Here is a 144179-nt window from a genome sequence, read left to right as displayed (position 1 = left end):
TTGGGAACTTCCAGTTTTGGGTGAGTTTTTCCCTCTAGTGGTCCTGGGTTGAACCTGGGCTGGCTCCACCCAGGTGCCCAGGCCCAACCAGGAAGGGCCTCCTAGCCCTTACTCTCCACATGTGTTCTTTAACCCTTTCAGCTCCCCACATGACAGGAGCTCCTTGAACTTTCTTTTCTCTCTTTCCTTTCCATGGTTTTTCCAGGGATCTCTAGCCACATGGTACCTTTCCTTGGCTCTGTACTTCCCTCAATAAATATAATAATTTAAAAATTATCCTTCTCAGTATTCTTTTTATTCAATTCTTCAATTAAAATTAGAAACAAACTTAGGGTTTGGGGTTCAAGGACTTTCTGGACCCCAATCGCCCTACATTACCAGTTCTCTCACAAGTGCTACGTTCAGCCTGTTATGTTGATAAAGCTGTGAGCCTCAGGATTGACTACCTCAGCAGAATATTAGTGACCTAATTTAGTAAGCAAGGGAATGATTTGGGATGCAAATTGACCATTCGGGGAACCATGGGGAACAGCTGCTGGTAGGAAACACCCTGGGTGATCCTCTTCCTTCTCCAGCTTTCGTGAAAAGTCCTCTAGCTCCACAGAGCTGCTGGGTAGGTGTGGTGCTTTGATTCAGGTGTCCCCCATAAACTTAGGTGTTCTGAATGCTAGCTAGGTTTCCAGCTGATGGAGATTTGAGAATTAACACCTCCTGGAGGCAGTGTATTATTGGGGGCGGACTTAAGTGTATTATAACCAGTTTCCCCTTGCCAGTGTTTGGCACACTCTCCTGTTGCTATTGTCCACCTATTGCTGGCCAGGGGCTGATGTCCACCCTCTGCTCACGCCATCATTTTTCCCTGCCATCATGGACTGCCGGAGCCTGCCGACTGAAAGGGTTCGAGCCTGATGGGGTGTGAGGATTAAGGAAAGACAGAAGAAAGAGTGAAAGCATGAACTCCAGTCCAGTGCTGAAGCAAGGACTCAAGCCAGGACTGAAGACATGGTTTATTTCACAGCATTCCTTTTTATATCTTTTTACAAACAGTTTTTCCATGGACAAAGATTTTATGAGCTTTACCAGTTCCTTATCAAAAAACCTTCCCTTTACAGAGTTTTTGCATTTCAATCATTTCTCAGTACAAAGGACCAGCCAAATGGCTGAAGATACCTAATCTTGCTTACAGGTAGGCTGTTATGGTTATGCTAATGTCTTGCTGCCAGACGGTTTCCCGACACTGAAGATACACAATCTTACTTGCAGGAAGGCTGCTATAGTTTTGGTAATATGGGGGAGATTTTTTGGTATTATGGCTCAGTTGAAAGACCTTCGATTATGGTCATGTTTGAACATCATTAGGATTGATAGAGAAAATGAGGATTTTTGAAGTTGGACTGAATGCATTGCATTTTAAATCATGGATGGTTATCAGTTTATGGGGGACAGGGGCAGAATGTGATGCTTTGATTCAGGTGTCCCCCATAAACCTAGGTGTTCTGATTGCTAAGTTTCCAGCTGATGGAGATTTGGGAATTAACACCTCCTGGAGGCAGTGTGTTATTGGGGGTGGGCTTATGAGTGTTATAGGCAGTTTCTCTGCATCAGTGTTTGTCATACTCTTCTTTGCTATTATCCACCTTATGTTGGCCAGGGGGTGATGCCCACCCTCTGCTCATGCCATCGTTTTCCCCTGCCATCATGGAGCTTCCCCTCGAGCCTGTAAGCAAAAATAAACCCCCTTTCTCCCAAAATCTGCTCTTGGTTGGGTGATTTCTTCCAGCATCGCAAATCTGACTACAACAGTGGGGCTGGGCAGGCCTCGACTCGTGCAGGGAACCTAGACAAGGAGGCATGGGGGTGAGAAGTGCTATATACTTCTGGCCAAGTTAACAGCTCTCTGATGGCCTGAGTGTACCCTGAGAAAAAGCATCTTTCTTTAGTTTGCTCAAGGCATCAGTAGTAGCCCAGATTCTGCTTGCCAGATAAACCATTAGCCCTTAAAGTCTCGCTTATCAATTCACATGCCAGCTCATAGTTATTTGCATTAAATTTTATAGCCATCATTCTACATTCTAGGGAGCAAGAAGGATCCAGAATAAGTCTAGAAGCGATCTCCACCCTGCTGTTGTCCATATGATGCCATATGACTTGTTTACTTTCTCAGGGACTCAGCATTAAATCTATATGCTTGCCTATGGCAACAAGGTTAGAGAGATGTGTAGTACTGAGTTTATTCAAACTCTGGGCTTTAAAACACAGTTCATGCCACTGAACTAGTGGCCTAAGAGAAGCGGCACAGCCACCTTTGACAGTGACCACACCCAGGAAAGCCAGCCCTCTTAGCCTCCACACCCTTTAGACCCTGGAACATGTCCTCAAAGATGCCTTATGACGTCCACAAATTCCCATTATGCTTTACCTCCCAGCATTCCCAGTGGCAGCGTTCAACTTCATTTGCAGCTGACAGATGGTTCAGCAGGTTTCTGGTTTTTCTTGTCAAAGACTTGTGGGTGTGCTCAGTCTGCTGCCCGCCTGCATTGATGGCAAGTTCCAAGCCCTTTCCCCTTCTTTTTTTTTTTTTTTAACATTTTTTTTAAATTATTTATTTATTTATTTGAGAGCAACAGACACAGAGAGAAAGACAGATAGAGGGAGAGAGAGAGAAATGGGCGCGCCAGGGCTTCCAGCCTCTGCAAACGAACTCCAGATGCGTGCGCCCCCTTGTGCATCTGGCTAACGTGGGACCTGGGGAACCGAGCCTCGAACCGGGGTCCTTAGGCTTCACAGGCAAGCGCTTAACCGCTAAGCCATCTCTCCAGCCCCCTTTCCCCTTCTTCATGGGGCTGTTTTCCAAGTCTCTACCAGCTACACAGGCTTCAGGATCCTGTCTGGTTGAGCAGCAGTCTCTGTGCCCCAAGTGCCCGGTGCTCTGCGCGTCCTGGAGTCTGTGGGGATGCTGCTGGTCTCTGCACTGCAGGCCTGAGCCAGGCTGCTGCCTTCTAACCACCCCGTCCACACTCAAGTTTCCCCGCTTCCTGGTTGACAAGCAGTAGCCACACAAACTATTTTGGTCACAATTGAGGTGTAGATCTGAGCTGGCTTCAGAGTAGCAGCCGTCACTCCTGGCTACTAAGCTTAGTGATGTGGGGACATTCTATCCCTTATGAAAGCTCATCCCTGCCTATCACCTTGGGGGCTGGTCAGATGAGCACTAGGACTGGCTCAGAGGAACGGTGTGGGCCAAGTGTCATCGCTCCCAGTTCATGCATTCTGGTTTTACAGATTCCTGTTCGGTTTGAGGTTGGCCTGAATTTTGTGCACATCCTGTGGAGGTGCTATTGACCTCCTGCATTGTCCCAGAAGAGATGCATCAAGTCTTGGCCAGTCATGCTATTGTTCTCTAAAGCATGTGGATCGTTCTCATTCTGCTCCTATGTGGCTTTTTTATTTTATTTTGTTTTGGCCTCTATATATGCAAAGTGGATAATGGGGCATTTTCTGCTTTGACAGTTTGTGATTTTCTTAACTATTTTCCCTTAATTGGTTACTCCTTCATTAATGAAAGGTTGTAAGCAAACTACCCACCCTGACACAAGGCACTAAACCCATGGCTCCTCCACTGTCACCAATACACCCCCAACTCTTTACAAAACAGTAATCTTAAATGCTGACCATCACCTCAAACCTTGCAACTCTGAAAAGCCAGAAACAAGTGCTCTTGAATGAATGATAAGTACTTTTCTGCTCATGTCTCCCTGCCTGTGTGACCATGTGATAGGATTATGTTCAGAGTCAGTGATGGGAAGTAAGCCACACACACTAATTATACAATTCTTTGGATCTGATTTGATTGCATGTACTTGACATGATAAAGAACAGGGGACAAATTGAAAATAAACATGGTTTTGTCACTATCTGTGTGGCCATGCAAGTGTCACTTCATCTTTCTGGGTCTCCGTTTTCTCACTACTCATCTATGGACCAGTTGCCCAGTTAATCTCAGGTAAGGGAAACATGACTCCAATTCTGTTTGCACAACAAAAATAAAGAAAAAGGGCTGGAGAGATAGCTTAGTGGTTAAGCACTTGCCTGTGAAGCCTAAGGACCCTGGTTCAAGGCTCGATTCCCCAGGACCCACGTTAGCCAGATGCACAAGGGGGCGCATACGTCTGGAGTTCGTTTGCAGAGGCTGGAAGCCCTGGCGTGCCCATTCTCTCTGTCTACCTGCCTATTTCTATATATCTCTCTCTCTGAAATAAAGAAATAAAAATATATATAAAAAAAATAAAGAAAAGCAAAGAAAAATTGTGAAAGAAATGAAAAAGGAGGAAAATAGGATAAGAAAGGAAGGATGGAGGAGTAAATATATTCCCATAAACTTTAATATAAAATGAGTGTTTCTCCAACTCGTCCCCAAAGTTTGTTGGGAAAATAAAATGAGAAAGTAAATGTGATATTTTCCAAAATACTACAGGATATTTCCACATATCCAGTATGAGTATGCTTGTTTAAAAGTAAATAGGACATTGGCAAAATAGCAGGGTAAGGAACCATGAAGTTTGCCCCTCCATAAAAGCAATGGAAAAAATATCAAAACCATTAGTATGAACTATTCTGGAAACAACTAAAGTCTTGCAGTAATATAGGAATCACTTCAAAAGAAAAGTTTTGATGGTGTGTATGTAATGTGGTATGGGCATGTGTGCGTGCATGTGTGTGTGGTGTACATACATGTGTGTGCCCTATCAGTACCTCATGAACTCACCTGTAGCAGAGAATATTTGCCTGCAGTGGCTGGAGTAGCACACCATGGAACACCCTCCATCACTCTTCCGCCCACTCTCAGTTGAGCTGAAGTCTCTTGCTGATACCTGAGCTTGCTGCTTCTCACAGGCCGGGGAGGACCCTGGTCCCGGCTTCTCTTTGTGGGACTGTTTGCAGCTGTTTGCGTGGGTTCTGGAGATTCAGACTCAGATGGACCCTTGAGCTTGTGCAGGCAGCACACTTAACCATACCTCAAGAAAAAATAGGCATGATAGGCTTCATGCTTTCATATATGACTTAATTTAAATTTGTAAAACACACAGAAAAGGAAACCAAGCAGATATGTAAACTGCTGAGTATTGAAGGAATGCATCAGCATGCATGGAAACGGTTGGCAGAGAGTGAAAGAATTGTTGGCTCCAAGTGCTTAAGGAATTCTCTATCCAATCATTAGGTGGTCAGTAAGCTAGATGTAAAGGTTCTCTAGAGTAAGAGAAACAATAGAATGAATTGTATTATAAACAGCTTGCAGCAGCCCAACAATAGCAGTCTTCAGGCCTGAAAGTCAAGGAATGTGGTAGCTGCTCAGACCACATGGCTGGATGCCTTAGCAGCCCCACCCAGCACTGAAGGCCTGAAGGCTTTCTGGAGAGCTGCTGGTCTTCAGTTCATGCTAGAAGGATGAGGAAACTTAGTTCCAGTGGCAACGAAGGATAGCTGAACAGGATAGATGCCTGTACAAGTGAAGGCACTCACCAGCAAGCAGCACCGGCAGCCAGGTGGGAACAAAGGATTTATTTCAAGGTTACAGATCCAGGGGTAGTTCCATCACTGGTGGAAGGCACTGCGTACTTCCATACATCCAGACAGAGAGAAACACTACAGCAAGCAAAACACCAACACTAGCAGCCACACGCCCCAGAGCTCGCACTGCTCTCTTCATCTTTGGGCTGGCATTCAGATCCACCCTCAGTGTACACCCCCTAAAGCAGGCTGCTAGAGACTAAGCCAGCAGCTTAACCTTATCCAAAAAATGCCGGAGGGGGCTGGAGAGATGGCTTAGTGGTTAAGGTGCCTGCCTGGGAAGCCCAAGGACCCATATTCAACTCTTCAGGTCGGACTTAAGCCAGACTCACAAGCTGACACTAGAGAAAAAGGTCACACATGTGCGAACGCATCTGGAGTTTGATGCAATGCTGGAGGCCCTAGCACGCCAAGTCTCTCCCTCTCTCTAGCATAAAAAATAAAAATAAAATGCCTGAGGCTATGTGGGACATATATTCACATTCAAACATTCAAACCCATACTAGATGGAAAGAAATTTCAAATGACATACATGACAAAGAATACGTACTTTACAGAATTTATTCACTCACCAAAAAAGAAAGACTAAATTTACAATAAGCAGGGGAAGAAGTCCAGACAGAGAGCTTTGGCTTTTCTTCTCCCTCATGAATGCAGCCTCTTTTCTCTCTCTCAATCTCTCTCTCTCTCCCTCTCTCTCTCTCTCTCTCTCTCTCTCTCTCATTGCCCCTCTCTGCCTTCCTCTTTTCCTCTCTTACTCTCTTGGGTAATTTTGCTCTTTTCCTGGTAAGCACACTTTCTCTTTCCCTCTCCCTATCCTACACCCATTATAATTAAGTCTTAAACTCAAGAACAAAAGTAAAGAGAGAGAAGATAATATGATTTCCAGAATCACCTATATTTAAAATGTATACTTTAAAAAAAATGTACCAGTTTGATTGGAAAGTTCCCAATTATCAAATGAATGATTTTTCATTGCCTATTATTTTTCCTATTTGCCGTGTAGTAGGTAAGAAAAACACCATTGAAAAATTGTAAAATTCTACAAGTTGGAAATATATGCTATTCTAAACTGTGCACTTTTTAAACTGAAAAATGCGGACAAAGATTTAGAATCTATTGTTTAAAATATATGCAGTGAATTCCAGGTCAGCCTGGACTGAAGTAAGACCCTACCTGGAAAAACCAAAACAAGCAAACAAACAAAAAAAAGTGCAAATAGCCAAAATAAGAGAACCATAAATAGAGGACATCTAGAGTTGAAAGTACAGTAATGGAAATGAAAGTTTCTCTTGAGTTCTTCAACACTAGGTTAAAGCAGGTGAAAAAAGAATCAGTAAATGTGTAAAAGGTTTAGTTGAGATTATTCAATCTAAGGAAGAGAAAGAAAGGAATGAGTCAAAATAAGTTTAGTAGAAATCTTTAAGACAGCACCAAGGACCAACTTGTGGTTTAAAAAAAAAATGGGTAGAACCGGGCATGGTGACACATGCCTTTAATCCCAGAACTCCAGAGGCAGAGGTAGGAGGATCACTGAGAGTTCAAGGCCATCCTGAGACTACATAGCTAATTCCAGGCCAGCTTGGACCAGAGTGAGACCCTACCTTGAAAAACCAAAAAAAGGATAGAAAAAGTCAGTGAATGAAAAGAGTAAGATCATATTTGAAGAAATAATGTCCATAAATTTACCACATTCAATATAAATGTTATCAAAATATTAATCTAAATGATTAAGATATGCAGAAAACTGCAAGTAGTATAAACTCAATGGGATCCACATGAAGACAAACTTACAATCAAATTGTTGAAAATAGAGGCAAAGATTTTTTAAAGAAATTTTAAAAATTATTATTGACAACTTTCATAATTATAGACAATAAACCACAATAATTCCCTCCTACCCCCACTTTTCCCCTCAAAGCTCCCCTCTCTGTCATATCCTCTCCCCCATCAATCAGTCTCTGTTTTATTTTGATGCCATCAACTTTTCCTCCTATTATGACGGTCTTGTGTAGGTAGTGTCAGGCACTGTGAGGTCATGGATATCCAAGGCCATTTGTGTCTGAAAGAGTGCATTCTAAGGAGTGGTACTGTTCCTTTGGCTCTTATATTCTTTCCACCACCTCTTCTGCAATGGACCCTGAGCCTTGGAAGGTGTGATAAAGATGTTTCAGTGCTGAGCACTTCTCTGTTATTCCTTCTCAGCACTATAGTAACTTTTGAATCATACCAGAGGTCACCGCTATCTGAAAAGAGAAGCTTCTCTAACCAAAAGTGAGAGTAGCATAAATATGTGGGTATGAACATTGAGAAGTGCTTATCAAGCAGTTTGGTGAGCATAATATATGCACTTAGCCAGGTACGAGCAGGTATTACACCCCTAGGGCTCATCATAGGCTTTTTAGTACCAGGCAGATATTCCCTCCAGTCCAATTAGAGAACAGTTGGTTTCCCCCATAGCAGACTTGCCACTATTGCAATCATTGGCTCATTTGGCCTGGATGGCCAAACTTAAGACTTGCAGTGTCCACTGTTGTTTATCTCCATTGATAACTTCTCTCTCTCCCATGGAGCTACATGTAGCATAGCTTTTTCTAGCTTTCTGTCAGCTGGTCTACATGGAAGAAGTTTTCAGCTCAGCTCTAGCAAGATTTCTCACTGATATTGCAGCCCAAGCATGTCTTCATAGGTTCTTACCATCTATTCCTGTTGGGAAACCAAGAGCCTTGACAATGGCCTGTAATGTTTTGGGGCCATCAGGGACCTCCCTGGCCAACAATGTGCTGGAAGATATTTCATCCCTGAAAATTTTTCTAGTAACAATCTATGGCTTATGGGTATGTCATTGTCCGTTTCCATATGACTTATTCATACTCTATTAGATTTTGATTAACCCTCCCCTCACCCTTCCTTCACTCAATTTCTTCCCCTGACCTCAGTTAGGCCTTTCTACCCCCAGTAATATGTTCTTCTACTTACACATATACAACACCATCCCCTTAAGTCCTCCCCTCTCCTCCCTTCCTTATAGCCCCTTTCTAGCTTACTGGCCTCTGTTACCAAGTTTTATTCCAACTCACATACAAGTCTAAACATTTGTAGCTAGGACCCATATATTAGAGAGAACATTTGGCATTTGGCTTTCTGGGCCTTGGTTATCTCATTAAGTATAATCCTTTCCAAGTCCACCCATTTCCCTGAAAATTTCATTTTTCTTTACCAGTGAATAGAACTCCATTGTGTAAATGTACCACATTTTCATTATCCACTCATCAATTGAGGGACATCTAGGCTGGTTCCATTTCCTAGCTATTGTGAATAGAGCAGCAATAAACATAGTTGAGCAAGTATCTCTAAGGTAGTGAGATGAGTCCTCAAGATATATGCCTGGGAGTGCTATGGCTGGGTCATATGTCTCAGGAACCTCCACACTGATTTCCACAATGGCTGTACCCGATTACATCCCCACTGACAGTTTCTCTTTTTCCACCCTTGCCAGCATTTATTTTCTTGATGATAGCTATTCTGACAGGAGTGAGATGGAATCTCAAAATAGTTTTAATTTGCATTTCCCTGATGGCTAAGGATATAGAATATTTTTTAGATGTTTATAGGCCATCTGTATTTCTTCTTTTGAGAACTCTCTATTTAGTTTCATAGCCCATTTTTTTTAAATTGGTTTGTTCAATTCTTATTATTTAGCTTGTCAAGTTCTTTGTATATCCTAGATACTAGTCTCGATCAGATGTGTAGCTGACAAAGATTTTCTCCCATTCTCTAGGTTGCCTCTTTGCTCTATTCACAGTGTCCTTTGCTGTACAAAAGCTTTGTAATTTCATGAGGTCCCAGTGGTTGATTAGTGTTTTATTTCCTGAGCAAATGGGATTATATTCAGAATGTCATTGCCTCTGCCAAGCTGTTGAACTGTTTCCCTTTTTCCCCCTAGCAGTTTCAGAGTCTCAGGTCTGATATTAAGGTCTTTGATCCACTTGGACTTAATTCTTGTGCATGGAGAGAGATAAGGGTCTATTGTCACCCTTCCATATAAAGATATGCAGTTTTCCCAGCACCATTTGTTGAGGAGGCTGTCTTTTCTCCAATGAATATTTTTGGCATTTTTGTCAAAGATCAGTTGGCTATAGCTGCCTGGACTTACATCTGGGTCCTCTGTTCTGTTCCATTTATCTTGTGTCTGGTTTTGTGCCAGTACCATGCTGTTTTTGTTACTATGGCTCTGTAAGACAGGTTAAAATCAGGTATGGTGATAATACCAGCTTTATTTTTGTTGCTCAAAATTGTTTTTGATATTTGAGATTTTTCTTCTTCCAAATGAATTTTAGGATTTTTTTTCTGTTTCCATGAAGAATGCCACTGGAATTATGATAGAGACTGCATTTTGGTAATATTAACATTTTTATAATATTGATTCTACCAACCCAAGAACAAGGGATGTCTTTCCATTTCCTAGTGTCTTCTGCAATTTCTGTCTTGAGTGCTTTAAAATTTTTCATTGTAGAGTTCCTTTACTTCCTTGGTTAGGTTTATTCCAAGGTACTTTTTTTTTTTTTTTTTGAGGCAATTGTGAATGAGAGAGATTCTCTGATGTCATCCTGAGCATGTTTGTTGTTAGCATAGAATGGCTACTGATTTCCATGTGCTTATTTTGTATCCTGCTACATTGCCAAAAGTGTTTATCAGCTCTAACAGTTTGCTGGTAGAGTCTTTAGGGTCTTTGTGTAAAGAATCATATCAAGAGCAAATAATGACAATTTAATCTCTTCCATTTCAATCTGTATCCCTTTTATGTATGTCTCTTGCCTTATTGCTATAGCTAAAACCTCCAGTACTAGATTAAATAAAAGTGAGGGAAGTAGACACCCTTGTCTTGTTCCTGATTCTAGTGGAAAAGTTTCAGGTTTTTCCTCATTTAGCAATATGTTGGCTGTAGGTTTGTCATAAATAGCTTTCATTATGTTGAAAAAAATGTTCCTTCTATTCCCAGTTTCCATATGACTTTTATCATGAAGGGATGTTGGATTTTGTCAAATGCCTTTTCTGCATCTTTTGGGATAATAACATGATTATGTCCTTTAGTCCTTTTATATAGTACATTTATCAATTTGCATATAATGAACCATCCCTGCATCTCTGGGAAAAAGCCTACAGTCAGGGTGAATGATCTTTTTGATATATTCTTATATTCTTTGCCAATATTTTGTTGAGAATTTTTGCACCTATGTTCATGAGGGAGATCTGTCTGTAATTTTCTTTTTCTGTTGAGAAAAAGATCTTGAAAGCAGCGCCTTTAAGATCCACAGAAGATTTATTGTAAAAAAATTTATAAAGACCCAAAGGCAGTGGTAAGATATTTTCAAAGAGCTGAAAGAAAGACAACCAGACACAATAAGCACAGTATATCAAAACCTGTGGGTGTTATGAAAACAGCAACTAGAATGGATATTTTAGTGGAAAATACATTAAAATAAATAATCTCGGATCATAATTCCAACCATTTAACTTTGGAAAATATGAAAAAGTATACAAACTAAACTAAAAAGGACTATGCTAAGAAATAAAAACATATGCAAATAATAAACATAACAATAGATATAGACAAGGTAGAGAATGTAAAAACAATGTAGGTTAATGAAAAGAGAAATTTGTTATAGGAACTGATCAACAAAATTAACAAATACTTAGCTAGACTGATGAAGAAAATAGACAAGAGTTGACATTACTAAATTAAGAAATGAAAGAGGACCTATTACTAATGAACTCAGAAATAAAATAATTATAAAGGAATGTGATGGATATTCTTTTGCCGACAAATTATATATACAAATAAATGAAAAAAATATAAAGATCCACAAATTATTAAAATGAACAAGAAGAAATAGAATGCATGAAAAGGCTTAAAACAAGTTGTGTTGGTTGGATGCAGGTGTCTCCCATAAATTTATGTGTTCTGAATGCTAAGTCTTCAGCTGGTGGCAATTTGGGAATTGAAACCTTCTGGTGGGCTTATGGGTGTTATAGCCAGTTTCCCCATGCCAATGTTTGGCATACTGTCCACCTGATGTTGGCCAGGAGATGATGTCCACCCTCTCCTCATGCTATTATTTCCCCCTGTCATCAATATGCTTCCCCTGGAGTCTGTAAACCAAAATAAATTCTTTCCTTCACAAGCTGTTCTTAGTCAGGTGTTTTCTGCCAGCAATTTGAAGCTGACACACATGTATCAATAACAGCTTCCAACTACTGGCTTCACTGATTATTTCTAGAAAAACGTTAAATAAAAAATGAACACTAGTCCTTTTCAAAATTTTTTTTAAATTTTTTTCATTTATTTTTATTTACTTATTTGAGAGCAACAGAGAGTGAGAGAAAGAGGCAGAGAGAGAGAGAAAGGGAGAGAATGGGCACGCCAGGGCCTCCAGCCACTGCAAACGAACTTCAGACGTGTGCACTCCCTTGTGCATCTGGCTAACGTGGGTCCTGGGGAAGTGAGCCTCAAACCAGGGTCCTTAGGCTTCACAGGCAAGCGCTTAACTGCTAAGCCTTCTCTCCGGCCCTTCAAAATATTTTTTAAATAGGGAAATGTTGCAGTCATCTGGGACAAAACACCTGACTCGAAGCAGCTTATGGGAGGAAAGGGTTTATTTCAGGATGACAATTTGAGTGGAAGCTTCATCATGACAAAGAAGCTGGCTCACTTCATCATCCATCCCTGAGAATGAGAACCGTGACTGAAAGCTGACTCTGAGCACACAGGGATGAACTTAACCTCAATGTCTACCCCTAGACATAAAAACAACGACTTGCAATCTTATCATTTATATCACACCCTCAACCTCACTGAGTTTTCAGTTCTTCAAAACAGTCAATATTAAATGGTTTTTCTTGAGCCAGGAACATTCAGAGATTTTCCCCATGGACAGGGGCTTTGTCAGAGGCTCGAACATTATTTCTACATTAGGTACAGATTGATGCACAGCTGGGTCTTCTCCTGATCCTGTTTCTCTCTGGGACCAGACACCATTCCCTGCCACAGAAGAGTGAAAATGCACACTGAGCACTTCAGTGTGCCCAGTACCCAAAACCCTTCACCACAATTTTATGAGGCAAGTCCTATCACTAACACTATCTTACACTTAAAAATCAAAATGTCCCACATTCACATAGGAAATAAATTACAAAGCCAGAATACAAACTCATTTCTAGAACTAAAACCACATGGCTTCCCACCAGAACGAGATGGTATGATCCTGTTGCTGAAGGAACCACATACTGTTGGCACAAGGCACTGAGAAATCCCTGGGGGCTAGGTGCCACAGTGCAGGAAAGTATTGTGTTGGTTACCGGGGAGAAAAGACATCAACAGTTTTAACAAGCAGTGGGTCCTACAAACTGCCCAACCAATCAGCCAGATGACATGTGCCCATGGTGCAACAGTGTCACATAAGTTGTGGAGGTCATCAACTGCTCTCTGATTGGATTTAAGGCCTGCTGGGGGATGGAGGGTGAGGGATTCATGCCTTGTGCTGAAAACTGAAAAAACCCATGGTTTAGAAGGACATAGACCCTAGATGGAAGCTGTCACTGTTCTTTGACTAAGTGGAAATATTAATGCCATCAAATTGCCTTCTAAATGTATATGTTTATGCCCATTGATGAAAACTGTTTTCATTTTTGGTTAGAGCAGCTTCTTTTTACAAATGGTGGTGACTACTGTGGAGACCCAAGACTCACCAAAGGGACAAGAAGAAGAGAAAGTCCAGTGCTCAGCCCTGGATGAGTCATCTCTGTCTCCACTACAAAGGCTCAGGGGGTAGTAGTTTTGCTCTCACTATTAGCCATCTATGGAGATGGTGGCACACCCTGAAGAGACTCCAAACTCATCAGAGTTGAAAATAAGAGGCTGCTGAGAGTTCATCACTCAACGAGACATTTCTTTCATACCTTACACAGCTCAGGAAACAATATAGAAGAGGAGATGGAAAGAATGCAAGATCCACAGGCTGAAAAGGAGTACCTTGGGACACCCTTCTCCAGCTGTGAGGTGACTGGTTTAACTCATGACCTCACAGTGCTTGTCATTACCCCTACAAGATCTGCACAGTTCTGAGCCCATTAACATTTTGACATAGAAAACAGAGGATGACAAGAGGAATAAGATATCAAAACAGAAGGACTACTTGGTAATGGGATGGGAATATGATCAAATTTATAGTATGCTCATGCACTAAAGTTTTCAATTAAAAAAAAAATGTTTTATCCAGGTGCTGTGGCACATGCCTTTTAATCCCAGCACTCAGGAAGCAGAGATAGGAAGATCACTATGAGTTCAAGGCCAGCCTGAAACTACATAGTGAATTCTAGGTCAGCCTGGGTTAGAGTGAGACCCTCACTCAAAAAACCAAAACAAAATGCTTTAAAATCATAGCTTTTTCATTTTTGTGAAGTAAATGCAGCAAAGATTTTGAAAAAAGGATAAAATACAAGACTGAATTAATGTGGTCTCTCAATTCTAAGTTGTAGCTTTAGTCTGTTATTGCTATAACCAGGTTTTAAATAAACAATATGCATGAGAATCATCTGAAAACATAGTTTTGCTACTTATATCCTTAGATTAACCTTTTGGAAGATGGGGCTAACAAAATAATAAAAAATGTAAACTTTTCATTAATATATTGTAGTGGTTTGAATGTGAATGTATGTATGTGGTGTCCCTCATAAACTTATGTTTTGAATACTAGGTTCCCCAGCTGGTAGAAATTTGAGAATTGAAGCCTCCTGGAGGCAGTATATTGTTGGGAGTGGGCTAATGGGTATTATAGCCAGCTTCCCCTTGTCAGTGTTTGTCAATCTCCTGATGCTGTTTTCCATCTCATGTTAGCCAGAAGGTGGTATCCACCCTCTGCTCATGCCATAATTTCCCCTGCCATCATGGAGTTTACCCTTGAGTCTGTAAGCCAAAATGAACTCTTTCTTCCTGTAAGCAGCTCTTGGGTGGGTTCTCTGTGCCAGCAATGTGAAACCAACTGCAACAATGTATGGCCCCCCATAGCCTCAGGTATTTTTGTTTAATGTTAAACTTCCTACTTATGTCTCCAACAGTCATCTGGAGGAGATGTCCCTGGGGGCAGATCTTTCTGTCCTGTCCTAAAGTATGTTCAGTGAGAGTCTGAGCTCTGGCTGTTGGTGCTTGCTGGCTGTTTGGTGATAGATCTCAGAAGTGAGCCAGTTTCTTCCACCATTTGTAGTTCTTCCCCGGATTCTGTAAGCCAAAAATAAACCCTTCCCTCCCATAAGCTATTTCTGGTCAAGTTTTTGTCTCAGAAATGAAAAGTAACTGCAACAGTAAACTTGGTATTGAGAAGTGGGATCATTGCTGAGATTAATTTGACCATGTGGGTTTTGGTCTTTTAGAACTTTATTGTGGAAAGGTGTGGAAGAATTTGGTAGTTTGAACTACATAAGCCTTGCAGTGCCATAAGCAGAGTTTGATGGGCTATTCTGGTGAGAGTTTGAGGTCAGCTCCGCTGGTTCCTGAAGGCTTTGACACTTCTCAGAGAACAGACTTCACAAGCTGGAGGGTTTGGTAGACAACACACCTGACCCAAAGGAAAACTAGAAAGACTGTTTTCCAAATGGTCTTTCTCTCTCCACTGTGGAAGAAGGATGAGGGGTGCTCACTGTGGGAACATGGTTTACTGAACGCCATGGGATGGCCAGGTAGGAGTACCTTGATAAGGATGAGAGCTGCCTCCTTTCACCCAGGATGAACTCAGAGCCTTCCCCGTGAAAACTGAGCAGCTGCAAAGAAACGGCGTTAGGAAGAATGACACCCAGCTGACCAGCTGTCCCAGCCTGTTACCCCCACCTCCGTTCTTAGAAGAGCACTTACAAAGCTGAGTTGGAGGAGCCATCTCTCCAGCCCAAGGACTCAAATGGAAACAAATAGGAAGGAAATATCAGAGGATGGCATGTGGAAGTAGGCATATACATATGTTTACAAGGTCCTTTGACCCAGTAAACTCAGCTTGTGTGTCTAGAGAATATTTTTAAAAAGAAATTATTCTTTTCCTTCTTTTATGTGGTTGAATATTTTGTGCACAGGGAAATAATCATGTCTGAGAGAGAGAGAGAGAGAGAGAGAGAGAGAGAGAGAGAGAGAAAATTGCTTAGTTTTGATTGTTCTTGTTGCCTGTTTCCTGCTTAATAGAGTTGGCGTAGTGGGATTTTTTTTTAAGTACACACACAGTTCAAGTATGGTGATACACACACAAGCTCCGGGGCAGAGGTGTAGAGAGGAGACTCTGGTCTCCACAGTGACTTCTACCAGCGCTTGGGGCACTGGCCTCTGTGCTCATGCAGTCATTGTCAATGATAAACTACTGTTGAAGTCACAGTTGTATTAAATTGATGCTAATAATTTGGATATTTTAGTTTCTTTTCTGCTGGTTGGGTAATTTAGCCCTTAACCAAGCATATGTGGTTGTTTTGGCTTTGTTTTACTTTTGAGGTACAGCTGTAAAATATTTGGATATAGGAAATGTTATACTTTTGTGTGTGGAGGGGTAGGGTCTCACTCTAGGCCAGGCTGACCTCAAATTCACCATTATCCTTCTACCTCTGCCTCCAAGTGCTGGGATTAAAGGAATGCACCTCCATACCTGGCAGGAAATGTTATTCTTGCAGACTGGATATTCAAAGTGGATTGTAAAATATAATTTTTTGTGATATTTCAAAGGTTAAGATTATTTTGTTAAAATTATCTATAGATTAGAAGATAAGTTTATCCTATTAAAAGATTATGGCTTGCTGGGCGTGGTGGCGCACGCCTTTAATCCCAGCACTCGGGAGGCAGAGGTAGGAGGATCTCTGAGAGTTCGAGGCCACCCTGAGACTACATAGTGAATTCCAGGTCAGCCTGAGCCAGAGTGAGACCCTACCTCAAAAAAAAAAAAAAAAAAAAAAGATTATGGCTGGGAAGGTCATATGACCTAGGAGAGAAGCTATGACTATTTGGTTAAGTGGATATATTATGCTCTCAAATTGCCCTCTACATACTTATGTTTATGCCCAGAGATTAGTGACTACTCTTACCTTTGGTCAGAGAAGCAAGAGAGACTCAAAAAGTCATTATACTGTTTAGAATAAATGACTTTTGAGTACTCAGTGCTAAATGAGACATCTCTCTCATCCCATGCATGGTTTAAGAACATTGTGGAAGAGAGTGTAGAAAGAATGTCAGAGCCTGAGAGTTGGGAGGAACTTTGGAATACTGTCTTTCAGATGTGACGTGAACATTGCATTAGCTACAAATTTCCCTCTTATTGATGCTTTTGCTGCATCCTATAACTTGGCATATTAGGTTTAGTTCTTTTTTGTTTTAAAATAATTTCTAGTTTCCCTTGTGATTTTTTTTAACCTATTAGTTAAGAGTATGTATAATTTCAACATATTTGAGGCTTTTCCTCCATTTTACTTCTACTACTAATTTCTAGTATCATTCCAGTGTGACTAGAAAGGATATGTTATATGGTTTAAATCCTTTTAAGTTGTTAAGATTGGTTTTAGCCTTTCATGGGGAATGTTCCATGTGCATCTGAGAAGAATGTGCATTTTACTCTTGTTGAATGGATGTTCTTTATATGCTAGTTCTAATTGATCTATATTGCTGCTCATTGTCAGAGACCACTGCCCTGCAAGCTGATCATGTGCACAGTACCCCACATCCAGAATGCCTACGTTGCAGGGGTTGCTCAAGCCTGTGTGCAGAGGCAGAGGAAGAATGCAGTCGCCCTTACCCCAAATTCGTTGAAGAAGTTGAATCTCAATGGCAGGCCCCATGCTCTGTTTACCCTAGCCAAATTCCTTCCTAACAAACCTGCTATTTTAAAACCACTTGTCATAAATCAAGGAAGTTCTCTCAAGACAGGCTGTATTATGTCAAAGTCATTATTTGTGATGCATACATAAAGTATGTATGGTTAAGCTTAAGAATAAAAACATGGTGGGTTAAGATTCAGCACCTGTGATTCCACTTGGGATAGAGAACCCTCTGGTTCCTCCACTTTCCTATGTCTACTTGAGTGTTGTGAGTTTCTTCTGGCCACAGCAGTTTATATCCTCTGTTTATTGATCTTCTATCAGGTTATTCTGTTCTTACTGAAAAGGGGTGTAAAGGGCTAGAGAGATGGCTTAGAGGTTAAGTGCTTGCCTGTGAAGACTAAGGACCCCAGTTCGAGGCTTGATTCCCCAGGACCCACGTTAGCCAGATGCACAAGGCGGTGCACGCGTCTGGAGTCTGTTTGCAGTGACTGGAAGCCCTGGTGCGCCCATTCTCTCTCTCTCTCTCACTCTGTGTCACTCTGAAATAAATAAATAAAAATGAACAAAAAAAATTGTTTAAGGGGTGTTAAACTTTCCTGCCATTGTTGTAGATATATCTATTTCTCCCTTAATTCTATCAATATTTGCTTGATATATTTAAGAGCCCTAAATTTTGGTGCCTACATGCCTTATATGTTTATAAATATTATGTATCCTTGATGAATTTATTTATAATTTTTTTTAGAGAGAGAATTGACATGCCAGGGGCTCAGCCACTGCAATCAAACTCCAGACACTTGTGTTACCTAGTGGGCATGTGCAACCCTGCATTTGCCTCACCTTTGAGCATCTAGCAAATGTGGGATCCAGAGAGTCGAACATGGGTCCTTAAACTTTGCAGGTAAGCACCTTAACAGCTAGGCCATCTCTCCAGCCCTGAATTTTATCTTTTAATCATTGCATAACGCCCTTTCTTGTCTTCTATAGTAGTCCTTACTTAAAATCTATTGTGTCTGATATTAGTATATGTACTCTTGGGGCAAGAGAGACTGCTTAGTGGTTAAGGCATTTGCCTGTGAAGCCTAAGTACCCAGGTTCAATTACCCAGTGCCCACATAAGCCAGCTACACAAAGCAGTGCATGCATCTGGGGTTTGTTTGCAGCATCTGGAGGCCTTTACATGCCCATTCTCTCTCTCTCTCTCTCCTTTCTCTCTCAAATAAATAACTTAAATTAAATTTTAAAAATTGTATATGCACTCTTATTCTCTATAATAGGTATTTTATTCATTAATAGCATCATGTTCTTCAGAGAAAAGTAGAATGAGGTCATAATTTTAAGCTGTTTTTCCATATATGACAATTCTGATGAAGAAATCAGGTAATTTTATGAAAAAGTTAAAAATAAGACCATATTAAAAATATATTCTTTTGTAAAATACTAGTTTTTCAGTTAAGAGACAGAAATAGCTAAGAAACAGACTAAAATATAAGGACATATAACAAGAACATATATTAAGCCGTGCGTGGTGGCGCACGCCTTTAATCCCAGCACTTGGGAGGCAGAGGTAGGAGGATCACCGAGAGTTCGAGGCCACCCTGAGACTACATAGTTAATTCTAGGTCAGCCTGTACCAGAGTGAGACCCTACCTCGAAAAACCAAAAAAAAAAAAAAAAAAAAAAGAACATATATTATACTTATGTCACTATAAGCATTTGAAATTATAACAATGTTAAATTCTGAAAAATGATGCACACATATGTACTTCCATTAAAATTTTTATTTCCTTTTTCTTTTTTTCATATACATATGTGTGTGGTGTGCATACATACATGTGCATATGCATATGGAGGCCAGCAGTCACTGTCAGGTGTCTTCCTCTGTTTTCCCCACCTTATTTTTTAAATTTTATTTATTTTGTTTGAGACAGAGAGAGGAAGAGGCAGAGAGAAAGAGAGATTGGGCACTCCAGGGCCTGCATCCACTGCAAATGAACTCCAGCCACATGCACCCCCTTGTGCATCTGGCTTATGTGGGTCCTGAGGAATCAAACCAGTGTCCTTGGGCTTTGCAGACCACACCTTAACTGCTAAGCCATTTCTCCAGCCTCCACCTTATTTTTTGATACAGGGTGTCTCACTGAACTTAGAGCTCACCAATTCAGCCAGACTAGCTATCTAGTGAGCCTCAGGGATTCCCTATCTCCCCTTTCTCAGCACTGGTACTGAAGACACACACCACCATGCCTGTCATTTTACTTGAGTTCTGGGATCTGAACTCAGGTCCTCATGTTTTCATGGCAAGCACTTTACCCACTGAGTAATCTTCCAAGCTCAAATTTTATTTTTGAAATAGTATAAAATGATTTTGCAAGTCTGTTTATACAATAAAGTTAACTTGGTTAGTAAATAAATATTTGCAAAATTAGTCATAAAACAAAATTCAGTGTCCTCTTTTTGCTTTCACAAGTGTCTCAGTGTGATGCTAAGCTACATGGTCACCCTTGCTATACATAACACATGTGGACACCCCAAACTCTGGCACAGCTGCTTCTGAAACATATGGGCTTGTCCTTAGGCTCAAAACTGTGGGGCCTTCTGTTCACCACTAATAGGAGAACACTGGAAAGGTGCCAAGGTAAATGACATCTTGTCAGAAAAAGTGGCCCGGCATGTTCCAGAATAGTCAAACTGATCAAAATCGTTTCCCAGCCAATTGTCTCTGAAAGATTTTAGAGAAACATGCTTAGGAAAGAAGAGTCACAAAGAAGACTTTGGACATACAAAAAACTAGTTTCAGAGTTACATGCCCATCACAACAGGTGCTAAATGTGGGCTAATCAGTCCCAGCTTCAGGTTGAAAAAAACAATTGTTCAAATGAACCAGCATGAAAAAAACCATAACGGACTGTGATGTTCAAATTAAACAGGCTTGGGAGACACTTGAGAGCATTTGCAAGGGTTTTCTATAGCCCCCAGTAACTCAACCAGAGAACATGCATTGGTTGGGTTTGGGAGGCACTTGAGAGGGCAAGCTAGAACCCTCATTAATTCAACCAGTTAGTGGTTTGTACAGGTTCAGATGAGGCCGGTAGGTGAAGCTGAGGATTAACTGTGATTCATGGCCTGATTGACCCACCATCCTTCATCCCACTTGGAAGAGGAATGAAGAGATGACACTGGCATTCAATGCTGCTTTCAGTGCTGCTGGGAGAGATCCAAACGCATTATTTTCTCAAATTAAAACACTCTATTCATGTCCAGAACTCAAAAACTCATTTCTCCATAAAGGTCAAGAAATACAAACAGTGCTTCAATCTTATTATTAAGCCAGCTGTCAGTCACTGGCAATGACAGAGGCAGGAAGACATTTGGAGGCAGGAAATCAGTTGAATTAGCATAATGGAGGCTTTGCCTCTCTAATCCGGATCTCCTCTTTTAGAATACTTCATTTATGGCTGGAAGAATGATGTTGAAAGGATAAAAGTTGCCCTGTTTTCTAGTTGCTCCGCTAACCTGCCTTTTTAAGCTTCTGTAATAAGGCTTGCTTGCTGCTGCATTGAACCGCAGAACTGCCATTTTACAACCGCCTCCATTTTGTAAAAAGCATACCATGAGGAACCTGACCTTTTGTGCGCCTTATACAATGCCTAAATTCCAGGGACTCGAGCTGAACAAACAACTCCTAGTTCCTCACTAAGATAACTCCCCACCTGGACACAACCAATCAACGGTCAACACATATCTGAAGCCCCCAGACTCAAGCCCGCCCCGTGGGCCCCACCCAATCAAAGGGACCCACGGCTGGAAAGCCCCTATGAATATGTATACCTATGGTTTTAGCCTTTATAAGCTGACCAAACCCGTTGCTAGGGGCTCTCCACCCCCTCCTGCGAGAGGAATCTGTGTTGAGCCCCGATGCATCGGATTCAATAAACCTCGTGCGGTTTGCATTGAGAGCGTCCTGCGTGAGTGTTCTTGGGGTCCCGTAGACCGCCCTGAGCGGGGATCCCTCCGGGGAACCCCACAATGTCAAGTAGGTATCCATAATGTCCTTTTACTGTAGCCTGATTGTTTTTTTCAGTAGCAAATCCAGCAAATAAGACTTCAGTTTACCAAGACGTATTTCACTGGAGTCAAAATCTGCATTAATCTGTAAGTCAGTCCACATTCTAGAGTAGACCCTGAAGCAAGATCAAAGCCTACGATAAAAACCAGATTTCATGCGCTTTGTTTATTAGTTTTGGCATGAGAAGGGCTAGTCCATAAAGAAGAACTGGTTCTGGTCCTGAACACATCTCTACTAACTAGGGTCAGCAACTAGCGTGGCAGATTGGACATGACTATTGCTATCAATGAATGAGAAAGACACCCAAATCACCTGCCACCATTCTCAAAATGTCACTACTACTATTTTCCTCTGTAACATTGGTGGTTTTGCTTTACCTTGCTGGTCGTTAACTTAACAGCTGCAAAATAGGATACCTAAGCAGAGTTGCTGGTGATGATGGGCTGAAGGCAGTTGTAGCTAGAGGTGATTTTTATACTATGTGTTCACTGTTTGATTTTTTTTTTCTCATTTTACTGAAATAAAAATTGTAAAATATTAAAAAAATTAAAATGTTAGTTATTATATAGTTTCCCTAACATTAACTTGTAGCAAATTTGCAATAAATCTTTTTCTATATTTTTAAGGCAATCCAGCCTCAAATTTACCATGTAGTGAAGGATGACCTTGAACTTCTGATCCTTCTGCCTCCACCTCCCAAGAGCTGGGATTACAGGGCCACATGCTACCATGCTTGGTTCATTCAAGTGGTGCTTGGGATGAAACCCAAGCCCTTCTAGGCAAGCACTCTACCAACTGAACTACACTCCCGGCCCTTTTTTTGGTATGTTTTTGGAGATATGCTCAAGGCCTGTGGTAGTTTAAATGAAATGTCTTCCATAGCCTCGCACATTTTGAATACTTGATCCCCAGCTAGGGGCAATTTGGGAGGCAGAACCTTGCTGAAGAAGGTATGTTTCTGGGGGTGGGCTTAAGGAGATCAAAGCCTACTTCCCCTTGTCAGTAGGAGCTCAGTTCAGCTTAGTCTTACTGCCTTTTCCCAGTTGTTTGGAAAGATATGACAGCCTCTATTATATTCTTCCTGCCATGACAAAACTTTTCCCAGAGACCATAAGATAAATAAACCCTGTCCTCCTATCAGCTATTTTTAGTCAGGTGTTTTGTACAAGCAATGAGAAAGTAACTACAAGAGAAGTAGTACAGAGAGGTGAGTCTGTTGCTGCTAGATTCCTGGCCATGTCTTTTGGAACTGGTTTGCAGGAAGAATCTGGAAGGATTTGGAGCTTCAGACTAAGAGATGTCTTACAATGCTGTAAGCAGAGTTTGATGTACCATTCTGGTGAAAGTTTGAAAGACCTAACTGCCAAGAGAACTGTGGATTGAGGAGGCTCAGCTAATAAAGGGAAAAGAGGAGTCTCTTGAAAATGGGATAGATGCAGTTTGTGTGAGAGGCCCATGTCCTAAGAACTTCAGCAAAGTTGAATTTAAAAGTAATGGACTGAGAAGTGTGAGCAAATTCAGATCCTAAGGACAGAAATGGCAAGTTTCAGTTGTGATTGAGAGATTACCACCATTGAGATTGGGCCAGCTGATCTGCATTGAGACAGAGACAGGAATGCTGACCCTTGAAAGGAGGGGGCATAAGGAAGAATGCTAAAGGACTATCCTACTCCTCAAAATTGGCTCTATCCCTTCTCTTCTAGATTAACAAATTTAGGAACCTTTGCCAACTTTTGGAAGTATGACAAATGCAAAAAAAAAAAAAAAAAAAAAAGAGGGTCATTGAATTTGCTATTTTTTTTTTTTTTTTGAGATAGCCCCTGGGCCATCTGGCATAGGGTCACAGTCCCAGCATGGAGACTATAGGTGGGGGGAGAAAATGAAGCATGGGTGGCAATGGATAGTCCAGGATTTTGTAGATGCCAGGACTGTGGGATGGCTGCCATGGACAGCTGCTTACTCAGAATGGATTTTATTTATTTTTGTTTATTTTTATTTATTTATTGGAGAATAACAGACCAACAGAGAAAGAGAAAGAGATAGAAAGAGCGAACGGGCACACCAGGGCCTACAGCCACTGCAAACGAACTCCAGATGCATGTGCCACCTTGTGCATCTGGCTTATGTGGGTCCTAGGGAATTGAGCTTCAAACCAGGGTCCTTATGCTTCACAGGCAAGCGCTTAACTGCTATGCCATCTCTCCAGCCCTCAGAATGGGTTCTTTTATCTGGGCTATAAGCTGTCAGCCCAGCTGGAGGGGTGAATTTGGACCCTAGAAATTTTGTCTTGGGTTCCTCATGCTGGACATGAAGCTACAGGATTTGATGTTTTTCCCTGCTGATGTTTCTGTCTTGTTTTGGTCCATTGTATGCCTTCTTTTTGCAGTAAGAATTGTGTCTTAGAAGTATTTAACTAGTGTTTTGATTTTATAGGGCTCCTTGTCTTGAGTTTCAGATGAGACCTTGGACTTTAGACTTTTCAATGGTGCTAGGAAATTAAAGACCATGGGACTTTTAGAGTTGTACTAAATGTATTGTACATCATGAGATGGCTCTGATCTGTGGGTATCAGGATCAGAATGTGGTGATTTAAAGAAGAAGTTCCCCCATAGCCTCATGTGTTTCAATATTTGACCTTCAGCTGGTGGCAATTTGGGAGGTTGGACTCTTTCTGGAGGAGGTGTGTTGCTGGGGATGGGTTTAAGAGTATTATAGCCCTGTTCCCCTTGTCAGTAGGACCTCAGCTCCACTCATCTCAGCTCACTTTTGTTGCTTTCTGTCATGTGCTGTGGCAAGATGTGGTGTCCAGCCTCTGCTGTGATGAAAGGACAGCCTAGGGGAAAGGATAAAGCCTCAGACTTTCAGGAGATGTAACCTGTGTGGGCCTTTCTCTCCTTTCTGTCCTGGAGCCAGGCTATTCTTTTACCTACAATGTATGCTTATGCTAAAATTTCCCTCCTAACAGCTATAGCATTAAGCTTTACATAAATCTATAACAATAAGCTTCACATCTTGATGCAGTATGTTGCCCAGGAGGGTCTGAAGATGGAAAGCATGTTTTTGTTATGAAAGTCCTTATGTGTATTTGAGCTCAGAAGACTCATTTCTTGGAAAAGTACCAAAGTGTCACATTACAGAATTATGTCAGATGTTCTAAAAGACAAGTGTTAACTTTTCCACATTTACCTCAGTCAGTCTTTTTTAATTACTATTTTTTGGAATGAGAACAGAAAAAGAAAGGCTATAATAATTAATGACCAAAATTTTCTCAAATGACAACTATAGTGTTGATTATATAGCTTAATCATAATTTATACTTTAAAGCAATAATTAAAAACCCCTTCTCAGAATGTTAATTCTGCCTACCCAGGAGCATGGGAGGTTTTTCCATTTTCTCAAGTCCTTCTCATTTTCTTTTTTGAGTGTTTTTATGTTTTTGTTGTATAGATCTTTCACTTCCTTGGTTAACATTATTCCAAGGCATTTTTTTTTTGTTGCTATTGAAAATGGGACCATGTCCCTTATTTCTTTCTCTGTATCTTTTCCATTTGCATATAGAAAGGCTACTGAGTTTTGTGCATTGATTTTGTATCCTGCTACTTTGCTAAAGGAGTTAATCACCTTCAAGTGTTTTGGGATGGAGTCTCTCAGGTCTCTTATGCATAGAATCATGTCATCTGCGAATAGAACTAACTTAACGTCTTCCTTTCCAAATTGTATACCTTTTATTTCTTTCTCCTGTCTTATTGCTTGAGCTAGGACTTCCAGTACTATGTTGAAGAGCAGAGGTGAGAGTGGACACCCCTGCGTTTATAGTGGCTCAATTCGTAATAGCTAAGAGCTGGAATCAACCCAGATGTCCATCACTAGATGAATGGATAACTAAGATGTGATATATCTACACAATGGAATTCTACAGAGCAGTAAGAAAAAAATGACACAATGAAATTTGAAGAAAAATGGCTGAACCTGGAGCATATCATTCTCAGTGAACTTACCCAATCACAAAAAGATAATCGCCACATAGTCTCACTCATCCACAGCACCTAATCTGAATCTACCCAAGATGCTGACATACCCAGCAAGCATCTTGAGGATTGGACAATAGGGTGGGTGGGGAGGGAGAGGAGGGGGTGGGGGACACAAATATGGACCCAAGCAGCAATGGTACCATAAAATTCTACATCCTAGAAGCATACCAAATGGTTGAACCTTCACCAGGCCCGTAGAGGGAATACCTGAGTCACAAGATACTGGAGATGGTATAATGAAGACTGACCTTAGTCTTCTACCACTTCTCTACGTCTCTCTCTCTCCCTCCTTGTCTCTCTAACTCTTTTATATTACTTATCTTTTTCTTCCTGCTCTTCGTGAGCACTGACCTGTAACTCCCAGTACCAGCAGCTGGCTATAATCCACAATGAATTTTTGATCAGAGAGACTTACAATGTTTCCTAAAAGAAAGACAGATTTCTGTCAGAGTACTTGATGACCCACCAAAGGTTAGTTGTAAGACCCTACTGCTGAAGACACCATATGTGGTTGACACATAACATGCAGTGACATGGCTGGAAGCTGGAAGAGAGTCAGTCCACAGACAGTCAGTATGTCTAGGGCCAGAAAGTACTACATGGGCGACTGGGCGAAAATGACCAATATCTACCCAAGCAACTCATGATCTTTCCCCTCGAGCGTGTAAGCCAAATAAACCTCTTTTTCCCAGAAGCTGCTCTTGGTTGGGTGATTTCTACCAGCAATGCGAACCGGACTGCAACAGTAAAGTGGTACCAAGGAGTGGGATTGCTGCTAGACTCCTGACTATGTGGCTTCAGCCTTTTGTAGCTGATTTTCAAGAGGAAAGTGGAAGGAGTTGAAACCTTGGCCTAAGAGATGCCTTGCAGTGCTATAAGTACAGCTTAATGGACTATTCTGGTCTGAGCTCTAAGACCTGAATACAGTAAGAACTATGGACTGTGAGGTTTGGCTTATGAGGGTGAGAAAGAGCTGTGCCTGGACTGGGCTAGCAGTTTGTGTGAGAAGCTTGCTCTTATGCCCATGTCCTGAGAAGTTGTGCAGGGTTGCTTTGCGTAGAAATGAACTGGTGTGTGCAGAGGGATATGGCACAGAAAGAAAAATCTTTGAGTGAACTATTGCCCGTTCAGCTGCAACTGAGAGATTACAACCTTTGAGACTGGGCTAGCTGACCTGTGCTGGGGCAACAAGAAGAATGTAGACTCTCTTGAAGGGGCCTGAGTGCTCAAGGAGTCCTGTTCTTCAAAGTCTGCTTAATTTCCCCCTGGATTAACAAATGGGCACCCTACCTGGTATTGTGGAGTATAAGAAATGCTGGAAAGAGGGTCATTGAGTTTGCAACACGGTCTTGTGTTTTGGAAATGGCCATGGGCAGTGTGAAGCAGGTTTGCTGGTTGCCTGCATAGAGACCCCATGGGGCCATGAAGATGAACCGTGGCTTGCAGTGGAGACCCAGTGGAGATGCCGGGACCATGAGATGGCTGCCGAGGAGCTGCTGGCCCCGATGAAGTTTCCCAGGACTGTGAGTAGCCTAGCTGGAGGGGCGGAATTGGAATGCCAGAGACTTGTTGCTGGTTAGAATTATCGGACTTGAAGACTTGTCACTGGCTAGAGTTGCTGGACTTGAAGCTACAGAGTTTGATGTTTGCCCTGGTTGTTTTAAATCTTGTATTGTTGAATGTTCCTTTGCTATGCCCAATGCCATCTATTGCAGTGTGAATATTTATTCTATGCCATTCTGGGTTTTTTGAGGTTATATTTTGGTATTATGTCTCAGTTAAAAGATCTTGAACTATGGGGATGTATGAACATCATTGAGATTGATAAAAACTATGGGGACTTTTAAAGTCAGACTGAAAGCATTGTATTTTACATCATGTATGGATATCAGTTTATGGGGGCCAGGGGCGGAATGTGGTGGTTTGATTCAGGTGTCCCCCATAAACTTAGGTGTTGTGAATGCTAGCTCCCCAGCTGATGGAGATTTGGGAATTAATGCCTCCTGGAGGGAGTGTATTGTTGGGGGCGGGCTTATGGGCTTTATAGTCAGTTTCCCCATGCCAGTGTTTGGCACACCCTCCTGTTGCTGTGGTCCATCTTCTGTTGGCCAGGGGGTGATGTCCACCCTCTGCTCATGCCATCGTTTTCCTACTTAGCAGCAAATAACCTGTTGTGATGCTCACACAAGTACAATAGTGGCACACAGCCATGGTGGGAAATCAACTGCTCTTGATTTGGCTAACTGGTCCCCTCAGTGGAATGGAATCCATAGCTAGAGCTGGGTAACAAGTGATAACAACATTCCAAAGTTGAGTCCACTCTCCATTATCAAGCTACCACCAATTGTGGGCTATAAGAGGGCCTACACTTATTAAATTCTCTCTGAAAAAATAAGGGTCCCATTTATCTAGTGCTAACTGTACTCTCTGTTAGAGAATCTGCTTCTCTTTTTCAGATAGACACAGATCCTAAGGACAGAACCACCCCATCATGCCTAAAAAGGACCCCAAATGAAACTAAGAATAATTGGTGAAATAAGCAAGGGCGCTGTTTTCTTGGTGAACCTGGTACCAGCACAAGGGTGAAGGAGATCAACACAGAGAACAATCGACTCCTACCAAATCAGATGTCCAGAGACATAGAGACTCCCAAGACCTCATCAAGACTTCATCACTGAAACAGACCTAAAATGAACCCAACATGGCTCAGGGAAATTTGTGGAAGAGTGGCAGAAAGAATGTCAGAGCCACACTTTGGGTCATGATATGCAGAGACATTTCCTCCTACCAATAACTGAGGGCTAACTCCACAATGCATGACCCATCTAACTCAACAAGGAGGGGCTATGGGAAGGAGGGAGGACAGAGAGGAGGCTAACAATGGTACCAACTGGACTGTATTCACTGAGTACAAAACTAATAAAAAAATAATAAATTAAAAAAGTAAAAAACCTTCTCCCTCACTATAATCTGAGTACTTGTGGAAGTAAAAAAGAAGATCCTAGGGTAGTTTAATTAAAGGAGGGGTTGAGGGATGCAGAGATGACTTAGTTGTTAAGGTGCTTGCCTGCGAAACCTAAGTATCCACGTTCCATTCTCTAGATCCCAGTAAGCCAGATGCACAAAGGTGAGACAAGTGCAAGGTTGCACATGCCCACTAGGTGGCATAAGCGTCTGGAATTCGATTGCAGTGGCAGAAACCCTGGAGTGCCAATTCTCTCTCCCTCTCTGTCTCTCTTTCTTTCTAAAAAAAGGAGGTACTGACTAGCCAATAGAAGAAAATAGCTCAGAACCCTCTGCAGTGAGAGTTTGAGAACCTGCTTTCCAGAACATGCAAGGTAAAAATCCCCAGTTCTGACTTTGGGTCTCTGTCTTCATTTAGTACAAATTTCCTAACTGGTATGGGTGGGGTCAAGGACAATTAGTCTTAGGGATGATTGTGAAGTGGGACAGCCTCCCCCAAGGAAGCTTCAAAAGTTCATCAAGGATGCTACTATAGGCATGAGCGTGAACTGAGTGGAGAAGAGGGAATGTCATCAACTATCCTGTCATTCTGATATGGTAGATATTTCAATTTTGTTAAAACAGTTTCTTAGATGAAGCGCTGGTAATTTTCATTGGTTAAAGAGGCACTAGACAGAGTGCCAGTTGATGGAGAAAAGCTTGGGAAGAACAAATATGTATCCTTGGTTAGGGAACCCAGACTACAAATTCCCACCAGTTTTTTATACACAATGGAGAGTATCTAGTTATGATTATATCATTTCTTAACCAGGTGGCAGAGTTAATATGTAGACCTGCGTTATCAGCATCATCCTTAACCACCAGCCAGTGCTGTATCTATGAAGACAATCAGGCAGCGATCTGTGGCTCTTAATTAGACCTGCCAAGCCACATGTTTGCATCTCTTGTCAATTTGCACTTACCTTTCAACACAGTTGAAAGCTGTAAATTTTTCTAACGAGTGAGTTAGGGTGCTGAGTACATACTTACTAAATCTCAGTTTTAAAACAATACATTTCTTTTAAAGCCCAAGAGATGAATCCCAGTGATAACTCTTCATTAAGCTAGCATTCCATAATTAGGGTGTGATCTGGAACTGCTGTACAGGGGTAAGGGCAGAGGTTTTTTGCATTACAGTAAGCTCCAGTTCTTCAATCTGTATTTCTTTTTTCCTGCTGGCTTTCCATCTTCCCATCTATAGTCCATAGACTAGGAGCTCTTCTTGTGTCCATTAACCAGTGATGCTTATAGTCTGGAAGAGTCCTTACACTCACACATCCAGGAGAAACCAGATCATGCAATGTCACACTTGAGAGAACATCAGAGTGTCAGCAAATATCCAGGAGGTGGGAATCCTTCTGAGTCAAAGGGTAGGGATGCAGCACTGAGTGGGCTCATCCTATTTTACCTTAAAGAATCTCTCCACTTCCAGCTTCCACAACTCCCCATCCATTACTGCCTTGCAGGGCTACATTGAAGGAACCTGGAATTTGGAGGATGTAGGGCAAGTTTAAGCACTATATTTGGATTAGAGAATTCCTTATTTCACCCCATGCCATGGGGTTAAACATGCGTTGATTCTGTAAAGTCTCCTAAAATTTTACCAATGAAATGTTTAACATAAGATTCAGGCCATATATTAGTATGCATACTGAATTTGACAGCCTACCTCTATACCTCTGCCTTTCCAATGTGCATTATTATTTGAAGATTATGATCTACAACAGTTATCTGTGTACCTGCCTGATCACTTTTCTTTTCTTTTTGTGTGTGTGTAAATGGGTATGGGTTCATGTGTGCCACATGCACATGCGGAGGTCACAGAACAAATGAAAGGTGTTTGCTCCTTCTTGAAGCAGGATCTTTTGCTGCTGCAAATGAATGTGGCCTGAGAGTTGCAGATTCTCTTGGCTATAGCTCCCATTGTCATAGGTATGCTAGGATCACCACCTCCTGTACCACCTTTCACCCAGCTTTATGTGGGGTCTGGGGAATCAACCTCAGGTGGGAAGGCTTTACAAACAAGCACCGTTAATCCCTAAGCCATCTCCCACTCCCCCTCTTAATCATTTTTCTATTTATACATAAATAAATTACACAACTATGTTTTGTATAGTTTTCTGGGCTTATTAACCACTGATATCTTGTTCTAAAAAATGCCACATCTTGGAGACATATGTGAGTCAACCCCATCTTAATGACATAATACTCCATAGTGAGGGTGCCTCGTAATTCCCAATTGAAGTAAACTTAAGTTGTTTTGTCTCTTGCTTGCTTGTTTTCCTTTCTTCAATTACTACAGGTAGAGCCATACTTCCTGGTGTATTCATCTTCATGTGGAGACCCAAGTGTTTCTGTAGGACAGTTTCTTAAAACAGGAATAGCTGCCCCAAACATTTCAATATTGACGCGGTGGTGAAATTGCCTTCTATTATGATCTGACCAATTAATAGTTTCTTGTAACCACCGAAAATCATAAATATCTTGGATTTGAAAACTTGATGATCAAGTCCTATTTTGCCACATGTCCATGTCCTAAAGACAGACTGTTCCTCTTCCCAGTGTAGTCACACTGAATAAATCTCCTTTCTCTGCTTTTCGTCACTTGCCCCTGTAATTGAAATATGTATACAGATGACCAAGCACAGCTGGTTGGGGCTGCTGGAACCCATGCTTTTTTGTTGTTTATTTTTATTTGTTTGGGAGCAACAGACACAGAGAGAGAAAGAGACAGATAGAGAGAATGGGCGCACCAGGGCCTCCAGCCACTGCAAATGAATCCCTTGTGCATCTAGCTAACATGGGTCCTGGGGAATCAAGCCTCCAACCTGGTCCTTAGGCTTCATAAGCAAGCACTTAACTGCTAAGCCATCTCTCCAGCCCAGAACCCATGTTTTTATCCTAAAAACTCCCTTTTCATGATGGAACAAATCAATCAATTGACTGATACAGAGGATGCTTGTGACCTCAGCATAAATCCCAGGTTCAGGGTGTCTCACTGCAGTTCTGGAGCCAGCTGAGCAGTCATTTAGCATTTTGTATCTATGTTCATATGGGGTCAGCATATACGTTCTTCAGTGCTGTCTTCAGCTGGTTTGAAGGACTTTGGAGGAGGATCCACATTTTTCTATACCTATAAAATTTCTATAGGAGAACTATTTGTTGCATGAAGGTTTAACAGATTTCAAAAGTAAGTCTTGGCATCTAGTGAGCTAGGAGTTGATCTTTGAAGATTTTCCATTCGTTTGGCAATACTGATGGAGACTTCTAATATCTCAAAGTAAATTTCTATAAATTGTATTTTTCTAAAGTCTTATTTATCTAGAGTTAAAATTTCACTGACGTATAGTTGTATATCTCCCTTTACAAGATTTAAAACACTTGCATTTATTATTCTAATTCTTACCATGTCAATGTGGGTTTTTTTGAAAAATTGTTTATTTTATTGATCATTTCAAAGACTATTTTTGTCTTATTGATCAAGTCTACTGCTCTTTTTGTCTTTTATCTCAAGACTGCTTTACTCTATCCTACTTTCTTTGGTTTTATTTGGATGTTTTTGTCTAACTTTTGGAATAAAACATTCAGTTCATTCATTTTTAATCTTTTTCCTAATATATACGCTTAAGACAAAACATTCTCATTCAAACACATCTTACTTGATATGTGACATAATATTCCCATTGTCTATTCCTGGTTTACAATTTCTACCTGTATTTTTCCCCCACAGGGACAATTTTATTCAGAAGGCTAGATTAAAACTACACATTGGCTACAGCTTAGTTTTCCTATCCTTAGGTGTTTGTTACACTGAAAATCATGGGCTTCAAAGATCTGATCCTACCCTTAGCACATCATCTGAGTTTTGTGGCTATAGCTTACACCTAATGGAGTTTAAATCTGAAGAATAAATATGATGCTAAGGGACTCTTGAACTTAAATTTGATTGTTTCAAATATTTGCTACTTTGCTTATTATGGCTCCCATCTTTGATGTGTCATGTAAAAATTAGTGTTTCACAGACTAATCCTAAACTCTGTAATGATATTTTCTTTCAGATGCCTCTCAATGTGTTTGATTCTCATTGTCAGGACTGGATTGCTCACTGGGAGCCTGCTGCAGAAGCTCAGCTCACCAGAGGACCACTGAAGAGACTCACACTGCCTGTCAATTCTCCTTAAGCAGGAGACTCCAGATGCATGTGCCACCTTGTGCATCTGGCTTACATGGATCCTGGGAATAGAACCTGGGTCCTTTGGCTTTGCAGGAAAGCACCTTAATTGCTAAGCCATCTCTCCAGCCCAGAAGCATCTTCTTCTTTTTTATTTATTTTTTGTTCATTTTTTATTTATTTGAGTGTGACAGAAAGAGAAAGACACACACACACACACACATACACACACACAGAGAGAGAGAGAGGGAGGGAGGGAGAGAATGGGCGTGCCAGGGCTTCCAGCCACTGCTAACGAACTCCAGACATGTGCACCCCCTTGTGCATCTGGCTAACGTGGGTCCTGGGGAATCAAGCCTCGAACCAGGGTCCTTAGGCTTCACAGGCAAGCACTTAACTGCTAAGCCATCTCTCCAGCCCAACATCAGCATCTTATTCTTGATACCAGAGAGTCCTGTGAGGATCTGTTTGTTTGACACTAGTACTGGTGCCTATTTGAGAGATTCTGACCCATTCCACTAGAGTACAACATGACCAACCACTGAATTTATTGGGCTTCCTTATAGAGAGCATGGGTGAGGAGTTACTTACATGAGTGTGTAGACCCCAAAGTGGCCATAGCACCAAAGAGTCTCATCCTGCCATGGATGATGAGCTCCTCATAGTGCATAGATGGGGCATCTCATCCTTTGAACTTCCACCCTCTATATACACTCTCTCTCCCTGAGACTACGAGCCCTCTGTGTCATTGCATACAGCTGGCACACAGGATTCTTGAGATGGCAGATGAGGGTCTGATAACACTCCCCACTCCCTCCTTCCATGGGGTAATGTCAAGTCTGTCATAAGTGGTCACAGCGCTTCTACTAAAAATGGCAATAGTGGTTTTTCTAGGAGGACTATGCCACACAGCGCATTGATTCTCCTTGTTCTCACTGTAGTAACAGTACAACACAAATAATCCTTCACTGCATTTACTCATCTCTGAGCTTCTCCAGCACTGGAATCAACACTTTTTCTCTTTAGCATTGCTTCCTAGACACCTTGCAATACTGCTTCTGTCCACAATGCATTATTCCTGCCCATTCCACGAACAGGGAAGTGCACCATTACCTTCCAGGCACTGCTCTCCCACCGGCAGTTAGCAGTGGAGAAGTGGACAAGTAGAGGACATACTGTCCAGCTCATAGCTAATTAGACAAATAATTGTGGATGTTTAACTATTATTAACTAGGTGTAGAAAGATACAGCTTTAAACAAAAAGACTCCCTTGGAGAGAAGCTACTACTGTTATTTGGCTAAATGAGTATCTTGTGCCTATCAAATTGCCCTCTAAATATTTATGTTTATGCCCAAGAGATTGGTGCTGCTTTCGCTTTTGATTAGAGAATCGTCCTTTTACAATGAGCCGTGACTGCTGGGTGTCAGAGTACAGAGCTCTCTATTCATCTCCCCGTCTCTCCTACCACCTGGCCATCCTAACTCTGGGACTGCCTCCTGGTATGGTAAATTTCAATTTCCTTTAGGCTAAGAGGAGGAAAAGCCACTCTTTCCCAACCTACCCTTCTGCACAGCCAAGGCTCCATCCTCACAGAGCAATTTTTCTCCACTCCCCATAAAACACACTCCCTGACCCTTACTTTTTTTGCCACTCTTGCTGCACAACCGTGCATTCTCTCTACCCCTTCTCTCTCTGGCACCTTGCTCCCTCTGTTCCATTACAATAAAGTCTAAGATCTGTCTTGGTCCTTCAATATGAATCACAAAACCTAACATTGGGAGAGCCAAAACTTGCCAAGGTGCTAAAAAGTGAGCAATGGGCACTTAAAGCTAAATAAGAAATCTCTATTGTGCCCTCCAAGGCTCAGGAACCTCGTGGAAGAGAGTTCAGGAAGAACTTAAGAGCCAGAGGAGTGCTCTGGAATGCTGTTCCAGAAATGACATGGCTGATGCACACATGACCTCACAGCAGTTGTAATTTTCACAAGACCTGCCCAATATTGGGCTCATCCATATTTCCTCATGAATGGTGCAGAAGGGCAATCAGAGCAGAAGAGGGACTAACTGGAAAGAAGAGGGGTTCAGTGAAAGGGGAATAGGTACAAAAGAAGGCAGTAGGAGAGGAGTATGATCAAAATACACCATAAACATTATGAAAATTTTCAACCAAAGGTCTTTTTCCATGTTTATTTAATGAATTTGAAAACACTTATTGGTAATTTTAAAATGTGAACAGACTCTAAGTTGGTTGTAGCCCCAGCATGTTGTCTTCTTTTTCCCTTCCCAACCCCCATTCCACTGAGTGGCCTCTCTCCCAAGGCAAACCTTTCGATGTTCTGTTTCCTCATTCCTTTTGTCCTCCCCTGTCTTCAATGTCAAAATGTAGAAGAGCTCAGAACAGTGAAGGTCTTGTACAGGTATCTCTTCCCTGTGGGTCATAAGGGCACTAGTTGGCTCGTGTCATCAGGGGGCAGTGCCCCACAGCATGCCTTCCTACTCTCCAAAAGTGACAGCAGTATTAACCAAAATAGATAAACATACAGATTTAGAAGGCATTTTGATGGACATAACCTTCCTATTTAGCCAAAGAATAGTGGCAGCTTCCCTCTAGGGCCTATGACCCTCCAAGCCATAGGCTTTTGATGTGGTTCTCAGTGCCAGGCACAAATTCCTTCCCTCTAAGCATTCTTCAAAGCGTAGGGACTCCCTGTTCTTGACCTTTGATCTGCATACTCTCCTGGGACTAAGAAGAAGCTAATCAACTGACAGGAAAGGCAGTAAAGGGGGTAGAACTTTCAGTGACACTTACTAGAAGTAAAGCTATCACAGCAAAGCATGTAGGAGATATATAAAGCTGAATTGGAAAAATCATTACCTCACAGAAAGGAACTAACAGCTGGGGGCATGGAAGGGCAGGAGTGGAAGAAACCTCTTGATGTCTTCTGAATTTTCTAACCTGTGATGCCTGACCTATTTAAAAATAAAGTTCTGGTTGGGGCGGTGTAGAAGTTTGAGCCATGTGAGTCATGGTGGCACATGCCTATGATCCTAACACTCAAAAGCCTGAGGAAAAAAAGATCTCAAGTTTGAAGCCAGCCTGAGCTACATACTGAGACACTGTCTCAAAAAAAAAAAAAAAAGTAAAAGGCTCATTCTTGGAGAGAAGCAAAAGCTATAATATAGGTTCTTTAGGAAACGGAGTCTTTCTATACATAGGTTTCTAGCATCTACTATATCATAAATAAATACTTCAGACAGAAACCACAGATGTACACAGGTATACAGGGATTGTTTCTTGGGATCTCTTCATGTCCATGGAAACAAGGCAGTACTTGCACTGCTCAGGTATAGATCCAAGTTTGTTACTTGCCTGGTCCTCATTTGGCACAGTTCTGAAGTGAGGCTGTCAATTTGTTCTGGACTTCTACCTGGCTTTCTCTCGTGTGCACATGGGAGAGGAGCTGCTGCACAGCCAGTCTCAAGAACTTGAGGAGGCCTTCTCAGGAGAAGCCAGAGCCTGGATAGTTCTTGAGTAGATATGTTTTCAATTTCTTTGAATGTATACCCAGGACTGGTAGATTAAAGAACCCTTTAAGGATTTAGTCAGTGCAGGACAGAAATTAGTTCAAAGATTTTATGTCCTCCGCACCCAACTCTCCAATCCTCTCAGAATAAAAGGATAAGTGACGGGAGGAATACATTCCTGACGAACAGCAGCCAAAATAGTGGATAATGGTCTACAGAAATATGTACTTTTGCCTGTTTCCATTTAAGTACATTTTAACATTGTGCAATTACTTAGAGATTTTTTTAGTTTTTAATTAAATTTAATTTTTTTGAGGGAGAGAGAGAGAGGAAAATAGAATGGGCATACCAGAGCCTTCAGCCACTACAAACAGACTCCAGACACATGTGCCACCTTGTGCATCTGGTTTACATGAGTCCTGGGGAATAAAACCTGGGTCCTTTGGCTTTGTAGACAAGTGCCTTAACCACTAACCAATCTCTCCAGTCTTTTTTGTACAGGTGCAGGGGTGAGGAACAGTTTTGTTCTAGATCAGTTGACCTGGAATTCACTATGTAGTCTCAGAGTAGCCTTGAACTCATGGCGATCCTTCTACCTCTGCCTCCCAAGTGCTAGAGATTAAAGGCGTACGCCATTATGCCCAGCTTGCAGAGATTTAAGACACTAAGTAAACTATATCCTACGGCATATAACTTTCAAGATACACATCTTTGGTTTCCCTTAGGGTAGAAAATAGCAAAAGTGCTTTTGTTATAGTGACTTCTGATTTGACAACACATCACCTGCTCTGTGCAGACTCAACTTGAAGAATAAGAAACACAAAGCTCTTAAAACTTCTATATTGGCACTGGAGAGATGGCTTAATCACTAAGTGCTTGCCTATGAAGCCTAAGGAACCCGGTTTGAGGCTTGATTCCCCAGGACCCATGTTAGCCAGATGCACAAGGAGGTGCACACATCTGGAGTTCATTTGCAGTGGCTGGAGGCCACGGCGCACCCATTCTCTCTCTCTCTCTCTCTCTCTCTCTCTCTCTCTCCTTCTCTATCTGCCTCTTTCTCTCTCTGTTGCTCTCAAATAAATAAATAAAAATAAACAAAAAAATTTTTAAAAAACTAAATTGCCTAAAATGAAGATTACTATGAGGATTAGAATGCTTTAGGATCACAGATACAGAAATATATTTCATTAACCTAGAATAGGCCAACATTCTAAACAATGGCAAACAATTGACTTGTTTGTTCTGCATTCAAAAGGCTAAAATGTCATTTGAGAAAACTGGTTAAATCATTGCTGTAGTCTTAACATAAAGGCAGTATAGTGAAAATCAAAATAATCACATAAGGTTAGAATTTTTAAAACTCATATTCTTTGATTTTGCCTACCTTTAAATTCAGACACACAATACTATTTCTTACAAACTGAGCATTTCTCTTCTATAGGTTAACATGATCTACTTTCAACATCATTTGGCAATATTTTCCATAGGTTTCCAAGGGTAAAAATAGTGAATGAAATCACAAACCTCACATCTAGGGCATCAGAATAGCACTCATTATATATATAATGGCTGTAATTTTTCTAAGCTTGTTTTATGTGAAGAGTTCTTTCAACAGCAGTGAATGAGGTATGATTGCCCACCCATCATGTAACTCACCTGGTCATAGTGCAGAGTATTATTTAAAAACAGAATCTTTGAGGGCTGGAGAGATGGCTTAGTGGTTAAACGCTTGCTTGTGAAACCTAAGGACCCTGGCTCGAGACTTGATTCCCCAGTACCCACGTAAGCCAGATGCACAAGGTGGTGCACGCATCCGGAGTTCATTTGCAGTGGCTGGCAGCCCTGGTGCACCCATTCTCTCTCTGCCTCTTTTTCTATCTGTCACTCTGAAATAAATAAATATAAATAAAAACAAAAAAATTAAAAACAGCATCTTTGAATAAAAGACCAAAGTTTTGTGCAACTTATGTTTTTTTATTACCAGTATTCAAAGTATATGAAAAATATCAGTTACTCTTTAACTTCTTTGTCTGATTGCTAGTTCCAGATGCTGCAAATAGGAATTTTAAAAAAGGAAACAAAACAACCTGGCTCACTGAGGGCTGATGTCTCAAGGCCATTTGCAAGACTTATGGAAAGAAGGAAAACAACCACTTAAGTGCTAATCAGTTCCTGACTTTTTCCCATAGAAAAAATATATATGTGAGACTTCTACTATTACAGAAGTTATTTTTTTCCTTTCATAATCTTTTTTGCTTCCTGTAAAAGCTCTTCTACATCTTCTTGCTCTTCATCTTCCTTTCCTGGATTCCAGTCAGAATCCTCGTCTGTGAGCTCACACTCTTCATCATTCAGGTCACACTCACTGGGTGGCCCAACACCATCATCTTCCTCTAAAACAGAATATTGATAAACAATGCATCAGTCACTGCTAAGCCTGGGAGTAGAGATGTCTCCTGCAATCTCTCTTTCTGCATCAAGACTTAATTTTTTTAATATATAACTTACTGCCACCCATTTCTAGAAAGGACATTAAAATTAGCATTTGCTATTTATTATTCTACCTTTTCCTGCCATGAGTTTCCTGAGACTAACTTGGCCCATGAGAGTGAAAACAACAGTTCCTTAATAAAAACATAATCACATCATGTTACCTTTCCTTCCCAGCTGGTAGGAAGTATTTTATACCAGTTATTCTTGGCCCTTCCTGACATCATTCTACTCCTCACCTCCACTGACTTGGCCAAAGAAATAAAAGTGGAAGTATTAGGTGCTACTTTCAATTAGAAGCTTGGAAATGACACGTTAAGAAACAACTAGAAGGAGTTTGTCTGGAAATCTCAGTAGTAGAGTGTAATTCCTGATGGACAGCAGACATACAGATAAAAACCTGTGAAGTCTGGAGATAATTTGGGAAAGTCCTACCATGTCTGAGTTCTCTTTAGAATGTTCAAGTTCTCATCTTTACTCTGAGATCTTAGATCCCAGACTGCTGAAGGGAAGGTTTCCTGTCAGACTCCCCTGCCTAGGTTTGAGTCTGGTTCTGTTTTGTCCTATTTTGTACCAGAAAATCTTGATGGTCAAAGCACAGCTTGTGTCTTCAGGGGAAAATGGCTCAGGGCTGGTCCACTGTAATGGATTCTTGACTTTATTTCTGTCTCATAATTCTTTACTACTTTATAATCTTTTTCATGTTTGAGAAAAGATTATTTTAACTATGTTTTAGATTGTTTTTAAAAGTATCAATGCCTGTACTTTTGTATGTCTCTGTTCACACCTTCCTAAAATGGTTACATGTTCCATAGAGATAAAATTTAGATGAAAACCAAAGGAAGATGCTGGAGAGATGGTTTAGCAGCTAAGGTAATTGCCTGCAAAGCCAAAGGACCCAGGTTCAATTTCCCAGTATCCATGTAAGCCATACGTACAAGGTGGGACATGTATCTGGAGTTCATTTGCAATGTCTGGAGGCCCTGGCATGCCCATTCTCTCTCCCTATCTGCCTCTTCCCTCTATCTCTCTCAAATAAATAAATAAAAATAAAATAGAAATGAAGTTATATAGCTATAAATTCTGACAGCATATAAATTTATATTTCTCCTAACATCACAACTCATTCCAGAGAGGATCTGAGGTAGCTTACATTAAACAGTAATGTAATAATAAAATACAAATAAAGTAACAACTAGTAACATTAAAAGCCATATAAATGTCAACCTCAAATTTAATATTATTAGTTCAGCATCAAATTCCTCTGCAAATTTCTTAGCCAAGCCTAAGAAGATTACATAGGAATTTGCACAAGTCTTATTAGCATAACACAGGAAGCACATTGGTTCCTGAAGAGAATATTGTATGACACTGGTCTTACCTCCTGCTGAACAGCTCGAGGGAATGTTCTATGTCCAGCTAATCTTAACTCATCCTCATTTAATGGCAGAATTCATTTCAGAAATAACTGAGATGCCAAGAGGCTGAGAGTTGGGGAAGGTGGTAAGCAAGAAAAAAACTCAATCTCTATCTTTGTTCATTTTCTTCTTGGAAACCTCATATGCTTTTTCGTAAGATATGAATACAAATGCCCATTTAATATATTCTAATACTATCTCAGTAAATTGTTTCCTTTCAGACTCAGAAATCTTCTTAATAATTTATAAGAACATCTTGTATTTCAGCCAAGGTCCAGGTGAAACCACAGAGGAATTGGGGAGATCAGCAAGAGTACTGCTTCCATGGTGAGCCAGGGCAAATGAGACAGCTGCTGAGGACACTCAACTCCTAGTAGAAATTCAGAGGCTCCTAAAAGCTTATAAGTGAAGTAGACTTAAAATACATCCACCAAGGGTCAGGGAGTTTTGTGTTAGAGGGGCCAGAAAGACTGTAAGAGCCACAGGTTGGGACGTTATACTCACAGGCATTGCCTCCCCCCAATAATTGATTGCTGCTCCCACAACACATGACCCTCCATCCCATGTGGAATACCAGCAACCCCACAGAAAGGGCCCCAGTGGAATGTGGGCAGGGAGGAGGAAGCAGATGGTACCAACACATGATATATCCATATAAAATGTGTTCTTAATAAAAAAATAATATAATAAAATGAGAAGCTGCTTTCAGTGAAAAAAATTAAAGCTGTTAAAAGAAAATAAAAAAGAATTTATAAGAAAAGTAGAAACTGAGAAAAATCTTATTGGCTACTTCTTCAGGGTCTTTTGCCTTATCAATCTCTAAATGTTGGATATCCCATGTTTCGGGCTGGGTCTTTCCTCTAAAACACTCCATAGAGGATTCCATCCAACATTATATCCTAAGACTCTCAGCCAATGTTTAAACCCTCATCCACTACTCTGAATTCCAGTTAGTCAGCTGGCTGCCCACTTACCATGTCTATTGTGGAGGCTAAACTCACACCTGGAACCTAAGGTTCCCAGAACATGCCTTGAGTCACTTTAGTCAAATTTGATCTTTTTTTTAAAATTGTTTTCATTTATTTATTTGAGAGAGTAAAAGAGGCAGACAGACAGAGAGAGAAAGAGAGAGGGCTTTCCAGGGCCTCCAACCATGGCAAATGAACTCCAGATGCATGCACCACCTTGTGCATCTGGCTTACGTGGGTCCTAGGGAATTGAAACTGGGTCCTTTGGCTTTGCAGACAAGTACATTAATGGCTAAGCTATCTCTCCAGCCCATTATCATTTTTTTAAGGGTCTTGGTTATATTACCTCTCTACCTTCTAGATGGAGTCATTTTGAACATCCCTTGCCCCTGCCACTAAAAATCCAACTCTCATATCTGGATCCTGTTGGCTTTATTTTCAAAGATTTCACCACATCTTCTCTAACACTATAATTCAAGTATTATCATCTCATTTTTCAATAACCTTTTGAAGAGCCTTCAGGCTTTCATTCTAGCCTCTTTTCTGCAAGGAAACCAGAAAACCTTCCAGTAGCTCTCCATCTGAATAAAATCTGAAATCATTTTTTGTACAGGACCCTGAACACCTGGACCACTCTTTTGAATGCACAGTGTACCTCTCTACCTCTCTACTTTCCCTGTCTGTCTCAAAACAAGGTCTCACTATGTAACCCAGGCTTGCCTTGAGCTTGCAATTCTCCCCGGGATCATAAGTGTGTACCGCCATGCTGCTCCTAGAACAGTTCAAGCATGATCATCACTGGGTTTTTTTTTTAATTTTTTTTTTAATTTTTTTTTTTAAATTTATTTATTTGAGAGCGACAGACACAGAGAGAAAGACAGATAGAGGGAGAGAGAGAGAATGGGCGCGCCAGGGCTTCCAGCTTCTGCAAACGAACTCCAGACGCGTGCACTCCCTTGTGCATCTGGCTAACGTGGGACCTGGGGAACCGAGCCTCGAACCGGGGTCCTTAGGCTTCACAGGCAAGCGCTTAACCGCTAAGCCATCTCTCCAGCCCATCACTAGGTTTTTGAACATGCAATTACTCAGATGATCCCACCAGCCTTCCCTGGGGTCGGGAGCCGCCCACCCGCCCGCCCAGGGCTCACCTGTTGCTCACACCTGTGGCCCGGCTGCTCTCCCCGGCAGCGGCACCACGGACCTCGCTTCAGGCCATGACTACATTCTCAAGAAAATGAAGAAAAAGCTTCTGAATACAGAGGCTCTGCAATCAACCAAGTAGTGAGAAGAGAGAAAACTTGCTACTGTTTGTAGGACTGAATAATCTTGGTAATACTTGCTATCTCAATAGTACTCTGCAGGTATTATATTTTTGTCCTGGTTTTAAATCTGGAGTGAAGCACTTATTTAATATTATTTCAAGGAAGAAAGAAGCTCTCAGGGAACTGAACCCTATGCATGAAGGACATCTACAGCATGATGCACAGGAAGTACTACAGTGTGGTGGTTTGATTCAGGTGTCCCCCATAAACTTAGGTGTTCTGAATGCTAGGTTCCCAGCTGATGGATATTTGGGAATTAATGCCTCCTGGAGGGAGTGCATTGTTGGGGGCGGGCTTATGGGCTTTATAGCCAGTTTCCCCATGCCACTGTTTGGCACACCCTCCTGTTGCTGTGGCCCATCTTATGTTGGCCAGGGGGTGATGTCCACCCTCTGCTCATGCCATCGTTTTCCCCTGCCATCGTGGAGCTTCCCCTTGAGCCTGTAAGCCAAAATAAAACTCTTTTTCCCAGAAGCTGCCCTTGGTTGGGTGATTTCTACCAGCAATACGAACCGGACTGCAACATACAGTGCATTTTGGGAAGCATTCAAGAAACATGCCAACTTCTAAAAAAAAAGAAGTGACTATGACAGAATTATCTACTAAGGTATAAGAAAAATTTGATGAGAAAGAGGAAATGAGTGGTGTTAATAGCCTGGAGGCAGACAATATGAGAAATTCTGAGGACTATAAAGAAAAACTCCCCAAAGGGCACAGGAAAAGAAAAAGTGACACTGAATTTGGTAGCCTGAAGAAGAAAATCAGCCATCGGAAGAGAACCAGAGACAGACTAGACTGAAAAGAAAAGCTGCTGGTGATACGTTAGAGATTCCTCCCAAAATAATCCCCAAGTGTGTTTCTGAAAATGAGAGTGCAAAATCCTTCACAAAATAAATCAAGAGTTAAAACAAACTGGTTAAAGTCCACAACAAAGCAACCCAGCATTCTTTCTAAATTCTGTAGTCTGGAAAAAAGAACCACAAACCCAGGATCCAAAGGACCATCTAAAGAAAATGAGTGTGACCTTGAAGAGGACTAAGGGAAGTGTGAAAGTAACAGCTCACCTGATGGTTGTGGACTTGGGTCTCCTGAGAATGGTACAATGGAAAATGGTGATGAGTTAAGCCTATAAACAGAGGTGCAGAGCAGATTGGTTTTGAGCTAGTGGAGAAATTGTTTCAAGGTCAGCTGGTATTAAGGACTCGCTGTTTGGAATGTGAGAGTCTAACAGAAAGAAAAGAAGACTTTCAGGATATTAGTGTGCCCATGCAAAAAGATGAACCTTCCAAAGTGGAGGAGAGCTCTGACATGGAGGAGAGCTCTGACATTTCTCCAGAGCCCAAAACAGAAATGAAGACCTTGAGATGGGCTATTTCACAGTTTGCTTCAGTGGAGAGGATTGTAGGAGAAGATAAATATTTCTGTGAGAATTGCCATCATTATAATGAAGTGGGGCAAAGTCTGTTGTTTGATAAAATGCCTGAGGTGGTGACTATTCACTTGAAGTGCTTTGCTGCTAGCGGCTTGGAGTTTGGTTGCTATGGTGGTGGACTTTCCAAGATCAACACTGCTTTGTTGACACCCCCTAGACTGTCACTAGAAGAATGGAGCACAAAGCCAACAAATGACAGCTATGGACTGTTTGCTGTTGTGATGCATAGTGGCATTACAATTAGTGGTGGACATTACACTGCTTCTGTTAAAGTGACTGACCTCAATAGTCTAGAACTAGACAAGGGCAATTTTGTGGTTGATCAGATGTGTGAAATAAGTAAGTCAGAACCACTGAATGAGGAAGAAGTAATGGGTGTGGCTGAAAATTATGATGAAGTATCAATCAGAGTTGGTGGAAATGCCCAGCCTAGTAAAGTTTTGAACAAGAAAAACATAGAAGCTATTGGACTTCTTGGAGGACAGAAGAGCAAAGCAGATTACGAGCTGTACAACAAAACATCTAATCCTGATAAGGCGGCCAGCACAGCATGTGCCGAGAATAGAAATTCTGAAATGAATGATACAAATGGGACCCATGAATCTGGAAACAAGGAATCCAGTGATCCAGATTCACATGAGTGGATTTGAGAACAAGATCTCATACATAGTACAGAGTTTAAAGGAGTGTGAGGGAAAGTGGTTGCTTTTTGATGATTCAGAAGTGAAAGTGACTGAAGAGGACTTTCTGAATTCTCTTCCCCCTCTACATCTACTCCTTACTTGCTATTTTATAAGAAATTATAGAGTGAGTATATTTTCACTGAGTGTATATTAAACAGACTTGGACGAACACTGGTAAAGTTGATGACATTAAAGAATCTAGTTTTATCTTCTGAAGCTATTGGATATTATTGGTCTCTAGGTTTCTATATAAATGTGAATTACTCAAAACCACGTTAAATTTTTAGAAATCATTTTCCTTAGTAAAGACTAGTGATGGATTAACTTCTGTGAACAAACTTGTATAGGTTCTTAATTGTCCAAAATGGAAGCAGTTAAACACATTTGGATTTACACCTATATCTTGTGTTTGCTTTTTAAAAATAAAGTGCTTTAGCCAGGTGTGGTGGCACATGCCTTTAATCCCAGCACTCGGGAGACAGAGGTAGGAGAATCACCATGAGTTTGAGGCCACTTTGAGACTCGATAGTGAATTCCAGGTCAGCCTGGGCTACAGTGAGACCCTACCTCGAAAAACCAAAAAAAAAAATTTTTTTTTAAATAAAGTGCTTGTATTTGTATTCTCCATATTTTGGAGTAATTATTTACTTGATATTTATAGGTCTGCGGCTTTTCACCCAAAAGACTGAATCTTATTGAATCTATTTAGTTTTCTAGCAGTCATGCAGCTTAATCTTGGGTGGGCTATATCAGAGGCACAAAGTCTAGAATGTGGATATTCATAATGGCGTACATTTTGTGCCTTGAACCACTATGGAAAGTGTCTCAGAAAGCTCAGATAGTCCCCGCTATCATCATAAGAATTTTTTGTGTTTATATGAAGATGACTGTGTTCTAGTAATCTTTGGGCATGACTAATTTGTATCTCTTCATACTCATTCTGCATGATCTGTATATAGTACAGAAAACTCTTAGAGGTGTGACCTGAAATTTAACTTTGTAAAAAACTGGGAGGTCAATAAAATTCAAACTGTTTAACAAAAAAAATTTCCTTATATCTATCATTATTTATATTTGTTTATATGTTTATACTTCTTTAATAGAAAGCCCAGAATCTAACAAAACCACCTTTAACAAAATTCAAAGTCATTGTCAGTTAAATTTTATCCACAAATCTCTTAAGAATGGCTTCTTAAATTGCGGTTTTAATAAAGAGACAACATTTTGATGTGAAAGTAAAGACAGCCCTGGAGTTCAACTGTGTGCCTACAGAATACTTTTATTTTTTGCAGCTTCTACACACGGGTTTTGCTGTGTAGCCTGGACTGGTGTCAGGAATCATGATTCTTCTGCCTCAGCCTCCGAGGTGATTGGACAACAGGAATGCACCACCAGAACAGGTATAAACTTGCTAATATAGTTTTAAATGCTGACACATGATTATTCTTGTGAAACCAATTCAATTCATGGACTGTGTTATAAGTAGATTCAATTAGCAATTTTAAATCTTACACAATGCAAATGATATTTAGGATGTTTTAAAAATATTTTATGGGCTGGGGAGATGGCTTAGCGGTTAAGCGCTTGCCTGTGAAGCCTAAGGACCCCGGTTCGAGGCTCGGTTCCCCAGGTCCCACGTTAGCCAGATGCACAAGGGGGCGCACGCGTCTGGAGTTCGTTTGCAGAGGCTGGAAGCCCTGGCGCGTCCATTCTCTCTCTCTCCCTCTATCTGTCTTTGTCTCTGTGTCTGTCGCTCTCAAATAAATAAATAAATAATTAAAAAAAAATTTTATCCATTTATTTGCAAGGAGGGAGAAAGAGGAAGAAAGAAAGAGTGAGAGTGAACATGCACAAGAGAAAGAAAGAGAAAGAGAATGAATATAAATGGGCAGGCCAGGGCCCCTAGCCACTGCAAATGAACTCCAGATACATGTACCACTGTGGGCACTAGGGAATTGAACCAAGGTAGTTAAGCTTTGCAGGCAAGTACCTTAACCACTGAGCGATCTCTCAGGCCCCACTTAGAATTTACATTTTTGTTCTTTATTGTTAGTATCTGAAGATGTTTCTAAAGAACTATCTCTGTCTTTTAGTGAAACTGTGCCATAGAGGTAATTAAACTTAACCTATGAATAAAATGTCTCCACTATAAAAAATGTTTTATGCAAAAGGAATATGAAAAACACTAAATGTAAAGGAAAAAACTCCACATATATTCTTTAACTGTGCAAACTGAAACAGTATGATAGCTATGGACATGCATTTAAAGTGATGAAACTGGTAGTTTCCATAAAGCTTGATATAGTACCACTTGCTAACTTCAAAGAAACATTCTCATACAAGGACACTTTTCAATTAGAAAAATGGGAAACTCAGTCCTGAGTCACATCGAAGGAGATCTCCAGCCATGACTCCCATATTGCACAAAAATACCACTGCTATAAAAATGTCTATGGTACCACAAAATGATTAGTTAGGTAGTTAAACCAATGATAGATATATATATGGATAGATAACTGAAAACCCAATAGTAGCCTTTTCACTAACTAGATAACAAAATACAATTTTGTAATTTTAGTTTTTGTAGTTGTGACTTCAAAAATCCACTGGAAGTTATCTGTGCACAGAATTAAACAACATAATGTGTCTTTAAATTAAGTTTATAGCATTAGCCAGGTATGGTGGTGCATGTTTAAATCATAATACATGAGGCTGAGGTAAGAGGACTACCATGATTTTGAGGCCAACCTGGGACACAGAGTAAGTTCCAGGTCAGCCTGGGCTATAGTGATCCAGCCTCAAAAGAAAAGAGGAGGAGAAGAGGAAAAAGAAAGAAGGAGGAGGAAGGGGAAGAGGAAAAGAAGGAGAAGGTGAAGAAGAAAACAAAGAAAGGGAGGAAGGAACAAAGACAAAAAAGAGGTAAAGAGTTTAGAGAACTGTAACCTGTATTATACCTAGTGTGCATGGGGGGAGGAAGGAAGAGATTCAGCAGGAATGAGGGGGGCATGAGGGGCAATGGAGGTTTTATACGATCTAATTACAACATATATTTGTCTGAAAAAGTCAAACAACAAATAAAAATAATAAAAAATAAATATAAGTTCTGGAGAAATGACTTAGCAGTTAAGGCATTTGCCTGCAAAGCCAAAGGACCCAGGTTCGATTCCTTAGGACCCATGTTAGCCATATGCACAAGGGGGCACATGCATCTCAAGTTCATTTGCAGTGGCTGGAGGCCCTGGCATGCCCATTCTCTCTCTTTCTCACTCTCTCCCTCTTTCTCTGTTAAATAAATAAAAATAAAATAATTTTTAAAAAGAAATATAATTGCTGAGTGGCTCTGCATAATCAGAAGTGAGCTTGTTTCTTCTCAATCATCACCAATAATGTGTACAGGTTTTTTGCTGCAAGTTACTGCAATTCTTATTTACCTGGCCATTCCCACCGCCACTGTAAAAGTTAGTCCTGAAAAAGAGCACGGCTAGAATGACAAGGTTAAACTAGGTGACAGAAGTCCAAACATCTGTGTCATAAATAAGCCAATGATGATAAATACCACTTTATCTAAAGCAATTAATTTCTTTAAATCTATGAATAAAGTGATTAAATGATCCTAAAGATCCTTGACAATTCTATCTAACATGATCATCTCAAAGTCAAAGGAAGAATCTTCAGTTTCTCTAACAATCAGTGAAGCAATGTGAAAATGGACTGACAACTTGACTAATTGAAGGCCAATTCAAGGAAATTCACTGTCTTTATTATTAAAAACTGCTGAACGATACTTCACTATCATGATGGTGAAAAACAACTTTAAGTAGTAAACTCAATATTTAAGTCCACATGTTATTACCCATTTGATATCAGGATATGATAACATTAGATTTCTATACTTTTGCAGAGGAAGTTGTACTATAAGGACAAACCCAGGGCTGGGCATGTAGCTCAATGGCAAAGCACTTGCCTAGCACAAGGCCCTGGGTTCCTTCCCTAGTACTGTGGAGTAGGGTTAAGGAAGGAGAATTTTCCAATACAACTGATTAATATATTATTAACAATACAATAATGAAATTAAATAAAGTAATATGCCCCAAAATTTAGTTAAAACTATTGAAATTATGAATTGTTTATTTCTGGACATTTTCTATTGTAAACTTTTATATCAAGGTTAACTTCAGATAGCAGAAACAGAGGAAAGCAAAACTTTAGATAAGTAAGACAGAATTACTATGTATAAGAAAAACTGTGTCCCAAAATACCTGAACTTTTTGTTATTAAGAAAAACTGGGGACTTCCGGCCAAGATGGCCACTGCCTAGCTGCACTGCAAATCCCAAGGAAAGAAAGATAAGAAATTAAGGGTTTTCTGGGTCTTCTTGACAGTGGCATGTCACAGAGGGGGGTTAAACAGGGAGTTGCAGACCCCCTCGCAGGCAAGTAGACCACCCCTCCTACCAAATAGCCACTGCACCCCGCCGCCGTGCTCCGATTGCATGCCAATCGCACGCGGATAGATCCCTGTGTGCAGAAGCTTAAACTGCTCTGCACACCTGCTGACATTACTGCTCCTGCTGCTGCACGTTCACCGAGCTCAGTCCCACAGCAACTGCCACACAAGCCCAGACTGTGTCTCTCGCTTGCGCCAGCTCAGGTGCCATCCCCTACCTGTCTGTCGCGTGGGCCATCCCCCATTCTCCTGTGGCAGGGGAGTGTAGAGTGTTTCTGAGTCCCAGTGAACCCAGCCAGAGTTTGGAGCTTCAGGGCTTGGTGCCTCAGTCCCCCTCCAAGCTCGAACACAGGCAGCTTTGGCACATTACTGCTTGAGAATTCAGGCAACTTTGGCGCCCCTCTCAGGCAGTAGATAGGTGGCTTTGGCAAGTGGGAGCCAAAGCCCAGGCTGCTTGGCAAGTGCCCCAGGCTGCTACAGATTCCCATTGCATTGGAGCTCAGGCTGATCCACCCACCTACCTCCCCATACACTGTCATGGGCAGACCACAATGCAAAAGAAATAACATGAAAAATCAAATGCAAGATAATCCAGTTAGATCACCAAGTCCTACAATGAATACATCTAACCAAAACATAGAAGAGTCATTAGGACCAGAACATCAAATTGAAGCTATGAGCAATGAAACCCTGACCAACCTATTGGTAGAACTTGCAGGAAAACAACAAAGGACTGATTGCTACCATCACTAAGCTAGAATAAATTGGCAAGAGATTGGGGGTAGTTCAAAAGAGTTTAGAGTTTGAGGGAGAGTGAAAAAAAAAAGAGGAAATTAAAAATCAGCTGGCCATAATAAATGAAGACATAAGGAAATGCAAGGATGAATTCCAAGAATCATCAAGAAAATCAGAAAATGATGTGAAAAGGGAGCTTGACAGGGCGATGGAAATGATACGTAGAAAAGTAGTAGAAAATGCAAACGTAATTGAACAAGTCCAAAACTCTCTAGAGGCTCTCAAGAATACAGTCAGCGAAGTGGAGGATAGAAACTCTGATCTGGAAGACAAGATGGAAGAAACAGTTCAAGAGTTCAAAAATTGGGCTGGAGAGATGGCTTAGCGGGTAAGCGCTTGCCTGTGAAGCCTAAGGACCCTGGTTCGAGGCTCGGTTCCCCAGGCCCCACGGTAGCCAGATGCACAAGGGGGCGCAGGCGTCTGGAGTTCAGTGGCTGGAAGCCCTGGCGCGCCCATTCACTCTCTCTCCCTCTACCTGTCTTTCTCGCTGTGTCTGTCGCTCTCAAATAAATAAATAAAAAATGAACAAAAAAAATTTAAAAAAAAAAAAGAGTTCAAAAATTTCAGTAAGTTCAAAAGTTCCTGTGAACAGAACATGAGGGAATTGTGGGATACACTTAAACGTCCTAATATCAGAATCACTGGAATACCAGAAGGAGAAGAATTTCAGACCAAAGGCATGGAGAACTTATTTAACAAAATAATTGAATAAAACATCCCCAGTCTCTTAAAAGAAAGGCCAATCAAGATACAAGAAGCCAACAGAACTCCAAACAGATCGGACCAAGGGAGAACCTCTCGAAGACATATTGTCATGAAGACTCTAAACATTGACACCAAAGAGAAAATCCTAAAAGCAGCTAAGGAAAAACAGCACACCACTTTCAAAGGTAACCCCATCAGAACTACCTCAGACTTCTCAATGGAAACCCTGAAAGCTAGAAGGGCCTGGAATGAAACCCTCCAAAGTCTAAGAACCTATGGCTTCCAACCCAAACTACTCTACCCGGAAAAAGTATCCCTCATAATAGATGGTGAAAGAAACAATTTCCATGACAAAATTCAGCTTTACAATTATATGAACACAAAACCAAACCTACAGAGAGCATTTCAGGAAATTTTTCAGAGAGAAGAAACAAATAACCAACCTCAAATGCCTACAAGAAGCAGATCACAATAACCAAACTCATGAGTAGGCACAAAAACTTCAAAGCCCATGAAAACACCAACATACATCTACCATGCCAATATGGCAGGGATCAAATCAAATCTCACAGTCATTACCCTAAATATTAATGGCCTTAATTCACCCATCAAGAAACACAAGCTAACAGGATGGATCAAAAAATTAGACCCCTCAATCTGTTGCCTTCAAGAAACCCACCTCAAAACTGAAGACAGATACCTCCTCAGGGTAAAAGGGTAGAAATCAATATTCCAAGCAAATGGGAATAAGAAGCAGGTGTAGCTATATTAATTTCAGATAAAATAGAGTTCAAACCAAAAATAATCAAAAAAGACAAAGAAGGCTACTTCCTACTTATCAAGAGAATGATCCATCTAGAGGATATTACAATCATAAATCTGTATGCACCAAACACAGGGGCACCACAGTTCATAAAACAAAACCTACTTGACAATAAAATAGAAATAACCACCAATACCATCATAGCTGGGGACTTCAACACACCATTATCAGTAATAGACAGATCATCCAAACAGCAACTCAACAGGGAAGTAAGAGAGCTCAACAAAACCATAGATCACTTAGACCTAACAGACATCTACAGAACTTTTCATCCCAAATCCACAGACTACACATTCTTCTCAGGAGCCCATGGAACATTCTCTAAAATAGACCATATACTGGGTCACAAAGACTGCCTACACATATTTAGGAAAATTGACATAATTCCCTGCATGATATCAGATCACAATGCTGTATTTCTAGATATCAACAACAAAAGACCCACCAAGAATCCCAATGGCACCTGGAAACTGAACAGCACACTTTTAAACAATAAATGGATAGTGGATGAAATAAAAAAAAGGAAATTGCAAAATTCCTGGAATTGAATGACAATGAGGACACATCATACCAATACATATGGGACACAATAAAGGCATTCCTCTGGGGAAAAGTCATAGCACTCAATGCCTTCATAAAAAAAGACAGAAAGACCCCAAATCACCAACCTAACCATCCACCTAAAGGCATTGGAAAAACAAGAAAAATCCAACCCAAAGAGCTCCAGAAGGAAAGAAATAATTAAAATCAGAGCAGAAATTAATGAATTGGAAACCAAGGAAACAATTAAGACAATTGACAAAACAAAGAGCTTGTTCTTTGAAAAAATAAACAAGATTGACAAACCCCTGGCCAATTTGATCAAGCAAAAAAGGAAGAGGCTTCAAATTAACAAAATTCAAAATGAAAAAGGAGAGATCAAAACAGACATAAGTGAAATTGGGAGAATCATCAGTACTTATTTCAAAAACCTCTACTCCACAAAACTGGATAATATGGAGGAGATGGATAAATTCCTGGACGCATACCATCTATCAAAGCTAAACTCAGAGCAGATTAATCACCTCAATGAACCCATCACACTCATGGAGACTGAAAAAGTAATAAAAAACCTCCCCAAAAAGAAGAGTCCAGGACCAGATGGCTTCTCAGCTGAATTCTATCAAACTTTCATGGAAGAAATCAAACCAATCTTCCTAAAACTGTGCCACACAATTGAAGAACAGGGAAAGCTATCCAATTCCTTTTATGAAGCTAGTATCACCCTAATTTCAAAACGAGGCAGAGATGCCACAAGAAAAGAAAACTACTGGCCTATTTCCCTAATGAACTTAGATGCAAAGATCCTGAACAAAATCCTTGCAAACTGAATCTAACAACACATCAAAAGCATTATCCACCTTGACCAAGTGGGATTCATCCCAGGAACACAAGGGTGGTTCAACATATGGAAATCTGTCAATGTAATACACCACATAAATAAAGTTAAACACAAAAAGCAAATGATCAACCTTCCTCCAGCTGGGGTATTTGCTAACAGTGGTGGTGGGGTAACTATTGTGGTGACCCAGATCAGTGAGATATGTGTGTGACAGGTCATGGGGAGGTGGCCATAGAAATTTCAATTGTCATACTGCCATGTTGTTTTTGTACCTGAAATAAAGCATATTTTGCACTTGTGGACAAAAAAAAAAAAAAAAGCAAATGATCATTTCAATAGATGCAGAAAAGGACTTTGACAAGCTAAAACATCACTTCATGATCAAAACATTGGAGAGAATTGGCATGGTTGGTTCATATCTTAACATCATAAAGGCAATATACAAAGCTCCAAAGGCCCAAATAATACTTAATGGAGAGAGACTGGAGGAATTCCCATTAAGATCAGGAACAAGACAGGGTTGTCCTCTCTTACCTCTGCTTTTCAATATAGTACTGGAAATCCTAGCTCAAGCAATAAGACAGGAGAAGGAAATAAAAGGGATACAATTTGGAAAGGAAGAAGTTAAGTTAGCTCTATTCGCTGATGACATGATTGTATATGTAAGAGACTTGAGAGACTCCATCCCAAAACTCCTGAAGGTGATTAACTCCTATAGCAAAGTAGCAGGATACAAAATCAATGCACAAAACTGTTAGAGCTGATCAAAACCTACAGCCATGTAGCAGGATACAAAATAAATACACAGAAATCAGTAGCCTTCATATATGCTAACAACAAACACACAGAGGATGAAATCAGAGAATCACTCCCATTCACAATTGCATCAAAAAAAATAAAGTACCCTGCAATAAACCTAACCAAGGAATTAAAGAATCTCTACAATGAGAACTTTAAAACACTCAAGTGAGAAATTGCAGAAGACAATAGAAAGTGGAGAAACATCCCCTGTTCCTGGATTGGAAGAATCAATATTATGAAAATGGCAATCTTACCAAAAGCAATCTACACAATTAATGCAATCCCTATCAAAATTCCAAAAGCGTTCTTCATGGAAATAGAAAAAAAATTCAAAAATTCATTTGGAATCACAAAAAACCTCGAATATCCTAAAATAATACTGAGCAACAAAAATACGGCTGGTGGTACGACCATACCTGATTTTAACCTATACTACAGAGCCATAGTAACAAAAACAGAATGGTACAGGCACAAAAACAGACATGTAGATCAGTGGAACAGAATAGAGGACCCAGATGTAAGCCCAAGTAGCTATAGCCACGTGATATTTGATTAAAATGCCAAAAATACTCATTGGAGAAAAGACAGCCTCTTCAGCAAATGGTGTTGGGAAAACTGGATATATATCTGCAGAAGGATGAAAATAGATTCTTCTCTCTCTCCATGCACAAGAATTAAGTCCAAATGGATTAAAGACCTTACCATCACACCTGAAACTCTGAAATTGCTAGAGGAAAAAGTAGGGGAAACCCTCCAACATATTGGTCTTGGCAAAGACTTTCTGAATACAACCCCAACCGCTCAGGCAATAAAACCACAGATTAATCACTGGGACCTCATGAAATTACAAAGATTTTGCACTGCAAAGGACACAGTGAAAAAAGCAAAGAGGCAACCTACAGAATGGGAAAAAATCTTGGCCAGCTATATATCTGATAGAGGATTAATATCTAGGATATACAACGAACTCAAAAAGTTAACTAATAAGGAATCAAACAAGCCAATCAAAAAATGGGCTATGGAGCTAAATAGAGCATTCTCAAAGGAAGAAATATGAATGGCATATAAGCATCTAAAAAAATGTTCTATGTCACTAGCCATCAGGGAAATGCAGATTAAAACTACATTGAGATTCCATCTCACTCCTGTCAGATTGGCCACCATCATGAAAACAAATGATCAAAAATGTTGGCGGGGATGTGGAAAAAGAGGAACACTTCTACACTGCTGGTGGGAATGCAATTTGGTCCAGCCATTGTGGAAATCAGTGTGGAGGTTCCTAAAACAGCTAAAGATTGATCTACTATATGACCCAGCTATAACACTCCTACGCATATATCCTAAGGACTCATCTCATTTCCTTAGAAGTACGTGCTCAACCATGTTTATTGCTGCTCAATTTATAATAGCTGGGAAATGGAACCAGCCTAAATGTCCCTCAACTGATGAGTGGATAATGAAGATGTGGCACATTTATACAATGGAGTTCTACTCAGCGGTAAAAAAAAAAATGAAGTTATGAAATTTGCAGAAAAATGGATGGACCTGGAAAGGATTATACTAAGTGAGGTAACCCAGGCCCATGTTCTCTCTCATATGTGGATCCTAGCTACAGATGACTGGGCTTATGCATGAGAATGAAAATACTTAGTAGCAGAGGCCAGTAAGTTAAAAAGGAGACATAAAGGGAAGAGAAAGGAAGGGAGGAGGGTACTTAATAGGTTGATATTGTATATATGTAAGTACAAAATCAATGCACAAAATTCAGTAGCATTTCTATATGCAAATGAGGAAGATACAGAGAAAGAAATAAGGTACATAGTCCATTTTCAATAGCAACAAAAAAATTAAAATACCTTGTAATAACATTAACCAAGGAAGTGAAAGATCTATACAACAAAAATATAAAAACACTCTAAGACTTGAGAAAATGGAAAGACCTTCTATGCTCCTTGATAGGCAGAATTAACATTGAGAAGATGACAGTCCTACCAAAGGCAATATATAGATTCAATGCAATTCCAATTAAAATCTTTACAGTGTTCTTCACAAAGATAGAAAAAATGATCTCAAATTTCATATGGAAAGGCAGAAGGCCTCACATATCCAAACATATCCTCAGCAAAAGAAATACCTCTGGTGGCATCTCCATACCTGATCTAAAGCTATATTACAAAGCCATAGTAATAAAAACAGAATGATACTGGCATAAAAACAGGAGTATAGACCAATGGAATAGACTTGAGGACCCGGACTTTGGGTCAAGCAATTACAGCTACTTGATATTCGACAAAGGCCCAAACAATATAGGCTGGAAAAAAGACAGCATCTTCAACAAATGGTGCTGGACAAACTGGATAACCACATGCAGGAAACTAAAATTTGATCCACACATTTCACCATGCACTACACTCAAATCCAAATGGATCAAAGGTCTCAATATAAGACCAGAAACTCAACTAGTACTGGAAGAAAATTTAGGAAGTACTTTCCATGATATAGGAATGGAAAAAAACTTCCTGAACAAAACCCCAGTAGATCACAATCTTAAACAGTCACTCAACCAATGGGATTACATGAAGCTAAAGAGTTTCTTTTCAGACAAGCATACAATAATCAAAGCCAGTAGACTACCCACAGAATGGGAGAAAATATTTGCGGGTTATCCAACTGATAGAGGCCTAATCTCTAGAATCTACAAAGAACTCAAAAATCTAAACAGTAAGAAGTCAAACACCCCACTCACAAAATGGGGCAAAGAGCTGAACGGGCATTCCACAGAGGAAGAAATACAAATGGCAAACACACACTTAAGAAAATGTTCATCATCCCTAATCATCAGAGAAATGCAAATTAAAACAACTATGAGATTCCACCTTACCCCAATAAGGATAGCAAACATCAAAAAATCAAATGAAAATAAATGCTGGTGAGGATGTGGAGAAGTAGGAACATTCATCCACTGTTGGTGGGAATATAGCATGGTACAGCCACTTTGGAAAGCAATATGAAGACTCCTGAAAAAGCTGACTATAGAGATACCAACAGGCCCGGTTATTCCCTTACTGGGCATCTACCCTAAAACCTTCAAACCACAGGCCAGAGAGATTTGATCAACCATGTTTGTAGCGGCTCAATTCGTAATAGCTAAGAGCTGGAATCAATCCAGATGTCCATCACTAGAAGATTGGATAACTAAGATGTGGTATATCTACACAATGGAATTCTATACAGCAGTATGAAAAAATGACACAAAGAAATTTGAAGAAAAATGGCTGAACCTGGAACAGATCATTCTCAGTGAACTGACCCAATCACAGAAAAAAAAAAATCACCACATAGTCTCACTCATCTATAGCACCTAACTTGAATCTACCCAAGGTACCTTACATACCCAGCAAGCATCTCGTGGACTAAACACTAGGATGGTTGGGGAGGGAGGAGAGGGCATCAAAGGGGTGGGAAACACAAATCTAGACCCAAACGGCAATGGTATCATAAAATTCTACTTCCTAAAAGGCAGACTAAATGGCTGAACCTTCACCAGGCCCTTACAGGAATCACCTGAAACACAAGACACTGGAGAGGGTAGGATCACGTCTTACCTAAATCTTCTACATCTTCCCTCCCCAAAAATGAACCCAACATGGCTCAGAGAAATTTTGCGGAAGAGGGGTTGGAAAGAATGTCAGAGCCACATGTTGGGTCATGATATGCAGAGACATTTATCTTACCCATAACTGTGGGCTAAATCCACAATGCACGATCCATATACCTCAACAAGGAGGGGCCAATGGGGGGAGTAGGTCATGGATGAGCCTAATAATGGTACCAAACTGCCTGTATTTGCTGAATACAAAACTAATTAAAAAAAATAAGAAAGAATATCTATTAGCTATTATAGCAAGCATGAACAAGGACTTTCATCTTAAACCTAAAAGAACAAAAATGAATTATTTTAAATATAGTGTTAACCCATTTTCAATAACTTAATATCACTGTTACATATATTTAAAAGCAAGGCATAGTAGGATACAGCTTTAATAGCAGCACTTAAAAGGCTGAAATCTGAGGTTTTCTGTGAGTTCAAGGCCAGGCTGAGACTACAGAGTGAGTTACAGTCACTATAGGCTTGAGAGAAACCCTACATTGCAAAATAAATAAATAAGCAATATGTTTATGTACTTGTGCATATTGTTAAGGTTTTCAATCCTTGTGTTTTTTGTTGTTGTCCTTTGCCTTATCACAGAGAACTCAAGAGAAGGATTTTGTAGGACACATAAGTTAAATTTGCTTGTGCCTGACAGTAATTCACTTAACCCACTCATAATAAGCTGTCAACACGTTTAAATAGCAAATAAAGTTTTTATATGATTTAAAGTGGGAATAAAAGAAAGAAAAACTGGTACTGAAGGAATTGCTTAGTGGTTAAGGTGCTTGCCTGCAAGCCAGAGGACCCAGGTTTGATTCCCCAAGACCCACATAAGCCAGACGCTCAATGAGGCGCATGTGTCTGGAGTTTGTTTACAGCAGCTGCAGGCCCTGGGGTACTCATTGTCTCTCTCTCTTCTCTCTCTCTGCCAAATAAATAATAAACTATTTTTAAAAAGAAAAAGAAAAATTGGCTTTTCAGTCGAATAATAGCAGTTTTCTTAAAAAAATCTAATGGTTCTAAAGTATATTCTTCATTCTAAAAATACTTCAATGATAATTACAACAAACTGTGAAGAAAGTTCAGAAATGTTAAAGTATGCAATGTAATGCGTATTTGTAGCTTTCTGGCAGATAGTTCTTGTTTTGAGAATTTTTGTTGTTGTTGTTTTGTTTTTGTTTTTGAGATGGAGTCTCACTCTAGCCCAGGCTGACATGGAATTTACTATGGAGTCTCAGAGTGACCTCGAACTCATGTGATCCTCCTACCTCTGCCTCCTGAGTGCTGGGATTAAAGGCGTGCACCACCACGCCTGGCACACTTTGAGATTTTGTTTTCATATATGCATACTGTGCAATGATGGAGGGAAACATTTGCTATAACAAAACACTTTTTTTTGTTTGAGGAAGGGTCCTGCTGTGTAGCTCAGACAGGTCTCGCACTGCCAAGTGCTGGGATTTCAAGTGTGAAGCACCTAGCTTCTGAAAGTTCATTACTTTAATATTAATATTATTTATTTTTGATGTATGTGCAGTATGTGTGCCGGGTTTGCATTTGTGTGCAGTATTAGCACATGCAGATGCACGTGCTGTGTGCCCATGTGTGCAGAGGCCAGAGGAAGAAGACATCAGATACCTCCTTTAATGCTCTTCCACCTTGTTTCCCGGAAAGAGTCTCTCACTGAACACGGAGCTCCCTCGCTGTTTTGGTTGGGCTGGTTTACCAGGGAACTCTGGGAATTCTCCTGTCTCCACCACCTCTCAGTGCAGGTGTTACAGGCTTGTGCAGCCACGCCTGCTTCTTACACAGGTGCAGGGGTCAGACTCAGGTCTCCGTACTTGTGCAGCAGCGCCCTTACCAGCTATGTCAGCTCTCTAGTCCCTCATGACTTTTCAACCTCAGAAAAATCATTCAAATCATTGAACAATAATTCCCAAGAGTAATAATATGCGTAATAACGGACTAAATAGGAGAATTACTCACAAAGGTTTCATTTTGAGTGCCCTGCAATATATTTACTTACCTGGAAGCGTACTATGTCTATATTCTACCTTGTGCTGGGGATTCTTCCTGAAAAATGAAAAGGAAGCAAAAATAAGATCTAATTTTTCCAGTTACTGAAAAGTATTAAAACTATTTAACTAAACTAGCACACTTAGCAAGTAGGCCCAGTAAGCCTCTTTTTAGAAAAGGCTTGAGGATTTTTATAATGTTGTTTTTGTTCTTTATTGCTTTGGTTTTTAAATGACAGGGTCTCACTGTAGCCCATGCTGGCCTGAAACTTATAATTCTCCTGTCTCAGCCTCCTGAGTGCTGGAAATTACAGATAGAATCTTCCTCACTCTGCCAAGCAGCATTTACCTTTTTTTAAAAAATTTTTTATTTATTTATTTGAGAGCGACAGACACAGACAGAAAGACAGATAGAGGGAGAGAGAGAGAATGGGCGCGCCAGGGCTTCCAGCCTCTGCAAACGAACTCCAGACGCGTGCGCCCCCTTGTGCATCTGGCTAACGTGGGACCTGGGGAACCGAGCCTCGAACGGGGTCCTTAGGCTTCTCAGGCAAGCGCTTAACCGCTAAGCCATCTCTCCAGCCCAGCATTTACCTTTTGACTACATTATTTACTGACACCTATTGTACATTAGATTTAGTGCTTTTCAACTTGGAAAATGACCAAATAAGGAGGGCAAAGCAAATTCATAAAGTGGATTTAGAAAGTTTTTATGCTGGGCATGGTGGCACATGACATTAATCCCAGCATTCAGGAGGCAGAGGTAGGAGTATCTCTGTGAGGTGGAGACCACTCTGAGACTACAGAGTAAATTCCAGGACAGCTTGGACCTCAAAAAAAAAGAAGTTTTTGTAATAACCAGATGATTAAATCTTCCATTTATAAATCATGGGACTACTATGAAAATATCTTTGCTTTCTGATCAGCTAAAGACTGCATACTTTGTGTTTAAAATATTAAATAATAAAAATTATATGTTGAAAGTATTTTTCTCTTTTATGTCTTTGACACTGTATCAGTTACTTTCTTGTTTCTGGGACAAAATACCCAACCAAAAGCACCTATGGAAATAAAGTCTCACATGCCCAAGGGGAAGAGTCTATATGGAGGTAAAAGCATTGCAGAAACAGGGAAACCTGAAGCACATCATCTTACTAGCACTGAGGAAAGAGAAAGAGAGAGAGAGGGAGGTAGGGAATGAGGGGTCAGGGAGAGAGGGAGAGAGAGACAGAGAGAGAGAGTAAGGTTAGACTATAAAACCTCAAGGTCTGCCCCCCAGTAATAAACTTCCTCAAGCAAGGCTCCACTTTCTGAAGACTCTACAACCTTCTGAAACAGCAACATAAACTAGGGATTAAATATGCAAACACTGATGCTATGGAGCACTTCTTATATTTAAATACCAAAAACATTATTGGGTGAAACAAATCATTTCGAATTATATAGATCCAAAAATACTTCTGTGTCTTTGTTTCTAACGTTGCCTAGTATTTTACTTTTTTTTTTTTTGTTGTTGTTGTTCCAAGGTAGGGTCACCCTCTAATCCAGGAGGACCTGGAATACACTGTGTAGTCTCAGGTTGGCCTTGAACTCACAGTGATCCTTCTACCTCTGCCTCCCTAGTGCTGGGATTAAAGGCATGCACCACCATGCCTGGCTATACTTTTTTCAAAAAATATTTTCCTTAATTATTTATTCATTTGGGGGGATAGAGAGGAAGAAAGGGAGAGAGAGAAAATGGGTATGCCAGGGCCTCCAGCCACTACAAATGAACTCCAGATATATAAGCCACCTTGCACAGCTGGCTAACATGGGTACTAGGGAATTGATCCTGGGTCCTTAGGCTTTTCAAGCAAGTGCTTTAACCACTAAGCAATCTCTCCAGCCCATATTTTACATTTCTAAGTAATTTATTTTTGGCAATATGAAGTCATTATAAAGACATACATTTACACAGGCATGATGGCACATGCCTTCAATCCCAGTACCCAGGAAGCAGAGGTAGAAGGATCACTGTGAGTTTTAGGCCAGTCTGAGCATACATAGTGAATTCCAGGTCAGCCTGGGCTAGAACATGACCCCATTGAAAGAAAGAGAGAAAGAAAGAAAGAGAGAAAGAAAAGAAAGAAAGAAAGAAAGAAAGAAAGAAAGAAAGAAAGAAAGAAAGAAAGAAAGAGGGAGAGAGAGAGAGAGAGAGAGAGGGAGGGAGGGAGAGAAAAGAGACAGGGAAAGAGAAAGAAAGAAAGGAAAAGAATAAAAGGAAGAAGGAAGGGAGGGAGGAAGGAAGGAAGGAAGACATTTAAATTATGTGATAAAATCCAAACAATTATATTGTTTGAAAGCTTATGTTATGATGGAATCCACTTTCTCTGATAGACTTTGACTAATGAATCTTCAAGAGTTGCAACTGAAATGCCCAACATCATTTTAACATTATCCAATCGAAGTTTCTATGATGTCAAAATTTTTCTCTGTCTGTGCTGACCAGTACTGAGATACTGCATGTGGTCACTGAGAACTTGAAATGTGGACAACAGAGTAAAGAAACTGAATTTTGACTTTTATCCTGGGTAATTTAGTTAAATTTAAATAGCCACATGTGACAAATATAGCTATCATATTGAATAAAGGACATTTAATTTTAAAACAGCAATAATAAAACCAAGGAAAAATGCAAGAGATGGCAGATTTCCCTGTGTAGCTAAGAGTAATTAAAAACTGTTCAAATAGTCATAAAATATCCTTTTTTGTGAACTGACTCTCAAAAAATATTATATAGGTAGGAATGTTATTGAAAGTAAGAAGATAGTAATTGAAACGAGAAACATCCAATTAGAACTCTCGTTTAGTCACTTCTTCACAAGATGTCTAAGCTTAAGTTTCCCCACATGGAAAGGAAGAGACAACCGAATTCAACTCATGCTGCTGCTTTACTATGGTAACACACAATGAGTCTTTCATGACTTGGTTCAAGAAACACCAGAGTGCTTATTGCATGCCAGCCCTGTGCCAGGTGTCAGGAGCATTCCTTATGACTGACATCTCTTCTGTTCTCATGCTTTTTCCTATAAGTAAGCATTAAGCATTGCACAAGTGCAGCCACACAGTTAATTAGGGTCATAGTTCAACAGTTCTAACAAGTGGAAATAGATTCTAAACAAGATTGTGTAGTGGGTTAATTAACCTAAATCTGACCTTCTTAAGGAACGAAACTTCAAGCTAGAGAAAAAAGACACAATTTACATGGGATGCAGGGAGCTGAAAACTAACAAACTCCAACCATTTGTGGGAAGATCTTTTTCTACCGAACACACTTGTGCAAGTCAGTGACTAGAAAAACTCAATCCTTGTTAAAAGTACAGTCAATGTGGGCAGCGGGGAGTGGTGGGAGGAACAACGAAGAAGGAGTAGCATTAATACCAAAAGTACTCTTCATCTTTACCTGTAAAAAAGATAGGGCTGGAGAGATGGCTTAGCGGTTAAGCGCTTGCCTGTGAAGCCTAAGGACCCCGGTTCAAGGCTCGGTTCCCCAGGTCCCACGTTAGCCAGATGCACAAGGGGGCGCACGCGTCTGGAGTTCGTTTGCAGAGGCTGGAAGCCCTGGCATGCCCATTCTCTCTCTCTCCCTCTATCTGTCTTTCTCTCTGTGTCTGGTGCTCTCAAATAAATAAATTAATTAATTTAAAAAAAAGATTACTAGGTGGTTGATGGGAAATTTTTGGTTAATTTTTATTTTAAAAAAATCAAGCCTATGAAAGTATAAAGAATAGAACACCAAAATTTAAGATACCTTCATGGAGATTCTTTAAATGTTACTTTATCATTTTTTTTCCTTCATTTTCTGTGGCAGGCAGAGCTGGGAATCAGACTCAGGGCTTTAAGCATACCGGGCAGTAACTTTAACCTTAGCTAACAAGTGCTGGCTTTCTACATGATGCCACCTCCTTCCCCTCTCCCCATTCCTCCTCTTCTTCTTCCTCCTTCTTCTGTATTGAGATTTAAGTCGTTTCTTCTCCTTGTGAATATTTTTACTTCAGGTACCATGGTGGTTAGAATGAATGTCCTCCAGTTGATTTAGGAGTTTATTAAAAGCTTGCAATTTAGATCTTCATATGCCTGGCTGGAGGAGGTAGCACTGTGGGCAGGTCCTAGGGTCCAACCCTAAGATGTGGGAGTAGGTTTGGAATTCCAGTTTAAAGATATACAATGCATCGGAACCTTGCCTGCAGTTTATGAAGTGTATTTGTGGTGCTAGTAGTGGTTTGGTGCTTTTTTCTTTTTGATTGGACCTGTGGAAGTGAGCCAGCTTTTTTTTTTTTCTTTTTTGTCATTATGGAACTTTTCCTAGATCTGTAAGCTTTAAATAAATCCCCCCCCCCTTTTTCTCATAAACTGTGCCTGATCTGTAGGTTTACCCCAAAGACATAAGGCTAATTGGTACCAGGAGTGGAATAGAGTTGCTGAGATGAATCTGGTTATATGGATTTTGCTCTTTTAGAATTTGTGTGTTGGAAGAATAAGAAACTTGGTGCTTACCACTGAAGATACCTCTGGAAGGGTAAGCCAAGTTTTATGGACTATTCTGATAAGAGTTTGAAAATGTTAAGTACAGAGAGAACTGCATTTGAAGCCTTGACTTATGAACTTTCTAAGGGAAAGGAAAGACTAAAAAAAAAAAAAAAAAATTGTTGGAACTGGGCTACTGACATTAGGTCTGGCTACATTCTGCTGCCCCAGCCCAGAGAGTTTGATCAAGGTTAAATTCGTAATGGACTGGTAGCTTGGCTAAAGATATGGGATTTAAAATTTTAAATGGAAAAAAAAATAAAACAAGTTTAAAATTTACTGACACAGAGACTGCTTCATGAAGCTGCTATTGCCAAATACATTAACATTTAAAAGGAAGATGGCCCAACTGCTTGACATTAAAACAATGGAGAAAATTCTGAGGTGATCCTATCCCAGAAGAACTGAATGATAAAAATACAAACCTTTAAAAATATTTTATTTTATGACTTATTTGAGAGAGAGGCAGATAAAGAGAATGGGTGTGTCAGGGCCTTCAGCCCCTGCAAATAAACTCTAGATGCATGTGCCACCTTGAGCATACAGCTTATATGGGTATTGGGGAATTGAACCTTGGTCATTAGCCTTTGCAAGCAAGCACCTTAACCGCTAAGCCATCTCTCCAGCCCAAAGCAAACACTTTTGAGAGGCGCTCTAAAAAGAAGGAACATGCTCCTTAAAGTCATGATTTATTTTGCTCCTGAATTAAAAACATGGCTGTGGGGCTGGAGAGATGGCTTAGCGGTTAAGCACTTGCCTGTGAAGCCTAAGGACCCCAGTTCAAGGCTTGGTTCCCCAGGTCCCACATTAGCCAGATGCACAAGGGGGCGCACGCGTCTGGAGTTCGTTTGCAGAGGCTGGAAGCCCTGGCGCGCCCATTCTCTCTCTCTCCCTCTACCTGTCTTTCTCTCTGTGTCTGTCGCTCTCAAATAAATTAAAAAAAAAATATGGCTGTGTCCTACACACCTGGTTTTGATTTTGGAAACATGAAAAATTCATGGAGTGCTTAGGGAGTACACATGGTCCCAGGGCCTGCTGCTGAGATGGAGCATATAGGCAGGGCATGATGACCCTAATAGGCTGACAAAGCCATTGAAATATGGACTATGGTTTATAGTGGAGACCCAAAGCTGTTTAGATATAACCGGACTGTGCAAGGGCTACCATGGAGGTTGTTGTCTTGAGATGAAAGTTTTCCCTGGCTGCTCAGCCCAGACTGACAGTCACTGGTTAAGTTGGACTTGAACTGTAGATGTTTGATGTTTGCTTGATTGTTATTAACTTACATTGTTCCAGTCTCTCCTAACTTTGCCTTATAAGCAGTTGAAAACATTTACTCTGTGCCTTTATATGTTAAAAATACATAACTTGTTTTGATTTTACAGGACTCACTACTAAGAGACTATTCTAAATTTCAGATGGGACTTTGGACTTTAAAACTATATTAAGTGGGTAAAGACTGTGGGGATCTTTAAATTTGGACTGAACACAAAATACAATATGAGATGGTTATGAACCTATTGGGGGCCAGGAGCAAAATGTGGTGCCTATAATGAAAGTCCCACAATTGATTCAGGAGTTTATTAAAAGCTTGTAATTTAGATTTCCAGACACCTAGCTGGAGGAGGTGTCACTGTGGGAGAGTCTTAGGGTCTAGCCCTAAGGTGTGAGGTACATGTGGAATTCCTGTCTAAAGATATACAAGGTGCTTGAGCTTTGCCTGGAGTCCATGAAGTGAGCTAGCTTCTGGAGCTAGTAGTGTCTGGTGGCTTCTTCTCTCTCTCTGTTTGGACCTGTGCAAGCAAGCCAGCTTCTTCTGCCATTGTAGAACTTCCCCTGAATCTGTAAACTTCAAATAAATCCTTTCTTCAACTCATAAACTGTGTTTGGTCTGGAAGTTCATCCTAGCAATGTAAGGCTATCTGATACAGGTACCAAACTGTCCTTCTCCCATTTTCCCCTTAAATAGTTGAGCAGAATTGTTGAAAAGTTAAAGACTCTTGATTATTATTGGAGCAACCTTCAAAAACTGCTCTAGAAATTTCAAGTAACTATTTGGCTTTAAAACCAAGTAAGGAAATGGAACCAATGGAGTTAACGAAGATTGCTGACATAGGGTGACAGGCTAAAGAGATAAAAAGGGAACATGAAGATGCAATATCAAGAAAATGAAAAAAAAATGAGGATACAGTGACCAGTGCCATGACTCTATAATTTAGCCCTTGAAAATAATCACACTCCTTGCCCCTCCTGGAACTCTGCGAGCCTCCCTATGTGGTAACCCAGATAGGAACTGATTTCTATTCTCTTCTTTGACTCTAATCATTTTGTCATTGTATAAGGTACTCTTATAGTTCTTACTCAATGTCTTCCCCCTGTAGCTCAGTGGATTAGCATCTGCCTCTTCTTGTGGACTCTTTAGAGATAGATAGAGATGGAGATGGAGATAGAGACAGAGATAGAAAAATGCAAGGACCTTTGACTCCTAAACCCACAGACTCAGACAGGAAACAATCCCCTCCCATCCTAGGAACATGACTGAATGCTGAGAAGAAGAAAGAACTTTCTCAGTATCTACATGTTATATGATATCCAGGACCCCTGACTGGTTAGACCACAAATCTGATTGGTCCACTGTGTCCACTTGAGTGTATTGTGATTGAAAGACATTATACTGAATGAGGAAAAACTGAAAGCATTTCCTCTAAAATAAGGAACAAATAAAGCTGTGTATTCTCATCACACTTCTCACTATAATACTTGAAAGCCAAAACAACAACAACAAAAAAAAAGCAAGAAAAGAAATGAAATAAATACAAACAGGAAAGGAAGAAGCCAAGTTATCCCTGTTTACAGATGATGTGATGACCTAAAAGACTCTACAGCTTCACCATAAGAATCTTACATTTGATACAGTTTCAGCAAAGGAGTATGGTACAAAAATCAGCAGAAATCTATACACCAACAGTGAACTTGTAGAAAAAGAAGTCAGGAAAAAAATAATTCTATTCTTAATAGCTTAAAAAATACCTAAGCATAAATGTAGCCCAAGGGGTCAAAGACATCTACAGTAATCTCTGAAGAATGAGCCTGCAAAAGACACCAGTAGACAGACTACTCAAATTCATAGTTTTCAAAATAAATAGTTAAAATAAATAAACTGTGATTTCAATGCAATCCCCATCAAAATTCCAATAATAATCTTCTTCACTTAGAAAACAATCTTAGAATAGGAAAACACAAAAGACTCTAACTACCCAAAGCATTCTTGAGCAAAGGAGTAATGTTAGAGGCATCATAGTACATGGTTGCAAACTATACCACACAGCACTAGTGACTGTAATAGCATGCTATTGGCATAAAAATAAGACATGTATGCCAGTGAAATAAAAGATCCAGAAATAAGTCCAAGCAGCTACAGCTACCTGATCCTGAACAAAGGCACAAAAAATACACATTGGGGAAAAAAGACTTTTTAAAAAGTGATGCTAGGAAAAATGAATGTCCACATGCAAAAAAATTAAGACAGAGACATACAGAATGGAGTGTTCTAACTCACTTCGAGTGTGGAGCACTGTTAAAATCACCACTAATGTTAATGATCAGTTTGTTTTTTTCTTTCTGGAGACAGGGCCCCATGTAGCCCAGGTTGGCCTCAAACTTGCTATGTAATTGATGATGACCTTCAATTTCTGGACCTCCTGCTTCCACTTTCTGTGTGCTGGAATTACAGGTATGTATGCCAGCATGCCCAATTTTATGTGATACTTGCGACTGAACCCAGTGCTTCAAGTATGCTAGCAAGCAAGCACTCTGTCAACTGAGCTACAACCTTAGCCTCAATGAAAAATTCTTACAAGTACTTCCGATTGTATTAAATAGTAATAAGGATGAGGAAGAAAAGGAGAAAGAGGAGGAGGATAAGAAGAAGAAATAATAACTTGAAGGATGGGGTCATTTGACTCCCTAGTTGACAGTGTTGAAGCCATCCCTTGTGCCCTGGAGCATTGAGCAAAAGTCTGTCAGTCGAGCAGCCAGCCAGCATGGCAGCATGTTTGCTTTGAATACCTTAGATGACAACTTCAGGTGATTACTGCCAGACAGAGTACAGCCTCTGCTCTCAAGGGGCAGCCCCAGCCACAGCAGTTTCAAACAGCTTAGCTAAAAATCCCATAGAACCATTTCTACCTAGTCCAGAAGGAAGGACCTCCCTTGATGGCCTAACAGAAGGACTGCTGTGACTGGTGCAAACACACCCTTTCAGGTTATATATGCAGGCTGTTTGAGTCACTTTGTAACTAGGTCTGGTGCCTCTTGGTCCTGTTTAATTAGGCTCAATAAATGGCTTCTTTCAAGTGGTCTTGCCTAATCTATCACGAGTACATTGGATTGAGCTGGGAACACAGGAAGGAAGACGCAGCAGCAGTGACAGCAGCAGGAGGAGAGCCATGGCGGGGTGAGGATGAGCAGCGGAGCAGCAGCAGAGTGACAGCAGAGGACTGGCAGCAGTGGAGAGAGCTGGCAGCAGAGCAGTCATGGAGCCACCGCAGCAATGGCCACAATATCACTGACAGCAGTGGCACGAGTGGCAACGCCAGCAATCGTAGCCATAACAATGGTCACAACAAAGAGGCAACTGAAAGTGTTTCAGACGTAAATCTCACAGAGGAAGAACAGAAAGCATATCAAAATTTCGCTGAGACAGAAGGATCAAAAAATCTATTATATAATGTGGTAACCATGGGTAGTAGCAACAAACTGAATACTTGAAAATTAGCAAGCATATATTTTCTACAGCCTTACTACCAAATGGTATGTGACATTTAGCTGTTCTTATATGTATTTCAAAGCATCATGTGTATAGTTAATATATATAAGTTTTATGTGTTAATCAAACACTACTTAATGTAGAAAATAGAAAAATAAATAACACATCATTTGAAAAACTGTCAAACCTATATTTTCTGAAAGAAAAATGCTTGTATTCCAGTCAGTACATTGATGTATGAAAAACATAGGTAAATATTTGTGAAAGGTACTGTCATAGGTACCAAACAAGGCAGTAAAAAGTAAGGAACACACCACACTGTCCAGCCCTCGCCTCACAGACAGCAGAGAGAACGTGTGTGCACGTGCACACTGGACTCTTAGAATGCAGTACTAGAAGTGCTTGACAAGTACTGAGTGGGCTACCAGCTGTTTATTGTGGAGCTCCTTCCTAGTATTGCCAAAGCAGCTATCTGAAGGAGATGGGTGTGGAATCCAATAGCAGTACCAAAGAAACAACTTTTAAAGCAGATAAAAATCTACATATCAAGCAAACAGATTGCTGGCTCTTGTAGTAGTTGTTAGAATTTAGGATTGACTCAAGAAAGAAATACAAGAGAAAAAGAAAGCCAGCACAGACTGTTCTTTATTGAAGAGACAGCAGCTCTCCCAGGATGAAAATGCCATGGCTGCATTTAAATGTGGGAGAGAGTATTTAGGTGAGAGATGGGAGGGGGGTCTTTGAGAGAGAAGAATGGGAGGAAGGTAAGGCCTTTTCTTTTGTTTACTAATTGCCTGTCCAGGTGGCCTGATAGCTCTTGAAGCCAGATCTTTGGGTTATGAGCTTGCTTTGTAACAGATGTCCTTTACCATGCTATAGTCCTGGAAAGTCTGATGGTCTTCCAAGGTCAGTGGTTCATTAACCCTTCAGTAGTTCCATTTTTTAAATCTGAGGAATCTTCATACTGTCTCCCATAATGGCTATTCTAATTTACATTCATACAAATAGTACACAAAAGGGCTCGCTTTTCTTCATGTTCTTGCTAGTATGTATCTTTCATACTTTCATAGCAGTCATCCTGACAAGTGTGAGGTAATGGCTCATTATAGTGTTCATTCGCATTTTTCTTATGGATACTGCTGTGCAATCTTCATGTGCTTATTGGTTACTTGATTATCTTCATTTGATATATGTCCACTCAGATCCTTTGTACAACTTAAAATTAAGTGTATGGAGTTACTTGCTACTGAGCTATTTACATATTTCGAATAGACAGGAGGATCATTCTATCAGAACAATGACTTGCCAGTATCTTCTCCCAGTCTATGGGTCATCTCTATCTCTGCTGACTGCCTCCTCTGCTGTGCAACCTTTCAGTTTAATGTGATCCTATTTGTCTACTTTTGCTATCACTGAGATGAATTTTCAAACCAGGCACAAGTTATGGGAGGAAGAAGGGATTTAATTAAAGCTTACATATCCAAGGGAAGTTCAATAATGGTATAAGTTGGCCCCCTTTTACAGGACCAAGTGGAGAGACAGACCCCAAAGGCAACCACAGCAGCACAGGCAAACACACACTAGGACCTCCGGGCAGAGCTCAAGCACCTTGCATCTCTTTAGATGGAATTTCAAATCCACCCCCTCACCTTAGGGCTGGACCCTGGGATCTACTCACAGTGATAACTCCTCTAGCCAGGCAGCTGGAAATATAAGAAGCTTTAATGAAACAATCTATTGGGGGACATTTATTCAATCGACCACAGGGTCATGTCCAAAGTCATCATTTCCCAAGCCAATGTTAGTGAACTTTTATCTTCTAGAAACTGTGCTGTTTACAGGTTTTATATTTTAATCTTTAATCCACTTTCAGTTGATTTTATAAAATTTATTTTATTTTATTATTTATTTGAGAGAGAAAGAGAAAGAAAGAAAGAAAGAAAGAAAGAAAGAAAGAAAGAAAGAAAGAAAGAAACAAAGAAAGAAACAAAGAAACAAAGAAAGAAAGAAAGAGAGAGAGAAAGGAAAGGGTGCACCAGGGCCTTTAGCCTCTGCAAATGAACTCCAGATGCATGAGACACCTTGTACATCTGGCTTACGTGGGTCTCAGGGAATTGAACCTGGGTCCTTTGGCTTTGCAGGCAAGTGCTAAGCCATCTTTCCAGCCTCTCACTTTCAGTTGTTTTTATATATGATATGAGATAAAGATCTAATTTCATTCTCCTATCTGTAGATAAACAGTTTTCTCCAGAGCATTTACTGAAGAGACTATTCTTTTCCACTGTGTTCGACATGTTTGTCATGTTATGCATATAAAAGCATAATTTTCTGCCATTGCTCTAGGTATGTTTTTATGTCAGTAATATGCTGTTTTAGTTACTAGAGCTTTGTAACTTATTTTGAAGCCAGGCAGTATGATACCTCTGGCTTGTTCATTTTTTTTTTTAATTTTTTTAATTTATTTATTTGAGAGCGTCAGACACAGAGAGAAAGAGAGATAGAGGGAGAGAGAGAGAATGGGCGCGCCAGGGCTTCCAGCCTCTGCAAACGAACTCCAGATGCATGCGCCCCCTTGTGCATCTGGCTAACGTGGGACCTGGGGAACCGAGCCTCGAACCGGGGTTCTTAGGCTTCACAGGCAAGCGCTTAACCGCTAAGCCATCTCTCCAGCCCTTGTTCATTTTTTTTAAGAGTGTTCTGACAAGCTTGTTATTGGAGGAAGTGTTACTGGGGGTGGATCTGATTTCCAGCCTAAGATATGCAGAGTACATGAGTTCTGCCTGGGGTTCTAAGAGTATACCTGCTTGTGTTGCTGGTGGTGGTATTTCTCTCTGTGTGGACCTGTGAAAAGGTGTCAGCTTCTTCTGCGATTATGGAACTTCCTCCTGGATGTGTAGGCTTCAATAAATCCTGTTCCTCCCATAAACTCTGCCTGGTTTGGAAGTTAGCTCATCCCAGCAACATGAAGCTGACTACTACAGCTACTGACTTTTAAATTAATTTAAAATTTTTTTTATTCATTTACTTAAAAGAAAGAGAGAGAGAGTGTGTGTGTGTATCTGTGTGTGTGTGTGTGTGTGTGTGTGTGTGTGTGTGTATAGGTGTATGGGTGTACCAGGGTCTTCTGCTACTGAAAAAGAACTCCAGATACATGTGCTACTTTGTGCATCTGGCTTTACATGAGCACCAGGGAATCAAACTCACATCTTTGGACTTTGCAAACAAGAACTTTGAATCTATGAGCCATCTTTTCACCCTGATACTGACTTTTTAGTATTCATTTTGTATTTTGTGACTTCACTGAATTTGTTTTATCTTTTTTTTGTGGTCTTTAGCTTTTTCTTTTTTATGTTTAATTTTTTATTTCAGAGTGAATGAGTCAGAAAGAGGGAGGGAGAAAGGAAGAATTGCAACCACTGCAATCGAACTCCAGATGTTTATGCCATCTATTTGGCATGTTCAACCTTGTGCTTGCCTCACTTTTTTGTGTCTGGCTAATGTGGGATCTAGAAAGAGATGAACATGGGACCTTAGGCTTTTTAGACAAGTGCCTTAACTGCTAAGCCAGCTCTCCAGCAACTTTTTTTAAATATAAGATCATGTTATCTTCTGTTCTATTAAATAGGAAAACAAGATGCTTGTTTTAGTGTTCTGAACTACTTAAGAAATAAACATTTTATTTTATTTTTATTTATTTATTTGACAGAGAAAGAGGGCAAGAGAGGGAGAGAATGGGCATGCCAGGGGCTCCAGCCACTGTAAATAAACTCCAGACAAGTGCACCTAGCTAACGTGCATGTAGCTAATGTGAGTCCTAGAAATTCAAACCTGGGTCCTTTGGCTTTGCAGGCAACTACCTTAATGGCTAAGTAATCCATCCAGCCCAGAAATATATTTTTAAAACATGAATCAGGGGCTAGGTAGATGGCTACTGTGAAGCCTAACGACCCAGGTTCGATTCCATGGTACTCATGTAAACCAGATGTACAAGGCGGCACAGGCATTTGGAGTTTATTTGCATTTGCAGTGGCTAGAGGCCTGGCATACCCATTCATTCTTTCTTTCTCTCTACCTCTTTTTTACTCTCCCTCATAATACATATATACATATGAAATTAAAATTTTAAAAAGCTGGCCAGGTATGGTCCTGCACACCTTTTGAGAGACCAAAGAGAAGTAATGTGCTGCATCTGGCTTCTGTGACCTCACTTAGTGACTAGACAGTGGTGCTGCCATTTAAAATCAGAAAGCCATTTTGACTCAGATGAGAAACTAGCTGACTAATGTGCTATTTTTGCTTCTGTATCCATGCTTGCTTGCTTAGCTATAGTTCCCCACCTTTGATTCCTGGGAAGCCTCCACTTCAAGGACATTCCAGAGATACCTAGCATGGAGGCTCTGGCCTCTTGCAAAAGATAAGTTCTACAAACAGCTCTTGCAATAGGTTCTGCAAACAAGTTATTACCTAAGATAAGTAGGCTGGAGTTCCCATGAGCACCCTCTTAGAACCAATCATTTTAAAAGTCGCAATCTGATGTAATCTTTCCTTTATAAACCCCTTTTCTCTGAGGGTTGGGACTCTCTTCCTCATTACCTCTGTGCCGGACTGTGTGAAAGGAGCTCAGGCCTAGGCTTGCAATAAAAGAAACCTGTTGCTTTTACATTCTAGTGTCTCGGCTTCTGTGGCAGTTCTCTGGGTGACTCCTGGGTGACCGGGGGACTTGGCTATGGGTCAGGGGTCTTGGTACAACATCTTGGAGCTCATCCTGGATCCCCAGAGACCCCAACGAACCCAAGACCCTAAAGGTTTCTTCTCCAACCAGTCAGTAAGCTTTCCACTTGAGCACTCTCTTTTTCCTTTCACTCTGTAGGCTAGCCATATCTGTTTTCTGATCAGGTCATATGTCCTGGTGGACGCGCCATAAGGACAGACCTGGAGGAGGCAGGAGATGTCCTGCTCCCTCATCTGAGTGGGGGCTCTGTCTGTCCCTGACAGAGCAAACCTTCTGGGGAGACCAGCTCCCATCTGTACCCTGTTTGGCATTATTGAGCCGTCCCTTCAGGACTCAGAATCTTCTGGCCACCACGGATCTGAATCTGTAGCGCGCGTCTGTTATTTTGGGCCCTTTGTGTCGGTGTAATACTTGTGAGTCTTGTCATTGCCCTAATCCTACGGACATTCCTCCCCTGACATAATAATATGGGACAGATTCCTTCCTCCCCTTTAGGACTCTGCCTTGTGCACAGGAAGGACATCAAAGCAGTTGCCCAGGCTCGGTTTGCCCCACAGGAAAAGACAATGCCCAACTCCAGAAATCAGAACAGCAGCCCAACGACCAAGCCAGCAACTTGACTGAGACCAAAATCATCCAAGGTAACTGGGATTGTACCAGGGAAGGGTCTCACTTGGTCACAAGCTGACTTGGATCACTCAACAGACCAGAAATCTTAACCTCTTTGTTGACAGAGAATCTGGTTGTTATAATAACTACTCTTGCATAAATACTTGGTGCTGATTTTGATTGAATGTGTACAGTGTTTAGTTCAATTTTAGAATCTACCTGTATATTATTCCACTCAGCCTATGTGAATACTCCCATAGCAGGGAAACTCAACCCTAGGAACACCTTTGTAGATACTCTGAGAGTCTTAAGAGCCACACCTAACACCTTAAGCTCCTACCCTGAAGATATATAACATCAAATCAATTGATACAGCTAAGAAAACCCAGCTAGCTAGAAAACCCAAGCATTAACTTAATCCAAGATGAAAAATATATACATTATAACACAAGAAGCACTACAAAGCAAGACAATATAAATGCACCAAAAAGTATTGATGCATCAGATATGACCTTCAGTGAGAATGAGTTAGAGGAAATGCCTGAGAAAGATTTCAAAAGAATGATTGTAAATATGTTCAAAGAAGTCAAAGAACAAATCAAAGGAATCAAAGAAGAAATCAAAGAGGAAACCAAAAGAATCAAAGAGCAAATCAAAGAAGATGCAGGAAACCAATTTAATGAAATAAAGAAGGCAATACAAAACATAAATTAGGAAATAGAAATAATAAAGAAAAACCAGTCAGAATTATTAGCAATGAAGAACACAGTTAATGAAATAAAAAACTCTGTAGAAAATCTCACCAGTAGAATGGATGAAGGAGAGGACAGAATATCTAACCTAGAAGACCAGGTGCAGATCTAATACAGTCCAACAAAGAGAAAGACAAATTTATAGAAAAGTATTAGTGGGAATATCAAGATATTCGGGATACTATGTAAAGATCAAATATAAGAATTCAGGGCATAGTAGAAAGAGAAGAATTCCACTTCAAAGGCATAGTAGACGTCTTCAACAAAATCATAGAAGAAAACTTCCCCCAAATTGGGAAGGAGGTGCCAATGCAGATACAGGAAGCCTTTAGAACCACAGCCAGACAAAACCTGGAAAGAACCTCTCCTTGCCATATTATAATCAAACTTCCAAACACACAAATCAAAGAAAAAATATTGAAAGCAGTTAGAAAGAAAAATCAAATTACCTACAAAGGCAAGCCCATCAGGATTACAACAGATTATTCAACACAAACTTTAAAAGCCAGAGGGCCTGGAGTGATATATTCCAAGTTCTGAAAGATAACAACTGTCAACCAAGGTTACTTTATCCTGCAAAGCTATCCATTCAAATAGATGGAGAAATAAGGACATTCCATGATAAATGCAGGATAAAGGAGTATTTGAACACAAAACCAGCACTACAGAAAATACTTGACAGAATCCTCCATGCTGAAGAAAAGGAAAGCACACATATAAGGAACCTGGAAAAAACAAGCAATACTCATATACTAGTTAACACAAGAGAGCAAAGGTAGAACAGGAACCACAAAAAAAAAAAAAAAAAAAAAAAGGCAAACATAAATACACACCTTTCAATAATATCTCTTAATATCAATGGCCTCAATGCCCCACACAAAAGACATAGGTTTGCAGACTGGGTTAAAAAGCAGGATCCTATAATTTGTTGTCTCCAAGAAACTCACCTTTCTACAAAGGACAGAAATTATCTTAGGGTGAAAGGTTGGAAAACGTTGTTTTAAGCAAATGGGCCTAGAAAACAAGCAAGGGTTGCTATCCTAGTATCTCACAAGGTAGACTTCAGTCCAACGTTAGTCAAGAAAGATAAGGAGGGTCACATAATATTGATTAAAGGCACACTCCAACAGGACATTACAATCCTAAACATATATGCACCTAACATGGGGGCTCCCAAATACATCAAACAAACACTATTAGAACTAAATTCACAGATAAAACCAAACACAGTGGTGGTGGGTGACTTTAACACCCCACTCTCATCAATTGAAAGGTCATCCTGGGAAAAAATAAACAGAGAGGCATCTGGACTAAATGATGTCATAGAAGGAATGGACCTAACAGATATCTATAGGACATTTCATCCAAATGCTGCAGAATATACATTCTTTTCAGCAGCACATGGCACATTCTCTAAAATAGACCATATATTACGACACAAAGCAAATCTTAACAAATTCAGGAAAATTAAAATAATTCCTTGCATTCTATCTGACCACAATGGAATTAAACTACAAATCAGTAGCAAGAAAGGCTATAGAGCATACACAAAATTATGGAAAATAAGCAAAACACTACTAAATGATGAATAGGTCAATGAAGAAATCAAGAAGGAAATAAAAAAATCTATAGAATCAAACAATAATGAGAATACAACATACCAAAATCTCTGGGACACAATGAAGGCAGTTCTAAGAGGGAAATTTATACCTTTAAGTGCCTATATTAAGAAATTAGAAAGGTCGCAAGTAAACAACCTAATGCTTTACCTTAAAGCCTTGGAAAAAGAACAAGGCAAACCAAAACTCAGTAGATGGGAAGAAGTGATAAAGATTAGGGCAGAAATTAATGAAATAGAAACAGACAAAAAACAATCCAAAAAAATTAATGAATAAAAGAGTTGGTTCTTTGAAAGGATAAACAAGATTGATAAACCCTTAGCAAATCTGACCAAACGAAAGACAAAAGAGACACAAATTAATAAAATCAGAGATGAAAAAGGTAACATCACAACAGATTGCACAGAAATTCAAAAAAATCATAGGGACATACTATAAAAGCATATACTCCACAAAGTATGAAAATCTGAAAGAAATGGATGATTTCCTTGATTTATATGACCTACTTAAATTAAATCAAGATGAGATTAATCACTTAAATAGACCTATAACAAGCATGGAGATATGAACAGTTATTAATAATCTCTCAACTAAAAACAGCCCAGGCCCAGATGGATTCACTGCTGAATTTTACCAGACCTTCAAGGAAGAGCTAACACCATTGCTTCTTAAGCTTTTCCAGGAAATAGAAAAAGAAGGAATTCTACCAAACTCCTTCTATAAAGCTAGCATCACCCTGACACCAAAACCAGGCAAAGATAGAACAAAAAAAAAAAAAAAAAAATTACAGACCAATCTCCCTCTTGAACATAGATGCAAAAATTCTCAACAAGGGCTGGAGAAATGGCTTAGTGGTTAACCACTTGCCTGTGAAGCCTAAGGACCCCGGTTTGAGGCTTGGTTCCCCAGGTCCCATGTTAGCCAGATGCACAAGGGGGCACACGCATCTGGAGTTCGTTGGCAGTGGCTGGAAGCCCTAGTGTGCCCATTCTCTCTCCCTCCCACTATGTGTCTTTCTCTCTGTGTCTGACGCTCTCAAATAAATAAATAAAAATGAACAAAAAATATTTTTAAAAAATTCTCAACAAAATATTGGCAAACAGAATACAAGAATATATCAAAAAGATCATTCACCCTCACCAAGTAGGCTTTACCCTAGAGATGCAGGGATGGTTCAATATATGCAAATCTATAAATGTAATACATTATATAAATGGGTTGAAGGACAAAAATCACATGATCATCTCCTTTGACACAGAGAAAGCTTTTGACAAAATCCAACATCCCTTCATGATAAAAGTCCTACAGAGACTGGGAATAGAAGGAACATATCTCAATATAATAAAAGCTACTTATGACAAGCCTACAGCCAACATATTACTAAATGGGGAAAAACTGGAAGCTTTTCCACTAAAATCAGGAACAAGACAAGGTGTCCACTGTCCCCACATTTATTTAATATAGTTTTCGAAGTCTTAGCCATAGCAATAAGGCAAGAGACACACATAAAAGGGATACAGATTGGAAAGGAAGAAATCAAGTTACCATTATTTGCAGATGACATGATTCTATATATAAAGGACCCTAAAGACTCTACTAGCAAACTGTTAGAGCTGATCAAAACCTACAGCCATGTAGCAGGATACAAAATAAATACACAGAAATCAGTAACCTTCATATATGCTAACAACAAACACACAAAGGATGAAATCAGAGAATCACTCCCATTCACAATTGCATCAAAAAAAAGAAAGTACCTTGGAATAAACCTAACCAAGGAAGTAAAGAATCGCTACAATGAGAACTTTAAAACACTCAAGCGAGAAATTGCAGAAGACACTAGAAAGTGGAGAAACATCCCTTGTTCCCGGATTGGAAGAATCAATATTGTGAAAATGACAAACTTACCAAAAGCAATCTACACATTTAATGCAATCCCTATCAAAATTCCAAAGGCATTCTTCATGGAAATAGAAAAAACAATCCAAAAATTCATTTGGAATCACAAAAAACTTCGAATATCTAAAATGATACTGAGTAACAAAAATAAGACTGGGGGTATCACCATACCTGATTTTAACCTATACTACAGAGCCATAGTAACAAAAACAGCATGGTACTGGCACAAAAACAGACATGTAGATCAGTGGAACAGAATAGAGGACCCAGATGTAAGTCCAGGTAGCTATAGCCACCTGATATTTGATAAAAATGCAAAAAATACTCATTGGAGAAAAGACAGCCTCTTCAGCAAATGGTGTTGGGAAAACTGGATATATATCTGTAGCAGGATGAAAATAGATTTTTTTTTTAAATATATTTATTTGAGAATGACAGACACAGACAGAAAGACGGATAGAGGGAGAGAGAGAGAATGGGTGAGCCAGGGCTTCCAGCCACTGCAAACGAACTCCAGACGTGTGCGCCCCCTTGTGCATCTGGCTAACGTGGGGCCTGGGGAACCGAGCCTCGAACAGGGGTCCTTAGGCTTCTCAGGCAAGCGCTTAACCGCTAAGCCATCTCTCAAGCCCTGAAAATAGATTCTTCTCTCACTCCATGCACAAGAATTAAGTCCAAATGGATTAAAGACCTTAACATCAGACCTGAAACTCTGAAACTGCTAGAGGAAAAAGTAGGGGAAACCCTTCAGCATATTGATTGGTCTTAGCAAAGACTTTCTGAATACAACCCCAATTGCTCAGGCAATAAAACAACAGATTAATCACTGGGACCTCATGAAATTACAAAGATTTTGCACTGCAAAGGACACAGTGAAAAAAGCAAAGAGGCAACCTACAGAATGGGAAAAAATCTTCGCCAGCTATATATCTGATAGAGGATTAGTATCTAGGATATACAACGAGCTCAAAAAGTTAACTAATAAGGAATCAAACAAGCCAATCAAAAAATGGGCTATGGAGCTAAATAGAGCATTCTCAAAGGAAGAAATACAAATGGCATATAAGCATCTAAAAAAATATTCTACGTTACTAGTCACCAGGGAAATGCAGATTAAAACTACATTGAGATTCCAATTCACTCCTTTCAGATTGGCTACCATCATGTTGGCGGGGATGTGGAAAAAGAGGAACCTTTCTACACTGCTGGTGGGAATGCAATCTGGTCCAGCCATTGTGGAAATCAGTGTGGAGGTTCCTAAAACAGCTAAAGATTGATCTACCATATGACCCAGCTATAGCACTCCTAGGCATATAATGCTAAGGACTCATCTCATTTCCTTAGAAGTACATGCTCAACCATCTTTATTGCTGCTTAATTTGTAATAGCTGGGAAATGGAACCAGCCTAGATGTCCCTCAACTGATGAGTAGATAATGAAGATGTGGCACATTTATACAGTGGAGTTCTACTCAGCGGTAAAGAAAAATGAAGTTATGAAATTTGCAGGAAAATGGATGGACCTGGAAAGTATTATACTAAGTGAGGTAACCCAGCCCCAGAAAGCCAAGCACCACATGTTCTTCCTCATATGTGGATCCTAGCTATAGAGTATTGCGCTTCTGCGTGAGAAGGAAAATACTTAGTAGCAGAGGCCAGTAAGTTAAAAAGGAGATATAAAGGGAAGAGAAAGGAAGGGAGGAGGGTACTTAATAGGATGGTATTGTATATATGTAAGTGCAATGATTGAGATGGGGGGGTAATATGATGGAGAATGGAATTTCAAAGGGGAAAGTGTGGGGGGTGGGAGGGAGGGTATTACCATGGGATATTTTTATAATCATAGAAAATGTTAATAAAAATTGTGAAAAGAAAAAAAATAAAAATTATATATTATATATCAGATCCATGGAATAAGAGCTCTTCTGAAAGTTAAGGAAATTAGCCCTCCCAGAGGGAGGCAGGCTCCTTTTGGGAAGAAGTCCTCCAGGTCATTTCTGGATTTCTGGGCATCCATGTGGACCTGCATAACTTATCTGGCTAGAAAATGAAAAGTTCAGGAAGGAAATTTCCCCTCACTCCCTTTAAGCAGCAAAACTACAAGCCAGCTTTGCAAGTGCTCCAAAGCAGCTTAGGTTAGAGTCAGGTGGCAGACAGACAATGGTGCCTCTGCCCATGCAGGTGCCATGTCTCTGCCTCCTCTCCCAGTGGCCCCCTGGAGTGGGCCCACTCCTCCTTCAGCAGCCTCCCAGTGGGCCGCCTTCTTCATAGGCCTCCTGGCAGTCCTGGAGAACCCCCCCTTTCCTCTTCAGGTAGTCAGAATCTTTGGCCTCAGGGCAGTCTTCTTGGCCATTACCTCCAGGCGTACTAGACCAGACCCCTGGGAAGTGCTGGGAGTAGGGCAGGGCTGATCTAAGGTGATACAAGCCCCACCCAGCCACAACAGCACAGCAAAAAGTGGCAAGAAAGAGAAGAAAAGTCACATTTAACTACAGCCTATAAGAACTGAAGTTTTACATAAAAAATGTGTCAACTTTGTTACATGATATCATAAGTGTAGTTACTGAATTGATGTTCTAGGTCAACTTCACCTTTCATAGAGGATTATTAAAAACAACAGAATTCTCTCTAAAGTGGTTACTTATAATTTGTCAGGTATTAAAAAAAATTAAAAGCCGGGCGTGGTGGCGCACGCCTTTAATCCCAGCACCAGGGAGGCAGAGGTAGGAGGATCACCGTGAGTTCAAGGCCACCCTGAGACTACATAGTGAATTCCAGGTCAGCCTGAGCCAGAGTGAGACCCTACCTCGAAAAAAAAAAAAAAAAAAAAATTAAAATGTGCTTAAAAAGAAAAGGCAACTGACCTGACTTCTAGGCCAACTTGCCTCAAGATAGCAACAATATTTGCCTTAGTTTAGTGTCTTATTGGTATTAATGACATAAAATTGTCTTTAGACTACTCACTTGTTAGTAATAGGATTAATTAATTTGGTGTAGTTTTTCATAATAGCCTTATAATAAAGGTGGTTAATAATGGAAAGAAATAAATTGATTAAAGGAACTGGGAAGGATTTTTTCAATGTTGGGACATAGAATGCTCATTAAAAATGCTTTTGAGTGGTACTTAGATGAGAATATTAAAGTATGTGAATAAAGATGTGCGTATATAGGAAAGAATTTTCAGGCTAAACCTCAATGCCATGCCTAAAGTTCGAGATTTTTCAACTGTTTACAAACTCTTAAAAGTTTTATATAGGGACATAGTCTTAATCTAAATTCATCTTATATTAGACATAGGTGATGTCTATGCTAGGTGGGTCACAAAGTCATAAGTACAGATGTAATTTGAGGTTTAACCAGGTTAAATATAGACAAGAGTCTATCAACTTGTGTTTTGCAAATGGGTAAATTTGCTATGTAAAAACAAACAACTTCAGAATAGGATAAGGAATGTCAGGATGCTTATCTCTCTGCTCTGTAATTTCATTGTGCTCTTGCTTTCCAACATAAGCTACTTAAATTCATGGAAAGCTGGACTCTAAAAAGAAATGGATGGAACCCCCTTTTCTCAGACATGCAAGTTTAAGCCATGTGTCCCCCAGACTCTGACTAGAGACAAAATGGCCAACTGTCTCTGACAAGGAAAAAGGAACCCAGGATATAACTGTGGTTCTCTTTAGTTCTTCTCTTTTAAACACCTAAAGTCACATCTGTTAGATAAAGTTTCTCACTAGACAAAATGTTAAATAGGTAAACTGAGTCAAGGTATTTGATCAGGTTACAAACTCCTTACATAAGACAAGCATCATGTTTACCTAATGTGTATATCAGGGTAAGGGCCCCTTCACAGAAACATTTAATTGGATTACATCTAATGTTTACCTGATGCCAAGGTTTTAATCAGTGAAGAAACTGAGTTGTATGATAAGGCTTCACTCATTAACAGGTCACTGATGCTAATTTGTTATGATTTAAGGGTTATAAAACTGGTTTTAAGACTCTCTCAGTAAAGTAAATTAGGTTCCTCTTTCCATCAAGGTTTTAACTATTCTTAAGATAAAGGCTCACATAGAAGTGGTTAATTTCCAAAGGTGAAGTACTCATACCTAAAGACATTGTGACTTTAAAGATAGCTCTGTCTTATTTATGCTAATTCTATTAAATGATCATAACTATGTTTAATCACTATAAGCGATTTAATTTTAGTAATGATAACCTTCATCTTTCTAGGGACAGTTTGCTTAAGCTTTATCAAATTTAAATCATGTGTAAAACATAAAATTGTTTTATGTTAATAAAAATTTCTGTGGTACATAAAATCAATTGCTATCAAGTTTAAGGCAAAATCATTGGTTGTCAAATAATGTTTTTATTTTCTTTCAAAAAGATTTATCAAGGGTTATATTAAAATTTAGCTAGCTGTTTTGGTTTAAAAAAATTTTTTTCAAGCTCTGTGGTTCTGTTTCCAATGTTCTCTGGGTAATTTGTACCAACACAGGTATCTGAACTAATCAAAGATTTTTCAAATGCAGGTGCTAAAACTTTATACTGTCTTACTTGTCCTTGTCTGACAATTTCTAGGTTAAATGAATTAGTCTGTAAACCAATTGGTACTGTTTTCAAGACTCGTAGCAGGTTCTGCCTATATTTATATTAGATATCAAAATATAAGATATTTATAAATATTAAATATTTAAAATATAACATTGCCTACTTTCTATACCTCATATATAAGGCTTATGCTGTCATAGCACAACCAAGATTTTAAAGACAGGACAAAATGATTTTAGAAGCCCTTGTGCCATTCTTTAACTAAGTCTATTTGAGTAATCAAATGTGCTCTATATGTACATACATCCAGGCTGGTGTACCTACCTTTCTAAGAGTGTTGACTACCTACGTAGAAGCCAAAGGCAATTGGAATCTTCAGAGCAAGAGGTGCCAATATTTTGGCCTATGCTCCCAGATCATGAGGCCACTGGAGATGATGGGACACCTCTACACTGCCTCCCTGGTAAGTCACCTGTCTTCCTGAGCAGGGAGGATATGGAGACACAAACAAAATTGGTATACAGTCTGAAACAGGAGAGTCACAAATTGAGAAGCAATCAGTCCTCCTGACTTCCCAAAGAAGGGAAAGCTACTTGGCCAGCACGGCCCTGACTCATCCTAACAGACAGAAGACACCAGTAAGATATGGAGTGACTCCTGTGTCCCTAAAGTCTCTTTAAAGAGCCATTAGTGACCTCCAAAACTAATCCTTAATTAAATGTGGCTATCTGCATGGTCTTAAACACGCAGAGAGAAATGTATAACCAAAGATAAAAAAAGAAATACCTTACATATATGAATGGCCTATTAAGTAACAGAAGAGCTTTCCAAGAGGGGAAACAAACATTAAGACATCTTTTCCCCGTAGTTTTAATTCTATAATAATAATAAAAAAAAATATAGATGTTCAAAGGGTTATTTTCAAACCTAAAATATAAAAGGAATCCGGGAGACTGGGTGTCACCATTGCCGCGAGACACTGGAACCCTGCTGAAAGGGACCCTATGCTGGAAGGGACCCTACGTCTTCATCCTGACCACACCTACTGCTGTGAAGATGGATGGAATTGCCACTTGGATTCATCACACCCACATCTGACCGGCAGATCCACTGGCTGAACCTGAGGACTATCAGCCACAATGGAAATGCAGCACCCCATTCAAGCTTCAACTCAAACACTCCTGATCCTGACTGTGCTCCTAATTGTATGTATTGTGGCAGCTACTCCCCACTAAGTTTATAATCTGACCTGGATAATAACCAACACTGCCACAGGGCAGATTGCTTACTCCAAATCACATCTTGCCCCACGGGGAACCTGGTTTCCTGATTTAATATTCGACCTCCATCAACTAGTAGGTAACTCATGGGACTCTGGCAAATCAGGAAATTTCTTATTTCTACATATGCCCCAGGCACTTAGGGAAAGCAAGAATCAAAGGGGGATGTGGGAGGCCTAAAGCCTTCTACTGTGCTGGCTGGTAATGTGTGTCTACGGGAAGGGTATACCGAAAGTCACCTACTAAGGTGGACTATATGTGGCCTTAGGAAAGAATATTGTTTTTATATCAACCATTCAGATATAATTAGAGACTCAATGGCGAAGGTACAAGAGAATTTGGAAAAACAAAAGAAAGAGAAGCTGATAGAGGATGGTTTGAGTTATGGTTCAGTCATTCCCCATGGTTAACAAATCTGCTGTCTGCTTTAGCAGGGCTATTACTTTTATTTTTGTTGCTAATCACAATAGGACCTTGCATTATTAATAGATTAGTTGCTTCTGTTAGGGAACACATTAATACAGTACAGCTTATGGTTTTAAGATCACAGTGTATACCATTAGACTCCACTCACTAACTCAATTGAGATCCAAGATTGGCTCCTCATGGTACATAGAGAGGGGGAAGAGAGAGACCAAGGAGAAGTAATGTGCTGCATCTGGCTTCTGTGACCTCACTTAGTGGCTGGACAGTGGTGCTGCCATTTGAAATCAGACAGCCATTTTGATTAAATAAAGATCCCAGGCCCGGCTCAGATGAGGAACTAGCTGACTAATGTGCTATTTTTGCTTCTGTATCCATGCTTGCTTAACTATAGCACCCCCTGCCCCGATTCCTGGGAAGCCTCCACTTCAAGGACATTCCAGAGATACCTAGCCATGGAGGCTCTGGCCTCTTGCAAAAGATAAGTTCTGCAAACAGCTCTTACAATAGGTTCTGCAAACAAGTCCCTACCTAAGATAAGTAGGCTGGAGTTCCCATGCGCACCCTCTCTGAAATTCCCACGCGCACCCTCTTAGAACCAATCATTTTAAAAGTTGCAATATGATGTAACCTTTCCTTTATAAACCCCTTTCCTCTGAGCGTCGGGCTCTCTCCCTCACCACTGCTGTGCCAGACTGTGTGGACGGAGTCCAGGCCTAGGCTTGCAATAAAGAAACCTTTCTTGCTTTTACATTCTAGTGTCTTGGCTTCTGTGGCGGCTCTCTGGGTGACTCCTGGGTGACTGGAGGACTTGGCTTCTGGTCAGGGGTCTTGGTACAACACTTTAATCCTAGGATCCCAGCACTTGGAAGGATAAGACAGGAGAGTTGCTCTAAGTTTGAGGCCAGCCTGAAACTACATAGTGAATTCCAGGTCAGCCTGGGGTAGAGTAAGGCCCTACCTCAAAAACTAAAGGAACTTCTGGGAAAGATGACTGCTTAGGAGTCATATCAATCCAGCCTAGGAAGGAATTTGAGAAAACCCACAGCAAAATACAATCTTTGTCTGAAAAGTGAAGGTGCATAGGTTTTTATCAGCCACAGCAGAGAAGCAGGAGAGACTATGATCTATCAGAAAGGAGGAAATCTGCCAGAATCCCACCGAGGAGCTTGTGAACCTGTGCATATCTGCACACCCACCCGGGGCCCAGCTAACCTCATGGGCCTCCTTATAAAGACAAGAAACCTGAAGGGGAGGGGGGCAGCAGAGGAGCTACTGAAGCAGACACAGGTGAGACCAGCTGAGCAGTTCCAGTTCAAGTCCAGACTTCCTGCACTCTCCCATCTCCTAACCAACAGCATAGCAACCCTCCAGAGAACACAGTCAGTGGCAAGGCATCCAGCAAAGCTGATCAGAACACCGGATTCACAGCACAACATGGAGGGATCAAGGTGGGCACTAAGCATTGGTGACATTGGAAGCCACCCCAAAAGGTACTGAGGCTGACTGTCAAAAAAGCAGAAACTTAGGCCTGCACTGGAAGTGCTAATCTCTCTTTCCATGTCAGGGAAGGTTATGGGTTACATATTCTTGGTTGGCTTTTCCATTCTCAATTAAGCTGTATTTGGGTATTGACTATCATTGTCTTTGATGCTTTTAGGTTAATAGGGTCTTTGTCTTTTTCTTCAGCCATTAATGGGGGCAGGGTCCTATTCGGACCCAGGTTAAACTGGAACCCATTTCAGAACAGAAGCCCCTATGTCCCAGCTGTTTAACACACAGCCTTAGGGATTTTGGCTTTATAAGGTTATCTGTTTGCTTCAATCCTCATACTTGCATATTTTGTGCTGGTTTTTATTGAGTGTATATATTGCCCAGTTGAATTTTAGAATTTTCCAGAAAAATGCTCTACCCAACCACTAGAACACTTGAATAGCAGGCAAACTCAACACCTAGGATTACTTCTGTGGTTGGATTGGAGTACAAGAGCTACACTTGGCACCTTAAACTCCTACTCTGAAGGTACATAGAGTTGGATTCCCAAATCACTGCAGATAATTAAAAAATCTAAGCATCAAATCAATTCAGGATGCAAAAATCATAACATTATAATACAAGAAACAGAGACCCAAGACAATACAATACCACCCAAAATTATAAACCCATCATAAATGGCCTCCAATGAGACTGTTTTAGATGAAATACCTGACAAATGTTTCCAAAAAAAATGATTTTATCTATACTCAAAGAAATCAAAGGAATTAAAGAAGAAAACAAGCTCCTGAAGGAATTTCAAGAGAACATAGGAAACCATCTTTATGAAATAAGAAGGTCACTACAAGACGTGAGTAAGGAAATAGAAATACTGAAGAAAAACCAGGCATAAATTCTAGCACTGAAAAACACAGTCAGTCAAATTATATATATATATATATTTGACTGATAGGTTTTGTGGCATGTCTCACCAGTCAGATGTATGAAGGAGAAAACAGAGTATCTAAACTAGAAGACCAGGTGGCAAATCTAATACAGTTCAACAAAGAGAAAGACAAGATAATAGGAAGGCCTGAATGGGAATTTCAAGACATTCAGGATTCTATGAAGAGTTCAAACATAAGAATTCAGAGTATAGTAGAAGGAGAAGAATTTCAATGCAGAGGCTTAGTAGGTGTTTCCAACAAAATCACAGAAGAAAAATTTCCCAATTTGGGAAAGATATACCAATGCAAATACAATATGCTTTTAGAACACTAAACAGATAATACCTAGAAAGAACCTCTCCTCACCATGTTATAATTAAACTACTAACCATGCAAACCAAAGAAAATATATTGAAAGCAGTTAGAGAAAAAGCAAGTCACCTATAAAGGTAAGCCCATCAGGATAATAGCAGATTGCTCAACACAAACTTTAAAAGCCAAGAGGGCTTGGAATGATGTTTTCCAAGTTCTGAAATAGAACAACTGTCAACCAAGAATACTTTATCCTGCAAAGGTATCTATCCAAATTGAAGGCAAACTAAGGACATTCTACAACAAAAATAGGCTAAAGGAATTTATGACAACTACACCAACTGTACAAAAAACACTTGAAGGAATCCTTTACGCTGAAGAGAAAGCAAAGCACACACATGAGGAAACAGGAAAAAATAAACCATACTGAAACCTAATCAAAAGCCTATAGCAGGGGAGGTCATGAGTCTTAGGGGTATAAAGCCTGCTCTTATCTGGCTAACTGCATATATTATTGTCACCAAACTGCCCTAAAAGCACTACATTTAATGTTCATATACCTATATTAATGCTACTCTCACCTTTTTATTTTTTTAAGTTTTCTGAGGTAGGGTCTCACTCTAGCTCAGGCAGACCTGAAATTCACTATGTAGTCTCAGGGTGTCCTTGAACGCATGGTGATCCTTCCTACCTCTGCCTCCCAAGTGCAGGGATTAAAAACGTGTGCCACCACACCTGGTTCACTTTTGGTTAGAGAAACTTCTCTTTTCAGATGGTGGTGACCACTGGGATGACCCAAAAGGAAACATAGTGCTGAGAAGAAATGACAGGGGAGCGTCCAGCACTGAAACATCTCTACCATAACCTCCAAGGTTCAGGGTCCATTGTGGAAGTGGTAGAGGAAAGAATGTAAGAGCCAAAGGAAGGGTACCACTCTTTACAATGCAATTGTCCAGACAGAAATAGGCCTCAATATCCATGACCTCTCAGTGCCTAGCAATACCTTCATAAGACCCTCATAATAGGAGAAGAAGATGATGACATCAAAATAAAAGAGAGACTGAGACAGGGAGGGTATATGATGGACAGTAGAGTGTGAAGGGGAAATTGAGAGGGGGGGAATTATCATGTTTTATTGTCTGCAAGTATAGAAGTTGTCAATAAATTTGTGTTTTGAAAAGGGGGAGGGAAAAGCTGAAAGCTATGGCATGCTTTTGTATTCTTACCATGCTGATACTGGCAGCCTGATGGGAAGCAAAGACAGGAAAATTTCCCAGAAGCCCCCGGTGAGTGCAGTAGAAGGTGTCAACATGGCGGTGGTGGGCGGAGGGGTTCCATGTATCTATAATATTCATCTTATCTCTACTCTGGGATCAGTTTACCTGTCCAGGAACCCCCCCCACATCATAGTACATGACTCTAGTAATTATTAAGATTTGGGATTCTGTTTGTTCAATGCTGTTCTTTTCCTAGCCTCAGAGAGTGATTTTTTTTTTTTTTTTAACACAGTACAACATACCAAGGATATAAAAATAGTATTCCTGTTCACAATAGGAAAGTGGGAAACAAAATACTCTTGCTGCTGGTTCCTGTCTCCCCATCTATACACTTGCCCTTCCACCTTTCTCTTGCCTGCATGGCTGTAATCCTCTTCTGGTCAGTTATCAGCTCCAGTGATACCTTCCTTGTGGTAGTTTAAATTTATGTCCTCCAATATATTCAGGATTTAATTAAAGTTTGTAATTTAGATTTGTAGCCAACTGGCTAGAGGAAGTATCACTGGGTGAATCTTAGCTTCTAACCCTAAGGTGTGGTGGTGGGTTTGGAATTCCTGTCTTAAGATATGCAAAGTGCCTGTGTTTGGCCTGGAGTTCCTGAAGTGTGCTATATGGTATGGGTTTTGGGTTTTTGGCTTATGGCATTTTTTCTGTCTCTCTCTGCCTAAGAAAGCAGGCCAACTTCTTCTGCCATTATGGAACTTCCCCTCTACCTTCAATAAATCCCTTCCTCCATAAATATGCCTGGTTTGGAAGTTCACCTTAGTTACATAAGCCCATTTGTTATGTATCTCCCAGGCCTTGTAGTGATTTCTTTAACAGAGTGCAACATACCAAGGACATAAAAATAGTATTCATGTGCATGAGAAAATGGGAAGCAAAACACTCTTGCTGCTGGTTCCTATCTCCCCATCTGTACACTTGCCTTTCCATCATTCTCCTTCCTGCATGGCTGTCTCCTTTTCTTCTGGTCAGTTCTCAGCTCCAGTGATGCCTTCTTTCGCAAGGAGGTCATCCTTGACCACCCCATCTTAGGTTGTCCTATTCTCTCTCACACTGTATATCACACCTTTTTTTTACTTATATTATCACCCCTATAATTTTGTAAAAGTATTTTACTTGTCTCCTTATTGATCTTCTATTTCCCTGACACATTTGTACACACTAGAATGTAAGCAGTATATACATAGACTCTGTGTGTGTGTGTGTGTGTGTGTGTGTGTGTGTGTGCTTGAAAATAAATAAATAAAATATTTTTTAAAGGGCTAGAGAGATAGATCATTTGGCAGTTAAGGTTCTTGCCTGTAAAGCCAAAGGACCCAGGTTTGATTTATCAGTACCCACATAAGCCAGATTCACAAGGTGGAACATACATTTGGAGTTTGTTTGCGATAGCTGGGGCCCCTGGTGCACCATTTTCTCTTTATTTATCTACCTCTCTCTCTCATACACACAGAGACACATATTTAAAAACAAAAAGCTGTCTGGGTGTGGGGGTGCACACCTTTAATCCCAGCACTTGGGAGGCTGAGGTAGGAGGATCGCCATGAGTTTCAGGCCAGCCTGAGACTACATAGTGATTTCCAGGTGAGTTTGGGCTGGAGCAAGACCCTACCTCAAAAAACAAAACAATAAAAAGAAAGAAAGAAAAGAAAAGAAAGCTGGAAATTATAGCATGCTTCTGTAATCCCACCATGCTCATACTAATAGCCAGATGGGAAGTGAAGGCAGGAGAATTTTCAGGAAGCTCCTGGGGAGTGCAGCAAAGAACATTACAGCTAGAATCCTGAGCAAGAAACCTTCCCTCAAATGAGGTGACAGGCAGGACTGACTTGAAAGTTGTCCTCTGACCAACACACATGTGCCATAGCACATACACACCTGGACTCACCCACATAGACACAAATAAATACTAAAATAAAAAATTTTTAGTTTTTTTAAGGTTTTCTTTTCGTTTATTTATTTATTAGAGACAGAGAGAGGGAGAAAGGGAGGGGGGGAGAGAGGGAGAAAGAATGAGAATGAGCATGCCAGGGCCTCTAGCCACTGCAAACAAACTCCAGATGCATGTGCATCTGGCTTAGGTGGGACCTGGAGAATCGATCCTGGGTCCTTTGGCTTCACAGACATGTGCCTTAACTGCTAAGCCATCTCTCCAGCCCAGTTTTAAGTAGTTTTAAAAACGTGAATCATTTGCAAAACACACAGAAGTTTTACATTCTCATTTGTTGCAGAACAAAACCATTTCTAATAATTTTTGGACTGAAGGTGAACTTTGCTAAGTTAATGCTAATGCTTAACTATGATTTCTTGTAAACCCTAATCCATAAGATCCTGATGTTTCTGAGAAATCTATCCTCTGAAAGGCAGTTTTTTTTTTTTTTTTTTCTGTTAGATATATCTCAGAGCATGCCTATTTGTATTAGGTAGAAAAGACTGTCATTGTTCTAAAACCATTTGGTACTCACTTACAAAGGTAATAATAAAAGTGCCCAGCAGATCTTTTCACAAAAACCCAGACTAAACACAGTAGAATTTCCTGCCATTAACAATTCATATTACTTCCCAGGAAATACTGAAAATCTGACCATCTTATTAATCTGAGACCAATGCAATCAGGTTCCTGAGATACAGATTGCTCAGCACTATAAGACACTTAGCTCTGGTCAATCAATCACCCAAGTTGGCTGGAAACACTGAGAGTCTTCACAAATGCTTAAGAGAGATGCCAGCATGTCTTAGACCTGCTCTTTCCTGGCTTTTTAAATACCAGGTCACTTTCACTATGTTATATAGAAGGGCTCAGACTTTAGAATCAGAGGAACTGATCTTGAATCCAAAATAGACCATGTCCTGGTTGTGTGACTTAGGGAAAATCCCTGAGCTAAATCTCTCCTCATCTGAAAGGCAACTGCTAACACAGCTACCCACATGAATTTGTTCCAACAGTTAGCTAAAGTAATTCATATAAACATTTGTAAGCTATTTAGCATTTATTTTTTTTTTACAGATGTAAAAATGAACTTCACTTTAAGATACCACCAACACTTAGGAATTCCATGTGCCAATAAACGTAAATGGCAATTAATACTAAATGGCTATATTTTTCCTCTAATACAGACAATTCTGGTTGAATAATATCCTCACTCATGTTTCACACATTTATATATTAACTCTGAACTTCAGGCTATGCATATTCCATTCTCAAAAACTGGGTTCATAGTGAGGCAAAATATATCTTTTTCATATAACTTGCATTATGGCTAAGTGGCAACTGTGTACCATTTCTTGGGGCACTTGAACTTTTGAAGTAACTTTCAAGAGTAATGCCAAATTCCACCCTGATGTTTTGCCTAACAATGAATGGAATTACTTAATCAAGTTCATTCATAAAAGATTTATACCAATCTTTTTCACAAATGGCATTTTCTTTAACTTAGCAGGTCTCAAAATCCTTTCTGATTTTTTTTTCCCACTGATGTTAATTATTAACAGTAATCTTTGAGGTATAAACATAAAGGTATACATCTATGTGACACCAAATTTTTGTGAGCTGTTATATTTTGAGATACATATTTTCTAAAACATTCAGATTGTCAGAATACAGATGCTAGAATAACAAAAGTTTGAGCCAATATACGTAAAAACTATAAGCACCATATAAATTCTTGAATCATGCCAAACACTCATATAAACTTTTATAATCTAATGAGTAAAGGGAAAGTTTGACTCTAGTATTTCCTGATGAGCCTGCAATGTTTAAATAGAAGTGAGCAGAATAGAAACAACTGCTATCCACTTCACACAAACTGGCTATCAGTTAACATTTATGAAAGCCTACTCTGTGCCAAACACTGAGCCTCTGTGTTCCTGGGGTTGCTATGCTAGCAAGTAACATAGACAAGCATGCTTACAGCTTTGAAGTTTCACTATGAAGGAAGGTACAGCAAAAGGTGCAGAGTAACAGAATGGAGGACAGGGGTGGGCATTAGGAACGGGTAGAGAGGCTTCTGAGAAGGTGCATCACATGCATACCTGTTGGTTAAGGTGTTGTCAACATGATCTGTTTAGTAATCCACAGAAATCCCTTTTGGGTGGGTCTCTGAGGTTGCTTCCAAAAGAATTAACTGAAGGAGGAAGTCCTTCCCCAAAGTGAGTCCTTCCCCCAGAGCCTATGGCCCCTCTCACATAGGAACTTCATATAAGGAAGCTCTGGGTGAAAAGAGCCCCTTCCTTCCTTCCACTTGGCTGCCGGAGCTGCTTGCTGCCTTCCAGCATGGATTGAAGACCAGTGCGGACTAAAGACCCTCGTGGATCAAAACCAGCAGCTCCTCAGGAAGCCTCCAGGTCTTCAGTGCTGGATTGGGACTGCTGAGGCATCTGGCCACATGGACTGAGCAGCTAAAGGGTTCCTTGATTCTCAGACCTGCAACTGCTGTTGGACTACTGTAAGCTAGTTCAATAAATTCCCTTTCTGATACAATTCATTCTAGCAGTTCTGTTCCTCTAGAGAATCCTGACTAATACAATACCTAAAGGATGATCACTCAGAAAGGAAACACCAAAGGGCCTTATATTTGCTAAGATTCCAAGTCAAGAACATGCCAGCAAATTTGGAACATCTACCTTTGGGGATTAAAATTCCAAGTGAATAGAGGATGACAAACTGGAACCACAGCAGCCTCACATGCTTACTGTGAAGCTCAACATTTGAAGCCAGTGGCTGTACAAGGGTCCCTTTTGCCACAGATAAATTTGTACTGAACACATATTTTTTAATAAGTAGATTTTTAAAAATAAATTAAATTAATTTTAGAGACAGAGAGAGATTGGGTGTGCCAAGATATTTAGCCACTGTAAACAAACTCCAGACACATGTGCCACTCTGTACAACTGGCTTTATATGGGTACCGGAGAATCGGACCTGGGTCCTTTGGCTTTGCAGGCAAATTCTTAAGTGCTTAAAATGCCTTAACTGCTTAGCCATCTCTCCAGCCCTAATTACTTTTTTAAAAATTATTTTATTTATTTGAGAGAGAAAGAGAGAATGGGCACACCAGGGCCTCTAGCCATGGCAAACAAACTACAGATGCTAGTGCCCTCTTGTGCATCTGGTTTATGTGGGTACTGGGGAATGACCCCTAGGCTTCACAAGGAAGTGCCTTAACAGCTAAGCCATTTCTCCAGCCCTATAAGTAGATTTTTAAAGATTATCATCTTGTATCTTGAAGTCAGTGTTTCCATTATGATAAAGAAGAAAATACTTTATTAACTTGGGATACTTTCCAAATATAGCAAAGGAAATAATAAAAATTTTATATCATAGCTATGAATCTACATCAGCAAATAAAAAAGAATAAATTTACTCACTATTGAAATATGAATTTTGAAAGAAATGAACTGTTTTTGAGGTAACTCACTATACAGCCCATACTGCTGGTTTAATACTACATCAAAACTCTACCACTGATAATCGACATATCTCCTCCCCCATACCTCTTAGAAGAAGTAATTGCTTAAAAAAATAGAGTACTGCATTCTAAAAAACATCAAGGCACCAATATTTTGATTTACAAGGTACCTAAATGCCTAAGGTTTAGTGACTCTGAAATGATAACTTTACATTCTTACACTAAATTGTTTCCCATGGGTTCTATTCATTTTCACCTGTATATATTATAAATTCAGTGCTTAACTTAGCAGGTAAGAACAGAAGAAACACATTGCATAAGATCCTATTACTCACCAGAGGAAGTGAGTGAGCTAGGCAGGGACACATCACCACATTATGCTGGACACTGTGTATCTAATGTTCTAATTCAGACAAGTGCCTTAAATTAATCAAATCCATTACACTGGAGTGGGAGACTTCTGACAAACAGCAGGGTACAGCACAGAAGAAATAAAGCAGTCAAATGAGCAAGATGCTTAAAATGATACCTACTACTGCCTTAAAATTATTGCTATTTCAAGTTGAACTTAATTTTGTCAGATTTTAAAAGTATAATAATCCAGGAAATGTTAACAGTGAGTATAGTCTAGAAAAGAAAGTGAAATTTAATAATTATATATCCTTTTCTCAACATCACCCTTCTTGGAGAAGGCCTGTGAAAATCTTTATTTATACAATTATATACATTTACACACACAGATATGTGTGTATATGTATGTATATGTGTATATATATATATATTTTTTCCCTGTTCTATTCAAAAGAACAATGGCTGAAAATAAAATATGTCCATACACATATAGTCTCTGCTTACTTTTTAGTAATAAAACTTTAACCCTATATAACAGTACTTTTAAATGCTATATAATTTTTGACAGCTGACATGTATAAAACTAAGATTATCCAACATGTTATCTAGCATCTGGGATCACCTAGCTATGTCACAAGATTAAAGCATAAGATATAAAATCAATAAATAAAATAAATCAGAACATAAAAAAAAATCTAAAATTTCACCTAAGAGAATCATTATGTTTACTTAAGAATAATTCTTGCTCTATCATGTGAAGTCAATTTTATAAAGACAATTAAAGAAAACAAACTTCTCATAGTGCAGAAGTTGCCTCCTGCTTCCAAACATGTCCATCTTTGGAATATATCTTTTTCTAATTTCTGAAATTCAATAATTTGATTTTATGGCTTAATTTATGATTTGTGAAACTTTAATATTTTTCTTCTGTGGCTATGGGAAAAATCTGGCAAGCACACATTCAAAACTTGCTCTTAAGCAAGCAAAGCAAATTATAGTGCTATCATTTGATCCAGTAGGTTTATTTTCTAGCACTAAGCAATATACAGTGAGTACAATATTCTCAACTATTAAAGAGAAAATTTATCATAATGTAACATTGGTTCAGCTTAGCAATGATAAAGTGGAAGTCTACTAGATGTTTCTCATTTAATAATGATAATATGACCAGAGAGGGTATACACATACACCTCATGTTTCTTCAAGTAGGGTCCTAATGTCTTGTTGACTTGAAAAATAATAATTTTGCCAGTTACCTTATCTGGAGTATTTGTATTTTCTTTTAACTATAAAAATATTTTGCTATTTTATTTAAAAAGATAGTCTTCTTAGTACTTTAGAAAACCATGCAAAACAGTGGTGGAGTTAGATAAGACCATGGATAGATAACTCTATACTGGTGGAGGGAGGAGACATGGTACCAATCTCGCTATCTTTGGGTAGTTAGGGAACTCAACTTTTCACAATTTCTATTTCCTTAATTTTAAAATAGCAGGCAAAAAGTAAGTGCAAAAAGTTTCTACCAGTTTAACTCCATTTATTCTCTGTTCTTCCTTTCCCACTATTATTATTATATACTTTTACATCTACATATTAACTCAAAAGACATTTTATTACTATTTTTACTTTTTGTTAATTTTCTTTTTTTAAAAATTATTTATTTATTTATTTGAGAGCGACAGACACAGAGAGAAAGACAGATAGAGGGAGAGAGAGAGAATGGGCGCGCCAGGGCTTCCAGCCTCTGCAAACGAACTCCAGACGCGTGCGCCCCCTTGTGCATCTGGCTAACGTGGGACCTGGGGAACCGAGCCTCAAACCAGGGTCCTTAGGCTTCACAGGCAAGTGCTTAACCGCTAAGCCATCTCTCCAGCCCTACTTTTTGTTAATTTTCTAAGTTAGTACACAAATTAATTAGTTTCATTTTGATATTTCACATAGTTGTGTCAATATTCTTTGTTCCTACTCATGCCCCTTCCTGACAGACAACCCTCATTACCTTGGCCCCTCTTGTAGGTCCCCATTCTTCCTCAAAATAGTAGCCCTTATACTTTCATGTCACATATATTCCTTTACCCACTATTTCCCCCCATTCTTGTCCCTTAAGATCTCCTTTTTTCCTGTCATAATCACCTTTTTATTTTCATGACTTACACCCACACACTATGCACATATACACTCATAAACCTAGATTGGACATATGAGAGAAAATAGGCAATATTTGTTTTGTTGAATCTGGATTATTTCATTTAACATAATCATTTCTAGTTTGATCCATTTTCTATCAAATGGCTATATAATTTTTCAGTATGGATGAGTAAAATTCTACCACACATGTTTATCATATTTTATCTATCAATCAGTCAATGGAAATCTAGGTTGGTTCCATTTTCTGGCTATTGTGAACAGGGAAGCAATAAACATGTATGTTCAAGGATCTCTGTGGTATGTAGCACCCTAAATGCCAATAGTAAGGCAGATTGTAAAATGTCTTGAATGTCTATTGAGATTTTATGCAAATCTTAAAAAGTATAAAAGAATATATAACTAAAAAGTCAAGTGGGGAGACATTTATTTCAAAAGAAGTTAGGAAAAATAGAATAAAAAACACTGAATACATTGGACAAACAAAGCAAAAGCAAAACAAAATTAAATTAAAATCAGTAATTGCATTCAATATTGTATCTAGAAGAGATCATTAAACTGGATTAAATAAAAACACCAATGAATCACCTACATAGTAGCTATATATGTTTTGAATGTAAGAACAGAGATTGGAAGTAAAAGAATATTACCAAAAAAAACACTGAAAGCTGTGTGGTTACTCTATGAACAAAATAGGAGATCCACCTTCATTAATGGCAGAATTGACCTTATGGAACCAACACCCCACAAATAATAATTATACACTGAAAAAATGCATTAAAAACATTAAGTTAAAGGCATTGTGGAGCTACCAAAGTCAGTAGAACCTGAGTGAATATGCAGGGGGAAAGCTGAGTTAATTCCCCCTTTTTTTTTTTTTTTTTTGGCTTTTCCAAGAGGACAAACTACAGTGGTGCACTAAGAAAACCTGACTGAATTAAGGGAAAAAATAGGCAATCATGAAAATCAGAGTAGAGATTTTAACATTCTTCCTTCAGGAACTAATAAAAAACAACTACAGAAGAGAATCAGCAAATATATAAAAAATCGAATCACACAATGACTATGTGACCAAGTGGACAGACACACAGAAATTCACTTCAGCATCTACAGACACACACTGAAATGCCCATGGTGTGTGTAACAAAAATAGACCATCTAAACACCTTCAGGCTGGTCAGTAGATTCAGTAATCTGTATTCAGCCATTTTAGCAAGATAGCTGTCTTCCAGGAAAGCTCTCTGAGATAACTATTTCAATTCAAATCCAACCACTCATTTAAAAAGTTGCGAAATAGCAGAGCCCTTTCTGTCAACATACCTACAGCCTGGAAGGGAGACTTTTGGTAATAATCATAATCTGAAAAGTTCTACTCTGTGTGCAATACAAAGGACAAGCAGGCACAGAAGTGCAGAAATCAGATCCTCTCACTCTGTTGCTATGATTTGGTTTGGATATTGGCAAGAGAGCTGGAGTAGTGGGAGTTGAGAAAACAGATGGAGACAGAGATAATATCCCAAATGCACTTACATACCAAACGTCCCAGTTTCAATACAGTGAGTGTTAAGGTACTTACATTTTAAAATATAAGATTATATTTCAGACAGAAATTTCAGGTACTAATAAGATTAATAATAACAATTTAGAATTTATATTTATATATACATATTATTTTTTCTTTATTTGAGAGAGAGAAATGGGCAGGGAGGGGGAGGGAGAGAGAGACAGAGTATGGGCATGCCAGGGCCTCCATCCACTGCAAATGAACTCCAGATATGTACACCCCCTTGTGCATCTGGCTTATGTGGGTCCTGGGGAATTGAACCTCGGTCCTTTGGCTTTGCAGGCAAGTGCCTTAACCACTAAGCCATTTCTCCAGCCACAATTGAGAATAACCTAGAGGAAACAGGCCCTATAAATTAACACAATGAAAGTCTGTGATCTGTAAATTTAAAAACAAACATAGGCTTAAGATGAGAAGCTACTCAAATTGCTCAGTTTCTCCTGTCTGTATAACAGTTCACAGAGAGGAGGGCAGCATGTTTCAGTCAGTCCCCTTACCTGTAACAAGACACCCCATAGGGACACTCAGGCCGGTCATCAGTCTCACCTCCATCAAGGACTTGTGAACCTCCATAATCACAATCACCAGGATGGCTGAAGTGTTGAAAATGGACAGGATTCTTCCTATGAGGGAGATAGACACATTGTCAGAAGAAAAAACTACCAGGAAATTCTAGATTTTTAGTGTCTACCAAAGGAAACTGAGCGATAAATAACTGATTATTCCAGAGCATGAATCAAATAATTACATTGGTTGTAAAAACACAGGTCATTCCAACATGCCATGATGATGCCTTCTGGTCAATATAGGACTCCAGTGGAAACAATAAATTTCTAGTGTCATGTGACAAGCCATGAGTATAAAAGGACAGTTTGTAAACACTATATAGCACATATAGGTATATAACTGATATCAAGTATATATGGCTTTTAAAGATCTATGTTCCTCTAATAAGATAAAAATTACCAATATGCTAGAAAGTGTTCCTTTCTAAACATTAGACCCATGTGATTACACAAAGTTAACTATCAAATTCTTGTTCTCAGGCCTATCTTATGTTCTTAAAAATTATTTATGATAGCCGGGCATGGTAGTGCATGCCTTTAATCTGAGCACTCAGGAGGCAGAGGTAGGAGTATTGCTGCCAGTTCAAGGCCACCCAGATCAGCCTGGGCTAGAGTGAGACCCTACCACGAAAAAAAAAAAAAAAGGCTGGAGAGATGGCTTAGCAGTTAAGGCACTTACCTGTGAAGCCTAAGGAACCCGGTTTGATTTTCCATGTCCCACATAAGCCAGATGCACATGGTGGCACATGCATCTGGAGTTCATTTGCAATGGCTAGAGACCCTGGCGTGCCCATTCTCTCCCCCTCCCCGGCTCTAATAAAAAAAAAAATAAAAATAAAATACTTTAAAAAATAAAAATAAATAAATAAATAAATAAATTATTAGGGCTGGAGAAGATGGCTTAGCAGTTAAGATGTTTGCCTGCAAAGCCAAAGGACCTTGGTTTGATTCCCCAGGACCGACATAAGCCATATGCATAAGGTAGTGCAGGCATCTGGAGTTTTTTGGAGTTGCTGGAGGCCCTGGCATGCCCATTCTCTCTCTCTTTCTCTCTACCTCTTTCTCTCTTTATCTCAAATAAATACATAAATAAATAGAAAAATTTTTAAATAAATGATTAATGCTTGAAAGAATTTTTATTTACAGATCAGTGTTGTTTTGAACATAAATGGAAATGCACAGTAAGTACTTTTGGTCTGACCTTTTCTATGTATAACTATACTATTGCATTGTAGCAGAAGAACATTTTCATTATTGGATATTACTCAATTTCACAAAGCTATTATAGTTGATACATTTTACTGGATTAATTTCAGCTACTGACTTATAAATAAAGCTGCAATAACACACAGAGATTCAATTTCCTGAGGAACTAGTTGGGAGTGGTCATAGGATACAAATATAGTCAGCTTTGATAAATGCTACAGTTTCCAAATTACTTGCAATAATTTTCAGGTCCATTAGCAGTTTATTAGAGTTTCAACAATTCAATCAGCATTTGATGTGGTCAAGTTTTTGTTTGGCTTATATATAGCAGTATTTATAGCACAGACTGACAAACTGTAGACAGCAGACCCAAGGCAGCCTCCTGCCTTTTTATTAAAAACCACCATTAAAAAAAAAACATAAAGTTTACCATTTTAATCACTGCAAGCATACACCGGAGTAGTATGAAGCATATTAATGTGTGCCACCAACTCTCCCAATTTTTTATCATACAAAACTGAAATACTATACCTATTGTAAAAACAAATGCGCATTTCCTCTATCCCCACCCCTGGGAGCTGTCCTAATTCACTGCCATGAAGTTCACTGAAATACCTCATACAAATGGAATCATGCTGTTTTTGTCCTTTTGTGATTGGTTTATTTGACTCAGCCTAACATACTCAAGATCCATCCATGCTGGAGCATGTCTCACTACTTTCTTCTGATAGAGGTAAGAAGCTATGGTAGTTTAAATGGATGGCCCCCAATATATTCAGTGTTTTATTGGGTTATAGTTTGCATCTGCAGCCTTCTGCCTGGAGGGATGTCACTGGGTGGATCTTAAAGTGTGGTGGTGGGTTTAAGATTTCAATCTAAAGATATGCAAAGTGTGCCTAGCTGAAGTTCCTGAAGCGTGCTGGGCTGTGTGGCTTTTGGCTTTTAGACTTGTGCTTCTCTCTCTCTGCTTGGTTCTGTGAAGGCAGGCCAGCTTCTTCTGCCATTATGGAACTTCCCCTGGATCTATAAGCTTCAATAAATCCCTTCCTCCATAACTGTGCCTGGTATGGAAGTTCATTTCAGTGAACCTGAAGCTGTCTGCTACAAAGACCCTGGCCATGATTCTAGCCAGCAAGCAGCATGTGGACTTGAAAACTGCCAGGTGCAGGTATCGAATTGAGAATGCTTTTGAAGATCTTTCTCTCTCTCTCTCTCTCTCTCTCTCTGTGTGTGTGTGTGTGTGTGTGTGTTTCCTGAGTTTGGCAGGCTCTCTGCTGATTGGTTCTTCGTCTTTTCACCTCTGACCACAGCCTTTTCCTCAGAAAACAGCTCATGGATCCCTGCTTGACTGGCATCCCTTGACTGAGCTTTCATGTTTGCAGTGATCAGCTCTTTGTGGCAACCTGCTTTGGGACAAAGCCCTGCTCTCCATAAGCAACCTGCTCTCAAGTGGCAATCTATCTTGGCCCAGAGCTTTTACTTCTACCTTTGCACCGTTTTGGTTGGCAAATGGCTGTTGAGAACTTAGAGCTGTCACTTTGGGTTTTCACCACATCTGGCCCTTGGCTGGCCTCCTACACTGGCCAAGAGCTTTCACTTTTACTACTGAGCTATCACTTCTGCAGAAATAACATCCTCCTTGCTTTGCTCACCCTCCATTGGCTATCTGTTTTGTTCTTCATGGTGGTAAGACAAGAACACGACAGAAAAAGGAGAAAAGCTATTTTATCATTTCCTGTAAAGAAAGCTGTACTTCACAGAGGATTTGAGTAATATATGGTTGCTTTACAAATGTTGAGTTTGAAGGCTCTGTGAATGTAAGAGGTGCCAGCCTGGATACAAAATTCAATACCGAATTCCGAGTAGAAAGAACAGATTGGGGAACCAATGGCATGACACACGAGATTGAATAAGATTAACTCTGAAAAATAAGGTTGTATGGCCTGAGACAGGACAGATCAATAAATAACTAGAGCTCAAAATTAAATTGTATATCCAATATTAAATATTAGAATCATTACGAAGTGAGTTCTTCATGTAGAATATGAGGTGAGCAACTTAAGGGAGAACAAGAACATTAGAAAAAGACTCAAAAATGAATTAAATGTCAGCAGACATTCAGGGCAGGGAGAAGACAAAGATCATGTCAAGTCCAAAGGACATCAAAATAGTGAGACAATTTTTAGGGATATCTCAGCAACCCAAGACCCCATCTGCATGGAGCCACATATACTCCTCTACAAGCAAAGCAATGGCAAATCTAACAACTCTTCTTTTGTGATATCTCTGTAATTAAATACATCCTGGAACTGGAGGCTTGGTCTGAACCAGCTTTGTTTGCATTTAGGTGTATGCTCAGTTAAGGCAAACGGTATCCTAGTCCTCTAAGTTAACTTTTAGGGAAAATCCCTCATTTATCATCCTATGCCTATTTAAGGTTGGCTGTGCATGCTTAAAATCAGAAGCATCATGGGAAATGACACTAATAACAAATAAAGGCTTATATACCCAACCCTGTCAATCAAAACAGAAAACCACCCATATTCCACATCCACTAAGGAGTCCTCCTCCCAGACCCTCAAAAGGAAGCCCTGATACATAGCCTAGGCTCTTGAGCAAACTTGCTCTGAGCCCACTATTGCCCTGCAGTATATACAGTGTTTCTATCCTGTCTATTCTACACTGTTGCTTTCTGATTTGATATCTATGCACTTACCTTCACACCAAGAAACCTAGATTTTAGTCACTTACTTTCTATACTTCAAAGTAAAGTTATTGAACTCCCCCTCTCCTTTTTTTTTTTCCTATCTTTGCTTTTTCTTAGCCAAATCACCATGGCAATAAAAAATAATGTAGAATTTTTGGTAAGACGGCAGGTGAGAAGCTGCCTCCACTTGATCTGAGGGAAAGTCAAATAAAATGACAAATGAAAAAAAATTAAAAACACAAATGACTATAAAGAAAAGATGAAAGAGAGAAACAGGTTTAGAAATTCACAAATATGGTGAAAGCCACTGGGGAAGGGATTCCTTTTTGTGTCTTGTATCACGGCATATAATAAGAGCTCAGCTGTTTTGGCTCAGCAATGACCAGGTTCTACTCTTAGTATGTGTAATCAAATAGTTTTAATCAAGATTTTGTTTAAATAACTGTCTGATTTTTTATATCCCAAATCCATTGCTTATCTGTTTCCAATGATCTCTGGATAACTGGTACCCACACAGGTATCTAGCCTGTTTTCAAACACAGTTAACACAACTTTATGCTGTCCTATTTTTATTTTTCTGATAGTTTCTAGGTTAAATTAATTGGTTTAAATTTCTTGATAGAAATATTGTTTTCAGAACCAACTACATGTTCTGTCTATATTTATAGCTACTAGATATTTAAAGGATAAGATATGCCTGCTTTCTATGTTTCAGATATGGTCTATGCTGTCACAAGATAACTAAACTTAAAGGCTGGACAAAATACTTTAAACTTTGGTGCCATTCTCTCACTAGTTCTCAGTAATCATATGTGCTATATATGTACATCCTTCAAGGCTGGTGTCACTTCCTTTCTAAATGTATTAATAATGTATGTGGAATGCCCACCCAATTTACAGGTTTTAAAACACCAATGGGCCAGAAGTGTTTTCAATGGTACGATCACTTAGTCTCAGTCTTTCTTCCATCTATCAGATTGGAAGATGTCATCTGGCACATAGAAACTCTCACAAAGTGTATATGTGTTCAATGACACAGCTGAGGGGGTCTCGCATCTTAATTCTGAAGTTCAAATGATGAGAACAGCCCTTATACAGAACCACGCGGCTCTAGACAGACTCACTGCAGCCCAAGGTTGAATGTTGTGTATGTATTCCTGATAGTTCGGCTAATGTCTCATCTGCTTTACAAGACCAGTATAAGCAACTTCAGAAAATGTTGGATGCGGCAGGTGGAAGTAGCCGAGCACTGGGAGATGATGGCCTGGAGCCATACGGAGAACGGGGCTGCAAGAGCTGCAGCGCGTGGGGCGCGAGGCGGGGTGGGCGGGCCGGGGCTGCCTCTGAGAAGCCGTCGCGTTCACCCTCGGCCCTGGCCTGGCGCAGGATCGCGAGGCTGTGGCAGGAGGCTCAGGAGTGGGAGCAGTGGCAGGCGGAGGAGCAGGCCGGCCAGGCGAGCAAGGAGCAGGCTCGGGTACAGCAGAAAGAGTAGGAAGTGCTGCTGCTGCTGTTTACTGATCTCTCCTGACCGCCTGGGTGCTCTTGGATGCATTTGGGGATGAAAAGCTGTACCCCCCAAGTGGACTGTCACTCTCTTGGTGATTGATGCTAGTCCTTAGTCAGTTACTGGTCCCAGGTGTTTCTTAACCCGGGTAAGGACCTCCTAACACGATGCTCTCTGTATCAAGGGCTGGATACATTCTCCTTCCCAGGTAACGGGAGGTGCAGTCTTTGTCCTGGCTTGGAATCTCTACAGTGAACAGTAATGACTCCAATATTTGGACTCAGTTTGTGGGACACTCCCTGCGACAGTTCTCAAGCAACATGAGCACAGATTACAGAGAAAACTGAGGAGAACCAAGATCCATCAACATGACAAGAAAAAGATACTGACTGCCTATCATAAGATGTGCCACCTCTACCATATCTGCTGGGACCCAAAAGAAATTGCATAGAAGCAGTGACACAAGTATTGCTCCCCCTGCTGGTCAGCCAGCTCCAGGGGACAGGTGACAGACACTGCGGTCTATCAAAACACATCAAATCAAAAACTCGGGAGGCTACAGAGAATTCAACACTAACCAGACTGCAAAAAGACCCCCTAGGGCTCAGGGGCTATTGTGGAAGAGAGGGGCAAGAAGATTATAAAAGCCACAGGGTGGGTAGAAAAAGTCTGAGGCACCCCCCCCCCAACTAAATGAGACTTTACCAACAGTGAACACCAAGAAACCCACTGAGGAGAACCTTCTGGGAAAAGGGGATGGGGAGAGGGGATATCAGCCTATAACATTTGGAAAAAATAAATAAACTGGGTGTGGTGGCACACGCCTTTAATCCCAGCACTTGGGAGGCAGAGGTAGGAGGATCACTGTGAGTTCAAGGCCACTGTGAGACTACATAGTGAATTCCAGGTCAGCCTGGGCTAGAGTGAAACCCTACCTCAAAAAAACAAAAATAAGAAAGTAGCCCACAGCCGTACATGATGGTCCACACTTGTAATCCCAGCATTAAGCAGGCTGAAGTAGGAGGATCACTATGACTTCAAGGCCAGCCTGGGCTACAGAGTACATTCCAGATTAACCTGGGCTAGAATGAGACCATGCCTCAAACAAACAACAACAACAACAACAAAAACAGGTGCTAAAGAGACGGTTTAGCAATTAAGGAACTTGCCTGCAAAGCCAAAGGACCCAGGTTTGATTCCCCAGTACCCACATAAGCCAGATACTCAAGGTGACACACACGTCTGGAGTTTGTTTGCAGCTGGAGGCCCTGGTGTGCCCATTCTTTCTCCCTCTCTTTCAAATAGATAAATAAATAATATATATTCTTAATTATTTTTTTGTTTGCTTATTTGAGAGCAAGAGGCAGAGAGAAAGGGAGATAGAGAGACAGAGAATGGGCATGCCAGGGCCTCCAGCCTCTGCAAACGAACTCCAGACGCGTGCGCCCCCTTGTGCATCTGGCTAACGTGGGTCCTGGGGAACCAAGCCTTGAACTGGAGGCCTTGGGCTTCACAGGCAAGTGCTTAACTGCTAAGCCATCTCTCCAGCCCCAATAATATATATGTCTTTAAAAAAGGAACTGGTATGCTAGGGTCTCAGCCACTGTAATTGAACTTCAGACATGTGCACCACCCTGTGTGCATGTGTGAATTTGCATGCTTGTGCATCTGGCTTACATAGGACCTAGAGAGTCAAACATTCTTAGATAAGTACCTTAACTGTTAAGCCATCTCTTCAGCCTACTATTTTTTGTTTGTTTGTTTTGAGGCAGGATCTTACATATCCCAGAATAGTTTCATGAGAACATATATATATATCTGAGATTAGCCTTGAATCCCTGATCCTCCTGGCTCCACTTCCAGAGTGCTTAGCTTACAGGTATGGACCATCACACTCAGAAAAAAAAAGTTTATTTTGGGGCCTGGAGAGGTGGCTTAGCGGTTAAGGCGTTTGCCTGCAAAGCCAAAAATCTTGGTTCAATTCCCCAGGACCCACATAAGCTAGATGCACAAGGAGGCGCATGCATCTAGAGTTTGTTTGCAGTGGCTGGAGGCCCTGGTGTACCCATTTTCTCCCTCCCCCTCTCTCTTTCTCTCTTTCAAATAAATAAATTTTTAAAGTTTAAAAAAAAAGAAAGAAAATGTTGGATGCTACAGTGCCATTTGGTGAACAGTTCTGGGAGTGGATCTCAAGTTTTTCATGATGGAGAAAGATCACAGCCATTGTAATCTTTATGGTTATTTTGTTACTCTTTGGCCCTTGCATACTCAGCTGCTATTTTAACATTATCTCTGTTCACTTACAGGCAGCTCACACTAAGATGGCTATACAGCATCCCAACACCATGTACACGGACCTACTTGAACACCCACTGACAACAGAACAGTCGTCACTTCTGAAAGGGCTACCTACTCCCCCACCTCACACTAGACATCTCGGTCATTGAGGTAGGCCCCAATACTTACGTTACTAACATTTATAATTTTTGTACCATGCCAAAAAAATCTAAGTAAAATGGTGTCTGAATTTTGGCTTTGGGTTTTTAGACTAGTTCTCCTGTCTGGGAAACACTCTAACTGCCCTATCTCCACACCCTATTCAGCAGGAAATGTTCAAGATCTGACATCATTGTCCCCTTCCTCTAACAGCAGTTGGTGTCTTCTCATGAGAGGGGGAAATGGTGGTGGTGGTAGTGGGATGTATAGTAGGCAGTTAGTTTCTTGGACTAAACAGGACGGCCCTTAGGATGATCCTACTTCACACCCCCACCATGTTGGCCTGCCTATCTTGGCTTGCCCTGCCTGCTTCAGTTGTAGGATTTAGTGTTTGCCCATCTCACCCAATCAGATGTCTCATGAGCACACCCTCCCCAGGTACTGGTAGATTTCTCCTAGAAGCCCAGGCTGATTGGCTGGAACATTTGGTGTAGGTGTGTCCATGTGTGGTGGCCTAAATTCCAAGTATATCCTCCCAAACCTACTGAAAGAGGTCCATTTTTTCTGTCTCTGGAACTGGCAGCAACATTCTTGGGTCCTCTGATGGGTAAGATCTCTCTCCCACCCCAGTATGGTGGGAAGAGAGATACTTTATATCTTTTTTTGTTTTTGTTTTTGAGCATGACAGAGAGAGAAAGAGGCAGATAGAGAGAGAGGAAGAATGGGCATGCCAGGGCCTCCAGCCACTGCAAATGAACTCCAGAGGAGTGTGTCCCCTTGTGCACCTGGCTATTGTGGGTCCTGGGGAATCGAGCCTCGAACCCCTGTCCTTAGGCTTCATAGGCAAGTGCTTAAACGCTAACTCATCTCTCCAGGCCACTTTTTATCTTTTATTACTGTCTTCACTTTTAATCCTTTTGGAAGCACATGTTTTTTTAAAATCCCTTTTCGTGTTTTGTTTTGTTATCTAAGATCAGCACAGCATACATGGGCTCCCAAACTCCACAATCTCCTTTCTCCCAACTTTATCTCTCCTTCTTTAACACCCAGCCTTTTCCCTTCCCCACATCTTTGTAAGATCTGAATAAAATGTATTTTACCGGGTGTGGTGATGCATGCCTATAATCTCAGCACTCAAGAGGCAGAGATAGGAGGATCACCTTGAGTTCAAGGCTACCCTGAGATTACATAGTGAATTCTAGATCAGCCTGGACTAGAGCAAGAAAGAACCTACCTAGAAGAAAAACAAAACAAATGTGGCATTTTAAAAACATCTTAGGCCGGGCATGGTGGCGCACACCTTTAATCCCAGCACTCGGGAGGCAGAGATAGGAGAATTGCTGTGAGTTCGAGGCCACCATGAGACTACAAAGTGAATTCCAGGTCAGCCTGGGATACAGTGAGACCCTACCTTGGAAAACCAAAAAAAAAAAAAAAAATTCTTCTTGAATCTGGAATTTGTAATTCTTTGGTTATTTTGCAGATATGAACTCAGGACTTGGGGTTCCAGGAAGCACCCCAGATCCCCAAATAACCCCATTATACACAGCCTTCCCAAACCTCAAATCCAGTTGTGATGGGTGGGCCAGCAGAGAAGAGGAATTCTATTGTATCATCAGGTGCCATCTTGACAGGTACCCCTTAGTCTAAAACTGAGCTACCCTAGGGGCTCAAGATCGGGGAACAACCGAAAGTCAGGGAGTCTCAATTTGGCCTGCCACAGCCCCAGGATGTGGGATGCCCAAACAGGCAACTGTGGAGAGGAAGACTGGAAGCTGACAAAGATGCACAAGGCAGCAGGCAGGTCAAGACTCAGCTCAGACTGGGAAGTGCGGAGAGAAAGACAGCCCGACTTTGGTGCTGGGAGCTCTTATGAAGTGAAACTAGTGCTGGAGTTGGATGGCTCTGTGCCTGGGGCTAGCTGACAGATGAACCCCTGGAGACACCTATGTTCTGTTCACTGCAGTAGAGCTTGAGAATGCTGAAGTTTCAGAGGAGTACCTGATACCTACAGCAGCATCCCTCCAACAGGGTGATGCTGATGCAGGATTTTGGAGTTCAGGATGGGGTCTCCCAAACTTATGACCCCCAATTTTAGGCCCTTATCCTATTTTAACAAAGAATTGATTTAAAAATTGGACCCAAGAAGTATAAATTATGAATTGCTGAGTTTATTTAGGGAGAAGTCATAAGATTCATTTAAGGGAAGTTGGGATCTAGGAAAAGGCTGGATCAGGCTCACAAGCATGTGGAAGACAGGCTCTAGAATCTCATGTAGAAGACACATGCACTCGTGTGGGAGGTACAGCATCTACCCTGCCTGCAAACATGGAAGAAAGTTAAGGAATTAAGTGGTGATGACTTAAGGAAGAATAGCAGAGAGAGAGAGAGAGAGAGAGAGAGAGAGAGAACCAAAGTAGAGGCTGAAAAATTCAGATGAGAAATGAGTAATAAAGAGAGCTATACCCATGTTTACCCTGAGTTTAGAGAAATCACACTTGTAGAAGGCCCAGAGTTTAGAAGAAATATTGACACATTAGATCCAGAGTTTAGAAGAAGTACACATGGTACACTCAGAAATCAAAGATGAATCACATATAATTACAGTGAAAGGTTACCCCAAAGCATAACACAGATGGAAGAGAAAACAGGGAAATGTCCAGGCTAAGGGGGAACCTCTCTCCATCTTGGAGAGAGGTGGACTTACATGTGTCCAGATGGAAGAGATCACAGGGCAGAGAGAGAGCAGAGATCAGCACAAACAAGCCTTCATAGTCAATTAAAAATGGATTATTTCATCAGACTCAGGTATGTACAGGGAACACCTGACGAGTTTGCAGAGTCCAGGGGCTGACCCCAAAGGCTAGTCCACCTAGGTAGTATGTGCTAACATGTGAAGACAGCAGGGTGTGCTATAGCCATTGTGGATGAAACTGGGTTGGACACTAGTTCCATTCCTGCCAAGGAGAGGTGATATCTGCTGGTTCCCTCTTTGGGCTCCTGTCCCTAATAAAACTCTCTAGAAGGAGCTATCTTTCTCCCAAGCCTCAATCAATATCTTGTTCTTGAGAATATACAGATAGGTCTTCTGTCTATACCAATCTCTGTGCTATGATTGCTTTCCTTCCCACACTCCTAAGACCTTCGGAAACCCCACCAGCTAGAACATTAGCCACCCAGAAAGATGATCTGGGGAGTCTTAGAAGGGTTAGAGAATAAGACTAGTGCACAGGGTTGGTACTAGAATAGATATGACATGAAAGCAGTAAGGGGTGCTATTTGGAGGGAACAAGGGAACCAGCAAGTGAGAGCCAGGGAGCATGGGAGAGGACATTAGAGAGGGGGGATGAATCAGAACAAATTACAGTGACATATATGTATGAATACACTAATAAAACCCATTTATGTGTATGCTAATTTAAAATTTATCAAAACAAAGACAAAGAAGAATATAAACTTAGGGGAAGAACAGAGGATTGGAAGGTTCAGAGAGAGAACACTGAAGCTGAAGAAAAGCTATATTTTGGTGATTTTTTTCTAAGGTCAGGTCTCACTCTAGCCCAAGCTGACCGGCAATTTACTCTGTAATCTCAGGGTAATTAGTGATCCTTCTACCTCTGCCTCCCCAGTGCTGGGGTTAAAGGCATGCACCACCAAGCCTGGCTTGATTTTTATAATGTACATATGCAACAAAAATTTCACATGTTATTTCCCCCTTTTCTGTACAAAAATAAGCATTCAGCATTAAATATTTATCATATTAATTAATTAATATTATTAAATTATTATTAAATATTTATCATATTAATTAATAAATATTATTAAATATTTATTAATCAAAATTAATGAAAAATTAAAGTAACTACTTAAAGCTAAGGCTGATTAAAACTAACATATTCTTTTTTTTTAAATTTTATTTATTTATTTGAGAGCAACAGACACAGAGAGAAAGACAGATAGAGGGAGAGAGAGAGAATGGGCACACCAGGGCTTCCAGCCTCTGCAAACGAACTCCAGACGCGTGCGCCCCCTTGTGCATCTGGCTAATGTGGGTCCTGGGGAACCGAGCCTCGAACCGCGGTCCTTAGGCTTCACAGGCAAGCGCTTAACCGCTAAGCCATCTCTCCAGCCCAAAACTAACATATTCTTAAGTATGAATGAATTATGATCTTGATAATATATTGAATCACCTTTTAACAACAGCAAATGACAGTGTTGAATACTGCTGAATGCTTTTGAATACCAAATGAATAATAATCCTCTTCAAAATCCCTATGTTGTAAGAGCTAATCACCAATATAAGTTTATTTGGAGACTGGGTCATGTCATAATAATGTGGGAGCCCTAATATAATGCGACTCATATCCTTCTAATGAAGAGATACCAATAGGAAAAAAAAAAAAAAGGCCATGTGAGGATAAATGGACAAAGCACCAATGTTAAGCCAAGAAGAGAGGACTCAAGAGAAGCCAAACCTGAAGACACTTGATCTACCATTTCTGCCACCCAGAACTCTGAAAAAATAAAGTTCTGTTATTAAAGCAGCCCAGTCTGTGGCATTTTGTTAGAGCAGCCTCAGCAAATTCACAAAAATACAAAATGGGATTTTTTTCAAAATCCAAAAATAATAGATGGCTATAATCTGTGATCGATTTCTATGTTATATTCCAAGCTAAGGATGTTGCAGACAAAAATCATGTATAAGTGTAAAAAATGAAAGCTACTGAAATTGAAAAATAAGGTCATCCAAGTGTTAAAATGACATTGCATTTTAAAGATTAATATCAGTATGAAACAAACAGACTATACATAATGTAAATATAATGTATGCATAGAAGACAAACTTCTATGCCAGGATATTTAGCTTAGCAAGCTGGAAGAGCAAAGAAATATCTTTGAAAGGCAGATAGATGAAACCATGGCCTAAAACTAAGATTATAATTTGAATTCATAAAATATCAATTCACAAAAACTTCACTTTTATAATTTTTAAAATAATTAGAAAAGGGCTGGAGAGATGTCTTAGCAGTTAAGGCTTTTGCCTGCAAAGCCAAAGGATCGGGTTTGATTCTCCAGGACCCACATAAGCCATGTGCACAAGGGGGCACATATATCTAGAGTTCGTCTGCCGTGGCCAGATGCCTAGAGCGCCCATTCTCTTTCTTTCTCTTTCTCTCTCTCTCTCTCTCTCTCTCTCTCTCTCTCTCTCTCTTCTCTCTCCTTTCCTCCCTCCCTCCCTCCCTCCCTACCTCCCTTCTTCCTCTTTCTCTCTCTCAAGTAAATACATATAACTAAAAAAAAGAATATTAAAAAATAATTATAAAAATATTTTTTCATTAAAAATATATAAGTATAATGCAATGCCTAAACACTATCTAAAGCTATGGTAATAGACTATATATAATAACTATTTATGAAGGCATCTGTTTCACATTAAGCCATTAAATAAGCAGGTATTCAAGTCTCAGTGAACCAGTGTTTAAGTCTGGATCCTCCCATACTCAGGTCCTTGAATTAGTCAGCATGTCTATACATAAAATATTTAATTCCCCATTGTACTTTAAAAGCTTCTGGCAGGACATGGTAGAATGCATACTGAGAAAGTGCAACCCAGTAGAAATTGGGAAGCTCCTAACTTTAGGCCACTGGGTTTTATTAGGTTTTACTACACTGTAGCTTACATCTACATAGTAACAATAATGGAGTTTAATATTCCCTGTAATTTCATTTTACCTGTAGCAGTTTACTCCATACATACAGGACGTCCTCTTGACCTTGTTTCCTTCTGAGCCTCCGGGAACTAAATCGGATGCTTGAGCATGCCAAGTTTCAGGACTGGTGGAACCAGAGCTAGACTCCAAGTGGGATCCTTGAGACTCCTCAGGGAATGAATGGCCTTGGACAATGGAAGGACTCTCATATCTCACTGCCTCGCCTTCTTTATTTGGTGTTCCTTTAGTGAGGATTTCATGTTTGGAGACTTCACTAAGCTCCTCTTCTGCAATATCCTTTCTCTGTGTATTAGTCTTCATAGTATTCATATCTGTGTTGCTTAATGTGATTGCAGAAAATGGTTCTAGCACTTTCTATAAAAACAAATCAAGAACAAATAACAAATAAATCAGTTTAAAAAGAATTTTAGAGCCGGGTATGGTGGTGGACGCCTTTAATCCCAGAACTCAGGAGGCAGAGGTAGGAAGATCATGGTGAGTTCAAGGCCACCCTGAGACTACATAGTGAGTTCCAGGTCAGCCTGGGCTAGAATGAAACCCTACCTTAAAAAACCAAAAAAAAAAAAAGAATTCTACAAGGAAGGGGCCAAACATGGTGGCACATGCCTTTAATCTCAGAGTTAAAAAGATTTAAGAAAGCAGAGGTAGAAGGATTGCTGTGAGTTCGAGGCCAACCTCAAACTACATAGTGAATTCCAGGTGAGTCTGGGCTAGAGTGAGGCCTTACCTTGGAAAAAAATAGTTCCACAAATTAAAGCATAAGAAGATAAAAGTACAAGCTCTATAACATGTAAAGGCTTAAAAGTTAAAGCTTCACATTTTTAAAGTTACCACAATTTCCTGGTTGTAATATAAAAACTTTGATCAATTTCCAAAATATAAAATCAATTTATTGTTATAATAAACCTCAGCAGTTACCAAATACTTGTGAAAAATAATCAGAAAATACAAATGAAACATGGTCTTTTAATTCATTTTAGATGCTCTCTCAAAAAAAGCTATTAAATGTCCCTATTCAACAATGTCATGCTCTTGCCATGCACTATCCTTATCATTTATTTTTAATACATTTATATATTTATTTATTTGCAAGGAAAGAGAAAGAAACACAGAGAGAATGGGCACATCAGGGCTTCTTGCCCCTGCAAACAAACTCTAGACACATGCGCCACTTTGTGCATCTGGCTGTAAATGGGTACTGGGGAATCAAACCCAGGCTGTCAGGTTTTCAATTAAGCACTTTAAACAGCTGAGTCAACTTTCCAGTCTTGTCCACAGCATTTCTTAAGTTACTGCAATACTTTCTTTCTAATCTTTAAACATTATCATGATTTTCCTATGATAGAATTATGAAACTATTACATGTTCACAAAGAAATTTGCATGTGGGTATATTATGACCCATTTGGAAAAAAAGAAAGTGTTTGAACACTTGATCCCCAGCTGGTGGTGCAATTTGGGAAGGTTGGGGAACCTGAGAAGGTGTATTCTTGCTGAAGAAGTGAGTCACTAGGGACAGGCTTTGAAGTGTTATGACCAGCTCAGTGTACTGCTCTCACTCTCGTGCCCTCTCTCTCTCTCTCTCTCTCTCTCTCTCTCTCTCTGTCAATCTCTGTGCTTCCACCCTGCTGGTGTGACATCAACTTCCCACTCTAGCCTGCCATTCTTTCCCCAACATGATGGACTCTACCCTCTGGCACTGTAAGAAAATTAAACCCTTTTCCTGGATATCCATGACCTCATAGTACCTGACACTACCTACACAAGACCATCATAAGAGGAGGAAAAGATCATGACATCAAAATAAAATAGAGACTGATTGAGGGGGGAGGGGATATGATGGAGAGTAGAGTTTCAAAGGGGAAACTGAGGGGAGGGAGGAAATTACCATGGGTTATTGTCTACAGTTATAGAAGTTGTAAATAAAAATAAATGAAATTTTTAAAAGAAATTGATTTTTAAAAAAAACTTTAGTTCTTCACAAGGAACATGCTTAACATGTTAACATATTTTAAGAGAAAGGGGGGCTAGAGAGATGGCTTACTAATTAAGGCACTTGCCGACAAAGCCAAAGACCCCAGTTCAACTCCCCAGAACCCACATAAGCCAGATGTACAAGATGGCACATGCATTTAGAGTTCATTTTCAATGGCTAGAGGACCTGATGCACCCATTCTCTCCCTCTCCCCTGCTCTCTCGCTCTCGCTTTCTCAAATAAATAAAATACTTTTAAAAATAAAATAAAATAGAAAGGAATTTAAAGTTCCCAGGCATGAATATTACAGACAAGGGGATCTCAAGTAAGAGTCATAAAATATGGAATTTGGAATGTCTTGTGGAACTCCATGAAATACATAAATCATAGGCCTTGGCATTTAACTTAATATTCTTAGTCTCAATTATTTATAAATGATCCCCAAGAACTATTACATGAGGTAATTTGTAAGTCTGCTGAGATGTAACTTTGTACCAATTGTGTCAAGTCCAAAGCTCATGAACTAAAGCATGACACTGAAATGATAACTGAGTGAACAGGAAAAGTAGAGGGTAGGAGAAAGAGAGCTTTAGTCCTGAAAAATTTCCTACATAGTTTGTTTCTTTAGGTTCAATGGACATTAGAAGGGTTAAGTGTGGAAAGCTGGAGACTTATGACACAGCATAAAGCAAAAACACATTTGAAAGATTTCAGAGACCAGAGAGTATGGAGCTGGTGGAAAGTGGCCATGGTCCTTGGTGGAGACCAGAATATACTATTAAGGCTGTTAAAATAACTTATTAACTTACCCAGTAAACCCTTCCCTGCCCCTCAACCATTTCAAATTTTAAGGTACTCTAAGGGTCAGAATAAAACACTTTCTTCTGAGATCAATTCAACAAGGTAATTTCTTGTTTCCAAGTAACTCTTGGCAAGACTATCTGCGAAGTTGCCTTAAAAGTCAGGTATCAAGTCCATTAACATCCTCATGCTAATAACTACAAATTCCAACCTTCACTCTCCCATCTCATACTTGAGGATCAAATTTACATTCAAGTACTAGCTAAGTATTGTGGCAGGAGGGCAAAAGAGTGGATCCGCTCTTACAAGCCCTTTTAATTAGGATGCAATGCATTTACAAGGGAGGGCCCTACTAAGATAACCATATCCCAATGCTATTGCATTTCAACATGAACTTCTGAGGACACAAAACATCCAAAGCAGGGCATTAATCAATTCCGGAACCCTCATTTTTACTCCTAAGTTGGACAATTATTTAACTGATAAAGAGATTCAAAACAGACTTGTAAGAACTAGTGAAAACCATGGACTACTTCAGGGCAATTATCTTCATGATGAGAAGTCACTGGACTCACAAAACTCTTGTACACAGTCTAATGTGTGTGGTAGAACAATCCATTGTATTCAAAAGAAAAAAGACCTATATTTGAGACAAGAGGCTTGTCCTTGGACTTTAGTTTCCTCTGAGTTGCTGAAGGATATTATATCAGTAGTTCTGAACTCTGAAGTCACATTAAAATTGCAAGTGTATTTAAGCCATTACTTATAAACAGAACTCATGGACCAAACAAGTCAGAATCTCAGGGTTAAAAAAATGGCCAAAGAGTGATTTCTCTCCCTTCTCTCTATGTCTTTTCTTACCCTTCCCTAGAAAGATGTAATTGAATTCTTCTAAGTAAACTGGCCCAAATCTATTCTGCAGTCCTAGCTGCTCTGAGTTGTTTATAATTGGCAGCTTCCAAACATTAGACAACCTAGGTGAGCTCAACCTATTTTTTAGCCTGCTCCACATTGATAAAACAAAGATGAAAATTAGGCAGACATGGAGGGTAGGCTTGCACAGGACTGGCTTGAGCTCTCAAACTCAGTCATGTTCTCTAGTTCAACTTTACCATAGATCCCAGCGCAAAGGCTACAAGAGCTCAAGCATGGTTCCCCTACATTAGAATATATAAATCTCTTTTAGGAGCCCTAAGAGAACAAGAAGAATTAGCTAAATACAGTTCCCAGGTTGTTCCTGAAAGTAATTTACCTCTGATATCATCAAAGCCTCATAAATACCTTAAATGGCTTAGATCTGCTTACTACTTCTCTCTACCTATTAATTAAGAAGGTTTTTATCAAAGTTTTTCTTATGACTATGATTTTACCAGTCAGTATAAATATAGTAAACCATATACACTATAAACTTTCTTTAGAACAAAATAATTTCTCCTTGCAAAACAGGCAAAGTGAATTGATAATGCTCAGGATTTTTATTAAAAATATAGTGTATGAAGGCATACAGTGTATGTTTGACACAGTGTATCAAAGTCTATATAACAAGTTGTATTTAAATAAGCTTTGAGGGCAAATATCACCTATAACCACACCATGCTGAACATGCCCAATCTTGTCTGAAGGCAAAAATCCATGAATCAGAAATCATATGTTTTGATTTATGAAATTTGATGCCATCAGTAAGCAAAGAAGAGATAAGAGTCAGAGATTAGATCCGTTTCTCTCAATGGAAGAAAGGTACCAGTAAGAAGTTGGTTCCAGTCTGAAGAGATGGCTTAGCAGTTGAGGTGCATGTCTGGAAGCCTAAGAACCCATGTTCAACTCTCCAGGTCCCATGTAAGCTAGGCGCAAGGTGACACAAATGTGCAAGGTCACACATGTGTCTGGAGTTTGATTACAGTGGCTGGAGGCACTGGTGTGCCAATTCTCTATCTATCTATCTACCTACCTACCTACCTACCTACCTACCTACCTATCTCTATCTGTCTCTCTCTCACTCACTCACTCTCTCACATGAAAAAGCCAGTCTATTGGGCTTGCCTCAAAAAAAAAAAAAAAAAAAAAAAAAGAAGTCAGTTCCTCTTTTGGGGACAAGGTGGAAATGAACAAGGTATACAGAAGGACTAAGCTCTGGGAGAACTGCTGACATTTCATTTATCACAGTGTACTCCTCCACGATTATCCCTACCTCCTGGGGCTAAGAGACCCACAGAACTTAGCCAGCAGTCTACAGGGGCCATGAAAACTACCACCTTAAGCCATCTCTCTACAAACAAGAGAAATACCTAAATGTTCAGCCCTGAGGTCATCTCTATCTTTTCTCTTCTTAAAAATGCATCTAAGCCGGGCGTGGTAGCGCAAGCCTTTAATCCCCCAGCACTCGGGAGGCAGAGGTAGGAGGATCACCATGAGTTCAAGGCCACCCTGAGACTACAGAGTTAATTCCAGGCCAGCCTGGACCAGAGTGAGACCCTACTTCGAAAAACCAAAAAAAAAAAAAAAAAAAAAAAAAAGCATCTAACAAATAGGCCTAATTTTCTTCAAATATGCAGCATCAGAAGGAATGTCAGATCTGCCAAACCATTCTAATGAGTAAGTCAATTCAAAATGAAAGAGGAAAATAAGGCTTATAACTACTGTAAAGAATACAGCAGAGATGATCATGTGACTAGTCTGGAAGAACCACCCATCACCTGTTCTCCCCCTCATACTTAGCAAGAGCAGGTAGTTACATGAAGTCCTTAAATGACAGCAGAACAGAAGCATCCAGGTTTCTACCATGGAGCCCAACTGAAAACCAGAATCAAGTGCTTTTTATCAGCTTGAAAATTTCTATAATGTAAGTCATCCAAATATATTAAAATCTAGTTTCAGTAATGCAAAAATTAAGTTAATTTTTATCTTTATGAACTTAAAAATAAAAAGAAGTCTAGTTTTTTTGATATATTCAGCACATATTTAATCCCTATCACTTAATTTCAGCTAAGCGGATAAGAGCAATAGCTAATCCTTATCTAGAATACCTAAAAAGGAAATAGAGAAGACATTCTTTTTAAATCACCTTGGATGTAATGGCAGGTCCTTCTTGATCAGAGGTTTTATACTTTTTTCCAGCATCTTGTTCTGCTTGTATGATTTCTAAATTTCCCAATGATATTAATCGCTTTGTTCCTTGCCATGCTATTTTCACTGGGGCTTTATCTTTGCATATTCCTTCTTTTCCACTTCGATGGATGACACTGTTTTCTAAAATGCACAACATATACATACAAAGAATTTTAAAAATCATCTTCTATATCTTTGGGTCAATATTTCATATGGGAAAAGTATAAAAGAGCAAGTAAATCAAAGTTCCACTTTCAGTAATGCCAACGTGGAAACATTTACAAATTTCAAAAAGTGTTCTGTAGCATGACGGCAAAGAACCCCAGCCACACAGCACAGCTGGCCAAGGCGCAGTGCCAGCGTCACGCCTGCCTGTTTCCCTGCACCTCTGAACTTGTTTACATCTGCAAAGTAGAAATTACCACAGCTCATGGAGTCAGTAGAAGTAAATAAAATAAGACATATGAACTAATAAAGAACCTGATATGTTAATTATGCACTTTAAAAACATTGTAGCACTAGGTTTCTCTAAAAGAAAAATCTGACTAAACAACCAAATAAAATTTAATGTTATGCACTGACTGAAGGGTTAATAGCTTTCCCTGAAAACCAGAGGTAACTAAAGAGTTAATAACTACCCCTCAGACTAGAAGGCCTTAAAGAAACATCAGAGGCATTCAGCTCCAGACAAGACTGACACCTCCCCTGACTGATGTACTCTCTTTAGTTCAGAAGGCTTGAAGGGCCAGAAACCATCTGGGGTATCGTCCCTTAGACAATGCTGGCTGAAGAAGCCTATTCTAAACAAAGACACAAACAGCTACAAATCAAATGTACCTGGTACCATCTGTTTTTCTTAGGATCTTCCTTATAAGCCTGAACCCCAGCCTGGCCTAGTGCTTCAGTCTTCATCCTGTTAAGGCTGCTTCCCCTCACTGTTCTTCTCAATAAACAGTCTGCCTGTAGAGATCAAGTCTGGTGTTCTCTTTTGCTTTTCTCTTACACTTTCCTTACATTTGGTACCGTGACTCAGATCAAAGCCCTTTGGGGCTCTCAGGCCATGCACCCTACCTTTCTCCTTCCTTCTTTTCCTCCCTACCTCCCTGCGAATGGTTCACCCTCTCAGGAGCACTAAAACTTGCCATGCTCACTACTCTGAGCAAAACACCCACCTATGACCTGAAACCTCTAGTCTTCCTAGCTTAATACCTGGGGGCTTCTTACTCTTCTTCTTTTCACCCTCTCCCACCAAACTTTTAAACTCCAGATAAGAGGCCATGGCCATGTGATAAACTACATACACACCCTCATCAAATTACAACCTTCAGGACAAGGTAATGACTCTCAGTCTATGGTGGATGTGCCCCATCTCAGACCTTAGAAACTCCAGGAGTTTCTCACTTCTCAGTCCATAGACAATCAGAAGCTCTGGAAGCCCCCCACATATTGCTATACCAGATACCGCAAACATTATGAGTGTGAGGATACTCCCTTCTAATCTTTGGGTTTCATTTTCCCTCTCTAAGCCTGGGAGATGTTCCTGGCAGTGGGATTGGCCACTCTAAATAGTCCTTGTCTGCCAAAATGGGCTCTAAATTATCTGTTCCAAAAGATTCACCATTGACATGTCTCAAAGCTAATTTAAAAGATCTTAGACTCTGAGCTCCTACCTACCAAATTACTCCAATTCTTTATTCAAATTTGGCTGCAATATTCTCTAAACAATGGCCACCAATGGCCTGAATTTTGTACTTTGGATTTCAACATTCTCATTGATAACTTTCTCCAATGAAGTGGCACAGCAAATGCCATGGTGTCCCTTCTAAATCTCTCACACACAGTTTGTCAGCTGGCCATAACATGCCAGGGTCTCTCCCTCTCACATCAAATTCAAGCCATCTCACTAAATGAAACACAAACCCCACCTTCTTAAAGACACTCCCATCGTGACTGGGCTTCTTTAACTTCTTCTACAAATGGATATCTAGTTTTTCTCTCCTCTCCTTGCTAAAAGTTAAAAATTACAATATAGTTTCTAAGGTTTTTCTTTTTTTCCCCTTTTCCCCTTTTCATTATAAGCCACCAAAGAAAAACCGGCAACACAGGTGGAACAATCACAATACACAAAAACTCAACCCTTAAATGACTAGAAGAACCAATGCATGCAACACAGCTAGATAAAATAAACTAAGGCAAACATCAAGAAAAATCCTGTAAGCCCAGCTCCCTTTCATATGATTAATGGACACACACACACAAAAAAATGTCAATTTTAAATTCAAACCACTGGCTGTTGCCTCCTTATGATTAAATCCTTACCAATTTAAAACATAACTAAAATCATATAAAGTGATGTCTCTCCATGTTTCATGTTGTCATGTCTAATGTTAGCCAACCATGTCATTTCATATGTTCTGTTTCATGTAATCTGTCTTTATGCATGACTAAGTTCATGATCATTAATTGTTGCAATGCTTATGGTCATTAAACGTTCTGTGGTGGTTGAATATCTGGCCCCCAATATATTCAGCTTTTTTTATTGTTTGTAGTTTGCATCTGCAGCCACTGGGTGGAACTTAAGGTATGGTGGTAGGTTTCAGATTTCAATCTAAAGATATGCAAAGTGTGCCTAGCTGGAGTTCCTGGAGTATGCTGTGTGGCATTTTAGCTTTTGCTTCCCTTTGTCTGTTTGGTCCAGTGAAAGCAGGCCAGCTTCTTCTGCCATTATGGAACTTCCCCTGGATCTGTAAACTTCAATAAATCCCTTCCGCCATAACTGTGCTTGATCTGGAAGTTCATCTCAGCGATCCTAAAGCTGTCTGATACATGTTCAGATGCTCATATTCTTTAAAATGATGTTAAATTATTGAAACCAGGTTTACAATATATTTAAAATAATTAACCTCTGTTTTTGACAACATGCTTATTCATGCTTTCTACAATAAACATGTTTACATACAAAATTCTAATCCTGCTTCTAGAGGAAAAGACTTATTTTTAGATCAGCAAAGACTTTGTAAGATAAAAGATTGTTGTAAGGTATGTTATTAAAAGGATATAAAAATGATATTAAAAGGGTTGTGGGACTTAAACTGAAAAAGCTTTGATTTTCCTATGGTAAAATGGGTTAATTTAAAAGTTTTCATTGTACACATTTTTCTCACCTTAATTGTTCATATAATTCAGACTTTACTCTTTGTAATAAGTTGATAAATTTATTTATATTGCCAGGTCTCAAATCAAAATTAAAATTGAGCTATACCTGTATTTCCTACTGTTAAACTCTGACTATTAAAAAAAATCTAAATGTTTAAGAAAGTCAGGATTCATTTTAACGACTTTTTGTTTGTTTATTTAAACTTTATGTAAATATAACATAAAACTCAAAAATATGAAATTAGTATAACTGACCTTCTGAATATTCAAAAAAAAAATGGGGGAAGCCTAGGGGAACTGCTGACCTAGAGAAATAGGAAGACAATCAGAATCCAGACAGTATATTTATAATTAACCACAGGGACAAAAATTGTAAAACCAGAAGTTAGAAAATAAAAAAGTTGTTATGATTAAATTATATCCAAATACTAAGTTTTAACATTTTCCAATGGATAAAGTCTTCATTTTGTTTGATAAAACATCTGCTTCTCTGTTTACAACAATAGATTTCTTACATATTCTGCTCTTATATGTTTTCCCATTAGTTAAAAATATGTTTACTAAAATTTCATTCTAATAGATAACACAAAACATTACTAAGAAAGATATTTAAATGGTCAATACAAGTGCAAAAAGGTGTGAGGATGTAAGCAGTAAGATTAAAAAACAAAAGATGGTCTTTAGGCAGAACTAAAAGAATGAAAAGATATCAGACAACCTAGATATTCCTGATTCAGCTTCTCCCTATAGTCTCTGATGGTTTCCAGGAGCTGTTAGCTAACAGGGAGACAGGTTTTTTAAAAAATGTTCTAACTACTGGAGAAACTGAATCTTAGGTAATTCATTTATTAATGTTTAAAATCCCAAGATAAGCATCTCATAATAAAAACACTAAAGTTTTTAAAATAACTCCTATTTTACTTAAACAAAAAATGTTAATTATTCAACAGTGTTTTCTCTTTAAAACAGATATGCAAAAGGTTGTATTAGAGCTCATCGGTTTAGTTCAACAAAGACCAAATTCTGACCTTTTACGTATCATCAAAAAGGTAAAAAACGGGACTAAAAAGTGAGGTGTATAGGAAATTGAGGCGGCAGCGGAGAAGTAGAAGAGTTCCAGAGCATCCAGAGCCTGCACAGGCGGGAACAGCGGCTCCGGGGCGGCTCGGCCACCCGCTGCAGCCGCGGAGCGGCAGAAAGCCACCGGACTCTCGGCTCGAGCCGCAGGACAAGCCAGGTGCGGGATTTTCCCCCCACACCGCGCTCTCCGCAACTCGGGAAACGTGAGGGGAGAGCGGCAGCGAGCAGCGGAGGGAACAGCAGACCGCGAGGTAGAAGCACACGTGGAACAGCGATACAACCAGAGCAACGCGGCTGCCTCCCCTCCCCCACCACCTGAACCCAGCTCCAGCGAACACAGCAGCGGCCCGGGACCCGGCCACGCCAACTTGGGCTGACAGCAGGACCCAAGCAGGAGCAGAGTTCGGCAGCAACTTCAGCGGCTCCAGCACCGGTACCAGTGGCCCCAACAGCAGCGGACCCAGGAGCGGCAGCAGCAGCAGATCCCGCAGCAGCGGCTTCAGGGCAGCAGCAGCGGCTCAGTTTGCCCCGTAGGAAAAGCAAGTGCCCAGCTCCAGAAATCAGAACAGCAGCCCGACGACCCAGGCAGCAACTTGACTGAGACCACAATCACCCAAGGTAACTGGGATTGCACCAGGGAAGGGTCTCACTTGGTCACAAGCTGACTTGGATACCTCAACAGACCAGAAATCTAAACCTCTTTGTTGATAGAGGATCTGGTCATTATAATAACTACTCTTGCATACATACTCGGGGCTGTTTTTGATTGAATGTGTACAGTGTTTAGTTAAATTTTAGAATCTACCAGTATTTTATTCCACTCAGCCTGCTTGAATACTCCCATAGCAGGGAAACTCAACCCCTAAGAACATCTTTGTAGATACTCTGAGAGTCTTAAGAGCCACACCTAATACCTTAAGGTCCTACCCTGAAAATATATTACATCAAATCAATTGATACAGCTAAGAATACACAGCTAGCTAGAAAATCCAAACATTAACTTAATCCAAGATGCAAAAATATATACATTATAACACAAGAAACACTAAAAAGCAAGACGATATAAATCCACCTAAAAGTATTAATGCATCAGAAATGTCCTCCAGTGAGAAAGAGTTAGAGGAAATGCCTGAGAAAGAGTTCAAAAGAATAATTATAAATATGTTCAAAGAGGTCAAAGAACACATGAAAACAATCAAAGAAGAAATCAAAGAGGAAATCAAAGGAATCAAAGAAGAGGCAGGACACCAATTTAATGAAATAAAGAAGGCAATACAAGACATAAATAGGGAAATAGAAATAATAAAGAAAAACCAGTCAGAATTACTAGCAATGAAGAACACAGTTAATGAAATAAAAAACTCTGTAGAAAATCTCACCAGTAGGATGGATGAGGGAGAGGACAGAATATCTAAGCTAGAAGATCAGGTGGCAGACCTAATGCAGTCCAACAAAGAGAAAGACAAACTTATAGAAAAGTATGAGTGGGAATTTCAAGATATTCGGGACACTATGAAAAGATCCAATATAAGAATTCAGGGCATAGTAGAAGGAGAAGAACTCCACTCCAGAGGCATAGTAGGCATCTTCAACAAAATCATAGAGGAAAATTTTCCCCAAATTGGGAAAGAGGTGCCAATACAGATACAGGAAGCCTTTAGAATCCCAGCCAGAGAAAACCCAGAAAGAAACTCTCCTCACCACATTATACTCAAACTTCCAAACACACAAACCAAAGAAAAAATATTGAAAGCAGTTAGAGAGAAAAATCAAGTTACCTACAAAAGCAAGCCCATCAGGATTACAGCAGATTATTCAACACAAACTTTTAAAGCCAGAAGGGCTTGGAGTGATATATTCCAAGTTCTGAAAGATAACAACTGTCAACCAAGGTTACTTTATCCTGCAAAGTTATCCATCCAAATAGATGGAGAAATAAAGACATTCCATGACAAAAGCAGGTTAAAGGAGTATCTGAAGACAAAACCAGCTCTACAGAAAATACTTGATAGAATCCTCCATGCTGAACAAAAGGAAAAGCACACATATAAGGAACCTAGAAAAAACCAGCTATACTCAAATACCAGTTAACAGAAGAGAGCACAGGTAGAACAAGTAACACACACACACACACACACACAAATGGCAAACATAAATACACACCTTTCAATAATATCTCTTAATATCAACGGTCTCAATGCCCCAACGAAAAGACATAGATTTGCAGACTGGGTTAAAAAGCAGGATCCTACAATTTGTTGTCTCCAAGAAACTCACCTTTCTACAAAGGATAGACATTATCTTAGGGTGAAAGGTTGGAAGACGGTGTTTCAAGCAAATGGGCCTAGAAAACAAGCAGGGGTTGCTATCCTAATATCAGACAGGGTAGACTTTAGTCCGACGTTAGTCAAGAAAGATAAGGAAGGTCACTTTATATTGATTAAGGGCACACTCCAACAGGAGGACATTACAATCCTAAACATATATGCACCTAACATGAGGGCTCCCAAATTCGTCAAACAAACACTATTAGAACTAAGGTCACAGATAACACCAAACACAGTGGTGGTGGGTGACTTTAACACCCCACTCTCATCAATTGACAGGTCATCCAGGGAAAGAATAAACAGAGAGGCATCTGGACTAAATGAGGTCATAGAAGGAATGGACCTAAGAGATATATACAGGACATTTCATCCAAAGGCTGCAGAATATACATTCTTTTCAGCAGCACATGGAACATTCTCTAAAATAGACCATATATTAGGACACAAAGCAAATCTTAACAAATTCAGGAAAATTGAAATAATTCCTTGCATTCTATCTGACCACAATGGAATTAAACTACAAATCAGTAGCAAGAAAGGCTATAGAGCATACACAAAATCATGGAAACTAAACAATACACTACTAAATGATGAGTGGGTCAATGAAGAAATCAAAAAGGAAATCAAAAAATTTATAGAGTCAAATGATAATGAGAACACAACATACCAAAATCTCTGGGACACAATGAAGGCAGTTCTAAGAGGTAAATTTATAGCCTTAAGTGCCTATATTAAGAAATTAGAAAGGTCGCAAGTAAACAACCTAATGCTTCGCCTGAAAGCCTTGGAAAAAGAAGAACAAGGCAAACCAAAAAGTAGTAGACGGGAAGAAATAATAAAGATTAGGGCAGAAATTAATGAAATAGAAACAAAAAGAACAATCCAAAGAATTAATGAAACAAAGAGTTGGTTCTTTGAAAGGATAAACAAGATTGATAAACCCTTAGCAAATCTGACCAAAAGAAAGAGAGAAGAGACACAAATTAAAAAAATAAGAGATGAACAAGGTAACATCACAACAGATTCCAGAGAAATTCAAAAAATTATAGGGACATACTATAAAAGCATATACTCCACAAAGTATGAAAATCTGAAAGAAATGGATGATTTCCTTGATCTATATGACCACCTAAATTAAATCAAAATGAGATTAATCACTTAAATAGACCTATAACAAACATGGAGATCCGAGCAGTTATCAATAATCTCCCAACTAAAAAAAGCCCAGGCCCGGATGGATTCACTGCTGAATTTTACCAGACTTTTAAGGAAGAGCTAACACCATTGCTTCTTAAGCTTTTCCAGGAAATAGAAAAAGAAGGAATTCTACCAAACTCCTTCTATGAGGCCAGCATCACCCTGATACCAAAACCAGGCAAAGATAGAACAAAAAAAGAAAATTACAGACCAATCTCCCTCATGAACATAGATGCAAAAATTCTCAACAAAATATTGGTAAACAGAATACAAGAGTATATCAAAAAGATCATTCACCCTGACCAAGTAGGCTTTATCCCAGAGATGCAGGGATGGTTCAACATACACAAATCTATAAATGTAATACATTACATAAATGGGTTGAAGGACAAAAATCACATGATCATCTCATTAGATGCAGAGAAAGCATTTGACAAAATCCAACATCCCTTCATGATAAAAGTCCTACAGAGACTGGGAATAGAAGGAACATATCTCAATATAATAAAGGCTATTTATGACAAGCCTACAGCCAACATATTACTAAATGGGGAAAAACTGGAAGCTTTTCCACTAAAATCAGGAACAAGACAAGGGTGTCCACTGTCTCCACTTCTATTTAATATAGTTTTGGAAGTCTTAGCCATAGCAATAAGGCAAGAGACACACATAAAAGGGATACAAATTGGAAAGGAAGAAATCAAGTTATCATTATTTGCAGATGACATGATTCTATACATAAAGGACCCTAAAGACTCTACTAGCAAGCTGTTAGAGCTGATCAAAACCTACAGCAATGTAGCAGGATACAAAATAAATACACAGAAATCAATAGCCTTCGTATATGCTAACACCAAACACACAGAGGATGAAATCAGAGAATCACTCCCATTCACAATTGCATCAAAAAAAATAAAATACCTTGGAATAAACCTAACCAAGGAAGTAAAGAATCTATACAATGAGAACTTTAAAACACTCAAGCGAGAAATTGCAGAAGACACTAGAAAGTGGAGAAACATCCCTTGTTCCTGGCTTGGAAGAATCAATATCGTGAAAATGGCAATCTTACCTAAAGCAATCTACACATTTAATGCAATCCCTATCAAAATTCCAAAGGCTTTCTTCATGGAAATAGAAAAAACAATCCAAAAATTCATTTGGAATCACAAAAAACCTCGAATATCTAAAATAATACTGAGCAACAAAAAAGAGGCTGGTGGTATCACCATACCTGATTTTAACCTATACTACAGAGCCATAGTAACAAAAACAGCATGGTACTGGCACAAAAACAGACATGTAGATCAGTGGAACAGAATAGAGGACCCAGATGTAAGCCCAAGTAGCTATAGCCACCTGATATTCGATAAAAATGCCAAAAATACTCATTGGAGAAGAGACAGCCTCTTCAGCAAATGGTGTTTTGAAAACTGGATAAATATCTGCAGAAGGATGAAAATAGATTCTTCTCTCTCGCCATGCACAAGAATTAAGTCCAAATGGATTAAAGACCTTAACATCAGACCGGAAACTTTGAAACTGCTAGAGAAAAAAGTAGGGGAAACCCTTCAACATATTGGTCTTGGCAAAGACTTTCTGAATACAACCCCAATTGCTCAGGCAATAAAACCACAGATTAACCACTGGGACTTAATGAAAGTACAAAGATTTTGCACCGCAAAGGACACAGTGAAAAAAGCAAAGAGGCAACCTACAGAATGGGAAAAAATCTTCGCCAGCTATATATCTGATAGAGGATTAATATATAGGATATACAAAGAACTCAAAAAGTTAACCAATAAGGAATCAAACAAGCCAATCAAAAAATGGGCTAAGGAGCTAAATAGAGAGTTCTCAAAGGAAGAAATACGAATGGCATATAAGCACCTAAAAAAATGTTCTACGTCACTAGTCATCAGGGAAATGCAGATTAAAACTACATTGAGATTCCATCTCACTCCTGTCAGATTGGCCACCATCATGAAAACAAATGATCATAAATGTTGGCGGGGATGTGGCAAAAAAGGAACCCTTCTGCACTGCTGGTGGGAATGCAATCTGGTCCAGCCATTGTGGAAAACAGTGTGGAGGTTCCTAAAGCAGCTAGAGATTGATCTACCATATGACCCAGCTATAGCACTCCTAGGCATATATCCAAAGGACTCATCTCATTTCCTTAGAAGTACATGCTCAACCATGTTTATTGCTGCTCAATTTATAATAGCTGGGAAATGGAACCAGCCTAGATGTCCCTCAACAGATGAGTGGATAATGAAGATGTGGTACATTTATACAATGGAGTTCTACTCAGCGGTAAAGAAAAATGAAGTTATGAAATTTGCAGAAAAATGGATGGACCTGGAAAGTATTATACTAAGTCAGGTAACCCAGGCCCAGAAAGCCAAGCGCCACATGTTCTCTCTCATATGGGGATCCTAGCTACAGATGACTGAGCTTCTGTGTGAGAATGAAAATACTTAGTAGCAGAGGCCAGTAAGTTGAAAAGGAGACATAAAGGGTGGAGAAAGGAAGGGAGGAGGATGCTTAATAGGTTGATATTGTATATATGTAATTACAATGATTGTAATGGGGAGGTAATATGATTGAGAATGGAATTTCAAACGGGAAAGTGTGGGGGTGGGGAGGGAGGGAATTACCATGGGATATATTTTATAATCATGGAAAATGTTAATAAAAATTAAAAAAAAAAAAAAAAGAATACTTAGAGTGCCGGAAAAAAAAAAAAAAAGGTAAAAAACGGGCTGGAGAGATGGCTTAGCGGTTAAGCGCTTGCCTGTGAAGCCTAAGGACCCCGGTTCGAGGCTCGGTTCCCCAGGTCCCACGTTAGCCAGATGCACAAGGGGGCGCACGCGTCTGGAGTTCGTTTGCAGAGGCTGGAAGCCCTGGCGCGCCCATTCTCTCTCTCCCTCTATCTGTCTTTCTCTCTGTGTCTGTCACTCTCAAATAAATAAATAAATAAAATTTAAAAAAAAAGGTAAAAAACAAGCCGGGCGTGGTGGCGCACGCCTTTAATCCCAGCACTCGGGAGGCAGAGGTAGGAGGATCTCCAAGAGTTCGAGGCCACCCTGAGACCACATAGTGAATTCCAGGTCAGCCTGAGCCAGAGTGAGACCCTACCTCGAAAAACCAAAAAAAAAAAAAAAAAAGGTAAAAAACAGGCATGGTGGCACCTGCTTTTAATCCCAGAACTTGGGAGGCAAAGGTAGGAGGATCGCCATGAGTTTGAGGCCACCTGAGAATACATAGTGAATTCCAGTTCAGTCTGGGCCAGAGTGAGACCCTACTTCAAACCTGTCTCACTTCTGGCATCTCAAGTTCGTTACTCATAAATAAATTAACTTTTAAGACACATTCTCTAACTCAGGGTATACCCCCATGCTCAAACAATGGTCTTCATCTAAAATAAATGATTTCAAACTCTATGGCCCTACTTCCAACCTTCCCTGGGTAATTTGTACTCACACAGGTATCTAAACTAATTAAAGATGTTACCAAATACAAATGCCAAAACGTTATGCTGTCTTACTTGACATGTTCTGTCTGCACTTATAACTATTAGATATTTAAAGAATAAGATGTGCTACATTCTAAAAAGAGGTTTCTCTATTTCTCTTACCTTAATTGTTTACATAGTTCAAACAATTCTGTATAATAAGGTAATAAATTTATTTATAATGTCTTATCTCATCTTACAATAAAAGAAAAGTTAAAGACCTCTGGTACAAAGTTATGTCTTGTACTTTAATAAACTTTTATGCTGCCAATGTCTTATACTACATCATCTTTTGTACTGACATTGTAATTTTTGTGCTGTTTCAAGGTCATAGTTTATATTACATCTTCTGTCCAGTACTAAAATTATCTTGTATTTCTTCTTAACTCCATACAAATATCTCTCTACTAATTAACCATTTTTTCAGGCTTTAGAAGAGTTCCCGTGGACTCACACTGATGTAGAAATAGACTGATTCTCTACTCTGTCTCTGATGCCTGTTCTGTAAGCCTTAGTTTACCATATCAATAGCAAGGATAACAAAATCAAGATGTTTTAACTAGTTTTGTCTATTTCTTTAAACTATATCTAAATGTAACATAAAAATCAAAATTAAGCCTTTTTGTTGCATAGGACACCTGTTTACAACAATAGGTTTCTTTTTTATTGTTGTTCATTTATTTATTTATTTAGTTGAGAGTGACACAGAGAGAGAGAGAGAGAGAGAGAGAGAGAATGGGTGCGCCAGGGCCTCCAACCACTACAAATCAACTCCAGACGCGTGCACCCCCTTGTGCATCTGGCTAACATGGGTCCTGGGGAATCGAGCCTCAAACCGAGGTCCTAGGCTTCACAGGCAACAATAGGTTTCTTAAGTATTCTACTCTTTTATGTTTTCCCATTGGGTAAGACTTTTATTTATTTGCTATAAAGTTATTCTAATAGATAAAACTGAGCTTAATTATATAAAATATATTTCATTGTATTATATAACCAATATAATTATATGAAATATAATATCATTATGTTTCAAAAAACTGGTAGTAACAAATTATTAAGACTAATCAAACTTTTAGCCTTTTAGCCTAACATACTTTCATTAATTCCCCTAAAGATAAGAATTTTTGACCTTTTTGACTTTAAAACTATGAACCTTCTCTAGTAAAGACTTACACAAAAAGAAACCTTCAAACCTAAACTTCAGAATTAGTTAACTTCTTATTCTCTATCATATTTAAATTTAAAATAATTTGAGATATTTCAAACATTGCTCCAATACTAATCTCTTATACTTCCTACCTTACCTAATTAAATCTTTTATTTCAACAAGTTCCAATTAACTTCCCATCCAAATTAACAATTCCTTCTTCCTTACCCATCACCAATATTGTTATTTTTCAACCTTAAATATAATGGTCATGTCAACTGTGAAAACTCATACATGGATAATAACCAGATATAATAGTTAATAGATTTGACATGATCTAGGTGTTTCTTTCTTAATGGCTCTAATAAGTATCATTCTCCTGAAGAGCTGCCTCCTTGCCTATTCATAAGATTGACATGGGATAACAGCCTACTATGTACACAAACTGAAAATGAAGTTTGGCAAATGGGAAACTAAAAGCTAAAACTCCCAAAAGCCACACTTATGTGACTAAGAGTTCAATGATGGAGTACAATGATTGTGAGAGGTAAATGTTACCAGTCCAGTGCCAATAATATTTTAGGCTAAATTAGCCATTTAAAAATTAAAAAATAAAAAAATATTATTTATCTGCATGTGACCTGACATCTCTCTGTGACCAGCTAAGATATCTATTGTTATAAGTTATTATATTGCTATAAGTTAAGAAATCTCACAGCTCTACTCCCTTCAAGTTAAACTTACCCTGTCTCTGACATGTGCTTAATTCCCCTGATTATGACAATGTTCACCATCTCTTTTGATCCTTACATACTCAGATGCCTCACTGAATTCCTCCAAGGTAGAATACACATCTTCACAGTGAGTCACTGAATTCTTCAAGGCCACTAAATATTAGCCCCTGAACATGCAACTCCCACAGGACTCCATGAGACACCTAGAGAGATCTACTAGCCCCCAACCCAGCAGGAAGTAGTCCGAGAGTTCTTCACCCCTGTTCCGGCCCATGCAGTCCACCCCTAAGTGCCCCACATAAGCTTAGGTGCTCTGAATGCTTGATTCCCAGCTGATAGAGATTTGGGAATGAATGCCTCCTGCAGACAGTGTATTGTTGGGGGCAGGCTTGTAGTATCATAGCCAGCATCCCTTTGCCACTGTTTGGCACACTCTCCTGTTGCTATTGTCCACCTTATGTTGGCCAGGGGGTGATGTCCACACTCTGCTCATCCTGTCATTTTCCCTGCCATTGTGGAGCTTCCCCTTCTAGCCAGCAAGCCAAAATAAACCACTTTTCCCACAAGCTGCTCTTGGTTGGGTGGTTTCTACCCGAATGCTGCTAGACACCTGACTGTGGATTTGGCCTTTTGAAGTTGATTTTCAAGAGGAATGTGGAAAGATTTGAAACGTTGGCCTAAGAGATGCCTTGATCGACTATTCTGGTCAGAATTGAAAGACCTGAATGCAGTAAGAACTGTGGACTGTGAGGTTTGGCTTATGAGGGTGAGAAAGAGCTTTGCTTTGACTGGGCTAGAAGTTTGCATGAGAAGCTTGCTCTTATGCTAGTGTCCTGAGAAGTTGTGCAGGGTTGCTTTGTGTAGAAATGAACTGGTGTGAGCAGAGGGATATGGCTCAGAAAAAAAAAATGAAATATTTGGGTGAACTGATGCCTATTCAGCTGCAATTGAAAGATTACAACTTTTGAGATTGAGCCAGCTGACATGCAGAGGGGCAACAGGAAGAATGTAGACTCTTTTGAAGGGGCCTGAGTGCTCAAGGAGTGTCCTAGTCTTCAAAGTCTGCTTTATTCCTCCCTGGGTTAACAAATTGGCACTGGTATTGTGGAATATAAGACATGCAGGAAACAGAAGGTCACTGAGTTTGCAACACAGTCTTGTATTTTGGAAATGGCCATGGGCAGTGCGAAGCAGGTTTGCTGGATGCCTGCATGGAGACCCCATGGGGCCAAGAGGATGAACCATGGGTTGCAGTAGAGACCCAATGGAGATGCCAGTACCATGAAATGGCTGCTAAGGAGAGCTGCTGACCCCAGTGAAATTTTCCAGGACTGTGAGTAGCCTAACTGGAGGAGCATAATTGGAATACCAGAAACTTGTTGCTGGTTAGAATTATCAGACTTGTAGATTTGTCATTGGCTAGAGTTGTTGGACTTGAAGCTACAGAATTTGATGTTTGCCATTATTGTTTTAAATTTTGTAATGGCTGAATATTTCTTTGCTATGCCCAATGCCATCTTTTGCACCGTGAATGTTTATTCTGTGCCATTATGGGTTTTGGGAGGTGATTTTTTGGTATTATGGCTTAGTTAAAAGATATTGGATTATGGGGATGTTTGAACATCATTAGGATTGATAAAAACTATGTGGACTTTTAGGATGGAATGAATGCATTGTATTTTACACCATGTATGCTATCAGTTTATGGGGGCCAGGGGCATAATGTGGTGGTTTGATTCAGGTGTCCCCCATAAACTTCGGTGTTCTGAATGCTAGGTTCCCAGCTGATGGAGATTTGGGAATTAATGCCTCCTGGAGGCAGAGTATTGTTGGGTGGGCTTATGGGGATTATAGCCACTGTCCCTTTGCCATTGTTTGGCACACCCTCCTATTGCTATTGTCCACCTTATGTTGGCCAGGGGGTGATGTCCACCCTCTGCTCATGCTGTCGTTTTCCCTGCCACTGTGGATCTTCCCTCTCCAGGCTAGCTAATTATGGACTGAGACCCTCAAAACTATGAGCCACTATAAACCTTTTTTTTTTTTTTATTAAGTAGAAATTCTGTATGGACACATCATTTGTTGTTATCATCATTTCCCTCCTCTGTGGCCCATTCCACTGAGGGCCCTCCTCAGTAGGAATGGTATTCACCATGGGGTTGTGGGTTAAAGTAGATTTAAAATACACCCACTAAGGCTCAGGAATTTTGTGGGAGAGCAGAAAGATTATAAGAGCCTCAGGGTTGGAGGGAATATCCAGAAGTATTGCCCCCCCCACACACACACAATGACTAACTGTTGCTCTAATAACTCATAAACTTTCTCTTTCATAAGTTAATTTTCTCAGATGTCTGTTGCAGTAATGAGAATCCAACCCTTGTTTACTGGAAAAATATTCACAAGGGTCAGAATAAAGAACCAACCTAATGGCAGAAATATTGTAAGAGCCAAAGGAAGTGTAAGACTCCTTACAATGTGCTCCTCCAGACACAAAATGGCCTGGATATCCATGACCTCACAGTGCCTGACACTATCTATACAACACCATCATATAGGAGGAAAATATGATGGCATCAAAATAAAAGAGAGACTGATTGAGAGGGGGAGGGGATATGATAGAGCGTGGAGTTTCAAAAGGGAAAGTGGGGGAAGGAGGACATTACCATGGGATATTGTTTACAATCATGGAAGTTGTTAATAAAAAATAAATTAACTAAAAAAAGAGGTGGAGGATCACTGTGCATTCAAGGCCAACCTGAAACTACATAGTGAATTCTAGGTCAGCCTAGCCTAGAGTGAGACCCTACCTTGAATAAAATAAAATAAATTAAAAAATAAAATAAAATTTTAACTTGGTGAGAAAGGGCTATAGTTTATTATTTAAAAAAATATTTCAATTTCTGGGATTATAAACATGTACTACCATGTCCAGATTATTTGTAAAATGGAACTAATGCAAATTATCTTAATAAATGGTATGTGAAACCAGAAAAAAAAAAAAAAGAACCAACCTAAGAGTTATCAACAGATGACTGGATAAAGATAATATGGTACCATGTGTACTATCCATGGGTAAGACAAGGAATACTGCATAATTTATTATTATTTTTGTGAGTGTGCGCACACCCATGCCGTGGTGCACACATGGGTGTCAGGCCAACTTCAAGTGCTGGTCCTTGCCGTCTACCTTGTTTGAGGCAGGGTCTCTTGTGCTAAATACCAGGTTGCCTGACCCATGAGATTCTGGGATTCTCCTGTCTCTGCCACCCATCTTGCCACAGGGCAGCTGGGATTACAGACGCACTACTGGCTTTACATGAGTTCTGGGACCAATATCAGGTCAATACACTTGGACAGCAGGCACTTCATCTACTAAACCATCTCCCTAGCACCCTGCCACACATCCCATGTGATGTGACACTTGGATTTGGAGAACCATCCTAACTAATCTCACAAATTCCCCTTTAATCAAACTAGCCTAAGAAAGGTCTGTTACCTCCAAACATTTAAAAAAATCTTGAAACAGCTGAATGCCCAGCAGGAGACACAAAGCTCTGTGGCATCTGCCACAACAGTGAGCTGCACACGTCAGAGGTCACATGTCCTTTGAATTTCTCAGCACACATTCTGCATCTGGCATTTAGTTTTTATTTAGCTACCTTATTCTTACTGTGCTGCCCGTTAAATCTTAGACATGACACCAACAGGTTCATGTGAAAATCTACTGAAATATCGTATCTAACACATAGATTATATCATTATTAGATAAAACAATGAAGCTGTGTATGGCCATGCATGCCTATAACCCAAGTCTTGTGGAGAAGGATGAGAGGAGAATTTCTGGGGCTCCCTGGTCAGCCAGTCTGACTGAAAATGGCAGTGCTGGGTCCAGTGAGAGACTCCATCCCAAGGAAACACCCAAATGAGAAGACACTAGAATTCTCCTCTGGCCTATGAAAGTGTGTTGGCACACATACTTATTTATACATGTACACAGACCACATACATACCACACCATACATACAACACACAAAAAAGTCAGTAGAATGGTGTTTGATATGTGGCATAAAATAATAGTTTATGTTTTAAATTAGATTCCAAGTACACACCTAAAAACATTTCTTTCATTTCTTAAGCTGGCAACTGTTGCTATATCCCTGTATCCTAGCACTCAGGAGGCTAAGGCAGGAGCAACACAAGTTCATTGCCAGCCTGGATATTTTATACACACACACACACACACACACACATGGGAGACCATGTCACAAAATAAATAAATACATTAAAATAAAATGTTAAAAAATGTCAAGATAAACTATACCTTGTGCAAAAACTTTCAAGTAATACTTAATGTTGTCTTGCAATTCAACATTGGCAGAAACAAAAGCCTACCTCCACAGATAATAGGTGCTGAAAGATTTGGATCACTTAAATTTTCTGCTAACATCCAAACTGGAAGGATTCTTTTCCTCTGGCCAAGGATTGACTGCTCCTTGATGATGTCTCTACATTCATCTAGGTAGGACTAAATGGACATCTATAAGTTAATTCCTAAAGATAACTATGCATTCTTAATGAATTTTTAAATTATTCACCTTGCAGAAAACTACCATTAAAACACCTATCCACAACTATAGAGTTTATTAAATTTATTACAAAATGCATTACCTATTACTTGAAGTATAAGCCTAGTGTCATATTCTTTTATATATATACTTACTTATTTGCGAGAAAGAGGCAGAGAGAGGGGGGAGGGAGAGAGTGGGCATGCCAGTTCCTCAAGTCACTGCTAATGAACTCCAGATGGATGTGCCCCCTTGTGCATCTGGCTTACGTGGATTCTGGAAAATCAAACCAGGATCCTTTGGCTTTGCAGGCAAATGCCTTAACTGCTAAGCCATCTCTCTAGACCCCTAGCGTTATTTAGAGCCCAACTTAAAACCAGAAAAAGCAGATCAGTGTCAGTTACAACATGCCTAACTTCAGGTGTCTTTTCTCTCCCTGAAATAATCTGAAAAAACAAGCTAGAAGTAGACAAGATCTTAAGTTTCTCACCACACCATCTGCAGCAGTAGACTGGATCTTGGTCCTTTCTGGGCTTTGTGGCTGTGAGGAACCTGTTATCTTGTTAGGCAAATTAACCACAGAAGGCTTTGGAATATTATTCAACATCTCATCTTCATCAAGCATTTTGGCTGCTTCTATGAAATAAAACAGAAGTTGGCTTTTAACAGTTAAAACATTTCTGCTATAAATGATGAGGTTGTAAATGTGATGCTTCTGAGTACATCTGGCTGGGAAGGTGGGCTCCTTTTGTCAGAAAGCAAATGCTTAAAAAGCAGATTACAGTCCAGTAGAATGAACTATAGACTTGAATATATTTTTCATCTTTGGCCACTGCAGCAATCTATGAGATGAATGGCAGCATTTCTCTCAACGTTTAAAAGCTACTCACTTATACAATTTGTTCCCAGCTAAAAATGAAACCACCAGCCTGTATTTAAAGAGATAATACAGGGCTGGAGAGATGGCTTAACAGTTAAGGCACTTGCATGTAAAGCCTTCAGGACCCAGGTTCAGTTTCCCAGGACCAAGTAAGACAGATGCTCTTGGTGGCACATGCATCTGGAGTTCATTTGCAGTGCCTGGAGGCCCTGGCATGCTCATTCTCTCTCTACCTACCTATCTCTCTCTCAAATAAATAATTTTTAAAAAAATTTTAAAGAGACTTCCAGTCAAGATGGCATCTGCCTAACCACACTGTACCTCCTGGGGAAGGAAAGGCAAGACATTAAGGGTCCATTGGGTCTTCTAGGGAGGAGCAGACTCTAACAAACCCCCAGTGGGGGGCTGTGGAGAGGCAAAAAGAAGGGGGGAATTGGCTGATTCCCACACTCTAAGGTAGTCCACCAGCCCTCCAATCCCCTCAAGCAGCCGTCCCAGCCATAGTCCCAGCCACATGTTCCTTTTGCACTAACTGCAGTCAAGAGAACCCAGGACAGCATAGCCACCAGCACGGGTAAACACCCTCCCTGCCCCACATGAACACATTCCCACTTGTGAAAATGGCAATCTTACCAAAGGCAATATATACATTTAATGCATTACCAATAAAAATCCCAACATTGTTCTTCACAGAGATAGAAAAAGTGATCTCAAAATTCATATGGAATGGCAGAAGGCCAAGGATATCCAAGCATATCCTCAGAAAAGAAACACCTCTGAAGGCATCACCATACCTGATCTAAAGCTATACTACAAAGCCATAGTAATAAAAACAGCATGGTACTGGCATAAAAACAGGAGTATAGACCAATGGAACAGAATTAAGGATGCATACTTTGGGTCAAGTAACTACAGCTACTTCATATTTGACAAAGGCCCTAACAATATAGGCTGGAAAAAAGGCAGCATATTCAACAAATGGTGCTGGACAAACTGGAAAACCATATGCAGGAAATTGATTGATTCACACATCTTGCTATGCACAAAAATCAAGTCCAAGTGTGTCAAAAACCTTAATATAAGATCAAAACTCCACTACTGAAAAAAGCAAAGAGGCAACCTATAGAATGGGAAAAAAATCTTCGCCAGCTATATATCTGATAGAGGATTAATATCTAGGATATACAAAAAACTCAAAAAGTTAAGTAATAAGGAATCAAACAAGCCAATCAAAAAATGGGCTATGGAGCTAAATAGAGCATTCTCAAAGGAAGAAATACGAATGGCATATAAGCATCTAAAAAAATGTTCTACGTCACTAGTCATCAGGGAAATGCAGATTAAAACTACATTGAGATTCCATCTCACTCCTGTCAGATTGGCCACCATCATGAAAACAAAGGATCATAAATGTTGGCGGGGATGTGGAAAAAAAGGAACCCTTCTGCACTGCTGGTGGGAATGCAATCTGGTCCAGTCATTGTGGAAAACAGTGTGGAGGTTCCTAAAAAAGCTAAAGATTGATCTACCATATGACCCAGCTATAGCACTCCTAGGCATATATCCAAAGGACTCATCTCATCTCCTTAGAAGTACGTGCTCAACCATGTTTATTGCTGCTCAATTTATAATAGCTGGGAAATGGAACCAGCCTAGATGTCCCTCAACTGATAAGTGGATAATGAAGATGTGGCACATTTATACAATGGAGTTCTACTCAGTGGTAAAGAAAAATGAAGTTATGAAATTTGCAGAAAAATGGATGGACCTGGAAAGTATTATACTAAGTGAGGTAACCCAGGCCCAGAAAGCCAAGTGCCACATGTTCTCTCTCATATGTGGATCCTAGCTACAGATGATTGGGCTTCTGTGTGAGAATGAAATACTTAGTAGCAGAGGCCAGTAAGTTAAAAAGGAGACATAAAGGAAAGAGAAAGGAAGGGAGGAGGATACTTAATAGGTTGATATTGTATATATGTAATTACAATGATTGTAATGGGGAGGTAATATGATGGAGAATGGAATTTCAAATGGGAAAGTGTGGGGGTGGGGAGGGAGGGAATTACCATGGGATATATTTTATAATCATGGAAAATGTTAATAAAAATTTAAAAATAAAAAAAAAAAGAAGTTAGCCTAGGTGAAGTAAGAACACTGGATTAACAGACTTTCTGTAAAGGGGCATATGCTTCTATAAAAACTTCGGGCTTTGTAGAGCAAGACACAATTTTATTAAACTTTTTTTTTATTCTTTAAAAATATTTTATTTATTTGAGAGAAAGAGAGAGAGAGAATTGGTGAACCAGGGCCTTCAGTCGTTACAAATGAACTCCAGACATATGCACCACCTTGTGCATCTGGATTACATGGGTCCTGAGAAATTGAACATGGGTCCTTTGGCTTTGCAGGCAAGCGCCTTAACTGCTAAGCCATCTCACCAGGCCTCATTAAGCTTTTAAGTAACTATAACCCTGAAATGCTAATAGGTTTTTTGTTGTTGTTGGTTTTCACTTCATATTAACCATTCTCAGCTTTCTTTTTTTGTGTGTGTGAGATAAGGTCTTCATATATGTCCCTGGCTGGCATGGAACTTACAGAGATCCTATTGCCTCTGCCTCCAGATACTGGAGTTAGAGATGTGAGCCCCCAGCTATTTTTACACTTTATCCTTAGCTCATGAGCCTGTTATTAACTAGGCAAGGCATGTACTCTCAGGGGCAGACTCAGATAATATACCTTCAGAATACCTACCTTTTCCTTTATTTTCAGATAAAAATTTAAAGTACAAGTTAAGCCTGCCCAGAGAAACTTAAAATATTGTCCATATGTACTCCATTAACTGAGTTGAAGCATGTGCAAAAATTAAAAAAAAAAAATGATTGCAGTTGAGTTCAGTTCAGTTGAATGCTTCGCCCTATATGAATGTCCTTAAGAATCCTAAATAAAATCCCAAGACTTGCTTTGTTTCCTCTAAAGTGGTGCTTTAAAAAAAAATAAAGTGTGTGTGCAATGTTTCTTGCCATTGTAAATGAATGCCAGATAGATGTATCACTTTGCATCTGGCTTTATATGTGTGAAGGCATTTGACAGGGTCCCTGAAAGTAAAAGTTCTTGAACATTTTGCTAGAGATCAGAAATGTGAGAAGGTTTTATATCTTCTTTCTTAGGAAAGATAATTGTGGGGTCAAGATGGGCTTCCCCAAAATGGAGTCACCAAAGACAACAGGATAACAACAGATACCAGGGAGTGGGTCATCCACATTCTTCCAGGAACCACCCAGCCATTATCCCTTCCTTGCCTAACAATGCCCCAGGTCTAGGTTTCCTCCCGCCTTATCTCCAAGGTCACTTGGTTAATGGTCTGGTGTCACACCCTGGTTTAGATCTCCCTTAAAGAAACCTTTTTTTAAACTTCCCCCTTCCTCACCTTCCCCCAACTGATGTAGCGCACTATCTGTAATCCCAAATTGACTGCTCTGCTCTTCAGAGTCAGTCTTGGCGCTCGTGTTCCACCCCCCACCCCATATAAACTTCCATTTTTGCCTCAGTGGGCTCTCCATGGTCTTGGTCACTCCTGAACCTTACAATAATCATCCACCTCTCCTAAAGGATTAAGATTTCTGGAAAGGGACTGTAGAGATGGCTTAAAGGTTAAGGTGCTAGCCTGCAGAGCCTAAGGACGCAGGTTTTATTCCCCAGGACCCACATATGCCAGATGCACAAGGTGGCACATGCATCTGGAGTGCATTTGCAGTGGCTGGACTCTATGTCCTTGAAAGGCCCTAGTGCACCCATTCTCTCTCTCTCTCAAATAAATAAATATTTTTTAAAAATTAAAAAAATATATATATATAAGCCAGATACATATGATGGCACATGCTGAAGGGGAGTAGAGTTAGGGTGATTGGACCCCTGAAGGTAAAAAGGGCAGGAAAGTTTTTCTTATCTTTTGCCTAGTTCCAAAGAACTGTTTTTCCACAGTCAGGACCCCTCCTGGGAAGGAGGCTTTTCATAGATTGTGTTAAGTCAAGTTCAGCCTCCAGAGCTAATCTATTCCTGGTCACACAGACTCCTAAGCTACATGTGGCCCACATGGGCTTTTAGGCTCCACTGTGGTGTACTTCTCTCCCCACTTTGTTTTCCCTACCCTCCCCTTTCCACACTCCTTTGTAAAATCTGAATAAAATGTGGTATTTTAAAAATCATTCTCTTGAATCTGGAATTGCCAATTGCACATATGAACTCAGGACTTTGGGTTCCAGGAAGCACCCAGAACCCCAATTTCTCTGTTACAATGCCTCTAGAGTTTGTTGGCAGTGGCTACAGGCCCTAGCAGTCTCACCACCCCCTCCCCATAGGTAAATTAAAATAAAATACATTTTAAAAAAAGATCTCCGGAGAGACTGCCCTTTCCCAGAAAATTTGAGTTCAAACACCTAACATCAGGGTTGAACTGACCTGTTCAGCAACCACCATCACCCCTTCCCCCTTTAACCAGTGGGATCTCTTCAAAGGAAACCCTGAGCAGGAGACTTGTACTTTTTCTTTCTCTTAGGCTCTAAGTTCTCCCTATAATAAAATCTTTCTTCATTTTGTCCTCTGGTCTGTCGATTTCATTCATTGAAAATTCGTAAGACAAGATGTGGAGACCACTGGAGGCCACTAGCTGAGTGAGAACTTTGTGTGCCCGCTGAGCTTCGGGGACCCCAACTCCTAAGTTAATGCCCACCCAACAGCACAGGCTCTCAAAGGCACCCCAAATTTCCCTATCATAGAAACAGGGAACTGAGCCCAGGACAGCAGGCTTTGCAAGCAAGTGCCTTGAACCAAGGGACCATCTCCCCACCCCCAGAGCTGTGCTTGGGAAATGATTCTAACGCTCTTTTGATCTACCGCAGGTGAAACATCTTCCTCTACTCTTGTATGTCTTGGCTGTGCTTAGTTTGGCTTTGCACTCATCAAAAGGTGACAATGCTGTGCTTGGGTACAGGCCCGCACAAAACCAGCCTGGATTTGGCCCTAGTTTGCCAACCAGTAAGAAGACAATGGTGACAAGTCGGTGCGCTTTAAAGACAACATAAAGGAACGTCTGACTTGACTCAAGTTGATTGAGAAAAAAAAAAAAAAAAATGTCCCAAACGTCTTTCTCGACAGCGTGGGAGGCAGTGGCCAAACTTGTAAGAGCGCCTAGGCAGGACCCGGACCTCCGCGGGGCACCGCCACCCTCACGCCCAGCAGGGCCGCGTACCTGCGTGCGGAGCCGGGCGGCCGCCTCCCTCGCACACGCCTGGGCAGGGCCCGGCGGGCTCCGAGCTCCGGCCCCGCTCGGCTCTCCCGCGGTTCCGGAGTTCCCGAGGCGGTGACGTTGGGGATTCCCTCACAGCCCGCCGCTGTAAAGCCCCGTCTCCCCGCTTCGCACAGGGCGCGCTCAAGGAACGCTGGGTCTTGTAGTCCATGGTGACGTCCTTCCTCGCCTCTCTCCAGTTCAGATAGCATGGAAAAACTACCAATCCCAGAAAGCAAGGCGCGCCTGTCTGCGCCCGGGCGAATTGGATCCAGTAGAGTGGGTAAAGGTCTGTAGTTCAGGATTCTCAGGCCCCGAGCTTTTCAACAGCTTGTGAAAATGACCAGTGAAGAGGGTCTTCCCTTCCTATTGGTGGAGACCTGCGCTCAGAGCGTGGCGCTGGGGCAAGAGGGTCCTCCCTCTGGGGGAGGGTTGCGCTATGGTCCACCAGTGACTGAAGTCTTTCCCACCTCACTGAAGAGTAGTCCTCCAGCCTCTAGGGAAGCAGGTCTGGAAAAAAGAATTGTCATTACCTAAGTTAAAAGAAATACTTCAGGTTGGCCTCAAACTCAAGGCGAGGTCAGCCTGGACTGGAGTGAGACTGTATCTTGCAAAACCAAAAAAAAAAAAAAAAAAAGGAAGAAGAAAGAAGAAAGAGAAATACTTAAGCAGTGAGGGGAGCATAGCGACACACTGTCACGCTTAGCATCCAGAGGTATTTCCTTAATTTCATATTTTAGGGACCTAGATTAAGGCACAGAATAAACATTCACACTTCAAAAGATGGCATTGGGCACAACAAAGAAATAGCCAATACAAGATTTAAAACAATCAGGGCAAAAATCAAACTCCGTAGCTTCAGGTCCAACAACTCTAGTCAATGACAAATCTCCAAGTCCAATAATTCTAACCAGCAATAAATCTCAGGTATTCCAATTCCGCCCCTCCAGCTAGACTACTCACAGTTCTGGAAAACTTCATGCAGGGACAGCAGCTCTCCTTGGTGCCGGCATCTCCACTACGTCTCCACTGCAAGTCATGATTCATTCTCACTGCTCCATTGGGTCTCCATGCAGGCATCCAGCAAATCTACTTCACACTCACTGCCCATGGCCATTTCTAAAACACAAGACTGTGTTGCAAACTCTCTTTCCACAATACCAGGTAGGGTGCCAATTGTTAATCCAAGGGGGAATAAAGCAGATTTTGAAGAACAGGACGCTCCTTGAGCACTGAGGCCCCTTCAAAAGAGTCTACATCCTTCCTGTTGCCCCAGTGCAGGTCAGCTGGCCCAATCTCAAAGGTTGTAATCTCTCAATTGCAGCTGAACCAGTAGAAGTTTCAGCCAAATATTTCATTACTGTGCCATATCCCTCTGCATACACCAGTCTGTTTCTACACAATGCAAGCCTGCACAACTCAGGACATGGCCATAACTGCAAGCCTCTCACACAAACTGCCTCTAACCCAGTCCAGGCAAAGCTCCTTCTCACTCTCATAAACCAAACCTCACCATATTGTTGCAGTCAGGTTCACATTGCTGGTAGAAATCACCCAACCAAGAGCAGCTTTGGGAAAAAAAAGAGTTTATTTTGGCTTACCAGCTCAAGGGTTGGAAGTATTCCCTTTAAAGGGTTGCTAAAGACATTAGACCACAAGATGGTTCCTAAGGGTCACCTTACAGGATGGTAATTGGTAAGGTAAGCCTCTAGATCACAGAGATTCGACAGTATACTTGCTATAAAACAATAATGGCAATAATAATTAATAATAATCTTGATCAAGGTTCCCAGGAAATAAATGTCTGGGGAAAGGAAGGGGCCCTATCCAAGGTCATATACATTTAGATCTTAAACCCGGTTCATTGCTGTTTCTATATTATATATATAAAGGAGCCAGTGTGGTGGCACACACCTTTAATCCTAGCATTGGAGAGACAGAGGTTGGAGGATCACCATGAGTTTGAGGCTCTGTAGTCTGAGACTACAGAGCCATTTCCAGGCCAGCCTGGGCTAGAGCAAATCCCTGCATCAAAAAAAACCCAAATCTCTCTCTCTCTCTCTCTCTCTCTCTCTCTCTCTCTCTCTGTGTGTGTGTGTGTGTGTAATATTATCTCTAATTGACAGCCTTTTATAGCAAATGTTAATTGTGGGGCTGGAGAGCTGGCTTAGTGGTTAAGGCGCTTGCCTGGGAAGCCTAGGGACCCAGGTTTGACTCTCCAGATCCCATGTAAGCCAGATGCACATGGTGGCACATGAATCTGGAGTTTGTTTCCAGTGGCTGGAGGCCCTGGCATGCCCATTCTCTCTCTCTCTCTGTCTCTAATAAATAAATAAAAATAAATAAATCAGGAAAAACATATAAAAAAATGTTAATTGTGCTGGAATTCTTCCACCTTGGCTCGGGAGAGGCTTCTTTCCCTGCTCAAGATCCCGTCATTTTCCGTCTTT

The 144179-nt window shown here is 40.1% G+C and overlaps 1 protein-coding gene and 1 pseudogene across 1 annotated transcript; one reads left to right on the top strand and one right to left on the bottom strand.

The window, feature by feature from the left end:
- Positions 1 to 38179: 38179 nt before the first annotated feature.
- On the bottom strand, positions 38180 to 141901 carry Aplf (aprataxin and PNKP like factor). The gene is made up of 8 exons (XM_045152205.1): positions 141694 to 141901; positions 136056 to 136201; positions 135393 to 135525; positions 117799 to 117983; positions 111964 to 112316; positions 98309 to 98434; positions 59145 to 59191; positions 38180 to 38598 (listed from the first exon to the last, which is right to left on the bottom strand). The coding sequence occupies exons 1-8, from the start codon at positions 141899 to 141901 to the stop codon at positions 38432 to 38434; spliced, it is 1365 nt and encodes a 454-aa protein (XP_045008140.1). The 3' UTR covers positions 38180 to 38431.
- On the top strand, positions 42309 to 44654 carry LOC105944292 (annotated as a pseudogene).
- Positions 141902 to 144179: the final 2278 nt, after the last annotated feature.

Source organism: Jaculus jaculus, chromosome 6 (assembly GCF_020740685.1).
Source record: "Jaculus jaculus isolate mJacJac1 chromosome 6, mJacJac1.mat.Y.cur, whole genome shotgun sequence".
Lineage (NCBI taxonomy): Eukaryota > Metazoa > Chordata > Mammalia > Rodentia > Dipodidae > Jaculus > Jaculus jaculus.
This window is presented reverse-complemented; position numbering and strand designations above follow the sequence as displayed.

What these genes read in the sequence shown, in the direction of transcription:
- Aplf (XM_045152205.1), bottom strand. Translation starts at nt 141,901, where the DNA reads ATGGACTACAAGACCCAGCGTTCCTTGAGCGCGCCCTGTGCGAAGCGG. An exon ending in CTACTGCTGCAGATGGTGTG is followed by an intron (nt 135,526 to 136,055) that starts GTGAGAAACTTA and finishes ATGTCCATTTAG; the next exon opens with TCCTACCTAGATGAATGTAG. An exon ending in TATGGAGTAAACTGCTACAG is followed by an intron (nt 98,435 to 111,963) that starts GTAAAATGAAAT and finishes TCTCCCTCATAG; the next exon opens with GAAGAATCCTGTCCATTTTC.